At 34.9% G+C, this 144179-nt stretch overlaps 6 protein-coding genes and 1 long non-coding RNA gene across 12 annotated transcripts; 1 reads left to right on the top strand and 6 right to left on the bottom strand.

The window, feature by feature from the left end:
• Positions 1-5773: 5773 nt before the first annotated feature.
• LOC138185468 (uncharacterized) lies at positions 5774-8725 on the bottom strand. Its single transcript, XR_011174623.1, has 3 exons — positions 8385-8725; positions 8172-8214; positions 5774-7739 (listed from the first exon to the last, which is right to left on the bottom strand). It is a non-coding gene; the product is annotated as an uncharacterized LOC138185468 (long non-coding RNA).
• Positions 8726-32460: 23735 nt separating this feature from the next.
• Positions 32461-66091, bottom strand: LOC138185828 (retinol dehydrogenase 12). 2 transcript variants are annotated; one of them, XM_069125101.1, is made up of 8 exons: positions 65306-66091; positions 64069-64411; positions 58244-58322; positions 46112-46416; positions 39925-40044; positions 36700-36910; positions 32989-33182; positions 32461-32917 (listed from the first exon to the last, which is right to left on the bottom strand). In XM_069125101.1, exons 2-7 carry the CDS (start codon positions 64184-64186, stop codon positions 33029-33031), a joined length of 987 nt encoding a protein of 328 aa, XP_068981202.1. In that variant the 5' UTR covers positions 64187-64411; positions 65306-66091; the 3' UTR covers positions 32461-32917; positions 32989-33028. The 2 variants fall into 2 exon arrangements, with proteins under 2 accessions (XP_068981202.1, XP_068981201.1); XM_069125100.1 differs by having other exon boundaries at positions 36700-36913; positions 65306-66089.
• Positions 66092-66945: 854 nt separating this feature from the next.
• Positions 66946-91788, top strand: dib (Cytochrome P450 302a1, mitochondrial). 5 transcript variants are annotated; one of them, XM_069125097.1, is made up of 11 exons: positions 66946-67100; positions 67197-67272; positions 68371-68496; positions 68643-68817; positions 69198-69438; positions 70613-70788; positions 70996-71200; positions 71570-71720; positions 72333-72581; positions 72782-73009; positions 74992-75219. In XM_069125097.1, the coding sequence occupies exons 4-11, from the start codon at positions 68658-68660 to the stop codon at positions 75139-75141; spliced, it is 1560 nt and encodes a 519-aa protein (XP_068981198.1). In that variant the 5' UTR covers positions 66946-67100; positions 67197-67272; positions 68371-68496; positions 68643-68657; the 3' UTR covers positions 75142-75219. The 5 variants fall into 5 exon arrangements, with proteins under 5 accessions (XP_068981198.1, XP_068981197.1, XP_068981196.1 ...); XM_069125096.1 differs by adding an exon at positions 75397-75535 and having other exon boundaries at positions 66947-67100; positions 68371-68817; positions 74992-75093; XM_069125095.1 differs by adding an exon at positions 91777-91788 and having other exon boundaries at positions 66949-67100; positions 68371-68817; positions 74992-75172.
• Positions 75203-78454, bottom strand: Rpt1 (26S proteasome regulatory subunit Rpt1). The gene is made up of 6 exons (XM_069125099.1): positions 78253-78454; positions 78146-78183; positions 77531-78013; positions 77292-77456; positions 75805-75971; positions 75203-75707 (listed from the first exon to the last, which is right to left on the bottom strand). The coding sequence occupies exons 1-6, from the start codon at positions 78323-78325 to the stop codon at positions 75329-75331; spliced, it is 1305 nt and encodes a 434-aa protein (XP_068981200.1). The 5' UTR covers positions 78326-78454; the 3' UTR covers positions 75203-75328.
• LOC138185445 (endocuticle structural glycoprotein SgAbd-2) lies at positions 85040-87103 on the bottom strand. Its single transcript, XM_069124421.1, has 4 exons — positions 86967-87103; positions 86269-86408; positions 85820-85961; positions 85040-85444 (listed from the first exon to the last, which is right to left on the bottom strand). Exons 1-4 carry the CDS (start codon positions 87090-87092, stop codon positions 85226-85228), a joined length of 627 nt encoding a protein of 208 aa, XP_068980522.1. The 5' UTR covers positions 87093-87103; the 3' UTR covers positions 85040-85225.
• Positions 91789-109052: 17264 nt separating the features above from the next.
• On the bottom strand, positions 109053-115379 carry LOC138185506 (endocuticle structural glycoprotein SgAbd-1). Its single transcript, XM_069124488.1, has 3 exons — positions 115213-115379; positions 112871-113004; positions 109053-110132 (listed from the first exon to the last, which is right to left on the bottom strand). Exons 1-3 carry the CDS (start codon positions 115222-115224, stop codon positions 109865-109867), a joined length of 414 nt encoding a protein of 137 aa, XP_068980589.1. The 5' UTR covers positions 115225-115379; the 3' UTR covers positions 109053-109864.
• A 13456-nt stretch (positions 115380-128835) lies between these two features.
• Positions 128836-130885, bottom strand: LOC138185462 (larval cuticle protein LCP-17). The gene is made up of 2 exons (XM_069124442.1): positions 130812-130885; positions 128836-129435 (listed from the first exon to the last, which is right to left on the bottom strand). Exons 1-2 carry the CDS (start codon positions 130821-130823, stop codon positions 129061-129063), a joined length of 387 nt encoding a protein of 128 aa, XP_068980543.1. The 5' UTR covers positions 130824-130885; the 3' UTR covers positions 128836-129060.
• Positions 130886-144179: the final 13294 nt, after the last annotated feature.

The raw sequence follows: 144179 nt of genomic DNA, 5'->3' as shown, positions 1-144179 counted from the left end.
GAATCGAGGGTCACCGAGGAAGAACTGGACGGGGCCGTCGGGAGGATCGGAGTGCGGAAAGCTTCCGGGTCTCGATGGAGTCCCGGCCCGCCTGAGGAAGGACGTCGCCGGGGTCTTGGCCCCGAGACTAATGCGTCTGTTCGACGGGTGCCTGTCTCGAGGTGGATTCCCCGCTTAGTGGAAGGAGGGGCGGATGGTCCTGCTGCCGAAGCTGGGGCGCTCTCCAGACTCGCCATCCGCCTTCCGGCCGGTGTGCCTTTTGGACGAGGCGGGCAAGCTGCTGGAGAGAGTGGTGGCTGCCCGCCTCGAGTCGCATTTGTCCCGGAGTGTGCCCGAACTGCACGATGGCCAGTTCGGTTTCCGGAGAGGGCGGTCTACGACCGACGCTGTCGCCCGTGTCCGCTCCCTTGTCGAGGGGGCCGAGCGGTGTGGTTACGTGGCGTTGGCCCTGTCGCTGAACGTGGTCAACGCCTACAACAGCATCCCCTGGGACAGGATATGCCGGGCCCTCGAATTTCATCGGGTACCCGCGTATTTGCGTGATGTGGTCCGGGCGTTCCTCCGGGACCGGAGTATCGTCTACACCGTCCGGGGCGGAGGGGTGACCGGGAGGGCTGTACACCGCGGGGACCCGCAAGGTTCGGTGTTGGGCCCGTTGCTGTGGAACATCGCGTACGACGCGGTGCTTCGGACGCCGATGCCTCCGAACTCGGCACTGGCGTGCTACGCCGACGACACGTTGGTGCTGGTCTGGGGCACGGCATGGGGTAGAACCGTCCGCCTCGCGGAGCTGGCGGTGGCCTGCGAGAAGTCCGAGGCAATGTGGTTTTGCCGCAAGGCCGATCACGGGACGCCTCCAGCGGGTTACCGCCTGAGGTTGGAAGGGACTGAGATCGTGGTCGGAACCAGCATGAAGTATCTGGGCCCGACCCTCGACAGCCACTGGACCTTCGGCGCTCACTTCGAGCGCCTGACGCCGTCTGTTGAGGCGACGGCGAACGCCTTAGAACGTCTGCTGCCTCGGCTGGGCGGGCCCGACGTTGGAGTGCGCCGGCTGTACGCCGGCGTGGTGCGATCGAGGCTCCTCTACGGGGCTCCGATCTGAGCGGAAGACCTGATGACCAATCGTCGCAGTCTCCTAGCGGTCAGGAAGCTGCACAGGGCGGTGGCCATCAGGGTAGTGAGGGGGTTCCGCACCATTTCGGTGGCGGCAGCAGCGTGTTTCTCCCGTTTGAATTGCAGGCCCCGAGGTGTCGCGAGAACTATCTCCACACTCGGGGTCTGTCGGTCGGGGTGGGCCCGGTGAGCACCGACGTCAAGGTTCGGGCTCGGCGGACTTTGCTCGACAGACGGCGTGCCAGCCTCGACACGAGAGCAGGTGCGCCGGGGATAAGGGTTCTCGGGGCCATCCTTCCAAACTGGGACGTTTAGTTGGACGGCGGCAGGCCTCCCCTGACCTACAGGGTGACGCAGGTGCTCACCGGACACGGTTGCTTCGGTGAGTATCTGCACCGAATCGGGAAGGAGGCGATCGCGCGCTGCCACCACTGCGATGCGAGCGTGGATTCGGCGCAGCACACGCTGGAATACTGCCCGGCGTGGGCGCGGCCGCGCCGCGACCTCATCGTGGAAATCCACGAGCAGAATATATATACCAGGAACAGAATATAAAGCATCAAAGGCTGGAGGTGATGTTAAAAGGAAAGGAAATTTCCGTGATGGATACTCCACACATCCTAAACGGCGGTATCTTTTATGCGGTATTATTGTACGGCATTTCCTACTCGCAGTTTAAACCAGGCCGCAACTATTCAGGAACTGAGCAAGCATATGTCCTGCATATGCTCATCTGGTACCAACTGTACCGCTCTAGAGCCACCCAAACATTAGCGACCACCGACACTCAGTTTTATTAATTTCAGTCAAAAGTTCCACTCAAAGCAAAACACTCGCAGCTACTAGAAAATGAAGTCCATTTCAGATACAGACGAACATCAGAGATTTGAAAATCGCCGTTATCTGTATACGGTATTTGTCGGAAGCAGGCTCGATATTTGTATGACACCAGGCGATGTCTTACGCGTCAGAAAACTTTTTTTATGGCCAATGGTCAAGGTGTTCATTTTCTTTTCGACTTCTTACATATATTTTAGAGTATTCAGAATTGGTCACTAAAAATGATATCTTAATTGATGAGCCTTAGTTTTGTGATGCTATGTAGCTTCATTCTGGAGTTCAAAAAAAGATAAAGACACAGAAGCTTAAAATTCCTAGAAAAATACAAACTTTACTGTGTTCCACGTGAGACTTCAAAGGGAGTAAAATTGCTGATGTTCCTTCTCTATTATTAGTTTATGGAGCTATTTTTTAATAGTTTCAAATCGAAAATCTATTGGACTTGCAATAATAATGCAACTCTTGTGTAGAGAAGCAATGGAATCTATCGAACTGAGTTGCTATCAGTTGTTGTGCAAGGTGCAAGAATTGTAGAAATCAAGATCAAATAAAACGCCGTTTTATTTATTAGATTTTGATTGATATTAGAACTTGTACGAGAACTAATAAATATTTGAGATTTGATCTTTCCACACCTTTCAAAATTAAGAAAAGTTATATTTCCACAAAACTTCAACTTCGTATACTCAATTGTATATAAATATGTAGCGGCACATGAGCTAGAGAACAATTTGAATCATGTTGTTGTTTTTCCGCGGAGTATCAACATCGTTACCAGTGATCAGTTTTTCGGTTTCAGTCTCGAGCGATTTTAATAGCGATCAGTACATAGTCTTAGCGAATCAGTTAGTACCGAGCGTCTTAGCGAATATTCTCTGTATCTATTATTTTAAAGTATATTTGACTGTTTTCAATACCAAGATATCTCGTCATTTAAAACACACCACCAATCATCCTCCACAACCCAGTGTCACGGGTCACTGGATATGCGCAATAGCATTTTCCCCTCCTCGCGAAAAAAAAGGTAATATGTATGAGATACAGGTGACCGATTGCCGAGTCGAACTGGTAAAACGGTCAACGTGGAAATTCGTACGTGATTCAGGCATAAACAACCAAAAGGAGCAGCCAAACACACGGTCTCAGGACAACAGGAGCCGAATCAGTGACTGATGTCAAATGTCATACTTAAAAGAATCAGGAAATCGAATAAAGCGCGTAAACGATAAGTCCTACATATACACATAGAAACGCGCATACTACAGGGGAACAGTTCACTTCAGCATTTCCTTGCCCCGTGTTCGATCTACGAGTGTGGCAGCATACCAACAAACGATATCCCATCTAAAAGAGGAGGTGTTATGTTCGCGCAACATATTTTCATTCATATTTATTTAGAGATCGATTTAGACTATGGAAAACCTGGGACCAACGCGAAGCAGAAATCTTTTAAACGAAAGTCTCGCGAACGCCACGATTTCCTCCTATTCAGTAATACTACTTTTCCCCCAACTTCTGAGGTGTGAAAAGGGTAATAAGAAAGGTTAGACGGGTTCAGTCGGTCGACAGATTCGCTACGACAAATCTCTGAAAAATTGGGTATCGAAATCACACGCATCATCGACTTTAGTAACTATGCGGTACATCGAATTGCTATTAAACATTATTTCACATTACCTTTTGACCCTCGGTGAAACGTATGGTCAGAAGGATTAGATTCTTTGTCCGTCGCAATCGAAACTTAACTTCAATTTAATATCCTTCTGGAAATGTCATGTTTTCTAAAATAGAGTCTACACGTAGATACCGTTATTATTACACTAAACAGTCATAAGCCATTAGTCATAACGTATATAGTATGTCCATTTTAAGTGTATACGCGCTATTATTTCTATACATATAAAAAATAGGGAAAAAAGTTTCATATAGAAATTAAATGATATTAAGGGAGCTTGTACTCCTGTTATTAAGTGCTACAATCTATGAGCGGCAATCGGAATTAGAAATACATATACTGCTAGAAAAGTAACAGCAAACACAAAGAAATTTGTTTTCGAGAGCTTTTTGTCAGTTTGCTGTCGACTGTCGAAGCGTGTTGACGTGTGTCTAATGCTCAGTAAAGTTTACTATACAATAAGTGACGACCTTCTGTCGAAACTGAATTGATACAGGACTAAACCAAGAGTTCTCTAAACTTACTCACTGAAAATCCGACATTTCTAATCTTTAATTTTAGCCTCTCGACTAGCTATTTTAACTTGAATTAACTAGCTTGAAGATGGCCCAACTATCTCGATCAGGCTCTTATGAGCTAAACTACAACCGCTCTGTTCTACCTTCTCCGTGGCAAAAGGATAATCTGCCCCATCATTCAAACCACATAAACAATGGTATAAAACGTAAGCTAGATACAGTTAATAAAAATATAAACACTAGTCAGAACGAACCGTCAACAAACCATGATACCACTTATAACAAATTCAAAATGTTAAAATCTACAGACGATTCCATGGACGTAGTAGAATCATTAACTAACCAACATACGCAAAAAGTTCCTTCTCCCCCACCGATCTTCATCGATGATGTCATCGATATTCAAACAATGATAAGCTCTATCGAGAAAGATATTAACCAAGAAGATTACAAACTAAAAATTAAAAATAATCAGGTTAAAATTCTGCCGGCTAATACAGACTCCTATAGAAAATTATCAAAGTTACTAAAAACCCTGAACGCAAACTTCCACACATATCAACTGAAACAAGAAAGACCTTTTCTTGTGGTACTACGCAACATCCATTACTCAGCTAACTTAGATGAACTGAAGTTTGAACTCTTAAATCATGGCCATGAAGTAAGCAACATTAGCAATATAAGCCATACAATCACAAAAAACTCGCTATTCTTATTCTTTATTAACTGAAAGCAAAAGCCAAATAACAAAGAAGCCTATAATATCAATCGTTTAATGAATTCTGTGGTAAAAATTGAACCACCTTTTATAAAAAAAGAGATAGTTCAATGTAAAAGGTGCCAGAGGTACGACCACACGCAGAAATATTGCAGCCATAATCACCGCTGTGTTAAATCCCCATCACATAATAAAAGAAATCGTAGAAAAACACAGACTTAGAAGAGTATGGCAAAGTCATAGAACACCTGACGACAAGCGTAAGCTAAATAATGCAACAAGAAAACTAACTAAAACCCTTAAAAATTATAAAAATAACTGTTTTCAAAAATATCTTGTTAATCTGTCTCTCACAGCTGACTCCAAGTACTGATTATGGAAGGCATCCAGGAAACTCACTCGTCCTCCGCAAATAATCCCTCCAATTCTTGCAATCCTCCAAAATCCTTGCAATTTGTTTGCAAGTCACTTAACTACCGTTTTCAAACTATATTCCTCGACTATTCCAGTGGAAATAACTGAATACTTGCACTCTCCCTTCCAGATGTCTCCTTCTATTGAGACGTTCTCATCTCTGGAAGTCATAGAATTATTCCGTCGTCTAAATCCCAGAAAAGCATCGGGGCATGATCTGATAAGTAACAAAGTTATTAAGGAGTTTCCCATAGAAGGGAGTGCACTCATCACTTCTATTTTTAATGCAATTTGATGCAATTTGATTGATTCAAATGGGAATTATGTCGAAAAATAATTAACATGTTTTATAGGTGATGAATTGAATCTTCATTTCCATTCTGTTTCATTTCAGTCAACCGTCTTAATTCCCATTAAGAAGAGAACTGCGGCTTCGTATCACGGAAAATAATATGAAAAAGAATTGTTTGTGTTGTTCGATGATTCCGTTAAACGAAATAATAGCATCCATATATCTTTTGTGCGTTCATGTCTACAAAAAGCTAATTATATACATTAAAGGAAGGGGTTTAAAACAGGCGGATTTTTCGGCTACATTCTTATACTACAATATAAATATACGTAACAATAAGCATAGTTAATAACTATATCAAAACGATATATACAAACAATATATAGATACGTTCATCGCGGAAAGTATGCTCACATCCTACAATATGACCTGTTTGATGAGAGATTCGGAGGTAAACGAAAGGCTCGTCCTTCCGAATCGGTTTTTTCTTGTTATTATTCTTTTTTTTTTTTTATCTACCAATCAGTCGAAATTCGAGCTTTGTAAGCAACAGTGGTGTAACCGATATCGTAACGTTTCATATCATATACAAAAATATTAACCTATTAATGTCGAAAAACTGTTAGTTTAGATTATATCTTACGTTTAATTTGTCGTAAGAAAGATAAGCATAGGACACGAAGTGGTATTGTGTTTATGCTGAAACAAACGAAAGGCAAGGACAACGTAAACACAAGAGTACCGTTTCGCGTCCTTACCTGGTTTTCATACGACGAATTCAAGTTAAGATATCTGGTGAACTAACAGTTTTTTTTAATGTTTTCATAAGAAATACGAAGATTGTATTTTCGAACAATCGCGAGAAGACGCAATCGCGAGGAAACACGTCAACGGGAGTCGTAAATTCCCGTTACGATTATAATAATCGACACCGCAAATAGATCGATCCCCTGATTTCCGCTAAGATAATAAGGGTGGTTAAGGTAGTATAACGCTACGATTAACAGGGTTATAAACTTTATATTTCCAACACTTATGAGGTACACTGTTGAGTATGTATGCGTTAAGTAAATGATTGATTTAAGGACAGTAACCCGGTAATGACTTGTTGACTATTCTAACGTTGCAGAATAAGTAAGGTACAGCGACGATGCTGTATCGGAGGAAAGCTAGCGATGGGTGTGTCTAGCGCACGGGACCATCGGATTTGGTTAGGAAAGTGAGGGCAGTAGACATTACTTCTGATTGGATAAACGAAGGTTGATGGATTAGGAAGGGTCTTTGCCGCCCTCGATAGAAAGTTGCTAGTGGGAAGCATCGTACGTGAGAAAAACTAACTTTCCCGTGTCAAGCCGTAGTAAAAGATATTTGTTCGGTCTGAAGGACCTTAGCTAGCAAATTACTGAGATTTATAATGGGTCCTTAAGACTATTGAGGGTACGCAGTACGGATGAGCGGACATCTGGTTACCGTCTGGCCCGCGGTGTGTGGCCTGGTTTAGGTAGAGTGTCACCCGATGTAACAAAGATAGATCGATGAATGTATTAAAAATATATGGTTCCATTTGCAAAAATGAAGTTGAAATGGGATCCTACTACTGAATTTACAAAAAAGTAATTTACACCGTATGTGATGTCTTCTTTCGAACTACACAATTTTTGTTAAAACTATTTTTAATGGCATCAATATCACATGAGATATTCTACCGCTTATTGTTTCGCCATTGGTTAAATATTGAGGTTACGTTTCTATGTATAATAAATTTCTATGTGTAATAAAATATCTACACATAAAATACATAGAAAAATTGAAAGTTTTAGACGATTTTGTAGATATTAGACTCGGCATATTATTTAAATCATGTCCATATCTAATTGTAATGACTTGCAACAGAATCTGAGAACTGAGATTTGTATTTTTTCATTCATAATTTTTGGTTAACAAATAGAAAAGGCAACGAATGAATATACTGTATCACGTTTCTTAAATGAAACAATGCATTTTGCGATTAAAATGCAGACATTATAGCAAATAATACAGTAATAGTGGATAATAAAAAAGAAGTAGGGAAAGAACTTACCTTAACAGCATGGAAACGAATTTATGAAAAATTGTGTTAATGGAATAAGCTTCTTTGTGTATCACGAAGTGCATCAGGGAAGGATTCTTAAACAAATTTCCTAAAAAATTACTATCTATCAGATAAATACAATACGAGATTCGAAGAATAATTAATATTAACAAAAATGTAATTATTTTATGAGAACATAATATTCAATTATAGAAATAATTATACGTTAAGTTCTGTTATTAGTAACCATTATCGATGACGGACTTTATTCTTGGTTCTCAATAAGCATTATCTTTGATGAAAACATTTTTTAGCGGAAGAAAATAAAATAGGAAGAACGATCTAACTTTTATATAAATGAATATAATCAATACGTTTAATTAAAACTAAAACATAAATATGTATATCATCACTCTTGCGTTAATATAAATGTATAAATGCAAGTAGTACATTAGAGACGAAAAATATAATAAAAATAAGAAAAAAGAAAAATAAATAAGAAAACTGTATTGGTTTCTACGACTTACTTCCACATGTGGAATAGTCTATCTGGTTGCCGTATGACCCATCCTAGGGACAGAGCAAAGTTATTAGATTAAAATAATCCACAGAAAGTTTTTAATTCATAAAATCTACAGGTATAAAGTATTTATCCTGAATAAATTCTTTTTATAGAAAATTGCAAGTCAACTTTCGAATAACCAGATTCTATATTTTATATAGCAACTAGCACTTCTTACCAATTGCACAAACACTTGCTAAACACAAAAATTGTAACGTTTAAATAGGTAACTAATAGGTAGCTATAGGTAGCACGTCCACACTACCGCGTTTCGAATATGAAAGACTGTTGAAGAATACCGTCCCTCATAAAGGCAGATTCGTACTGCTTGCTCATTGTCTACGCTTCTGGACTATAAGCGAATCCTGTACTCTGCGCAAATGTCTCTGCGCCGATTATATAAGATTGTCCAAAAAGTGTCTTTCCTTTACAGACACGTCTTTTACAACAACGCATCTTTATACAAACATGAAACCTAATGTCTCAAACGTTGTGATTTTTACCGTGATAAAACAAAATGGATCGTACGTAATTCGATAAAATAATATAAAACGAAAGATGTTGTGCATCCATTATTTCCTTATAAAACGAAACAAATTTTTTGGACCACTTAATATTTCAATTTTACTATAATACAATAACGACTTTACATTTCGAAAATTGTCACTATTACGCTGCTGATTTTTATATAGATATTATCTATCAAAGTGGATAAAATATTTAAATGTAAAATATATTCAAACTATGTAATGATTGTACAATATTTTACAGAAAATAGTTAATTTAATGATTGTTCTCCTGTGAATCTTAAGTAATGCTAGAGATATTTGGCAAAAAATGGAGGCTATATCTGCAATCGCCACTGAAAATTGTGTAACTGCTACACACATACGTAAGTATAATACATGCCATAAACCGCTACAGTGCTTATAGCTATATCGAAGAATATTCTCTATACGTAACAATTCTCTAACCTCCACATGATCAAACCATGACCCTGGAGAACAGTGTATACAAAGCCGTATTATATATGTACGATGTATATGTACATATTTTGCTCACTGTCAACAATATACAAAAAGCGTACTTTTACGTATCCCCACAATAATATTTTAAAAGCAATTTTTGTATCTCAATACTTCAGATAGAGGAGGTAATACAGAATTCTACGGGATATTTTGTTGCACGTAACGAATATAGCAGGGACAGATTTAGCAAATAAGAAAAGAAGTTTATATAGATATACATATACGTGATGTGATCTTATTTTCGAGTTATTTATGGTTCATTTTGCTACTATTCATCTTTATCAGTTGTAGAACGATACATTGAAATCAATTCATAAGTGCGAAGAATTTTTCATTGTATAAAGACGAATAAAAAGTTTCTCTATAATGCATCTGTTAGGTAGATGATACATTTACACTGTACATGTGAATGTGTGTGTAAGCGTCAGAGGACGTCCAGGTCTTAGTTGAGACAAAAGACTGTTGGTAGCTGTTAGAAGAATCTAGAATAGTCTGTTTGACAACAAGCGTGCGTGTAAGCAGGTTATCGAGATCTTCAGAGTGTAATATATATGTATAGATGTTGTGTGCGAATAAAGCAAATAATTTATTTTTCCTTAACAGCATCCAACATAATTATTTAGAAAAAAACGGACGAATAAATGTTCCTTTTAAAGAAAAAATTAATGAATAATGAATAAAAATGAGAATAAAATGTTAAATAATAAATTATTTAAGAAGTTGCCGGCAGCTTGAATTTCTATGACATGCTGTAGAAATCAACATTTTCAGCAACTTCTTCTTTGCAAGTGTCACGTAAAATAACAAAAAGAAAATAAAAAAAAGAAATTTGAAGTGAAAAACAAAAAAAGAAACTTTATTTTTCTAACAACAATCCACTTTACAATCCACTTCCGAACTCTAGGCGTGACTTTCCAAGATTGAAGCTCTTACAATTTGACTTTCGATCGGATCCGATTACTTTCTTTTGTCATCCCTCAACATCCCCACCGTCCATGCATTTGCTAGGCGTTCGCGACCGTTGCCACGTGCTGTTTCTTCTAGAACCTTCGGTCGAAGGACCGTTGGGACGTTAATGGTTCATTAGGCACTTCAGCGATATACATTGTCGCTGAGTGCCGCCACATCTTTATCTCCATCGTTAGTCCATCGGATTTGAAGTATGCCGGTCGTGACACAAGCATAGCTGACACGTTCGCCGCTTTGTTTTCATGTTGCTTGGCGATTTGTTTATTTACATCCATCAGACATTGATGTTTTTGTCTTTGAGCTCTACTTTCCGAACCTAACAATAATTAATTACTTACAACTGCGCATTCGAGACTAAGAATCTGTTGAGGTTATTCGATGTGTAAACAGAGAAAACTCGTGGATAAATTGTAAGGCAAAAAATATATTTAAATAGAAGTGTAATTATAACTAAGAATACAATTTGAGCTGGTCCAGATCCGCACGCTAGCTGTGTTACCCAATAACTGAACACCCCGAAGCCAATGTCACGTAAAATGGATACTTGGAATGTAGTAAGGAGTTTGAGTCGTAACCTAACTACTAGTTTTCTTTTATAAAGCTTTATTATAAATTTTAACACTTACAGAAATGACACTGAACCGGAGAAAATAGGTAGTATGAGTACAGCCACTACAACAAGAACAAGAACAAGAACTAGGACTAGGACTAGGACTGCCCGAGATGGGTGAAGTCTCGATTTATATATATTTTGGTTTTAGGATGTTGAGGGGCTAGGTGTGGGTTATGATGTGGAGAAGTGTTCAAAGGTCGGGGGTCGATGTCTTATCTATGATGTGTCATAGCTTCTGTGTAGTCGGAGAAGTGTTCGAAGGTCAGGGATCGAACCCTTTATCTGTGATGTGGACTAAGCTGCGTCACAGCCTTGGTGTAGGCTATGATGATAAGGTGGTGATGTGCCTAAGACTCGAGGTTGATATCCTATAGTTGAGATGAGATTGGTGTTACACCAACGTCGCCTGTCTACTGTTTATAGTCTGACTTCGTCGCAGTCTTTTGTCTATGCGCTGTCGATGGTGTAACACCAATCTCATCCCAACCATAAGACATCGACCTCGAGTCTTAGGCACATCACCACCTTATCATCATAGCCTACACTAAGGCTGTGACGCAGCTTAGTCCACATCACAGATAAAGGGTTCGACCCCTGACCATCGAACACTTCTTCGACTACACAGAAGCTATGACACACCTTAGTCTACATCATAGATAAGACATCGACCTCCGACCTTCGAACACTTCTCCACATCACAACCCACACCTTTTTTTTTTTTTTTTTTTATTAACGTGGAGGAAATCCGCACGGACACCAGGTCGCTTCTGGGAAAAAGCGGCGTGGTAGTGCCGGACTCCAACCGACTAAAACCTCCACGATGACCGTTCCGGCTGCGATCGAGAGGGGTCCGGGAACCGGTGCAAGCGATACACCGCCCCCCTCCGCGCTCAATACGTCACCTAATGGAGCGATGTGCGGCAACGTCACACCGCGCCTCGTCGCCGGGGTCGCCGTGCCAGGCAGTCCGGTTCCCCTACCGGGCTGCTTTGCGGCCCCGGGGCGCTGAGCTGTCTCACCGAAGCGCGTCCATAACCTCTGCCGCGCTCTCGCCGGTCAGGCCTCTCAGGGTGAGAGTACCGCACCCTCATCCTCTCCGCAGCCTCTTTTCGAAGCATGACTTGTTCACAGAAGGAGGTCACGGCCCTCCTCCTGCTCTCGCTTATCGACAATGCCTCGAGGATCGCCGGCGGCGAAAGATCCCAACCGATTTCCACGGTGAGGTCGTGGCGCGGCCGCGCCCACGCCGGACAGTATTCCAGCGTGTGCTGCGCCGAATCCACGCTCGCATCGCAGTGGTGGCAGCGCGCGGTCGCCTCCTTCCCGATTCGGTGCAGATACTCACCGAAGCAACCGTATCCGGTGAGCACCTGCGTCACCCTGTAGGTCAGGGGAGGCCAGCCGCCGTCCAACCAAACGTCCCAGTTTGGAAGGACGGCCCCGAGGACCCTTATCCCCGGCGCACCCGCTCTCGTGCCGAGGCTGGCGCGCCATCTGTCGAGCAAAACTCGCCGAGCCCGAACCTTGATGTCGGCGCCCACCGGGCCCGCCCCGTCCGACAGACCCCAAGTGTGGAGATAAATCTCACGGCACCTCAGGGCCTGCAATTCGAACGGGGGAAACCCGGCGAGCACCGCCGCTGCCGCCGCCGAAATGGTGCGGAAGCCCCTCACTACCCTGATGGCCACTGTCCTGTGCAGCTTCCTGACCACTAGGAGACTGCGACGATTGGTCATCAGGTCCTCCGCCCAGACCGGAGCCCCGTAGAGGAGCCTCGATCGCACCACGCCGGCGTACAGCCGGCGCACTCCGACGTCGGGCCCGCCCAGCCGAGGCAGCAGACGTCCTAAGGCGTTCGCCATCGCCTCAACAGACGGCGTCAGGCGCTCGAAGTGAGCGCCGAAGGTCCAGTGGCTGTCGAGGGTCGGGCCCAGATACTTCATGCTGGTTCCGACCACGATCTCAGTCCCTTCCAACCTCAGGCGGTAACCCGCTGGAGGCGTCCCGTGATCGGCCTTGCGGCAAAACCACATTGCCTCGGACTTCTCGCAGGCCACCGCCAGCTCTGCGAGGCGGACGGTTCTACCCCATGCCGTGCCCCAGACCAGCACCAACGTGTCGTCGGCGTAGCACGCCAGTGCCGAGTTCGGAGGCATCGGCGTCCGAAGCACCGCGTCGTACGCGATGTTCCACAGCAACGGGCCCAACACCGAACCTTGCGGGACCCCGCGGTGTACAGCCCTCCCGGTCACCCCTCCGTCCCGGACGGTGTAGACGATACTCCGGTCCCAGAGGAACGCCCGGACCACATCCCTCAGATACGCGGGTACCCGATGAAATTCAAGGGCCCGGCATATTTTGTTCCACGGGTTGCTGTTGAAGGCGTTGACCACGTCCAGCGACACGGCCAACGCCACGTAACCACGCCGCTGGGCCCCCTCGACAAGGGAGCGGACACGGGCGACAGCGTCGGTCGTAGACCGCCCCCTCCGGAAACCGAACTGGCCATCGTGCAACCCGGGCACGCTCCGGCACAAATGCGACTCCAGGCGGGCAGCTACCACTCTCTCCAGCAGCTTGCCCGCCTCGTCCAAAAGGCACACCGGCCGGAAGGCGGAAGGCGAGTTCGGAGAGCGCCCCTGCTTCGGCAGCAGGACCATCCGCCCCTCCTTCCACGAAGTGGGGAATTCACCTCGAGACAGGCATCCGTCGAACAGACGCATTAGTTTCGGGGCCAAGACCCCGGAGACGTCCTTCCACAGGCGGGCCGGGACTCCATCAGGACCCGGAGCTTTCCGCGCTCCGATCCTCTCGACGGCCCCGGCCAGTTCTTCCTCGGTGACCCTCGATTCCGGGCTCCAACTTCCCGCAGTGACCCGTGGTTCTTCTTCCAGCGGTTGAGACTCCTGCTCCTCCTCTTCGGTAAAGCTGCCAACTCCCTCGTTCGCTGCTCCCGGAAACAGGGTGCCGACGACCTCCTCCAGGAACCGAGGGTCCATGCTCTCCGTTAAGGGAGGCGCCCATGAACGGAGTTTGTACAATACCATCTTGTAAGGGCGCCTCCATGGATCAGAGTCGAGGCTGGCTAGAAGCTCGTCCCAGGCCAGCCTCTTCGCCTCCTTGATGGCTCGTTGCAGGGGCCTCCGCGCTTCGTGGTAGGCCTCGTACAGACGATCCACCGTGCCTTCGTCCTCCCGCCGTCTGCGGCGGGATCTGGTGTACTGGCGCCGAGCGTGGATACACGCCTCGCGGAGACGAGCGATCTCCTCGGACCACGGGCCGCGGCGTTCCAGACCGTGGCATACACGAATCACAGATCGCGTGCATGTCGCGTCTCAGCCGGGTCGCTCCCGCTTCCGCGTCCTCGTTGGTCGGGGATTCTTCCAACCAAGCCACACAACCCACACCTAGCCCCTCAACATCCTAAAACCAAAATATATATAAACCGAGACTTCACCCAGCTCGGGCAGTCCTAGTCCTAGTTCTTGTTCTTGTTCTTGTTCTAGTGGCTGTACTCATACTACCTATTTTCTCCGGTTCAGTGTCATCTCTGTAAGTGTTAAGATTTATAATAAAGCTTTATAAAGGAGAACTAGTAGTTGGGTTACGACTCAAACTCCTTACTACATTGCAAGTATCCATTTTACGTGACAATGGCTTCAGTGCTTGAGAAAACTAAAAAGACCAGATGTAGAGTTTTCTTATAAGTGGTGACCACTTCAACAGAATCATTACTGATATTGGCTGGAATGTATTTAACTTCAAATAATAACAATAAAATATAAAGTTCGATATAATCTGTAATTTAAAAGATTTAGATTATTGTAACTTAACTCATACCATTAATAATAATAATTTTTATTAGGCAATTCTGCAAGCGGCTATATTATTCGAAGGATTCATGGAATACCCAAGTTCGCCCAGTCTTCGTTTATATATTGCATGTAAACGGAAGATGAGAGTTAGGTTTACATTAACTTTCTAAATTCGGCCACCACAAAGTAGTTAACAAACAATATGAACATATACGGTGCTACAGACACACGGTTATATGTATCATTCACCGTAGTGGTGATACCTACAGATTTTCGGAAAGATATCGCAAAGTGTAACAGTCTTAATAAAACAACTTTTCCTGAAACATTGCATTTTATAAAATGCTTAATATTTTAAAATACCAATAGAACGTAGAAATCCCTCTTGTGGTGAGTTCCTCGCTTAATAAAAAGTATGCTAAAACGACTTATTCTGGTTCAACAAATTAAAGGACTTTAGACAGAGTAATAGAAACATCTTTAAAGGTAAAAAGTTATACTGTTACAAATATTGTACAAAACCGAACCAATGAATACTTTTTGATACATATGAGTAAAATAGAATTCAAAATTTTTTAAAATTGTTCGTGGTAAGATTACCTTTACAAAATGTTTTTGTTATGCTTTCTTTTTATATACGTCACTGCCCATGATATTAAATAAAGATTTATAAGAAATCTTTCATTATTGGTTCTGTTTCTCTTTTCATTATAAACGCATCGTGGCACGGGCATATAATATAATCCTGACTGTATATAAACATAAAGCAAACCCAAGCGGCATCTAGCCCACATCAAAGTGCAAATTTTTTTTTATTTATTAAAATTTACAATCAATTTTCGCATTGAGAATTTTCAGCAATTTTTTCTGGCGTGGCGCAGTGACATGGCTAATTCTTTTTAATAAGTTAATACTTATTATAGATAAGTATAATTTATAAGTAAGTATTATAAATAAGTAAATATTACTTAATTTAGATAATTAATTGAATCTAGCGTTTAGCGTCTCTTCAGCCTGCGGATCTGGTCCGACGTATCAAGTAGTTCAGTAATTAAAGGATTTCGATGTATGTTGACTCTTTTGCTATATCTGTCGCTATATTTTGCTATTTCCTCTTTAACTGCTGGTATCTTGAGGTCGCGATGTATTAGTGCGTTGGTGACATACCAGGGTGCAGTTATAATGGATCTTAGCGTTTTCGATTGGAAGCGTTGAAGTATTTCAATGTTGGAGTTACTTGCTGTTCACCATAGTTGGATTCCGTAGGTATGAAACCACTTTTCCATAGAGTCGAGATATCGCTGGAGAGTGGATGAAGCAATTATCGGATCTGCGTGGGAAGCTAATAGCGCTGTGTCGTCAGCAAATGTTGCTATTGTTATCTCTGTTGATATAAATAAATTGGCAGTGTGGATGGAGAACAGCAGGGGTCTGAGGACACTACCTTGGGGTATGCCAGATCCTATTAGGAATGTTGTGGAAGTGGCGTCTAAGCATTTAACCATGAATTGTCTATTGGTTAGGTAGGACTTTAGGATGGAGTAGTAGGTGTGTGGTAGGATTTTTTTAAGTTTGTATAGTAGTTCTCCATGCCATACTTTGTCGAATGTCTGTTGAATGTCTAAGAATACCGCTGAGCAATATTTTCTCTTTTCAAGGGTTTGGCTGATAATGTGAGTTATGCGGTGGATTTGCTCTACTGTTGAATGTTGTTTCCCAAAGCCGAATTGATGATCTGGCAGTGTTTTCAAATCCTCTAGGAGTGGAAGGAGTCGATTCGTTAGCATCTTCTCGAATAGTTTAGGCAGGGTAGGTAAGTCTTTTGACTGATTGGGCGATAGGAGCTAGTTTCATATATGGGTTTTCCGGGTTTAGGGATGAGAGTAATCAGTGAGATTTTCCAGGCCTTAGGAAAGTATTCAAGCCGAAGAATTGCGTTAAAAAACGATGTGATGAGTGCTATCCCTTTTATGGGAAGTTCCTTGATTGCTTTTATTGCCTATTAGGTCGTGCCCCACTGCTTTCTTGGGATTTAGGCGACTGATTGATTCTATAATCTCTGCAGAAGTGAAGGGCTCGATAGGAGGAGACATTTGGAAGGGAGAGTGCAGGTATTCAGTAATGTCCGCGGCAGCTTTTGAGGAATGGAGTTTAAATACTTTAGACAAGTATTTAGCAAACAGGTTGGCTTTATCTATAGGGCAACGCGCCCATCCACTTTGCGAGCGGCGGATTGGAGGGATTATTTGCGGGGGGCGCGTAAGTTTCCTGGAAGCCTTCCATAGTGAGTAGTTGGAATCAGCTGTGGGGGACAAATTGGCGAGATATTTATGAAAACAGTCATTTTTATAATTTTTGATGACTTTGGTTAGCTTTCTAGTTGCGTTGTTTAGTTTGCGTTTGTCATCCGGCGTTCTATGGGTCTGCCATACTCTTCTTAGTCTACGTTTTTCTGCTATTTTTTTTAATATGTAATGGGGATATTCACGTTTGCTGATAGAAGTCTTTGTAGGTATGGAGGAGCGGATAGCGTTTATTATGCTCGTGTTTAAGTATTCCGTGGCTGCTTCGATATCTTCATTAGTTTTTAATGAAATTAAGGCTGAAGTTGATTGATTAAAGACTTCTCTAAGGAGCTGCCAGTTGGTGAGTTGATTATGAATAAAGCCATTAGGTGTATTCTCGATAATTGTTGAACTGACTGTTGCTATCACGGGGGAATGATCAGAAGAGAGATCAGCCGAGGAGTTGATTTGGACGTATCTTGACGAGATGTTTTTAGTTATAAAGAAGTCAAGTAAGTCAGAGGTATTTTGTTAGTGTCAGTGGGCCAGTGTGTGGGTTCGTATGTGGTGAGGTAGTTGAGATTGTTGGTGATTATACTGTTTAAGAGATTTTTGCCTCTTACTGTGACCAGTCTGCTGCCCCATTGAGTATATTTGGCGTTATAGTCTCCTCCAGCTATGAATCTATTCCCCAGAGCGTCAAGGAAGTTATCAAAGTCTTCTTTGGCGATGGAGTGTCTGGGAGGGCAGTATACTGCTGAAGTGGTGATTGGTACCATGGCAGTCTTCTGTTGCTACGTTTGTTGCTTGGGGATAGTCTTTCTGGAATGATGGAAATTCGTAGTGCTTAATGCTGGATTTGATAATGATTCCGGTGCCGCTGTGGGCCTTTCCACTGGGATGTTGGATATGGTAGAAGTTGTAACCATTTATTTTCAGATAGTTTTTGTCGGTGAAGTGGATTTCAGATACGAGCATTACGTCAATTTGTGGTAGTTTTAGGAAGAGCTCTAGTTCACATTTGTGTTGAGCTAAACCGTTGGTATTCCAAAGAGCTATGCGTCTTGGTTTTGTTTTGCGTCGGGGCGTATTAATTTATCCATGATGAGTGTTAATAGTGATAGCAAATTATTTATTTGTTCAGATTGTTTTTCTATTAGCTTTTCAAGTCTAGAGACGTTGTCTGTGTTTTGTGATTTGGGGACACTATTTTGAGAATTGTCTCTGTGGCTATTCGGATTATTTTGATTTCCTTGTACTGCTTGGGCATAGAAGATTGAAATAATAGTAGTGAATTTAGGAGGACTGGCTATTTGATTGGTTGTCTCTTTGGCTCTGAGTTTAGGATACTTATTTATATGTCGGGGAAGGTTGGAATTTAGAGTTAGGGGCGTGAAACACAGTGTCGTTATGCAATAGACAAAACATTGACTACTGCAAATACGATTATTATAGGATTGGACAAGTAACCGTGGTAATTAGATACTCGAGAAACAAATGACAACGATCCTAGGTTCAGTAACGAATCCGTGGTCAACGGGATGATAGATGAACATGCTCGCAAAATCTAAGTCGGACTCTTTGTTAAAACGTGGAATATCCACCGAGCGTACAGACGCTAAGTAAGTCGCTAATACGATCTCGCGAGAGAATGACTTTTCGTCGCGATGATGCTGCAGAGGAAAACTATGATGGGGTGTGTCTAAGGACACGAGATCATCGGATTCGTCGAGGATAGCCTTCGTTCGGAAGGTGAGAAAAATTGGCGTTGCTGCTAATTGGTCAATCTCCATATCGGTGGTTAGAAAAAGATGCTAGCCGCCCTCGAGGGAACGTTGCTAATGGGAGACGTCGTTCATTGAAAAATAGGTCTCCTCTATCTTCTCGTAGTTGGGACAAAGACTGTTTGTTTGAAGGACTTTGGGTAACTAGATCTTAGCGTTTGTAACGGCCCTCGGGCTAGCTGATCACGTACTGTGGAGACGCATCGACATTTGGCAATCATCTTACTCGAAGAATAGGGTCTGCGTGTGGTGAGCCACGGGACAGAGACCGTTGGAATGTTTACTGTCGCGTGTCGCCAGAAATATTTCTTTTAAGGAGAGCTATAGAATTACTCCATACCTTCGTTAGACAAAGCGTTCATCCCGTGACCGCGGCTACGTTCGGCACATGAGTCAGAGGACATTTCAAATCATGTTGTTCTTTTGCCTCGGAGTATCTTAGTATCTTCTTCTTTCCCAGTATGTGTTCCTTTTTGCTCGTGTGAGCTCGGGCGTCCACCATGGCACTGACCTATAGTGCCATTTCTTCTTTGGAATGGCCACGTTGCAGGCTCTTATCAGGACTACGTGCATTTGCTCGGCCATTCGCTCGACGTCCTCAGCCTGCTAGAAGGTTGTCTCTCATAGTGCCTCTTTCTCTTCCATGACAATCCTTTGGAACACCTCCTAGTTGGTAATCCGCGTATTATACATTTTTTCTTGTAGCTGTTTGCTCGAAATTCAGACGGGTCTCCAGAATCCTATTGTTACTGGAGGTTCCGTTCTAGTGAACTCTCCATTCTTTCACGAGCGGTATTGTCTCCGAACTCGCCATAGTCACATCTATGTTCGATCGCCCTCGAGTTGTCTGGAATGTATGCGCCTGCCCTGGTTGGTTAAGGACGTGGAGGCCGTACTGTGCAATAACGGCCCCTAGAGCTTCTACTCTGTCATCGATGTTCTTGCTACACCACAACGGTGATTTTGCGTTCGAGTCTAAGCCAACGATGGTTTTCTTGCCTCTGAGACTCCTCAGTACTTTGTCGAGTTGTTTGATACCGGCGGGAAGTACTGGCTTATCACATAAATTTCCGTTTCCTCGTCGCTTATCTGCTCACATACGCAGTACGTTGTGCAGAGTCCGGCGACTTCGAGTGGTGTTATATTTTTGGATCTGACTCCTACTACCGCTATTGGCGGGTCGTATTTCGATCCTCGACAGGCGATCGCGACTCCTGTTCCGAGTCCAGGTATCTTTCCGTCGATGCTGTATGGCTCTTGCTTCAGCAAGATCTCGTCGCCATCAGCTCTCATCTGCGTCCCGATTTCGTGGGGAACGGTTTTGGATCGCTGCATGTTATGCTACAGTTCCTTATTCCCCTTCTTCTCTCATGTCCTCTTCCGTTTTCGTTAGTCTTACTATTCATATCGCGTTCTGGCAACTGCTGCATCTAACGCCTTTTTGTACATAGGGCAATTCAGATTGGAGGCCGCGTGATCGCCTTTTTTCCCTGCCTTCCTGCAGTTTACGCAGCTGGCATTCTTTCCTTTGCTTGTGCACACTCTCCTCACGTAAAATTAAGACTTAGGTTTTAAAGACAAGAAGGTTGAGCCATAACACAACTACTATGTTTCTTTTCTATCGAACTTTATCAAATAACACAACTTTATAAGCAACTTTATAAGTTTACGCGACGAATCTGAGAGATGTTGACTGATGAGAGGTTTTAGTTTCAGTCCCGAGGTGTTCTCGTATTATTACGGAGAAAAGCTCGGTGTGGGTGTGCCCTTTGAACTAACAACGCGGGTTCGTTGTTCAAACTTTTCGTTAGGAAAAGTGAGGGTAATGATCCGTGATGTCTATTGGTTATAGCTCACGTTAATAAATGAAGATAGGAATAGGAAGTCTCTTACCAACGTGGTTCGTAGGTGACATTGTTCATGGGGAAAATCAGCTTTCCCGTTAGGTAAATACCCCCTTTTCGCCGTGATTTGCTCGAACGTATAATAAACCTAAGGACTGTTCCAAGGACCATCCATAAGCCAATGACACTTACAGGGTTAATAAACTAAAAGTTTAAGTTTATGGTGGGTCCTTGTGGTTATTGAGGGTACGCGGTGAGGACCTGCACACATCTGACCCCTAATGTGGATTGATGTCACACTCTCGTACTATGCCCGCTTTCTGCGCAGTGTGCGCAGATTTCATAGTTAACGCGGCATTATTTTTCCACGTGCCCGTAGCCTTGGCATTTGTAGCAGCGGCTAACAACTATATAGTCTCGGACTCTGCATGCGTCCTAAGATATGTAAACCTTCCCCATTAAAAGTTTTCCCCTTGGGGGGGGGGGGTACTTCAATTACCCAGTTGGTCTCCTCGAAGTCCTTGCGGCCCGTCCAGAAGCAGAATTTGAGGGCCGCAACATCCTCTTCTTCGAGCCTGTCTTAATTCTGCTTCTTCATGCAGGCCAGTATCTCCTTTTCTGGGATTTCTCTTGGAACATCGTACAGAATCATCCGGGGCAGTCTTCTCTGTGGTGTGCTGGTTTTTAGGCCGGCCTCCTTTAGTTTCGCGTCCTCGGTGAACGCTTTCAGGCCTTCCGGCTTCGTCGTTTCCACGACTATGCCGTTACCACTGATTTTCCTTATTGCGGTAACCTGTATTCTCTTTTTACGGGGATTTACCAGTGTAATACCGCTTCCCGTGCTTCCTCACTCGATTTACATTAGCCGTCCGTTTCTTCCGGGCGGATTATTACCACATTCCTCGGTGGTTTTACCGCTATTTGTCCGACCTAGCTATTTTTCATTTTCACTTTTTCCGCGTCAGTTCTGCCCGAGCAGCCGAGCTGAGAAGACGTGAAGCAGCGGTGGTACAGTGCGTCATAAAAGTGAGGCAAGTGATTAAAATAAAGACACGAACAGCTACGCCCATAGCTAAATGTTGGAAATCTGTGTCTTTCATTAAGAAGACTATAAGGAAAAACAAAATGAAAATAACACCAATCAAGATAATTAACAAAGACGAACAATATTATATAAATAAAACAACAGACACAACAAAACCAAGTCAACAAATAAATCAAGATCAGGACTGCTCAGATACAACTGAAGTGGAAATGGAAACGAACAAAGAAACAACACAACAGGATGGAAGCTGGAAGGTGATATAATAAGAAATAATATATAATATATAATATAATAAGAAAATAATAATATAATAAGAAATAATAAGAAAATATATACTATATATAATAAAAAAAAGAAAAATAACAGGAAATCTAGATTCAGAACAGCAGCGATGGTTGCAAGAATTACCATTAAGAAACTCCTTCAGCTCGCTAACGGAAGAAATAGACCCAACAAGCAAAATCACAATTAAACCAACACACATTACAAAACCACCACCAGTATTTGTTGAGGCGCAAATAATAGACCCGCTTATTGATCGACTAAACAATATAGTTGGGAAGGATAATTACACAATAAAACAAACAAAATTAGAACAAATAAAAATTCAAACAAACTCCCCAGAAAGTTATAGGAAAGTGATAAATGAACTAAAGGGACAAAATGCTATATACGACACGTACCAGCTCAAAACGGAAAGGAGCTACAAAATAGTTATAAGAGGATTACATTCAAAAATTAACATAGAAAAATTAAGTGACAAATTAGCAAAAATTGGCCATAAAACAAGATCAACAAACAATATGACCAGATAAGACACGAAGCAACCACTACCATTATTCCTAATTGAACTAGAACCGAGAACCAATAATAAAGAAATTTACGAAATCAAAAAAAACAGTGGAACCACCACGCTACAAAAAAGATATACCACAATGCATGCGGTGCCAACAATACGGTCACATAAAAAACTATTGTAACCGAACCCCGGCATGTGTTAAATGTGCAAAAAACCATTTAACAACACACTGCCCATACGCAGGAAAAATAGAAGTAGTTAGATGTTACAATTGTAACGGAAACCACAAACCAGCTATAAAGGATGTGAAATCAGGAAACAACTACAACGTAAACTGTTTCCACCACTTCGCAATAGATCAGTCGATAACTACCAACAACAACAAAATAAAACGGAAAACGAAGCAACATTGAAAGCACAAAATGAAATAAAAGCTATAAACAGAAACACAGATCTCCAAGGAAATCGAAGCTACGAGCAAGTAACCAAAACATTAGACCAGCAACGCCCATAAACAATCAGAGTCAAAGCAACAACACCGACTACTAAGCAACAACTACTAAAACAATCCACAGAAAACACTGAAATACTTACAGAAATGATAAGCGAACAAAACGCAGTCCTCAGACAGCAAACAGAACAAATCACAGTCATGCTACAACTACTTACTAACATGCTAAGCAAAAAATAAATATGGACACGCTTAAGATAGCAGCCTGGAACTCTAACGGCTTACAACAAAGGGCCCTAGAAACTAAAACATTCCTGTACAACAATAATATCGACATACTACTCGTATTAGAAACACACTTCGCTACAAAAAGTTACATAAAAATACCGTACTACACCATATATGATACCAAGCATCCCTCAGGAAAACCACACGGAGGGACCGCAGTAATAATAAAAAACGACATGAAACATCACTTACACAGCCAAGTTAATAAGGAACATATACAAGCAACCACCGTTACAGTACAAACTAGCAGCAACCATTTACAGTTGTCAGCAGTATATGTATCACCGCGACACAAAATTACATCACAAATGTGGGAAGAGTACTTTCAACACCTAGGTGACAAGTATATCGCAGCTGGAGACTACAACTCAAAGCACACGCTATGGGGATCAAGAATCACCACACCACGAGATAGAACCCTAGAAAAATACATTAGAAACAATAACCTGAATATATTATCCACGGGAAGACCGACATACTGGCCGTCAGACATGAGCAAAATACCTGACCTACTTGACTTTGCAGTTACAAAGAGACTAAACGTAAATAAACTAAATATAGCACCCAGCCTCGAGCTTAGCTCCGATCATACACCCATAATAATTACATACAGAAACAAACCAATACTTTACAGCAATTCAGAGACACTATAATAAAACCACCACACACAATAAAACCACCAAATGGCAAACATTTAAAGAAATAATTGAGAGCAAAATCAATTGCAACATCCCATTGAAAACACCTGAACACATCAATCAAGCAGTAACAGCATTTACAGAAACTATTCAAGAAGCAGCATGGACAACCACTATGCCTGACTCAACCAACAGACAAACAAAAATAATTCTACTAGGCATCCTCGAAAAAATTAGAGAAAAAAGAAAAGCGAAAGCAAAATGGCAAAAACATAGAACAAAAGAAAACAAAAAACACCTAAACAAACTTGTAAAGGAAATAAAAAACAAAATAAAAGAACACAACAACAACGAGTTTACAAAGTTCATTGAGTCACTATCTGCACACGAGAATTACAACTACTACCTATGGAAAGCCACAAAAAAAAATAAAGAAGACAATAAAACTGGTCCCAGCAATCAGAAAAGCAGATAACACATGGGCAAGAAGCAATGAAGAACAAGCGGAAGAATTTGCCAACCACCTAAGCAACACATTCACACCAGCTTAAAACAAATAATAGATAAGGAAAAACTGATATCAGATCACCAATTTGGATTCAGAAACAAACACTGTACGATAGAGCAAATGCACAGACTCACTAATGAAGTAATAACAGCATTGGAAGGCAAAGAATCCTGTACAGCACTCTTTATGGACATAGAGAAGGCATTCGATAAAATAAACCACGAAAGCCTTCTACAAACAATCAGGAAACAATTCCCGGAACAAATATACCATTTATTAAATTCGTACCTAAGCAGCAGAACCTTTATAGTAAAAATTAAAGATTCATGCTCTGAAGTTAAAGATATCAAGGCAGGGGTTCCGCAAGGAAGAGTCCTAGGACCGATGCTATGCACATTATACACGGCCAACATACCAACAACTACCAATAGCAAAATATTGACATTTGCGGATGACATAGCTGTACTAGTCAGGCACATTAACCCAGAAACAGCGGTCAAATTACTACAAGAACATATCACAAAAATAGAAAAGTGGCTACAAGTTAAACAAATTAAAGCAAACCCCAATAAATGCAACCACATTACATTCACACTGCGAAAACAGATACCACAAAACATTACACTAAACGGCACGCAAATAACACAAACAAGGCAAGTCAAATACCTAGGATTCCACCTAGATACACGATTTACATGGAAACAACATATTAAATCAATGACAGACAAAATACAGACAGCAAGGAGACAAATGCAATGGTTAACAAGTCGAAAATCCAAACTAAGCATAGAAAACAAATTAAAAATATACAAAACAATTATAAAACCAGTCTGGACGTACGGAATACCACTATGGGGAACAGCAGCAATGAGCCATATAAACAAAATAGAGATAATCCAAGCTAAAATCCTCAGAACAATGGTAAACGCCCCATGGTACGTTAGAAACGAGGATATACGGAAAGACCTTGGAATACCAACGGTCATGGAGGAGATTAGCAGATACGCAAGAAGGTACAGAGAAAGAGTAGCAACGGACCCGAATCAGCTGGCAGCGGAAACGATCAACACATCAAACATAGAAAGAAGACTAAAAAGGAAACACCCAACAGATCTCACAAAGGACACAACCTAACAAACACGAAGATGGTACCCCGCTAGGGGTAACCACCCACATGTTATATTATTACAACACCAAGATATAACATTTTACCAAATGTCCTAATAGACAAATTGTAAAATTTAAATAAATAAATAGAAAAAAAGAACTTTTTCCGCGTACGAGGGCTGCTTTGGTTCAGCCTTAGCAGTTTTCTTAACCGCTGTTTCAATTCACTTGCTGACTTGCAGCGATTTATTTACGGCGCTTAAGATTTCTATTTCTTTATCGACAGCGACGACGCTGATGTAAAGCGTTCATTTCGTTCACATGAAAATGGTATTGTGTTGTGTGCGATGCTGCACTGCAGATTAAAGAAGTTAAATCGTACGAAATTTTGGACTACTCGTGTGTTAAACAGCGGTTGGTTGTATTTTTTCTCTAAGTCTTCTAGTTCGTTTATATATGGAAAAACGATGCATTCGAATCGTCCTACTTTGCATCGGCAATTCAGACAAACTGAAGAGAAGTTACCTCGGACGTATAAAACTCGAACTTCTAATAAACTCTATGTTTCTTACGTAAAAGGCGATATATATGTCGGAGATGAAAGGACACCGGGGCCTTCCCTTTGGAATTCTTGGGAAAATCCCCAATACTTTAGTCTTTATGATTTAATCCGATTATAATTGTCCGAGATTTGTGATAATGAACTTGGGCTCGAAGTGACAACTAGTCGCTAAACGTAGCCGCGGTCACGGGGTGAACGTTTTTACCTAACAGAGGTATGGAGTAATTGTATAGCTCTCCTTAAAAATAAATAGTCGTAGCGGTACTCGACAGTAAACATTCCAACGGTTTCTGTCCCGTGAGTAGCCACACAAAGACCCTACCCTTCAGATAAGATGATTGCCAGATGTCGATACGTCTTCACAGTATATTTCCAGCTAGCCTGAGGACCCGCTATAAATCTTAGGATTTAGTTAACTAAGGTTCTTCAAGCGGACAAACGGTTTTTGTCCTAACAGTCCCTAAATCAAACATAGAAATTAATCAATTAACAGCAACGTCCATTTCCCTCACTTTTCAAACGAAGATTTTCCTGGACGAATCTGATGATCTTTCATTCTTAGACACACCCCATCATAGTTTTCTTCTGCAGCATCATTATGACGGAAAGACATTCACGTACGATCTCATCAGGAATTACACATCGTCTATACGATCAGTGAATACTCCATGCTTTAACAAAGAGTTAGTTGAGTAATACTTGTACTGTGGACAAGTAAGTCAAGTACGACTTGGACTTTGGAAAAAAGCACATTTGCTATTCCGTTGACGGTGGACTCGTTATTGAACCTAAGGTCATTGGCATTAGCATCTCGAGTAATCACCACGGTTACTTGTCAAATTTTGTAATAATCATAATTGTATTAGTAAATATCTCCTCTATTGCATAACTGCAATGACTAATTCAAATGGAGATTCGTTACACGCCCCCAACTCTAATGAAAACTCGACATATATATGTCGGGTTAACATTAGAATTTAGGGCGCGTAACGTTTCTTCGTTTGGATTAGCCATCGTTTTACGAAGCAGAGATTATATTTACACGTATATACAAGACTTTTACAAAGTATAATGAATATTGAGTTAAAACTGTTGAGGTTATTCGATGTGTAATCAGAGAAAACTCGTGGATAAATTGTAAGGCAGAAAATATATTTAAATAGAAGTGTAATTATAACTAAGAATACAATTTGAGCTGGTCCAGATCCGCACGCTAGCTGTGTTACCCAATAACTGAAAACCCCGAAGCCAACGTCGCCTGTCTACTGTTTATGGTCTAACTTCGTCGCAGTCTTTTGTCTACGCGCTGTCGATGGCTTCAGTGCTTGAGAAACTAAAAAGACCAGATGTAAAGTTTTCTTATAAGTGGTGACCACTTCAACAAAAACGAATAATAAGATTAACGAATAATATGTTTTACGAATAATAAGTTTAACGAATAATGAATTTAATAAACGGTATTAACAATGCTCTTGGGTTCTAACGAATCCACGGTCAACGGGATAACTCTTTACTATGCGTAGAATAATTTTAGGCACAAAATACGATTGCTGAGACGCTAGGTAAAACTGCACGATGTGTCACTTTCCAAGGCGATCACACGAATAATAATCTGATGGAAATTTTTCTCGCTGTACGATCGCATTTGTTTTTTATATGCTCGTTGAAAGCATCGAGAAGGTTCCAATCGCTATTGCTAGTCAGTTTCTGTCTGGAGTTTGATTATTAATACAAAGTGTGTCCCACTATATCGACACCTTCAAATTACAATCCCATGTGGCCAGGCCCGTTCTTGAGGCCGTATGCCGTCATAACCACATTTCTAGGGAGAACCATACAACCGCTCCACACCTCCGTCAGGCAAAACGTTCATCCCGTGACCGTGGCTACGTTCGGCGACCAGTTGCCACCTCGAGACCAATTTCGCTATCACAAATCTCGAACAATTACAATCAGATCGAATGACAACAATTGCTTAATTACAGCTATGATAAAATCTAGGCTAAAGCATTAGAGGACTCTCCTAAAATTGCAAAGGAAAGACTCCGGTTTTCCTTTCATCTCCGACATATATATATTCCTAGTAATGCTAGAGCAATATAACTAATAATTTATAAGGCACTTAACTCCCATTTCTTAAGACTTCTAATTCTATGTTCATAATAAAGAGAGTTTACTTCGTTGAAAATTTGTTTGAGGTGCATTCTATACGATTGTACATTATTAATGATTTTTGGAGCGTTTTCAATTTTTGTTAGGATTTCTTCTAAACTGTCATTTAAGGGTAAAGCTATAGTTTTGAGTTTTGTTTTGTAAGTTATGTTGGTTTTTAATTTATTGTTTTCATCAAAAAGTTTATCTATATTTTTATTTATTAATACTAAGTCATCGCCATCCACAGTTCCAAATAGACTTCTAGAAATGGATCCAACAAAATTCAATGACCCTCTTCGGTAACGAGTGTGTGTCATAAGTTTAATATGCATTACTAAATTGCCTAAATTTCTTTCGCGAGCGCGTGTAATCATTTCATTGAAATACGGGCATTCACTTTTACAATGCTCTGTTAGTCTAAATCTCTTAATTTCGCTTAGTTTTGCATATATATCCTTAATATCTAAACCTATAATTACGTTTACAGATTCGCTATATAAATATGCATGAGCTAATTTTTCTTGATATATAGAACTATCGTTAAGAGGTATAACGTTTAGCTCAGCTAACTATGAAGAAGGCGAAGATCGTCCTGGAAAGTAAGGTTTAATACGATTACCATATATTTTCCTAATCGAGTCATTTACTATTATTTCATAATAAGGGGTTTTTACTTTTGCATTGGTGTATGGCCCTAGCCATTCAGTATCTAACTTGTGTTTTTTATGATCGTTATGAATTAATACTAAATATCCTTCTTTAAAAATAGATTGAGGTTTAATAATTTTTCTTCTTTGATCTCTTTGATATCTTTGTATACTTTTCATTACAGTTTCTCTGGCTTTAAGTAGTTTGGCATCCCATTCTCGTTTCCTGAAGCTAACTTCATCAGCGTATGTTCTTTGGGGACTTTAGGATATGGTAGAGGGGAGATAGGCCTTATGTCCAAATGTTAGTTCGAAAGGGGTATATCCAGTGGCATCGTGAACCACAGTGTTAGACACACAAAATTTAGGTTTTGATCCTATTCTGTTTCATTGTCGCTTTGCATAGCTTTTAACATGTCGGATATTACAGCGTGTGTTCGTTCTAGGCTTCCGTTGGATCGTGGGTGGAATGAAGTGGTTTTTATGTGTTTGATTCTAAATGCTTCTTCGTATCGTTGTATTAGTTCGCTAATAAAACTTTGTCCTCTATCAGTTAATATACGTTTGGGTGCGGAGAATATATAAATGTAATGATTTAGTAAAGCGTTCCAGATTGATTGGGTCTGTTGTGTTTTTAAGGGTACAAGTATTAAATGTTTGGTTAGTTCATCGTGTATAGAGAGAATGTACTAATTTCCTATCTTGGTCTTTTTCAACGGACCTATCAAATCCATAGCGATTTTGTCATTAGGTTCTAATGGAGTGTCAGTTATTTGTGGTTCTTCCTTTCCCCTTATCCGAGTAGTCATTGATGTTTGACATGTCGCGCAAGTTTCTATTCTAGTTTTTATTCTGTCCATTAAGTGTGGGATTTTATATTTGTCTCTGATTCTGTCGTACGTCTTTTGTATTCCGGGATGTCCTGTCAAATCATGATTTTCTTTTAGTATTTGTTCTATCTCTTCTTCACTTAAACTCTGTATTGGTTCGTAAGCAAATTCTATGTCGTCGCGTTGGTCATTGAAAAATAAAAGAAGTCTTTTTATGTGTGCTTTGTTTTGTGCGTTCAAGTTGTTGTCTCCTATTCCCATCTTTATATTTGTTTTAAGTATGTTTGATATTTTCTGTAACCATACGATTTCGTCATATGGGCCTAGATATATTTTTGTTAATTGGAAAAAGGTCTTTGTTAGATGTTAGTTTTAATAATTTTGATATTTCTTCTGATTTTTGAATGGTAACTATGGAAAATTGAATGGTAACTATTTTGTACAAATAAATTTTGATGTTATTTAAGGGGTGATTCTTTTTGCCGAAATAAAACGAGATTCAAGAATAGAAAAATTGCCTTTTCGGTTATGTTTTTTAGTTACTGACAATAAAAAATCGCTCAATATATTTTTGCACACGAGCAAACCACCTTACACGAACAAATAAGTGTCATCCTAAGCAGCGGGTCGCACAGTAATGCTCAATCCGTACGATACATGAGCTGCAGCTTACCTGGTACACCCCCAGACACACGGATGATATGTTACGCCTACGACACGTTGGTCCTGGCCGGAGGACATTGGTGGTACGAGACACTGCGTCTCGGTGAGCTCGCCCTTGCTTGCGCGGTGCGTGCCATACGCAGGCTGGGCCTGAGGGTGTCCCCAGCCAAGTCGGAGGCTATTTTGTTTTACGACTGGCGGCGTACGGTGGCTCTTTCGCCCGGCCTGTGTTTGGATATAAACGGGTAGAATGACGAGGAGGGGCTTCAGATGAAATATTTGGGCTTCACCATCGACAGTTGATGGACGTTCGGGCTGCACTTCAGACTCTTAGTCCCCAAAGTGACGGCAGTAGCCAACACATTATGTGACTTGCTGCCTAATATCGGTGGGGCCGGTGTCGGAGTGCGCTGACTATATGAGGGGGTCGTCCGTTTCCGAATCCTGTACGGGGCTCTAGTGTAAGCAAGACATCTGATGACGCGTCGTCACAATCTGCTTTTGCTAAGGATGCTGCGTAGGACGGCCGCCATCAGGATCATAAGGGGATACCGGACGATATCATATGCGTCGACGTCTATCCTGACGGTGTTTCCTTCGTTCGAGTTCCAGGCCTTGACACTCCGACGGGCGTACGAAAATCTTAGGGGCTTGGACTCGGGCGGGGTCTTCTCCCCCGCCTGGCAGGCAGCCCGAGACGTTCGGGGGAAGCTAGGCGAGAGGTACGGGAGCGGTGGCGCTCCGACCGACTCGCCGAAGATCAGGTCCGTGACCACCGGACCGTTAGGTCGGACCGTGGAGGGCTCTCGTTATCCCCTTCCGGATGACGCATGAGTCCGTCGGCCATGGAGTATTCGGTGAGTACCTGCAGAGAATTGGAAGAAAGGAGACGAACACCTGTCACCACTGCGGAGAGGACCTTTGTCCAGCGTGGGAGGCCCCCGGCAGTGTCCTGCGACTAGCGATTGGCGAGAGTTTGAATCCGTCGTCAGTCGTGGAAGCGATGTTGGGCGGGTAACAGGAGTTCCTATTGCGAGGAAGTAATGCTCGCAAAGGAGCGGAAAAAGCAGGAGAGGGTGAGAACTTCTCGCTCTTACAGTGTTCCGAAGGGCGTTGCGTCGCCCTAAGTGGTCAGGGCGGTCGTCACGCCGAGGAAGTTATGGAATCTCCTCTCACTTGCACGACGGCCCAGCGGATAGCGTTGAGAGGTGTGGTCCCTCTCAATGTTCAAAGTAGACCAGAAGAATGGCTCTCTCAGAATGGGAGAAAACGCGGGAGTGCTCCAGCAACAATTGGGAAGAGGTCCCGGGGCACTCCTGTTAAGCGTTAGATAGGCCACCGTGGAGTTTTAATCGGTAAGTCTGACATTACCCCGCTGCCCTTCTGAGAAGCGGTGGGATATCTATGAGAATTTCCCCACGTTTAAAAGAAAAAAGCTTAGCTCGTAAAGAAGAAAATGGTATTCAGACACGTAAACAAGGCTGCGCGACATTTTGCAAAACAAATGGTAGGTTGAGCATTAAACCTTCTTACTCGTGGAAATCTATAAAAGCACATCGAAAACCGCCCTATGAAATTTCCGAGTAGAGAGGTTTAATGATTCCTCTTGCGTTACGTAAAATGTTTAAGACATAATGTGTGCGATTTCAGGAGAAGAATGCAATGCAAAGTATCTAGCATTTTGTGCTCGGAGAATTATTAATAATTTTATTGAATAGGATTGTAGCGAACCGTTATTGAGGAGCCTAGTACTCGAGTGAACTGGAAAATATCAAACGCCCAAGTACTATTATATTTACTTTATTTATATTTACTGTATAATAGATATAAATTGATCGATATTTATTACTATATTTACTTAATCGGGGTACCTTTTCTCTTCGCAACATTCAAAAGAAGGAACAGATTTATGTATCCCGAGTGGCCACGGAAAAAGGCAACAAAAAAGATCTGAAGAATGTCACCACCATTCATGATGCACGTTTGCTTCCTTCAGTCATGTAAGTTGTATCTTTGTCAGTGGTTCTCATGATCTATTCATCATAAACGTATCTATCCCAAAGATCATTTTATGATCATGTTATGGGACATGTTTGGATGCGTTTTAATTTCACCTTTTTAATGATAAACAAAGAAAGGTCATTCCGTTTAAAAAAAACGTTACTGTGAGTAAAATATCAGAGAATATGGCCTTAAGAGAAGGAGAGAATAAGATATATTTAAATTTAAAAAATTATTGCATTTAATCAATTTTGAATAATAGTCCTTGTTCTTGAATTTTATACAAGCTTATTAGAGGTGAGAAAATAACATAGATCAATGCGTATTAAAGAAAATTAGTAATTAAAACGAAACTATTTTAGTGTCAATATAATTGTTATTTTAAGAAACATAAAATATAACATCTTACACCATTCGTAACAGTTAATGTATACCCGTAACTAACGATAGACGTACGATTAAAATACTCAAAAGAAAGAGTAAATCGTAATTTCAATTATAACTTGAGACATATTTATAAACGTACTTCGTTCCTTATTTTTTGTCTTTTACACTACATGTAACACATTTCAACCATGAATTAAGCGACCTCACGATGTGAATGTTGTAATCGAAAACATTCCAATCATATGATACTATTGATATTCCGACTTGATCTTCAGAATCTGGTCTTTAAATATCTGAAATTATTTTACATACATCGAATCAATGTTAACGTTCATGAAATAGTTAAATAATTTCTGTAAATTACCTTCGTTTTTTGTATAAATTTTCTCTATATAAACATATTCTTATTGTTCAACTTCTTCACCACTGATTGTTTTTACTAGTTCTTGAAACCCTACTTCCGATGGCAAACCGAGCAATTCACAACTACGTTTCCACAATCGGGTTGCTAATTCAGCGTTACAAGCCTTTGACGAGGGTCTTGCTGTTCTGCAGTTGCTAAAAGATAAATATATATTATAGAATGAAATAAAAATTTTCAAAGAAATGCAATATCCTCTCAGAGATTCAAATTACCATAATAGAGAACTAAATAAGAATTCTGTAATTAGAAACTTCTTATAAGTATAGGCCTATTTTTACGCTATTATTCAATTTCGGCATGGGTTTCGTCTGGAACACATAAAAGAACTACGTGGACTCTTTGTCGGTAATACGACGATCGTGAAGAAAGATATTTCTGAGTTGGAATATTAAATCATTAAGAAGGTAATATACAAATTAGAATTTGGAATTTTAATTTGTTCCGCACTCAACAGTCGAGGACGTGTAATAAACTCGGTATTTCCGACGAATAGTTTGGAATGAAAGGGAAGAAGAACCGAAAGACTGTTGAGAAACGTTAAGTTGGTATGGCCGCTAGTTCCTACGAGCTAAGTTGTCACGACTTCTAACGACGCTCTTTTGTCTTAGGAGTGGACCACGTGTTAATTATCTAAGTGTATCCGGTGTGTTCAGACGTTTTGTACGAGGTGGTGAAACTCAGTCTGTGTGAATCTATTAAATATCAACCCCAAACCTATATTTAATAACAAAGGCATGATGGAAGAGACATGTGGCGAGGGAAGAAGGGGCGGATAGAGAAGAAAGAGAGGAATGATGATGTGATATGGAATGTGGCGAGTCAAGAGAGTAAATGAGGAGAGGTGTGGAGACGGAGATGAAGGATTTCGACCTGGTAGGGCTCACGGAGACACAGGTAGAGGAGCAAGACTGGCCAGCATAAATATTAATGAACTACCAGCAAGATCCAAGTAGTGTATTTCGACTGTAAAGGAGAACAGGAGGGAAGGGCATAGTCCTGAAGACGCGATAGCACTTGAAAGAAACAGAAAATATGGAATATTTAAGAATATGGAGGTTCAGCAAGAAAATCTGAAGAGTGGTGACGGTGTACAGCCGGAAGACGGAAGTAACAATGAAAACGATGAGGCAAGGCATAGAGGAGAAAGAGGAAGAATCGCTGCTGATAGGAAGAGACTTCAATGCGAGAGTGGGAAAGAAAGAAATGCAAATAGGATGAAAGAAAAGGAAAGGACAAGTCTCGACAAAAAGTCTGAATAGTGGACTACGTGATAGCAGATGAGAAAGCAAGCGAACAAGGGAGTAAGGACGGACTCGAATCACGTACAGTTAGGAGGAGCAATAAAAGGAACAGAGGGGCAGGAGAGATAAAGGAGGGAAATCAAAAGGAGTGACTAGTCGGAGAAAGGGGTAGAGTTTTACCACAGAGGGAAGAGAAAAGAGACAGAATCAGTGAGTCAATAAGGAAAGCAACATGGAAGTAAAGAAAGAGATAGTTAAGAAAGGAACTGGGGAAGTTTCGAAGCGGGAAAATTAACAGAAGAGTTTACAAGCAAGAGAAACGAATATAGAAACTGAAAATATAGGAAAGTGGAAAGAAAAAAGAAGGGAGTACGTGGACAAGAACATCAGGCTGAAGGAGTGAAAGGCATATTTCGCAAGGCTGCTGGGAGTATGGGAGAGGACAAAGTAGGAAATGAAAAGCATAACGAAAGAAGTGATCAGGACACTCGGAGAGTCGAAGAGAGCAGAGGCATAGACAAAATTGAGAACGAAGCCTGAAGACTCATGCCGAGAGAGATTTGAGAAGAATTCTGTACAAAGTTGAACAAGATCTGGGAAGGGGGAGGGTTGTCGAAGAAATGGACGAACATAATTTACCCCACGTACAAAAAGGAAAGAACGGGAGAAGCAGAGTAGCGTACATACACTCGTACATGTTTCATACAGCGTACGAAATATACGCAAACATCCTTAATGAAAGGCTGAAGGGAGAGACAGAGAGAAGGCTTAGAGGAGAGGGAACATCGTCCAAAGACGATGGACGCGATATACGTGATACATCGTGTAATTAACAGAGAAGAGAGCAGGACGAGAAGGGGGCTGTATGCATGCTTTATAGATTTGAGGATGGCTTTTAATTGGATTGGTAGAAGCAGATTGGAGGAGAGCTTGGGATGCAAAGGTGCAAAGGAATTTGAGGCGAAAAGTAACGGAAATCTACCAGGAGACGACGATATGATGAAGACAGGAAAAGGAAAAATGCCGGAATTTGAGACAACAAGGAGCGTGCGGTAGAGCCCCATGCTATTCAACGTATATCTGTTGAACATGGAGGAGGCTTTGAGAAAGAAAGGGGAGAAAGGGGTACAGATAAGAAGGGAAAAGATGTGGCAATTAACCTACGTGGATGATATACCGACGATGGCTAGAAGAAGTGACAAGTGTGTTCAGAAGACTGAGAAAGTACCTGGAGAAGAAAGGACTCACAATGAGCACAAGGAAAACGAAGATGATGCTATGTTATTCGAGAGAAGAGGAAGGAAAAGGAAAAATATGAGAAGGAGTGAAACTGAGCAGGAGAAAAGTTGAAGGAGGCTAAAGAAGTAAGAATTTGAGTCATATTGAAGAGGAGTTGCAAGATGTAAAGACACAAACGGACAGAGATAACAGGGCGACGATAGCAATAAAAAAGACGTAATACTGGAGAGACAGGCTATTTAAAGAATCATTCGATAGGGGAATGAGGATGTTCGAATCATCTAATGGAGAGTGTGCTAGTGTGCGGAGTCGCAATTTGGATGCAGTACGAAAAAAACGGGATTGGCAAGATAAAGAGAAAATATATCAAGGGTATGCTGGGATAGAGGAACGCCAAACTACATCCTGGTGGAGGAGACCAAGATTGAGAAGATCATGGACAAGGTACTAAAGAGGGCAGTCAGATATCAGGTATCAGATCTAGTGGAGGAATATTTTTGGGAATTGGACAGAATGGGGAGAAGATGAGGGGAAGGGGTGAGATGGAAATAGAGGAAAAGACAGAGGGGTGAAGGTATAACTCCATATACAAGAAGATAAGGACAGAAAGCACGCCGCGTTCTCTGAGAGAGAGAGGACAAAGAGGAAGAACAGATTCGTGATTCATGACAGCAAGATTCAGATGTGGAAATGAGAATAAGAATGTGGAATATGCATGGAAGTAGAAAGAGGCGATAGAATATCTGGCGGAGAGCTGCGGAGGCAGAAATGTGAGGTGGTACGTAGAGGAGACTTTGCGGATAAAGCGGCAGCAGGGCGGGGGGAAATCAAGAGGATTTTGAGAGAAAGGGAGGAAAGAAGAAGGTGGTAAGAGCAGGAAACAGCGCCAAAGAAAACGGGCAATGACAGTAAGATAAAATAGGTTAAGTTAGTTATAATGAGAACTAGAGAAGTAAGTAGTAAAGCGTTAAAGAAAAATATTGTCGTATTGGGTAAAAATTATGTAGGATTATTGGGCTAATAGCTGGAAGCCATTTACAGCCGAAAAGCAAGGATTAAATAAATAATGAAAAAAATAAAATGTATGTATGTATATATGACAATATGAGTGTGAAGATATACGAAACCACATTATAAGGGCAAATGTCCTCCATATATCTAATCAACTTACTCATAATATAGACCACTTTCTTTTCCTGCATTTTCGTCTACAGCACAATATAAAGTCGTTTGAGCACCCTGTTCAGCAGTTTTCATGAAAGGCTGGATCAACCTTACAATTGATGTCATACCTCGAAAAAACGATGCATCCATATATCGACACAATTCTGTTTTCACTACTCCAGGATGTAAAGAATATACGTGTATGCCTTGGATTTCAGCTGCTGAAAATGCGTAAAAAGATATAGGTATAAACACAACTAGTAATTATATGCGGACATTCAAAACTCGACAAAGCATGCACCAAATGGAATGTTCAGATGTTTAGGAATAACACTAAAGCTTAAACGACTCCGAACAAGGAAAGCGACAATCTCACTAGGTGCGAAAAGATTCTGTCGGATGGAGAGAGAAGTAGAAATAAGACACTACACATCAGGAGTCAGCTAGGTTTCGATAACTAAAATTATTTCGACCAGCAGTTCAACACTCGCGAACAATAATCCTTTGTGTATCATGCGAATAGAGCGAGCATTCCAAAAGAGAATTTTTGCGAGCGTTACGGAGCGTCAAATCGTTACAGTATAGAAGGCCTGAAATTTATCAAATGTGGTACAACGCTTGCACATTTTGCGTATAAATGCGTTAGTCGTATCTAAAAGGATTTGAAGAGCCGCAAGAAAGCTGAATTCGCGCACGGCATCTTGTTCCACCGCCTCATACCAAACCCCACTCAATCGCATAACGGTTCACATTCAGAAAAATCTGGCTAAAGTTGAATTTTTTTATTTTACATTTTTAATTTACAAATCGTATCCACTCTACCAAAGCATCTTCCACGGTATCATTAAAAGATTGTCATTCGAAATTAAAAGAATATCAATACAATTTTTTAAATTCTTCATAATATTTAAGGCCATCTGTTAATCTGGACATTTCACGACACAAAACTCAATTAAACTACATTTTTAATAAATTTCGAACAAAAGATAATAAACAAGAGTGTTTGCATGAGTGGTACTGTTTAAGCGTTCCAATTTTCACAAACTGAAGAACAAAATGATCTGAAACTTAATGTTTCACAATTTTGAAATAAAATTAACGAACTAAAAGGTTTCAGTCGGAAATACAAATACGAAAATATTTCCAAATTTGCAATTTTGTGTTTGTCTTTGCCCGACTCTGATGCAAATATAAGAAGATCTTTTTCTTTTTCAGTGAAAGAAATACAAACGAGAGGTCAGAACGAATTGAAGCCAAAAATGGTGTTACGTCGCCTAAAACATCGGCGCGGCAGCTCTCGCGACCGAGCAGCCGACGGCCTGCGTAACGTCATTTCAACCCTCAATAAACCTAAGGACCAACCATAACTTTTCTCTTTCATTGTGTCCACATGTGTCTTCATTCAATCCGTTGTCCTGAAAGATTTCTTAAGGCTAAAAATATTTTCGACGCACATCTGGTTTTCAGAAAGGTCCTTGGGTTTATTAGGCGCAATTAAAAACACGGAGAAAGCGGGTACGCACCCATTAGGAAAAACCGAATAGCTATCTAATAGAACAGGCTGGATTTTCCCATGCACAAGGTCACTCACGAACCACGTTGGTAGGAGGCTTCCTACTCATCACTTCTCCTACGACACTAGGAGGGTCAAGTCGAAGACTTCTCCTGCTACATCAGGAGGGTCAAGTCAACTTACTTCCTCTACATACTACAACGTCGAAGTCTAAAATCTAAATCTCACGTCTATTAAGTATTCTCGAGTGCTACGTCCACTAACATACGAAATTCGACTATAAGAGCCTTGCTCTACTATTCATATCTATCTCATCTTCGTGCGACAAGTTGTTATCTACGATTTATATCTACTCAACAGTGTAGTTTATGTGTTGGAAATATATATATTTTATAATTCTGTGAATCACAGTGTTATATAAACTTAATCACCCCCATTATCCTAACGGAAATCAGGGGATCGATCAACTCGTGGTGTCGATTAGTATAATCGTAACGGGAATTTACGACTCCCGTTGACGTCTCTCCTCGCGATTGCGTCTCCCCGCGATTGGTCGAAATTACAAATGGTTATTGCATTAAACAGAATTCGATTAGATTTTACAAATCTCAATGCACGTTGTTATTACAACTAACTCAAAAACTAACGAAACGCTACAACTTTTCAAGAATAGTATGTACAAAAAAGAAACAAACCCATAGAAACTCGTTCATATTCTTAAACTCCAAGAAACGGATGATAGTGATAATATCGACTGTTAAATTGCCTTTATATTTTATTTGTATTTTGCATTTTATTCATTTTCTATACTTTGTCAATATTCTACATTTCATTCGTATTTTGTATCTTTTTCGTATTCTGTATTTTTTTATTTGCATTCTATATTTTACATATATAAAATTTTAGGAACGTTTAAAATATTTGTGCAATTACCTACATTAATAGCTTATGAATAAATGAAATTATTTACAATACATACAATAATTATATGAACAGATGCCTTTCCTAACTAATAGTTTTGTGCTTTTATTCAGATTCATTTTATTAATTTTTTAAATAATTTTGTTGAAAGAATTTAATTTATATCAAATGATTTATTATTTATTTCGTTAAAAGAAAGTGTCGTGCAAATCTTACCACTGAAATACATTCGAGCATACGTATGACTGTGAGTTACAGACTATGATTAATCTACAAACTACGACCTACAACCTACGCTGTGTCACTCACGTAACGCAACGCAACGCACCGTGAGCGATGTGGCTGTAAAATGATAATGGAGCAACCTTTGCAGGGAAAGAATCGGGAATGCAAGTACATAATTTAGCGAAAGTCGAACATTTAGATTAATTTGAGGTGTGACCACTACCGTAATTACAATGAAAAAATGTTGACCTTGGAATTGAAGGTCTAGGTCAATTTTGCGGCTACTTTACTTTGTAACTCTCCACCGATCCGAAGGTGTTGAATCACCTGCCAAAACCATAACAAATATGTAACTTTTTACATTCTGTACATTGTACAATATACCTTTACTAATTATTATTATCTCTATGCCTTTACAAACATAGTAACGTATATATAAATGTTCTCCTTCTTCGCTTCTCAATTACACATGAAATATTTATTTTAAAAACAATTGAATCAGTTCGTTTAGAGCGGAAATAATTAAAATTACTACACCATATAATTTTTTGAAAGCATAATTCTGCTACTTACCGATTAACTTTTTGTTCAATTCTTTAGTAAATAAGATATTGGCCAGCTTACTTTGACAATAAGCTCTAACAGGTGAGTAAGAACGTTCCAAATTTAAATCCTCAAAATGTATATTACCACCTGTAACATGATATATGATGTAGTATGTACGGGAATAACTTATATAAATCAATAAGTTTCATATTTTAAGTTAAATACTATTAGAAGTAACAACAAGACAGACTTTAATATAATACCTCACTCCTTCAATATAGGTAACTATGCATGTCTTTGTACAAACCTTTTCTATGTGTTTTATAGCTAAAAATGAAACGAAAATATCATATAAAAATACAACTGCAAATATTTCATCAATCGTAATAAAAATATAAAATATGAGAAGAACCACAATGAATTGACTTTTAATATAATGGTATACAGCAATAAATAAATAATTTACATATTTTATATTAATTTATTGAATTAGTTTGAATGATGGAGTTAAGTTGACTGAATTATATTAAATAATAAATGGTTTTCCTGCATAAAAATTCGATAACATTATATTATACCTGTGTTTTTATATTATTTTCGTATTTCGAAATTTCATTCGCTCGTTTGCGATACAAAACTCATTTCAACAATTCCATCAGTTCGCTCTCAGAAGAAATGACTATGGAACCACAAATCCCAGCAACAACTAAAACTGCTAAATCAACTCCTATCTATGTCGAAGCACAGGTAATAAAGTCAACCCCTAAATGATAACGCAGGAATTGACAGATATGGCATAAAGCAACTAAAAAACAGCTTAAATCAAATCAAGGTACAGACAAGTATTCCTGGCATATTTCACAAAGTGACTCAGGTACTTCAAGATAAATATACTGGATGGCATACGTATGAAATTAAAATTGAAAGGAAGCGTAAAATTGTCATTACAGGACTTCACTCGCGAACTTATTTCAAAAGCATAGCAGAGGAACTGCGAATGCTGAACCATCAAGTAAAAACAATAACTAATACGACCAAACATGACACAAAGCAAACACTGCCATTATTATTAGTCGAACTTGAATCTAAAAGCAACAATAATGATATCTTCAACATGAAAAAAATATTAAATATAATTGTAACTGTAGAACCTCCACGTCACAAAAGAAACATATTTCAATGTATTCGATGCCAAAAATATGGCCACTCTAGGAATTAATGTAACGATTATTAATGTAAATTTATTCACTATTAGATCATCTCCCGAAAATCAATCCCATGTTATTACAGCAAATAACTCAACTGTAGCAACCCAACGTAGCAAAACACACGAATTTGGTGGTCGCAGCCGGAGGCCTCACAAAGTCATTCTATCTAAAGTGGCTCGTAAAGTCCCCTCAGATGGCCTCCAGATAAACAGGGTGGCGAGGATCCTTCTGATAAATTATTTGTAACGAAACCTGTTTACCCGAGAGAAGAGGAGCATTGCCAAGTTGTACTCTGTACCAACGACGACAGAGATGGCGATTGTGACACAACAGAAGAAGACATAGCGGCTTATAAATAGATGGTATAATATTTTGGATATAAAGAATTGCTAACTAGATCTTATTACCGAAGTTACGCATGTAGAGGTTTATGTGTAGAGGGCGGTTGGTCGGTGAGGTATAATGAATGAGATTGCTCGTTGTTGAAACCGTCGAATATATTTAAAATGATAAATTAGTATACAGATAATGCTCGCAAAGACGCTCCGATTCGCTGAGACAGTGTATACATCGTAAAATAGGATCGCTATTGACTCGTTTATTAGATCACTGATAATTCGTTTATAGCTGATTGATAACTCTTTTCCTTGCGATCGCGTCCGTTTATTTATACTGGTCGAGGGAGAACCGGAAAATTCGAATTCGTCTACGTTTGACGGTTGTATGTGGCGGCGGCATTGTTTTGCCCAGAGTTTATTTGTTCTTACATTACTTGTAACCTAACGGTCTTGGTACTCCGAGGCAAAACAACAACATAATTTGAATTGTTCTCTAAATCATGTGCCGCTACACGCAAAATGATTTAGTGGAGTACGTTTGCTCGCAACGATTACGAGTATATAACATTGTGAATTGCAACGACGACCTGGTTTCAACTGGATGAAGAAATGGTTTTATGAATTTATGTCGACTCGGTCAAATACTAGGAGAAGATAAAGAACCAACGACGTATGACGAACACGGCTATGACACTGGACAACGCATAAAATTTAAACAATCTGGATAAGTCGAGCAAAGGAAAAGAAGTTACGGCGCAGGGTACATCGGAGTCCCCAGGCCCCGGCGGCAGTATGAGTGGTCCTCCAGGCTCATCCCGACGATCATCGTGCAACTGGAAAAACGACGGGGGAGAAGTCGGTCACAAGGCCTCCCCTCGTGCGGTAAAAACGACCGAGGATCTTTCTCGGGCAGAAAGCGATGTGGAAGTAGTGAATATTCGCTATAGAGCAATCAGACTTGGCAATACGTCGAAGGAAAATGCTAAAAATGGGATAGGCCTTCAAACAGGTAAAATGATGGAGGAGATATCATTAATTCCCTAAAGAGGAAGAAAGCAACAATTATGATGCTGATATGTATTATGAGGAGGATGTCGAGGATGCAACAGATATATGGGATGTATAAAAATAAAAAATGGCTTCCTAGTGATAGGTTTATAGATTGGGGAGCACGAGGCGGGTATAGGTTTCCAAGGCGTAGGACCGTAAGGCCGTAGAAGATCCTGATGAAACTGATATATTCTCCTTATAGTCGGGTGGCTTGTTGATCCGGCGCAGAGAATTTCGGTGGAGTTGGTAGCCCCATGCCTGTCAAAACCATTCACCTCACCTTCACGTTGGGGCTCCCCATCACCCTACACCGGCTCTGACCGGGGTAGGAAACGAAAGAGTGAATGGCACCTGGGCAGGGATTCATGGCGATGACCCGGCGAACAAACTTTAATAAAATTACGTGGGATACAAGTACAAATACGAGTAATGACGGAACCAGACTCGTTAGGTTTATGACGATCTGCGGTACAATCGCTCGCCGGAAAGTACATTTTCAGTGAGAATGTGGCTAAGCAAATATCATTTGTATTTAATCATGACGGGACGAAATGATCGCCAATAAGAGACACGTTTCAAATAGTACAATTGCATTGTGAACTAGCTTAGGTAGGATAGGGAACCGATACAACGGAAGGGACCCTCAAAGCAATATCTGGTCCATTCCTTCCGTCACCGGACGCGTCCGTGAGCGGAACTCCTGCACCATCACCTTATATGGATGTCTCCAGGAATCGAAATCAACCGATTGGACAAGATCCGACCAAGCCCAAACTTTCGCTACGTCGCGGTACAGTCCGTGGCAACGTTCGACACGGGAAATTTCGGCCTCGTCACGGTGACTGCTCCACCGAGTCTGATAAAATCGTCGCCGAACTCAAACGCACCGCACTCTGAGCTCAGTAATCTCAGGGATCCATCAATATATAGACCTACAGCGACATGGAGACACCACGAACCGTCTCCTCAACCACGTCCAGCCCTCCCCAGAGACCTTCTACCTCCAGGCATCCGCAACAATCACCGCCCGAAAGGTGGACGTCCCTACCCTTCAGCCGTCATTTTGGTGATAGGTGCACACATTCGCCTTCTGGATCAACACTGTTCCCGCAGATGAGAACCATTTCGGATCGAGAGACGCCCTGAGATGTCACCAAAAGGGTTGTCGAAGTAGTCCGAATGGGTCTATATCTCTTTAGCTACCCTCAAGATCGACAATCGCCTATAGGCGTCAGGGATGACCCATCTAATATCAATCACGGAGCACCCCTTTCACCCGACGCAGTTGCTTACCGAACTTCGTTTCACCATGTTCAACAGGAACCCGAGGTTCTCAGTCCAGTCCAAAAGCATTCGATCGCGAACGTCTGTCCTGAGGCTTCGCCACTTGCTAAAGTGAGCATTGAAATCATTCAAAACGAGAAGCTGACACAGACAACATCTCCTCGCGTAATCACCAGCTTCAAGAACTTTACAAATACCGCAGACCCACTGTTAGATGGGACGTGTCTACCGCATGGGGGTGGTATTAAAACTGATCGCAGGGGAGCATATCTGTTGGATACATTAAGTAAAAACGGAATTGTACCCATTAGAGTAAATAAAAAATATACGTTTTACAAGAACGGCAGAACTACTTTCCTAGACATAATTAGTACGAACAAAGGACTGGCAAGGAAATACAAGGAAAGTAAAATACCTAACATGTTGTTAGCCTCTTACCATACTTATGTTTTACTTGATTTTAAAACTATTAAGACAAGACGTAATGCCCATAATTTTAAATACTCAACGAAAGAAATTTTATTTTAAAACTTGACTAAAATTATCAAAACTTATTTATTCAGAATTCAAACGACGAGGAGGCGCATGGAGATCGTTTCCAGACTACTGTAGAAACGACATGTGCCTCCGAACTAAAGAAAGTTTATCCTCCTACAGGTGAGAAGAGTAGAAACTATTGGTGGTGTGAAGAAGATACTTAGGGCGGAGGTCTTTATCAAGCACTGTTTCTTCAAAAATTTGATCTAAGTGAGACTGATCGATGTACAATATTTTTTCACGCATGAAATGATCGCTAATATTCTCACTGGAAATCTGTTAATGTTAAAATATCAGAATTTCTTAGGACTTGTAGAGAGGGGTTGAAGGTAACAATATCTCCCTGCATTACGAACCTCGCTTGAGCGTACGGGCTAATTATATCCAACATAGCGATATTGAATAAACATGTGTTACTTTGTCTTCTGTATTTTGTGCATTTTATATTCAATATATATTTAAATATTCTGTCAATGCATTCTCTACACTGCCAAACATAACTCAAATAAAATAAAAAGGAAAATATAGTAAAAGAAAAATAATAGAAATTGCGTATTCTTTGCTCAACTTTCGTTCATGCTTATTGATGTCTTCACACTTTTGGCTGGAACATGTTTGAGACACTCATACTGTAGGGATGTCTCGATCCGATTCGACTCTTCAAAAAATCGGTTTCTTTGTCTGAAAGGTCGATTTTTTAAAAATAATTTTTTGCTTTTCGATTTTTCTGAGAATCGGTGCTTTATCCTATTTGCTGACTTTAACAATCGAAAAAATGATGCTTTAATGGGTCTTCCCGGATTTGAAACGTTACTTGGATCAGCCAATGAGATCCTAGCATCATCCAAACATGCAACAATATATCCAACTATTAACATTATTGCGAAAAAGAGTGTTCCGTACACAGTGAGTTCCGTACCATTTAATTATGTTATAGGAGACTATCGAATAGATAACCATGTGTAATACATGCAGCATGGACTATGATACTTATTATCATACGAACGCTAATAGAGACACATGATATAATCACAATTGCATAGAGATAATTATTATCTACACCATCGGTTGGCTACAGAGCCAGCATGTGATGATCAGACGTTTGAATCATCTCCACCAATAACCTCTGACAAACACGTGGCAGAATATCCTCACATGACGAATCGATCCAGATGATGCTACAAACGATTCATTTTAACAATTTTATTATCAAGCACAACTTTACTTTAGGAAATGTTTATATAAACTCCAAAAGTATGCGCAGACCGACGAAGTTTGATACAGAAAGAGTCCACGCGATTAGTTTAAGTTGCCGACATGTGACAATAAGTCTATTATTTTCACGACACTGACGACGAAATCGGAAAGAAATCTTAGTAATTTCAACAGATTTACAATTGATGACTTACCATGAATCAATTAGAGATATTACACCGTTTGATCAGTGATGTACAACCACGTACCGAGCTAACAGCAATGGGTAAATACCTGAACCTGAACTTCATGCTTGAGACACGTGGCTAAAATCACTAACGACGAACCCACTTTAAGTGACTGAATAAACGTAACATATTAAACTATTTGACGGCAAATAAATGTTTTATTTAATTTATTTAACTATGACTATTAACGTATGAACACGTGCCAGCACTTGGTTTAATACGAGTAAGGTGTAAAACCACCAGTACGGAGTCGTTGGTGTGGTCTAATATGACGAGGTCTCTCTCTCTCTCTCTCTCTCTCTCTCTCTCTCTAGCTTTCAGCTAATCATATACAATTATTATTATTGCTACTTACCCAAATGTGCAGCTGATGAAACATTAATTATTCTACAACCTGGTCCAGATTCTATTATTCTTGGTAACAGCAGAAGTGTTAAAAGAAAATGTGCCAAATGATTCACTTGAATATGAGTCTCGAAACCATTTTCAGTTTTTTCAAATGGATGCAAGAATACCCCTGCATTATTAATTAATATGTGGATGGCCGGTTCAGTTTTTAAAAGGTGCTGTGCACAGTTCTTAACGCTTGTCAAACTACTGAGATCCAACTGACAAATTATTAATTGTCCTGGTTTATCTTCAGGGTTTTTCTCACCGGCACTGAAATTTTATGTACCATAAATCTTATAAAGTACATTGAACAGTAAATACAACAATACATACAAAAGAAAATTGAATTCTTCTCGAATTCCGCTATGAATTTTTAAACGGTGTAATAGCTTCAATAAATCAATATAATCAAATTAACAAATCCAGTATAACAGTGTTTATGGAATGAAATAAAATAGTGACTCAGAAAATGTTTCCAATAGATAGATACAATGATAAACAATCTTAAAACGAACTGTGAATTTGTCTTTTAAAAATTATTATCCAAGTACAAACTTAGTGCCTTTTGTGAAACAGTAAGCCATAAAAAATGGCTTCGGTCTAACATATATACATTTATAAAACATAGAAAAGATTGTGTGAAACAATATTAAATAGTTTTGAATAACATATCGCCTCATACAGAAATAATGTATTTTTAACAAAATCCTATGTTTCATATAAGTGACATATTTTTTAATTCTTTCTTAATTCAATCAAGCAGAAGGATCGAAGCATTTGTATTCGACAATTTTGCAGAATTTGCATGGAAAGCAAGGAAAGATACAGAAAAAATATATAGTAATTACTAGTTTAGAAGATAATAATTGGAGAGAAATATGGACCAAAATTAAAAATTAAAATATTGGAAAATAAAAACAAAAATATAAAATATCGGCAATTATTTACATAATTGTAATAATTATCTATCTTATAATTACTTATCTCGTTGATCTTGAAAATATTAATGTACGTTGTTGACGTTAATATCCTGAATAACCGCTTATACAAATAATCGCTGCTCATATAACTTTATTATACATATAACTACAGTTTCAGAGTAATACGCAAAAATATCGTATTTACATATACGAGATGTCTCGTTTAACTAGAAATGACACAATATCTCAAGAAGGATTAAGGTTATCACAAAAATGTTTTAATAAAAGTTGGAAGGAATCAGAAAGCGAAACTGAATCAATCGCCCGAACCAGTTTTGAAAAGAATGTAAAAAAAGCAGAACTACGATATATTCTAGACATTGTAGAATACAGTCGATTTTTATTCTTTTAAACATTTTACAAAAATGACGCAAGATGCAATACGAGTTTGCGATTATCGTAAAAAATATGACACTGAAAAGAATGAAAATTTCAGCGTTAATTGAAAATCAGCGAGAATACGGACATCTTAGAACTTAAACACGAAAAGTGTAATTTGTCCGTAGTAGATGTTATTGGCATTTGTTTACATGGAAATGTTTTGGTGGGGAAGCGCACCTCGTTAGTTTCCCACTTACTGTAAAACACGAACAAAGTTACTGTGCGTCCATGTATTCCCACTTTTCAAGAAATGGTAAGAGACAAACAGATTTTCGAAGAAATTCAAAATTTGATAGACATGCCAAGACTAAAAATGATTCAGCCGACGAGAACAAGGTGGCTAACATTGTTCGAAAGCATCCAACGAATACTGCAACAATCGAAAATACTGTATAGGATATTTGCAGTGGCAGTTATTAAAGATGAACATGGATCCGCCACTGAGAAACGATCTTTAACAGCTTAAATCGTTTATACGCTAAAACATATCTAGAATTTTTTAATTATGTGTTACGGATATTTACAAACATTAACTCATTGCTCCAGAGTTGCACAATTGTAATTCATCGTTTGCTACTGGAATGCCACACAGTTTTACGAATGGGAGATTTTAATTTTACCAAGTATGATATAATACAACAAAGAAATTTACACAAAGTAAATCCTTTCGATGAAAATATATAATTTACTGCTTCTGAAAGTTGAATGTTGCTACGGCAACTGTCAAACAAAGACGAATTTAAATTTTCCGGTGGACCCCCGACCAGTACATTCTCTGTATTTATTAAATATTTTTTAAATACATTTGACGGTTTCAACAGCGAGTTATCTCGTCATTTAAACCTCACGACCAACCATCCATTACATCTTTACAATTGTCTAAAATTTTGTCAGAATATCTTTAAGAGTTTAATTAAAAAACTCCCATTTAATGAGCCATTTTTACACATCTTTTTATTACTAAAAACATAACGTCGATGGGGGCAGATGACAGAGAAACGAAAAAGAGTTGTCTTTGACGACAAGAAATATTATGTCTACCACAAATCATATTGTAAAATAAAAGAGATCTATTCGGTGACAGGCACCAATGTTGACCGAATTTACAAATTAGATATAAATGCAAGATTTGCTACATCACCCCCCTACCAGTGACAACGTTTTTATGTTATATTTACAATAGGTTTTCTTTGCTGTACATACGGTCGTACGATTTCGCTCGTCGTTTTCGAGTGTGGTTGCGAGAGAGTTCGGCATCTGCGGGTTTGTCGTTTCGATACGGGGTTAAGCGCCGTCCGCTTGTTGTCAAACCCGTGCAGATGTTGCGCGACGTCTTCGATATGCGGCGGTGGATACCTATCGGTACGATGCAAGTATTCAACACACAGTCGCCGCGATATCGTTGGCCTCCGTTCATCTTTGGTATGACGCGCAGAGGTGATGTCCATGGACTTTTCACTGGCCGCATTACTCCTTGCTCGGTCATCGTCTCAAATCCCGTCTTCGCCTGTGTCACGACCGGCACACTTCAAATCCGATGGACTGATGACAGAGATAAAGATGTGGTGGCACTCGGCGACGATGTATATCGCCGAAGCGAAGTGCCTAATGAGCCATCAATATCTCAACGGTCCTTCTGCCGAATGTTCGAGAAGAAGGCGTGCGTGGCAACGGTCGCGGACGCCTAACAAACGCGTGGATAGTGGGAATATTGAGGAGTGACAAAGGAAAAAGAAACGGATCCAATCGAAAGTCAAATTGTAAGAGCTTCAGTCTTGGAAAGTCACGGCTGGAGTTCAGAAACAAATTGTAATTAGTGTAAACCAAGTGTTAAGAAATAAATTCTCTTTTTATCTTTTTATTCTTATTTTCATCTTCGATTTCTTTTTTTATTTCTTACCTGACATCTGCTTGCGTTGATCGAAGGCAAGGCGTCGAGTTTCGCTGAAGACGGAAGAGCCGTGCGTGGTTTTTGAAATGATGTGCCATGCTGTGTCGTATTTTGTCTCTACCGAACGAGTGGACTAGTCACGTCCAAAAATTCGACGAAATGTCGGTGATACGTCGACTCACCGACGATTGTTTTGCTCGATACAGCCTCAGTCGTGTCCGTCTATCATGTTGTCGATAGGTTGCTGGTCTTGTCGCTGTGGTGTCGATTTCGAGGGTCGACCAGTAACCCGTAGTGGCTTAAGAAGTCCAGGCCGATGACAGGCGTGCTAAAGTCCGCCGCCGTGAAACGCTGTTTCGTGTTCGTCGTGGTGATAGGTCCCGTTTCTGATCCCAGGTGCCTTGGGAATGACACTTTTTCGCGCAGCCCTGGAACGTCGCGTGGAAGTAACAGAGGTCGAGCTGTTGTGATTCGGGTGCTTCCGGCTTCCGAGTGCCTTCTGTGGATGTTGTCGGCCACCTTGATCAGGGCGTTCGTTTCCGTTATCCTCAGCGCAGTCAGTACATGTTCAGTATTCGCTGGGAGGTATTTCTTCAAATCAAGATAGAATTAAGACGGCGTTCTATCGCCCATTTCTTCGTTCTCGAACTCCCAGTGCAGTCTTGAACCGTTTGAGTCTTTGAATTCTGTACGAAGTTGTTTGTTGCTACTCGTCATTGTGAATGTTCACTTTTCGCAGGTCGGTGTCACCAATGTAGAGGACTGTTTAGTCGTGTTCAACTCACGTCGGGGTTACCAATTTGTAGAGGACTGGTGTAGTGGTTTGGTCGTGAGATTTATTAAATGTTATTGCTCGTTGTTATGTAAGCCGGGCGTAACAAGCTTGGTCAAGCACGAACACATACTTACAGATTGGACAATTAGTAAAAAAGCAGAGAAACGGCCGCTTAGTCACCTTCGGTATGTAAAAACTTTGGTTAACCAATTGAGAGAAGATTTTCGCCAGACTCGTGATCGAGCTTCCACTTTCACCTCTAATTCCGATGAAATTCGATTGAATGGAAAGCTACGTGTTATTCCAACAAGAGTTAAGAAGAATTGCAAGGTTTGTTTTCAACGAGACAATCCCGGCGAAAGATATTCAACATATGACTGCGATACTTGCCCCGACAAGCCGAGAATACATCTTGACGATTGTTTTATAAAATACCATACAAAGCGACAATACAGAGCTTAATATTTAACGAATGTTCTTCTTTCAGATGTAAGGATACATGAAATATTAAAATATAATAGTTTCATACGTTAATTTGTATAATTTATATTAATTTGTATATGAAATCATTTTAAGTTGTAAGCTATAAGAGACTCACCAAGTTTTTTTTTATTTATTTATTTAAATTTTACAATTTGTCCAGTAGGACATTAGTGGTATAATAATATATAACATGTGGATGGTTACCCCCAGCGGGATTCCATCTTCCAAGTTGTTTATTTTATTTCTATTGTGAGGTCTGCGGGATGCTTCTTATTCAGTCTTCTTTCTATTATGGTTTTATTCGTTTCAGCAACCAGCTGGTTTGGGTGTGTTACAAGTCTTTCTTTATACTTTTTTGCATATCTAGCGATTTCCTCTTTGACTGTTGGAATTTTTAAATCTTTTCGTAAGTCTTCATTTCTAACGTACCATGGAGCGTTAACTATTGTCCTTAAAATTTTTGCTTGCTCTGTTTCTATTTTATTTATGTGACTCATTGCTGCCGTTCCCCATAGTGGGACTCCGTATGTCCAGATTGGTTTGATTATCGTTTTCTATATATTTAATTTATCCATTATGCTTAATTTAGATTTTCTATTGGTTTACCAGTACATCTGCTTCCTTTTTTCACGTATTCTGTTTATTATTGATTTTATGTGATGCTTCCATGTAAGGTGTGTGTCTAAATGTATTCCTAGATATTTGACTTGCTTTGTTTGTGCTATGCGGGCGCCGTTCAGTTGAATATCTGGTGTTTTTCCTTTTCTAAGTGTAAATGTTATGTGATTGCACTTACTGGTGTTCGCTTTTATTTGTTTGTTTTGCAGCCACTTTTCTATTTTTGTAATGTGTTCTTGTAGTAGTGCGGCTGCCGTTTCTGGATTTGCGTGCCTCACTAGTATGGCCGTATCGTTCGCGAACGTTAGTATTTTGCTGTTGACAGTTGTTGGTATGTCTGCCGTATATAGTGTGTATAAAATTAGTCCTAGGACGCTTCCTTGCGGTACTCCTACCTTGATATCCTTAATTTCAGAATATGCATCATTTATTTTTACTACAAAGGTTCTATTGTTTAAGTAAGATTTGTGTAGTTTGTAGATTTGTTCTGGAAATTGCTTTTTGAATGTTTGAAGAAGTTTTTCATGGTTAACTTTGCCAAATGCTTTTTCGATGTCCATAAAGAGTGCCGTGCAATATTGTTTTGTTTCCAGCGCCTGTAAGATTTCATTGACGAGTCTGTGCATTTGTTCTATTGTGGAGAGCTTATTCCCGAATCCAAATTTATGGTCCGGTATTAGTTTTTCTTTTTCTATTGTTGGTTTTAGGCGGTTATATATTATTTTTTCTAGTAATTTGGAAAACGCAGGTAGTAATGATATTGGCCTGTAGGATGCCGTTAGATGTGGGTTTTTGTTTGATTTGATTAACATTACGATCTGTGCTATTTTCCATAGTGCAGGAAAGTACTGTATTCTTAGAATTGCGTTGAATATTATCGTTGTTAGTCTTATTGCCTTTGGGGGAAGGTTTTTTAAGATTTTTCCATTGATCAAGTCGAATCCTGGTGCTTTACTTGACTTTGTTGCCTTAATTAAGTTTGTAACTTCTTGCGCTGTTGTGCTGAGTATGATGCAGCGTTTATCAGTTGTGTTGCTGGCATTTTCCACTTCTTCATTTGTTTGCCATCTGGGGATGCTGTTATTAATTTCGTACGGTGAAAATATATTTTGTAGGTGCTTCGAAAATTCTTCTGCCTGCTCTTCGTTGCTTCTGGCCCATGTGTTGTCCATTTTTCTCATTGCTGGGATTAATTTTATTGTTTTCTTAACTTTGTTAGTGACTTTCCATAGGGAGTAGTTGGTATTCTCATGCGCGGATAGTGATTCGATGAATTTTGAGAATTCGTTATTATAATGTTCCCTTATTTTATTCTTCAATTCCTTTGTAAGTTTATTTATGTTTTTCTTGTTTTCTCGTGTTCTCTGTTTTTGTCATTTTGCTTTCGCTTTTCTTTTTTCCCTGATTTTATCTAGGATGTCCTGTGGAATAATTTTTGATTGCCTGCTATTTAATTCATGGGTGGTGGTTGCCCACGCTGCTTCCTGTATTATTTCTGCCATAGTTGCTACTGCCTGCTCAATGTGTTCAGGTGTTTTCAATGGGATATTGCAGTTGATTTTGTTTTCGATTAGCTCTTTAAAAGTTTGCCAATTGGTGGTGTTATTGCAAAGCGACTCTGACTTGTTATAAAGTAGTGGTTTGCTTGTATATTCTAATATAATTGGTGCATGGTCGGAGTTAAGCTCAAGGCTGATTATTTTTAATTTGCTTACGTTTAGTCCTTTTGTTACTGCAAAATCCAACAGGTCAGGTGTTTTATTGAGGTCTGTCGGCCAGTACGTTGGTTTTCCTGTAGATAGTACGTTGAGGTTGCTGCTTCTAATGTATTTTCCTAATGTTCTACCTCTCGGCGTGTTAATTCTCGAACCCCATAATGTATGCATTGCATTAAAGTCTCCTGCTGCCATATATTTGTCGCCAAAGGATTGAAAGTACTCCTCCCATTTTTTAGGTGTCATTTTGTGTCTCGGAGGTACATATACTACTGATATCTGGAAGTAATTGTCATTGGTTTGTATTGTGACAGTGGTTGCTTGTAAGTGTTCTTGATTTGTTTGACTATGTAGGTGATGCTTGATGTCATTTTTTATTATTACTGCAGTTCCTCCATGTGCTTCACCTGAGGGGTGTTTGGTGTCGTAGATGGTGTAGTACGGTATTTTCATGTAACTTTTTAGAGTGAAATGTGTTTCTGAGACAAGTAGTTTTTTGTTATAACTTGCCACTTTCCAACTTTCATCCTGGTGGGTTAGTTCGTTACTGGTTTTATTCTCTTCATTGTTTGGTATTGGTTCCATTTCAACTTCGTTTGTAGCTGAGCATTCCTGTTTTTCATTTATTGGTTGGTTTGGTTTTAAAATGTTTGTTGTTTTATTTATGTAGTATGTTTCGTCTTTACTAATTATTTTTATCGGTGGGGTGTGATTTTGCATTCTAGTTTTGCTTATAGTCTTCTTAGTAGAAGACACGGGTTTCCACCATTTAGCTATGGGCGTTGCCGTTCGTAACTTTCTCTTCCCCACTTGCCGCACTTTCTCTGAAGCACTCTTTTACACGTCCGTTTAGCTCGGCTGCTCGGGCAGAACTGTCGACTCACCAAGTAAGCGGAAAATCATTTCGAGTTGCTGACTCGCCCGAGTGAAAAAACACCTCGGCTGCAAATGTTTAAACGTACAATGATTCCTTTGAATCTTCCGGAACACACAGAAATCGAAACCATTTGAACGGCTAATGTACAAAAGAGTTAACGACGCGAAAGTGTAAACAATTATCGGCCGCCGCTGTTCCCTACGATAACATCGAAGAGCAACGGAGTCCGGAGTTTGCCGATGGGGCTGTCACATAAACTTGTGACTCAGATTATAAAAACAAGAAGGTTGAGCCGTAACACAACTATTAACTTTCTTTTTATTACACTTTATTATGCATTTAATAGTCAAAATTGAGTATACACTGAATTGACACGTATAAATTACACTTTACTCTAACAACTTTATATAAATTAAGTAGGCGACTGATAGAAACTCGGTAAAGATGTTGACTGTTCGAAAGATGGAAAATCAGTAAAGTTTAGCGACGATGTTGTGGCGGAGGAAAGCTAGTGATAGGTGGGTTTAAGGGCATGAAAAGAGCTGATTTATTAAGGACAAGTTTTCATTAGGAGAGTGAAGGAAATAGACTTCGCCGTCAATTGGCTAATTTTCTAAGTTGGTGCGCGAGGAAGGGTGCTAACCGCCCCTGAGAGAAAGCTGCTAACGGAAGATACCGAACGTGAGAAAAACTAACTTTTCCGTATCTTCCCGTAGTAGACAAAAATGTAAAGAAGGAGAAAGGCATCCTACACAGGAAGACCGTTCCTAGGAACCCTGAGCAAAATGGAGTTTCTGAACGAGCAAACAGAACCCTGGTGGAAATGTCTAGATGTTTACTCATCCAATCAGGGCTCCCTGACTATCTGTGGGGGGAAGCTGTGAACACGGCATGCCACATAAGGAACCTATGTCCATCCGCTGCTATTGGAGACAAAATCCCACTGGAATTGTGGAAAGGTAAGGGATGCGACATCCAAGGGGAGATCAGCAGACTGAGGGTATTCGGATGCAGAGTCTGGTACCTAAGAAGTCCAAGCGGAGGAAAGTTCGAGAGCAGGGCAGATGAAGGGATATTCGTAGGATACGACAGACAGGTTAAAGGCTATAGAATTTACCTACCAAAGACCAAGAAGGTGATAATAGTCTGTCATGTCAGGTTCGAGGAGAATGCGTTCCCATATAAGAGTGTCAAGATGGAAACAAGCAACATAAAAAGGAGATCCTCAGAATGGATATGGGACGTTGAAGACTTTGAACTTGGAAGTTCATGGACAGTTTAGTGAGTGAGAATAGTCAGGAGGAGGCTGTGAGTGTACCGGTCGTGCCCAGGAGGTCGGCAAGACTTCACAAACCAAAGACATGTGATAGTTGTGCTCATACTGCGACCGTTTGTAGAGCTCAAAGCATGTGTGTACCTGTAAATGTGTACGAAGCCCTAAGGGGGCCAGATGCTCAAAGGTGGACTGATGCAATAATGAAGGAGTTAGACAATTTAAAAGGTAAAGACGTGTGGGACATTGTGCAAAGGCCGACAAATAGAAACGTTATAGACTGTAAGTGGTTGCTTGTGATAAAGAGAGACCCTGATAGGTATAAGGCCAGACTTGTAGCTCGAGGATTCTGGCAGAGACCTGGAGTAGATTACTCGGAAACCTTTAGTCCAATAGTGAAACGCAGAACTCTAAGAATTCTACTTGCTCTGTGTGCGGAGAATGAATGGGTTTACGAGCATATCGATGTGGAATGTGCGTATCTCAACAGTCCTCTGGATAAGGATATATACACGGAGCAACCAAAATTTTTTAGAGTTCCAGGAAAAGACAGGACTCAATTTGTGTGCAAACTTAAAAAGAGCCTGTATGGACTGAAACAAGCTGGGAGAAAGTGGTTTAGATACATAAATAAATAAATAAGTAAATAAATAATAAATAATAAATAAATATAAATAAATAATAATAAATAATAAATAAATAACAATAAATAATAAATAAATAAATTATCTTAAAGGTATGAGTCTGAACCCATGTATGAGTGATCCGTGTGTGTATGTAAATGCGTCCAAAGATCTAATTGTAGCTGTATTGTGGATGACATTCTTGTATTTGGAACGAAGGATTGGGTTGAAGTATTTAAGACTAGAATTAAGGACAAATTAGATGTTAGAATGCTAGGTACAGACACTCAATTTTTATCCATCCACCTGAGTAAGCCAAACAGTACCACTGTTGTATTTGATCAATCCGTACAGATAGGTCAAATGCTGGACCTGTTTGACATTACTCATGAAATTTGAGTGTCGACACCGCTGGCCAAGGAATGTGAGGCCTGTTTCGACATTGAGTTTTCATACTCGCTGGTGGTGCAATATCCTGGTTGTCTAAGAAACAACCAATCATAGCCCAATCGACGTGCGAAGCCGAGTTCGTGGCGATGCAGGAAGCAGCAAGGAAAACTGTATGGATTTCCTTATTGTTAAGGGAGTTGGGTCAATTGTCGTATTGCCCTCGCCCTTGCAAGATTTTCTGTAATAATATCGGGGCTATTTCATGGTCAAAGGATGAAGTAGTTGCCGAAAGCTCCAAACATGTTCAAGTGCGTTACTTTTATGTTAAGAACTGCGTGTCGAAGGGGATATTAGATTATACATATATACCTAGTCCTAAGAATGTCGCCGACATTCTCACCAAAGGTTTAAATAGGGTTAAGACTCAGTATTTCACCAAAGCTATGGGGCTTGTAGAAACTACGATCAAAGGGGAGTGTTGAGAAAATCTAGGTTGGTATGATCGCTAGTTGCTACAAACTAAGTTGATACGACTTCTAACGACGCTCTTTTGTCTTAGAAGTCGACCACGTGTTAATTGACCAAGTGTATTCTATGTGTTAAGACGTGTTGTACGAGGTGGAGAAATATATAGAAGAAAATCGAATCTGTGTGAATCGATTAATTATCAACCCCAAACCCATATCAAATAACAAGCGACACTTCCACCAAAAAATAAAAGATGCTTGTTTGGTCTGAAGGACCTTAACCGTGAAAATGCCAAGATTTATGAACCAAGGCACCGGCGCCAACAGAGCCGAAAATTGCCGGACTAGGTGGTCGACTCTCGGGTATTACAAAAACAAAGGAAGCGCGACGAGCGAAACGGTCACCACATAAGAAATGAGGCAAAAACAATGACAGCGTTCTTTGATCCGAAGCCTGCCAAAAATAGGACGACTTTAACGCTTCTTGTTCTAAACAAACTAAATAAATTAGCGAACGAGAAAGAACAATAGGGAAGGATACTGAAGAACCTGTCGTTACATTGCGTAGAACACCGAAACGTGGTGATTGTAGCAAAAATGATGTAATAGAATGACTTCAGTGCGATAAAAGACAATAGTTCTAAATTTTACACAGGCTGAAATGGTAAATGAAGGTAATGACGAGCATGTGCCTTCTCACCGTAGCTTCGAAACATTTGAAATATTGCTTGCTTGAAATGCGTCATTGGCTTCAGGTAAAGAGCAAAAATAAAATCTTTAAATATTGAAACAGTGACAATTTTTCTATTTCCATTTAAATAAATAAAGTTTAATATAAAAAAAAGTTTAATATAAAGTTTAATATAAAAAAGATTAATAATACGGATACACATCTATGAAACGAAGGTTGAGCGATATTTATACAGTATATTTAAGTTTTAAACTACTCAAAACATTGATCTTAACAAGATCAATTCTGAAGATCATCTGAAATCGATGAAATATGTCCATTTGTAGATAATTATCAAAACATATTCCGAATTAATATTTTTAGAAATATTATATTATTAAGAAATACATACTTTTGCTAGAGATACCGCGGTATGGCAAGTTCCACTACCGGAATTCTCTTTCTTTTATGACCTTTATATCATTTCGAGGTTACGATCCTATTCGATGGTTGAGACACCATGTATACGAATATATAATTCTTTATTAGCGTATGGTTAGTTTTAAAATTAGTATAATCTATTTCTGTTTCAAATTAAAATAATTATTCTAACTTATCTCTTCAACTATGAATATAGCGATATATAAATGTTCTTTTTAATATTTATAAAATTTTAATGAAATTTGGTTTTCGAAAAATGGAGTTACAAGGTAAAACGTTAAACAACAAGAGAAATATACAATATTTTATCAAAACAACTAAGTAATTAAATTATCGATTAATTTTAAATACGTACATTTATGAACCACTACAATTCATTAGAATTTAGATTTCCATTTAAACAATAATGAGATAAGCATAAAATATATCGCTTTGCTCTAATTTAAAAGGAAATATTTTTTCAAGAAGTATATTTCGAGTTCATTTTTTAAATAAAAAATAATTTTCAAATACCTTGACGTAGTTTCTTTTATGTCATTCACTGCTTCTGTTGCTTTATTAATGTCACGACAAGCTAAAATCACTCGAGCACCTAAAAAATAAAAAGTATCATTATTTTTGTTAATATAAATATGTAATACGTGAAGTAATGTATAATACAAACTACAAATAAGTTATGATTAAAACAGTTGTATATTTAAAAACGTATTCTAAGCTATATCATATCCCTAATTGCTATACATGTTCTTTATAATGTAAAGAAGAATCGCACATTAACTTACAATCCTCTTATCAGAAGGCATTCTTGTCTTTCTATTTATCACCTGATATTAACACTAAACCTACCGATACTTCTTATATACCTACTTCTACCGTGCCCAGTCAAAATGACCGTTCCTTTAAAAAAAATTATTGTTTTTATAATTAAACGTAGAAAATATATATGTCGGGTTTGTCGGGTTGGCGCTAGTTTTAGGGGCGCGTTGCGTATCTTCATTAGGACAAGCCATCGTAGTTGTTCAATGAGGTTTATATTTACAATTATGTATTCAAGTGTTGATTTAACAAGGTTTAACAATTTAACGAGTTTATTAGTCACTCTTAAAGTAAAGACAATGTTCTTAGGTTCAAACGAATCCACGGTCAACGGGATAACTCTTTGTGCAATTGAATATGTTTTGAAACTCAAAATGACGATAGCTGTGTCGTACGGTATCTTTCTGACTGACTGACAAGACGTTGTGTGTAAACTCTCCAAGATGATCACAAGAATAAAAGACTGACACGATCACATTTGTCAATTGCGTATTGACCGGGGATATCAACAAAATTCCAGGCGCCGTTACTAGGCAGACCCGCGTAGAGCCGTCATTGCTCCTGCCCCGGGGCTTGTTTGTCAATACAGCGTGTGTCCCTCAATATTGGTACTTCTACTGTTAAGTAAAAACGTTCATCCCGTGACCGTCGCTACGTTCGACGACCAGTTGTGTTACCTCGAGCCCAAGCCCACTGTCTCAAATCTCGGGCAAACATAATCAGATCGTATCACAACTACTACTTCAAAGTTCTATTATTTAAGTACAGCTATAATGAATAGTTTAGACCAAAGTATTGGGAATCTTCCCAAAATTCCAAAAGAAAGGCCCGTTGTCCCTACATCTCCGACATATAAATAGTGAATTTGTTGCTGAATGAATTAGTATATGAACAACTTCCATAAAATGACGATACAAATTTATTTTTATATAATTTCAATTATAAACTAAAAAAGGGACAAACAAAATTATTACAGGCAATTACACAAGCAGAATTGATGGAAAGTGTGGAATTAAATAATTCAGAGGTTTTGAGTGCAGATAAGAATGAAGAAGTGAGTCATGCAGGAGGAAAAGTTGCACTTGAAACTGCGATGAGATATATTGAGCAGCAAGAAAATTCATCTGCAATTGATATCTTATTTTTTAAAAAGTGACGCGATATCGGATTAATAGACGAGATTAAACCAAAAAAGCAGTAAAAGATTACCAATTCCTTCGTAAAAAAAATAATATTTTATAAATATTGTTTATATGTATATACTAGGTATGTACAATAGAAATTATTGATATAGTTATTCGTTAATCTTTGTTCTGTAACTACCTAGAAATAATAACTGAAACATGTTGTCCGATTAACCAGCCAGGAGTCCAATCCTACAGCAGCCGGTTAAGTGTAAGTATACTGTATGTATAATATATAACATTTTGGTCAATAAGCACTCTTTTTGTAGAATAAAAAATTTAGTTATGAGGTTCACAGAAAACATCGCCATTAATAAAAACAATTTAACAGTAGCAGTGCTTCTGAATTTGCAAAAATTTAATTGTGCATAAAAATATATAACATAAAATAGTTACGCATAGGTAATTGGTAAGAACTCTTGTTCTTATTACTCTTTTTGTTGCTAGGTAATAATAATTTTATTGAATCATGTACTTTACCTTAGTAATATTAAGAATATTTCTAAAATTTCATATTGATTACAATATAACAATACCTTAGTTACGTTAATATGTAATGATTATAAATAATGAGTCTATACTTGATGTAAGAAACGATAAACTAAATATTTGACGTATTTGAAATTGTACATACAGTAGGTCACAAGAAGATCTAGACACTATACAACTTAAATTTCTGAGCTCTATATTTCCAGTAAATCTACAAGGACCAACAAAAATGTATTACATTATGTTAAACTGCACTATATAGACAACAACAGAAGAAATCTTTTGAGTTATTATTTATTGTCATCTAAATATTAAAAAAAAAAAACATTGAGAAAGAATGAATCCTTATATCATAAAAAGTTTTGGACACTAATGCTAATTTTACACATAAAACTAAACAACAACTAAATTATACACATAAAATTAAAACTAATAATGACTATTCATATTTAAAATTTGATATTAAGTTGGATAACCCATATGTTTGATGACATGATGTAAACATTTTGGCACAATGGAAATAAGTTTATTTAAATAATCAACAATGACTTGTTCCCATTCTTCTTTCAAACGTTTTTTTTTCATTGTTCTATTGACATTTCTAACATTCTATTAATTCTGCAATCTAATTCCTCCGATACATGTTTCGTAGGATTTAAGATCAGGAACATGTAAAACATGTGTACAATTACAAAGAAAAGATTCTTGTACAATCCATACCTTATGCTTTGGATCGTTATTCTGGAACAGCTTAAAAGTCTCATACATCCCCATATTAAAAGTATTTTCTTGAAAATTGTTCTTTGTAATGTATAAATATTTATGTAAAATGTGTAAATATGTATAAACTTTTACCGAAAATACTGTAACATAATATAATACACTTCTATAGATCCTTGTACATTTATTGAAATTATAGAAGTTAGAAATCAAAATTATACAGTGTCTGAATCTCTTTTGTGTGCAATTATATATTAAATTCAGGTATATTCCAAAGAAATTTCACGCGATATTAATAATAGTATTAATAATAATAATGTATTAATTAAACTGTCCATACATATATATTTATGAAGAATGAATGTAGTAATTACAGTCACATGTTTCCACCCAAAATGTGTCAAAATACACTTAACCTTATGTTTTTTATCGAAACTATAGGAAATTTTTAAAGAAAAAACAAATTTCCACAACAAATCATACACAAATTCATAATATACTCAACAAGACAAATCTAATAGCATAAAATTTGTCATGATCGCTGAAAGTTCCAATTCATAGGAATGTTTCTAAACTTAAAATAACACAAATATAGTATATAAATATAATAAACTTAAAACAAATAGTTATGTATAAATACTTATAATATAAATTCATTCAGCCTTCGATAATATAATATTTATTTATTCAACAATATCGTTTCTAATTTTGGAGTAATTATAATAAAGTAGATTATAATAAAGTAGAGTACATCACAATAGATTATAATTAAAAAAAAAAACAAAAAATATTCTTTCACATAAATATTTCATTCTTTTATCTTCAAGTTTTTAAAAAATATGACATTAGTAATCATAAGCAAAATAATACTATAATAATCCAAGCTTGAATAAACTTGGTGTGACAAATTGATTTAACAATGCAAAAAGTAATCTTTAATGAACTACTTTGAATAAATATGCTTCTAATTATATTCTAAACGATATAATACTAATAATATATAATAAATAATATATTAATAAAGGAGCATATACATGTATGTATATAAAGACTCACCACTCTCTTGCACAATTGAACAAATACTATTAGTGAAATTTTACTAGTTACACTTTACTGCTATTGGTTAAAGGTTATAAAGTACTGTAGTGCTAATAAACTCTTTTGCATAACAGTAGCAAATTTAATAACGAAACAAGCTAAATTTTGTACATCAATTTTATAAATTACTAAAATATCTAATCCTAGTATCTCTCATATTCGATGGGTATTCGATGTAAAATAATATAATTGTTCAACGGAAGTCTGTAACCTAAAACTTATTACACGTCAATCCAATAATGGTATACCAAAATTATAAAATAATTTATGAGGAAATTTATATACCACTTTCGATATTGACTCTTATTTCTCACTGTTAAGATTAATAGTAATGAAGAAGTTAAATATTTAAATAATATGTGCATGCAAAGTACAAAGCATAATAATTTAATTTTTGGTTAAATTACATTTTAGGGAATGCGAAATTATTAACTTTTTGTGCAATCTTATAGTTTTCTATGTGTATTCATCTAAAATGTGGTGTCAAAAGTGTTTCCTAATATGTAATATAATCCAATTTTTTATATATTTACCTATGTAACTTACTGCAAAGAACGATATATAGGCATTTTATATTGTGTGTTACAAAAATGATTTATAACCTTCACAAAATATATATAATATATTAAAACTTACTCAGCTAATGTAGATTATATAAAGAATTATATACATTTTATTACACATATTATATAGGAATAAGTACAGTTAAATCAAAATAGTACGAAAGATAAAGAAGAGGATAGGAATCTATTAAAATAAATAGTGAAATTTGTCTTATAAGACAAATATGCCACAGTACTTAATGGAAAGAGATATAAGAAAAAACCAGTCTTATGACAAGGTACAAATCTAGGGCAAAATGAGGTATTATGGAAAAGAATATGGAAAACAGATATTGGAGAAAAGAAGAAGAAAGAATGTGCAAGATATATGAAAGGAATATGGGAAAGATTAAATACCTGGTGGGTTGATGAAGTAGTGGAATGGCTTAGAAGCACATATAGAATAAAAATAGAAGAGAAATTGATACCAAATAGAAACCAAGTTCCATTTCTTAAGTACAACAACAAAGTTAAATAAACATATATGTATATATAAATATATATGTACTGTCTGAATTTATAAAGCTCTATATCATGATCATATAAAAACCTTGTCCTATACACATACATATGCATAAATGTACATGAGTTTCTTACTTGTTCATGTAACATTGTAATAGACGGTATTATTGGAAATATATTAACTGCAAAAATGAATAATTAGATATTATCGTATAATAAATTATAATTGATATTTTCCCTTGAAATTTCTCAATAATTAAATGTCTGTAATAAACAAAATTATATATTTGATAGAATTATTATTTTGTAGATTTATAGGTAAGAATATTTGAAAATGCAAGTGCAAAAATTGCTCATAATATATAAAAATATATAAAATATCCCAAGGATGGTTTTCCTTATGATATTCAGTGGACACAAAAAATCTTCCGGAGACTAAATTTTATATCTTTAATGATGTTCATAAAAATATAAATTTGTATAAACATCTACAATTTATTCATAACACTGAGAATTTATTTTAGAACCTGTTATCACATTCATACTTATATTGATAATATTAGTAACAGTAATAACTTGTATGTAATATATTTTGTTTAATTTAAATGTTACAACGTGATACTTATGTCACTAAGTACATGAATACATTTAATATATGATCTACTTATGACAATATTTGGCATTAATAAATTTTTAAACTCTTCATAACTAAAGTGGAATATTAATATGTGTAACGTAGTAAATGCATGACATAAATAAGTAAATATGTATATATACACAATATATATAATATAAGATACTAAATGCAAATATAACATATACAATGTACTAATTGTGCTACAAGTACAACATCATTAACTATATAAAATGTATAAAATTATAAATGTAATATTTCAAAAATTAACTCATAACTATATGAATGAATTATATATCATGTCAATAACATAAATAGTGTAAATATTCTTACCTCTTCTATATATGTCCCTAGCTGTTTCTTTCCCAATTCCACAATTTGCACCTGTTATAATTACAGTTTTTCCCATCAAACGAACATCGTTGTTACAATAGTTACTAAAAAACCTCATATTTAAAACAATTTGCTCTTACTAATTGCAATAACATACAATAAAAGAATCTATTTATCCAGAACTTCGATCCGCCTTCTGAAGTATAACGAGGCTTTCTACCTTTCAATGCCACTCACTTCGTCATTACATTGAGCGGGTATACCGTACTTGCATCGAACAGCATACCGTACTTCCATATAAAAGGAGTGGGGTACACAATAGTGATTATATAGCAAATAAACTCTGCAAGATTATTGATATCGTTATCAGAATGACGATGTAGTTAAACATCCTAAAACAATCATTGATTGATAAACAGATTATAGATATTTCTACACATTAAATATCTAAAAACAATTTAAAATACGCAAATAGGTATGTATAAAAATATGCATAATATACTAACAACACATATGACATAAGTTTTATCTATACATGTAATAATAATATACATATAGCAGTATCATCTATGATACATTGTTTAATAATGTACGTACATAGATTTTTTTTTCATAGATTTCATAAATTCATAGATTTACTTTTACAGTCAATCTGATATATCATAGTTTACGTTACAATAAATTACCAACATTTTATCCAAATTTGAATTGTCAATTTTCTGCAAAATACAACCATTGCCTACTTGTTAAATTTTTCGATATTTTAGTATGTCTGTTTCTTATTCGATTTCCAATTCAGGTTACAGATAATGCAATACATTTAAGCAAACTAAACTATTTAAAATTCGAGACACTAAACTAGCAAACAATTAAAAATTCTGAACATGCAACTTGATGTAATATACATAAAGTTGACCACATTAGCTGCATATTATCCACGCGTTGCAGTTATTGTGCGAGAGTTTACTGATAAAGTTTTATAAGTTTTATAAGATAAATATATCATACAATATGGATAAACCTTCTCGGATATGTTCTTAAATATAAGTAAGAAAGTCATATGTAATATGTAGAAGACACAAAATAAACAATAATTCTCTAATCACGTAATAAATTTCTATTTAGGTATAATTTCTCTATTTGCATTATATAGAATTATGTATTTATATGAACATCCATTGTCAAAATTATTTATTAAATTAAATTATTTATTAAAAATTAAATTATTAAATATTACCCATTTTATTAATTTCTCTCGTTTCTTGTACTTATTATCGTTTGACAATAGTTGATTCCCAATTTTTAAATTATTATCATTAAAGTACTCATTTCCTTTCGCAAAGTGGATTAACAAGAGAAGTTCAAAAATCTTCAACAATTGTGTTTTCTTTAAATCTTCGTTAACTGATTAATAGATTTCGGTTTAAAGATAAATGAAATGTACGCGAAGACGCTGTCGTAACAGACCTATCGGAAAATTGTATCTTATTAATTGTCATTAAAAGGAAATAAAATTTATAAAATCAATATTTACTTAAAAAGAAAAATCGTTATCTTCTTGTGTTTAGACTCATTTTCATTAATTTACGGAATTTTATACATAACAAACATATTATAAAACTGAATCTGCAATGTTTTCATTATTGGACAAGGATGTTGTTGCCGTGTTATGTCGATGTTATGTTGATTATAGTAAGAAAATTTTTAGATAGCAGAACATCTATATATTAATATTACAGGGAGAATTATGCAAGTAACGTATGACAAAAGATAAATTGTATTATTATATGCCAAAATAAACATTGAAGCCCTTTTCCAATTCATACTACAATATACAATTGCAATGGTATTATGTAATTCTTGCTACTTTTGTAATGCTCTCATACTTTTAGCGCTTCTATCACTTATCTTGTTTCGATGGTTACTTACAAGCTTTTTATTTGACATTGTTAATATCTAACCTTTGGAGTACGAGAGATCTTCGAACTTTATGTTTATTTAAAGCATCTTACATTTTATGCAAAACGTCTTAAAGATCTCTAATTAACGTTTTGGGAATGCCTGTTCACGACCAAAGTAAAAGTACCAAAGTAAATAAGGTGCCTTAAGGACATCTTGATTTATACATAAAACGTTCAAAAAATGTGTTGATACATTTGTGGGATATTACCAGTACCAGATGTCATAAAGATGTCTAAGAGCAAGAACCTTTAAGCAACGTCTAGAACAGACGCCTTTGTGCTGTACTACATAGTACTAAGTATACAAAATGTAAATATATAAATAAATATTTTTTTTTCATTGTTATTTGATATTTCTTTTACATAAAATTATAGTTTTACACAAAATGTTTATTAATTTTATTACCAATTTTTACAATTCTGCATATAAAGTACAATTTTTCGAGCATTGGCCTTTATTAGGTTTTATTTTATTATTATCGTTTCTATTGCCTTTATCATATGTTTCAAAAATGTAATCGTATTTGTTTCAAATTCAATAACTCATCAGTATGTTCAGTATGTGTTTATTATATTAGCTAAAGGTCTTGCTCATCCTTGTTCATCCAATGTTATCTTCGCTATTTGATTGTTCCCAAATACGTATCTAGTCCTCAATGTATAACTTAGCAGTTTGTATATAGATTAATACCAATTTCATATTAAAGTAACAGAAGAAATATATTGTTCAGATAATTAATAGAATACTTGAATAATAGATATACCAATCAAATATGTATATAATTACGTATACGGCATACATTCTATTGCATATTATATAATACATATATTTATTAAGTGTTCAGTGAAAGATAGAAGTAATTTCAATATACAAGTCTGTGAAACAAAATGAGATAAAAATAGGAAACCAGAAAAGTATATTAAAAACATTGATTTTTATTTATCTCATTTCATTTATTGGAAACTTTTTCATGATTAGTTGATAAAATATTTAACCAAAGCACAATCTTAATCATTGCATAATTTTATGAATTTAATTTTATACTTATAATACCAAACAAAGCGACTAAAGTAAGTAACCGTTGGAGTTTGAACGCCGATTCCCAATTTGCTGTTTCTTGCCACTAGGATTTATTGAATTGATCAATCATATATATACATATATAGCGGAAAGGTGCTCTCAGTTTCGGTTAACGACTCGATGATTAAGGACATATCTTCCTTTTAGTTCGAAAGACAAACGGTAAGTTTCATGGTTTATACAATGCTACGGTAGGTTTTTTTGAAATCTCCATCGATTCGATGATATGGTATATCATTGTGATAGTCGTGACGTACTTACATAATATTGTATACACCTTATACAGATAAAGTTCATTTTATCATGTATGATTTCAAATTGGGTCGAGGAATTCTAAATACGAAACGAATGCTAAACATAAGCAAAAAGATCGATAAAAGTTTAAAGAAACTGCATGAATAATACGTATATTTTATTCATTACATGAATCTTTTATTTGCCATACAGGGTGAGTGAATAAGAATTACTATCTAAAATAGCTCGTTACATATTGGTTTTATCAAAAAGCGTTTTAAATGAGATTCAAAATTCATAATCATAGATCGTAGTTCCATACAAAATGATACTATAGATTTTATAATATTTTCTCATTTCGCTGTGATAAAGATATCATCCTTATCTAATAAAAGGAATATATTGCTAATTTTTAGAATGAGTGTAATACATATGTACTACACAATATCTTCCTCTGTATAATTCTCATATTGTTATAATTTACTTCATGCTACCACAATTATCGGAGACTAATATAATGATATAAGTGGATGCAATATTATCAAGTACATAAAAATTTTATATCACAGCTTTGAAGTAATTAATATGTTGTAGGTATGGTATGTGTATAATCAGCAATAAATTAAACTTCTTGGTCATTAGTGTTTCATTTGCTATTTCAAATATTAGGTATTAAAAATGCTTTTGTTAATAATTTATTATATATTATTTTGTTATACTATTTTATCTTATCATATTTATTATATTTCATTATAAATATGGAATAACGATACATACATACATATAACATATAAATGATAAGATATAAAAAAAATTTAATTTAATACAAAAGCGGAGTCAGATATTATTACTAATTGTTAATTATTTGCCAATTATTATTAATGTTGAACTTGATTTATTATTGTCACAACGTCAAATTAAGATTTGTTAAGGATCTAATTCTTTCTGGGTAATCTTCGTTCGTAGATTTTGTCAGATAATAGAACCCATTAACAAAACGTTTTATCGCCGACACATCGAATTCAGGCGATGGTACGCAACACATTGAAATTCTATGTGTAAACTGGACAGAGAACGATGATGCAAAGTTAGAAAGAGATGATACAATAAGAAAGGAACGACACATTCGTGGGCACGAACGGGCACCAAAAGGTGCAGACACATAGTCTTCAAAATCAGTCCGATGTGGTCACTTTACTCCTGAATTCTTGTTAAATCTTTTTCATTAGAAAATTGTGATACTTACTTCAATCCATTTTTTACATTATTGTATAAGTGCAATGTACACATGGTTGCAGAAGTATAGTCCATATATGACAAAAAGGAAGCTATATTATATTAAGTTTTACTCTGCTAATTTTACAAAATGTAACATCGAAACGAATGATCATCAACCAAAAGCTTTCAATAATATTCCTGGACCAAAATCTTTACCTGTTATTGGAACACTTTACAAATATCTACCATTTATTGGTAAGAAAATCAAACACAATTTAAAAATTACTATACATGTACATCTCAACATCAATTAATAATTCAATCAAATAATCACTAATCAAATAATTCAAACAAATAGAAACATCTTGATGTAGTATTTATGATATAATTATAAAAGGAAATTATACGTATTTACTATACATACTACTATATCTGATTATAATCATTGTGTAAATGAATTTTTTATTACATTAAATAAATATGTATTTGTATATTTTCAAGTATGACACATAGTACTTTTAAAAAAATTAGAAAAAGCGATCTTTTTTATATAAAAATTTCTTTTTCGCGACTGTCTAATATTACAACCTGATTATATTAATACTGTTTTATTTAAATTTGTTAATATTTAACAGGTGAATATAGTTTTACAAATTTATATGAAAGCGGAAAAAGAAAATTGGAACAGTTTGGGCCGCTGGTACGCGAAGAAATAGTACCTAATGTAAATATCGTATTGGTTTATAGGCCGGAAGATATAGCAGAAATTTTCAAAGCGGAATCAGGTTTGCATCCAGAAAGAAGAAGTCATTTAGCACTTTTGAAATATCGAAAAGATCGCACTGATGTATACAACACCGGAGGTTTATTACCCACGTAATACACATATTTTTACGTTTTACAATAATTTACGGTTTACAATAATTTACTATAATTTTTGTAGAAATTTTATATAGCTTTATAGCTAACTTTATATACCTAATGTTAGACTATAAATGTTCCAATTAATATCAAGTAAAATTATTGTAGTAATTTATATTGTTAACTAGTTATATTATTTAATTACTAGTAAGTTAATAACAAACACAGGAGCATTAAAAGCTTTTCTATTTGATGTTAGACCAACAAATAGTAATTCAAATCAAAATGTAAATTCATAACATATTGTTTTGCAAGATTTTTATTATATACTTATATGTACATATATTTTCTTAATTTTTTCGTAACAAAATATTGTACATACAATCTTTATCTTTTTTAACATAAAATACTGTATAGATTACGCAATTTGTGAAGATAATTTTTTATACAGTTTTATATTTTACTACACGTCTATCTTCTTTTTTCTTTTTGTAATTAGAAGAAACATGTACATATGTATGTTATTAAAAGGCACACATAACCTTTTATAATGTTTTACTGTTGCCTTTTAAGAATATGTATATCTAATTAGAATATCTATATCAGATATGAAAGAGATGAACATCTATACGTACTAAGTATATAAAATCTATATGTGTATTTAATGATTCAGCATATTTTTATATATAGTGCATATACATATATAGTACATAGGTATTTTGTTAAAATATTGCACTATGGTCAAATTTTTGGATATCAAATATTGAATATAATTTTAATCGAGTTGGATTGATTAAAACGTAATAAATACGCGTTATAAAAAGTTACATTAGAAAAGCACTTGCCAATTCTTACAGATGTTGTTATTATTTTACGTTTTTAGTAATCTAATTTTAGTGTAAAACCCTATAAAAAATTTGTAATTTTCGAATATAGCATTAATAATTTTTTAAAATGTTTAGATAGAAACAAGTTAAATTATGAAGAAATTAATCTTGTAAAATTTTGTGCACTTGACTACTTGACTCCTTGACTACTTATTGTTAAAAATTAGTTTTTATAAATATTTTTATATAGTACATAGTTTAGATAGATATTGAAGAAATAGATATTGCACATAGTATTAATATGATGCGTATACAACTTTCTATTAAATTAATTTACTCTAATATAGTATTACAAATTTCAGAAATGGGACAGAATGGTGGAGATTACGAAAAGAGTTCCAAAAAGTTTCTAGTAAACCTCAAGACGTGATCAACTATTTAAAAGAAACAGATGATGTCATTCAAGAATTTGTTGAATTATGTATTAATGAGAAGTTTGATGACTTCTTACCTCTTTTATCACGCTTATTCCTTGAATGTAATATGATCACACATATCTCTTAATGTACATAGAACTGAAGTTTCTTTTTTGCAATTACATTTCAACTATGTTATACTTAAATTTAATGATTTATGTCGTATCTTAATAGACAAACAGACACACATACTATTAATAAATTTATATACATATAAATAAAAAGATGTACTATTAATGTCTAATAATCTTTTCTTTACTTGATTTTAGTGACATGTCTGGTTGTTTTTGATGTAAGATTGAATAGTTTCTCAAAAGAAGAAAGATGTGAAAATTCTACAAGTTCAAAATTAATCAAGGCTGCCTTTACAACAAATAGCGTAATGTTAAGGTTGGATAATGGATTGCAATTATGGCGTTTTTTTGAAACCCCATTGTACCGAAAATTACGTAAGGCACAAACATACATGGAAATGTAAGCAATAATTTTTAATCTTACATGGGATTATCATTTATTGTTTATGATTACTAGATTATTTCTCATTATACAAAGTCTTCAAAATCACGAATTTATTGAAGTTGCTCATAGATAATTTGCATAATTTATTATCATTATATTGTAAGTTCTACAATAAGAAAAGCACAGAAGGTTTTTATATGCTGAAAATAATTATTAACGGCACGTTAACAATATTTGTTATAAGTAGACAGAAATGTGTGTGTATTAATATAGTTTTATATCAATCAGCTTAACTCAAGTAATCTAAATATTTCATTCTGTACATTATAATTAGCTTATTTTTAAATGCTATACCTCATATGTTATGTTTTTTTAATGTATCAGGGTTGCATTAGAATTGGTATCTCAGAAAAAACAGAGCACGAAAACTGGACATAACAAATCATTCTTAAATGCCTATTTACAAAATCCTGCTCTGGATATTAAGGATATTGTGGGCATGGCTTGTGACATGTTACTTGCTGGTATAGATACTGTAAATATTATAATCATATCATTATAGATGTAACTACGTATTAGTGTTATATTTATGCATGTGCATGTTTATTATTAATTTAAGAAATACGAATAACATTTAGATATTTGTAAATACATAATTACTGTATTGATTGAATATATAAATAAGAAATTTAGATCTTTATTTACATATGTAAAATTTGTTTATTTTATAGAAAACAGATTATTATATATATACATTTTATAGTGAGCAAGTAAATATCTACATGATGACATCATTTAATATGATATTAAATCTGAAAATAATTAATGCTCATTATATGTTATGTTATATGTTTTTATACAAAGTGTAATGTTTAGGAACATTATGAGTATAAATACTACTATTAGAAACATTATATATATAGATACTATTATACTTTTAAAATAGATATATGTCTTATTAAAAACTTGTGATATAACTTATATTATTTTATAATATGTTATACATTTTTAAGCTTACACACAATATAAAAATTTAATTGAATTTGACTAAATTCCCTATCCTTTTATTAACATTAGTAATTTAATAGTGTAGGCTAACGATTATAAAAAGAGAGAAATTAAATATATAAATTTTCTGTGCCCCTAGACTACTTACAGTACTGCTTTTGCTTTGTATCACCTGGCAAGGCATCAAGATATTCAAGAAAAATTGAGAATTGAAGCCACACAGTTTTTAACTGATCATAGTCAACCAATAACAGCAGGTGTGTTGCGAAATGCTTCGTATACCAAAGCTGTCATTAAGGAAAGCTTGCGATTAAATCCAATTTCTATAGGAATAGGTCGCATATTACAAAATGATATTGTTCTTAATGGTTATCAAGTACCTAAAAGGGTAAGTTATAAATCTTAACAAAATGTAAATTAGTTGATGTGCTATAAGTTTCAATAGAATTCACTTTCAATGGATAACAGCTTCATTTTATTAATACTTTTAATAATGTTTTGTTATATTAGAAAAGCTATATATAACATATTTTCTTTTTATGTAAATACCCAAAGTAAAAATATGTTCTCCTCATTCGTTTCTTTTAGACTGTTGTTGTAACACAAAACCAAGTCACTTGTCGTCTTCCTGAATACTTTAACAAACCAGACTTGTTTATACCAGAAAGATGGCTACGTGAACATTCAGAAAGTAGCAGTAAAATAAATTATGGAAAATCAGTACATCCATATGTATTGTTACCTTTTGGTCATGGTCCTAGATCTTGTATTGCTAGACGATTTGCAGAGCAAAATATGCAAGTATTGTTATTAAGGGTAAGTTTTTAATATTTAATATAATATTGATTTTCAGACATTTTTATACCTACACAAAAAATAATATATAGTTTTTAACAGTAATATTCAAGTTTAATATCTTGTTTATAATTCTTCCGTTTTCTTGCTAGTAATTAAATATTATACAATATTATCTTGTGTTGTAATTAGCGCTATCCCCACATTTCTATTTCACGACCGATTATATTTTCTTCTAGCTTTGTTCACCTATACTGATTAGAACTTCATATTGTGCGTTCTCAATCACTTTTTATATGTATATTCTGGTACCATTTGTTGTCATATTAATATAAATAAATAAGCGGTAAATCTTTGGGTATCAAAATTCGATATAAAGGTACGCAACAGGATCGATTGATCATTTGTTGCTATTTCGCCACTATATAAAAAGAATGATGTGATATTTAGGTAATTATTTTTAAAACAGATGATCTCATCGATATCAATGACCTTGAAATATGTCGTCAAAATTAACATTACCGCCGCTCAAGTCTTAAGTTCTGAGATATTCTCAAAATGCTTCATAAAATTTGAGTTACATTTTATTCTGGAGTAGGCGGTTACATTTTTATATAGTCCAATTTAATAGACTTAACTCACTGATGAGACAGATAATCATTTTTAGTATTGTATAAATAAAAGAGGAAAAATAATGGGTTATGGATTATGCTAAAGAAGCATTCGGCCGGTAATGCCTAGCGTGAAATAATTTTTGATGAATCTCTTGGAATGTTGCACTTTATTTTGATCTTTAATTGATCAAAATAATGTATGCAAAATGTATACCCATTCCCGTCGCAACCTAATGATAACCGTGCACAGCCTTAGTTTTCGTATTATACACAAATACAAAAATATGTTCGGCAGTATGTATATGTATATAAATAATAATAAATGGTAATAATCGAACTTATGATATACTTACAAAATTAGATAAAATAAAGATTAAGTTAAGCTAACGTTACCGGCTTCCGTGAAACTTCGTAAATAATTACCGATATTGATTCCCCTATTAAAAGCTAATTTTTTCATGGATGACCGAGTATTCTGATTAGTTTTGTTATATTATGCAACACATATACATGTATTATGTTTGTATTTGTATGAAAAGTCCTTTTATCGAATTCTATAGGCATTATTAGAGAAGAAACATACAAGGTTATACACAACAATAATAAATTGATATTTGCTCAGAATTATAATAGATATAATTAGATAATTAGAATCAGATAAATAACTCAGAATTCCTTTGATAAATCAATGTCAATTTTGTAAATAGTCACGAAATGTACATGATTAATATAAATATTATATGTTGATAAATAAGTAATGCGTGTTGAAGAATCAGATATTAAATAGAATGTCACTTCTTAATGACATTGAAAATTAGAGATAATTTTGGCGACCTTAACCGTTTTAGACACAGGGGTCCTTGAAAAAACAGGGTTGAAAAATCCCGAACAGCGCGTTAGCGCTCGTCTAAATCGATTGTGAAGAGAAACAAGCGGCGCAATAGCGCTCGTCATATTTATTATTTTTATGAAATACATCTATATTATATATACGTATGTAAATATTTCAAGTTTTGTTCAATAAAAATTATTGAGAAGATAACAATGAAATACAAAATACCGACAGCCGTCCGTAGCGTTCAAATGTACTGGAACTTTTCGACACAAAATCTAAACAGCGTGATTGCGCTGCTTGGGACTCAAACAATTAAACAATTTATCGATAGCGTAGTAGATCGTGTGAATTCATAATCAAACCTATTACCGTGCACGGATAAATAAAATATAGCGTCCCATCAAAGAAATAAGATTAACTTTTATTTTGTTAGCTCTTTCTAAGAAGGAATTTTTTGTTACTATATGTTGTGTAATTTTTTTGGTATAATTAAAATATACGCAAATGTTTTATATATGCTATATAAAGTAATATAATCTTCTTATTTTGTGCAGATGTGTCAACGACTCAAGATTTCTTGGCATGGGGGTGAACTTGGAATGATATCTTTATTAATCAACAAACCAGATGCCCCATTAAAATTCAATTTTCATGAGGTCTTAAAAACCAATTCTACTTGTTTTCAAAAGAACGAAATAGTATAAGCGAGGAAATATTATTTTTATGAGAAAATATGTATAAAGGTAAAGAAAGTATAACATTAAATAAGAAACAAATTACAATTTATTGTATACTTAATAATTGAAAATTAATTATGATATTATAATTAGCAGTACAATATTTTGATATTCTTATATTTTAGAACAAATAAGAATAGTGTACATAATAAATTTAATTATAGGTCATATATTTAGGAGTTGCAGAAAACTTAGCATAAGATTTAATCACTTTGTTTACAGCTTCTAAGAAGTCTTTCTCTGTAGCTACCTTCCGACGTGCACGAATTGCGAACATACCAGCTTCTGTACATACAGATCGAATCTCAGCTCCAGTACTATTAGGACATAAACGTGCAAGGAGTTCAAATCTGATATCTCTTTCAACACTCATTGAACGCGCATGAATTTTAAAAATATGTGTTCGTCCTTCTAAGTCTGGTAATCCAAATTCTACTTTTCTATCTAAACGTCCTGGTCTCATCAATGCTGGATCTAATGTATCTGGTCTATTTGTTGCCATTAAAACTTTAATGTTACCTCGCGGGTCAAAGCTAAAATATTTAAAATCATATAAATATCATCATTACCTGTTATATATTACCTATTATTAATTATTGAAGATATTTAATAATAAAACATATGTTTTACCCATCTAATTGATTAATCAATTCTAGCATAGTACGTTGTACTTCATTATCACCACCAGCTCCATCATCAAACCGAGCTCCTCCAATAGCATCAATTTCATCAAAAAATATTAAACATGCTTTTTTACTACGTGCCATTTCAAATAATTCTCTTACCATACGAGCACCCTGTTAGATAGAACAGTTATATATAATGTAATTACATGTATAATATAATACAATAATAACAACAACAACAACAACAATAATGATAATACCAATATAGTATGATATAATATTGGTTTGAGATATAAAAAACATGTATCTGAGCTTTTTTTGAAAGATATATACATATTCATAGAGAAATACAGTGAATGAATTATTTCTTGATTAATATTATACAAAAGTACTAAAATGTTCATGTGTCTTTTAAAAATACACCAATGAACTTATTACTCAATCTAATATAATAATAATAATTTAATATTATTATGTTTAATTCAGAAAATAGAATATTCTTATTATTCTTATTACGTAGTTATAAACTGAACATAATTAGAAACTGAATTTCATTTATAAAAAAATATCATATGTAGTCAGTGTAAAAAGCATTTGTACACAATTTAATTTCGACAAAAATATTATAGAACATCGTTTATTAACAAAATTTTAACAAATAAAAAATATACACATATTCTTAAAAGTCTCCAAGATAATTGAAAAAAAAAAAGGAATCCAATACCTATTTCTATCGTAAGAAAATATTAATGTATGTTAAATATTAATAAATATCCAGGAAGCAGTAAAAATATATGTGTAATAAATAATCGTTCAGTTACTGCTTTACTTTTTTTACAATATGAGACATCGAATGTAACCATTATTAGCGTCGGTTGTCTCAAGATCATTGCTCGAACTAGTTGTATACAAAATTTATCATTACAATTTATCGCCACGAATTAATATGGGTTGAAAATCACAGAAACCACATTAGAAAAACGAAAAATTATTATAAATTTACATAAGTGCAAATTGCTGAATGATATTTCTTCTACTGTTAGTGGACCTTGGTCTACAACACAAGGAATTATCCACAGATATTGTTTGTGAAATATAGTTAGAAATAATTTTAGAGGCTATCGTCTAAGTAAGCACATTTTTAAAATACTTGTTACACCAGGCGATTCATAACTTGAAAACTAAGGTATGCAGGAGATATGTGCATATGACGTTCTTTACTTATTTTAACGTGTAGAGTAATCGCCAGAATATCAACATGCATTTATGAATTACCTTGTATATTCACCATTAACAAGTTATAAATACTTAAGCTATTAGAAATATCAAAAGTCTGATTAACAAAATAACAAAAAGAATGATTTAAGTATCATTAGCTCGCAAATTTACATTATATTTGCTTAAAAATGATTTTTTGTTTACTCCTGCATACTTTATTTCTTAGTTAAATATTACTTAATAATTCCGAGTCAAGACATATGTTATACTTACTTCGCCAACATATTTTTGAACCAATTCTGAACCAATGACACGAATAAAACAGGCATCTGTCCTATTAGCTACAGCTCTAGCACATAAAGTTTTGCCTGTACCTGGTGGACCAAATAACAATACTCCTTTAGGTGGCTCAATTCCCAGATTAACAAACTTTTCTGGCTGTAATAAATAAATTATTTTTTTCTAATTATCTTGCACAGAAAAAAATAATTTAATGATTATAAAATACTAACATGTAATAAAGGTGTTTCAACTACTTCTCTCAATTTTTCAATTTGTTCTTTGCAACCACCAACATCGCTATACGTGACGTCAGGTTTCTCTTCAACTTGCATCATTGTTACAGTTGGATCAATTTTTGGTGGAAGTGGAATATGAATTTGATATTTATTACGATCCACTCCTACTCGCATTCCTTCTTCGATGTCAGTAGGAGCAACTGAATCTGCTAGATCAACTACAAACTTTGCAAACTGTTTTACATTTATAATGTATTTAGGATCGTCTGAGTTTGCATTAATTATTTTAGTGCAGCGTGCAACTTGCAATGGTTGCTCATTTTGTAAAGTTTGTTTATCCGCAGCTAAATCCCACAAAGCAGGCGGTGCAAGACCCGTATCGGACTCTTTGATTCCAGTCAATTCGTTAACTCGTTTAATTATCGTTTGTATATCTTCTTCAACTGCTTTAATACTTTTAGTATATTGTCCTTGACCCTGTATAAAAAATAATATGTTAGCGTTATTTTTGTTAGAATAATTCCAAGAATCCTTATTCTAAATTAAATTTATTTTTTATTAATATTTTATTATCTATTATTACCAAATTTATTATACAATTTCACTTACGTAAGTTTTAAGCAGAGCAATATCTCCTTCATCGAGAGCTGAAATAATACATTAATAAATTCTTTTAAATCACAGTTAAAGGCAAATATTTAATATTTAAAGCTTACACTTTATTTCTTTCTCTTCTTTTCCTTCTTCGCTTTTTACTTTTCGCATATCTTCTCCTAAGTGATCAGGCATTGTTATATTAGTTAAATTTTTCAAATATTAAGAAATGTTAAGGATACTTTATTCGACAGATAAAGAAACTGATGTAAACCGAATTTAAGGTTAGGTATTTTCCATTACTAGCAAAAACTCTGTAGCGACCAGCGTCACTGACTCCCGACGTGCCATCTAGTTGTAACTAGATTTAGTTAGTTCCTTTCGTTATTGATAATCGGTAAACAGCAAATAAAATAAGCAGCATAATATCACCGACGACGAAATCACTATAGCCTATAATTTATTTATAAATTTTTAACTATAATATAAAATATACGAAATAATAAAGCAATATTTCTTAAGTGTTCATAAATTGGCTAATTTTTGTTACTTTGTTTACATTTTCTAGGAAACGATTTTCAGTTCTTACATATTAACGCATACGCATTGTAATGTAATTGTTACGTTACCGCATGAAACTGATTGTAGTACTACCTTAACACTCAGCCAACCGAATGGGGAGAGAGATCTGCCTACTTTAAAGTAAATCGCTGCATGACCGATCGGAGAGATCCCTCCACTTTAAAGTAAATCGTTGCATGATCGATTGGGAAGATCTCCCATTTTGACCTTAGCAATGCGTTTTCTTTTTCTTTCTGTTTTTTGTTTTTATTATCAGTTGTTGTTTAGGCTTGTCCGAGCGTGGTGAGAAGTATTAATATCGTCAGTTATGTGAAATTACGTTTAGCGCGTAACTCGCGTTTTCGCCCGATGATTTCACGTGCTCTACGTTCCCGAAGTTTCGAAGCAAGAAAGGGTACCCGGTTCTGTTCCCACACGTAGCTCAATTTTTGTTTTTAATATCTTTTGATATCTTGGATTATACATACCTGAAATTTCATTTTTTTAAATTTAAAATTGCATTCAACTGTCAGAGTAATTAGCGAATTACAATGAAATTGTTCACGTTCTTATAGACATCGTGATTCTTTTTCTATTTTGTTTGGTAGTTTTTATTTTAACGTATTAATTCTTCTAGGTCGTAATTGAAAATTTATCAACGATCACTTTCTACTAATTGTTCGCTATTACCTGCAAATATAAGAATAAGGAACAAAGAAAATAATTGAGATACAATGACACATCTCGCAGAATTCATATTTAGACAGACCAGTTTAAACAAATAGAAATTAATTGAACTCTCGTACTGTTGTGCTTGGATCCCTTTGGACTTAATCGCTTTCTTTGTTCTTTATGCTTACACGCGACGCATTTACAGTTGAGCGAACCAAAATCGATCAATTCGTAGAAAATTATCGTTAATAAATTTTGATTAATAAATTAATAAATTATAAATTAATAAATTAATAAATTTACGTAGAAGGAAATGTGTAATACGTTAAAAATGAAAATTAGCCAACGAAATAGAAAAAGGATGTCGATGTTTGTGAGAATGTGAACAATATAATTGTATTGTAATTCGCCAATAACTCTGGAAGTTAAATGCCACTGTCTGTGTTTAACAGTCTTTTTTCAAATAAACGGGATAGAACCCTTAAATATATATTCATAATTAGAATAAAATAATTCTTGAAAAGATAGATGGTTTCTGTGAAAATAATTATTGCGTGTAATCGAATAAACGTTTAGAAAAATATGAATAATTATGTATTCCAATATAAAAAGTGAAAACAATCGCACGTTACGCGTGACTCAACCAAGCTCCATTTTTCATTCGAACAATTAGAAAGGAGCTTAGAAAATTTTTTTTATACGAGTTATATTGTTGTAGTAGTATCGATTGATACATGTTTCTATCCTGTCCAAAAGTTTGGAACTTGATTAAACTGATTCGATATATCGGCTAATGTCATTTATGATATAATGAATTTTTGAATCACTTTTCCATTCTTTTTCTCGCATTACTTAACACGTAAGTTGTCTCTTACCGTAATTTTTTCTGTTTTTAGCAAACTGTATTGTCGAATACTTCATATATTAGTAATATAGTCCTTTAATGTTTCGGCGTTCTTTTCTCATGAAAAAAAGCTAGTAGCGTTAAACTATATTGCGACCATGAGATTATACATATACGTATATAAATTAGATGTATCGAGTCAATTGTCATTATATCTTTCATTTAGATATTCAGTAATATGTAATTTAACAATTATGTTTATATGCTGAGAAACTAAATTCTATTAAAAGTATTTATGCACCAAGTAAACTTACTATACAGGCAAAGGAGTATTTTTATCATGTAATTAAAAGTAAGACCCATTTATTCGATATTTGACGAGATCTTTTCTAGTTACTTTGTCTCGATTTGCATATAACGAGAAAGATAATGAAAACGCACGGTGGGATTTCAATGATTTTGAAAAAAATATAGTGCCGTCAATAAAATGCCATCCAATAAACAAGAAGCAAAACGAAATTACATCGCGTTTGATGGAATGATCGTCTACAGTAGGTTGCTTTACTGTCTTCGTTTTGTTGCATCAATGAATTCAAGGTATAAAATGCAATCTAAAAAACCACTCATACTCGTTTTCTGATTCGTGGCTTTGTGTGAACAATATTCTATTTTTTTCAAAGTCACTGGATCCGATTGACCGTTTTCATTAGTTTCTTTGTTATATGCACAGCGCAACAGAGTAATTAAAAGATATGTATCGATAGGTTGACCAAACATTTATTTAGTCTGTTTATTGAATATGCCAGATCAGAAATTAATATTTTATGAAACCTGTTGTATTTAACTATTAGATTTTTTTCTATACATGATACTCGAATACATTGATTGGTCATTACGCCTCATTACTGGTACAGTTAGCTAAGACGTAATAATTTTTTGTCTATTTACAAAACTCCAAAAACGAAATTAACATCCTCTTAGATATGTCTTACGAAGTGCTAGCAACAGTATTTTGTTATTCGCCGAATTTCTATCAACTCAAAGTCTCAAAAAAAAGAATTTGATGAGAAGAAAATGTTGGCATGTCGCATTCATTGGAAATAACAACATAATAAATACTAATAAATAACAATAAGATAACAAAAATGGGTATATCGGGATTATTTGAAAAACATTTTGATACATTCTTCTTCGATTTCTAAAAAATAAGATATACACAGTAGGTTCGTCTTAAGCGCATACGCGTTATCGTTTCTACGATTATGGACAATGCAGAAAAATGTTTTATATGAAACCTTAAAAGTACCTTGATGGAATATTTACATTCTTTCTAATTGCTATTTAATCGTTCTCTATATCTATTGTATACAGAGTGGCCGTTTGAAGTTAAATATAGACAACAAGCTACTAATCTATAAAGACAGAATTAAAGCAACACGCACGGTATCCAATTACGGAATGTGGAAGTGGAAGCCGTGCAGCCGATCATACTTGGTACGACTTGGTAGTAGACGCATCTTGCTACATATGAAATGAAGAAATACGCAAAGATTTTCAAATCCTGACTGTAAAGGAGGAAATTCAGCGAGTATCCGACGGATGTAAATCAAAAACAATAAACCACCCAAATCCATTAACCGATACACCGTACATCGACAGTGCCATTAGAAGATTGAAAAAGAAACAACAGCAGGACCTGGTGACGCAAACTCAAATATTCTTACGAACGTATTCTTACGAGATCAGCAACCACACGCTATCCTTAACAACTAAAACATTCTGCCGAATGTTCTACAGAGCAAATTGCAGGAATCTATTTTATTTTTGAATTGTTTAAAAAGAAAGAAAAATATCTCTAGTGTATCCGATTTACCCGTGAACTGTTAATCATCTCGGAAAATATACAAGCTACGAAAAAATGATTCAGGCGGAAGTCATAGCGGATTGAGATTAAGTTTTTTAACGAATCTCTAAATTCTCTATTGCATATTCTTGTAGCTGACGTCAAAACATCTTCCAAACCTTACGTACGAATGTATTTTGTGCAAGATAATTTCGAGATATAAATTACTCGCTCGGACGTTGTACGTTACGGTGGTACTAAAAAGAGTCGATTTTATGCGAGTAATGTAATGTAATGCAACGTAATGTGATGTACCGAAATGTTGGGGAATATTTTTTGAAATGAATAAAAAAATGTATTCTTTTTCCTATCGTATCTAAGGGAAGCTCTTTATGACAACCTTGGCCTTTCGTATCTCGAAATTGTCTTGTGTAAAATACATTCGTATATAGGGTTTTGGAAATGTTTTCACGTCAGCTACAAGAATATGGATTTAAAAATGTAAACATAGTGTTGATAGGGTATTTCAGAGTCATTTCAAAGTCGCATAAATCGCACAAGCATGATATGTGCCATCTGATGCGCTATAACTTTTGTTCCAATCACTTTTCGTATCTTGCATGTACATTTTTCGGGATATTTAACTGTTTACGGATAAACCGGACACATTGTATGTCGTATTATTAATAAATTTGAATAAAGTAACACGTTTTTAAAAGCACGCACGTGTTGAATGTTTTGACTTAAAATATGTTTCTTTACGATGCTTTAAGATGCTTTTTACGATAGCTTTGCGACATCGAAAGTATTTTCGTCCGTTGTGATCCACACATGTATCCTGCCATGACATATATAAAATAATGGCATTTTCCGACGATGAACGAAACTTTACTAATAGCACCTTACACCGATCCATATTAGCAACAGATTGCATAGTACAGTAGATACAGCAGTAGATAGTAGATAGTAGTACAGTAGTGCTATACTATACTACTACATAACAATGCGTTAGCGAAAGAATACTGATAAACAGAAATGTAATTGAAAAGACCTAAAATTGTAATAATTTTTGAGCAAGTAATTTACCTAATTTTTTCTTTTCCAGAGTATGAAAAGGTTCGTTGATTAGTGCTATAAAAAGAATATAGGATTCCTGCGAAAGAAACACTTTTCAAATACACAAAATTGATTTCACGTACATAGAAGTAGATACGTAAAATTTGTTTCATGTTCTATCTTTTATATATTTTAATTTTCTCTCGTGAGCATATAGATACATTCTGTACAAGTTTCATAAAATATTAATTTTTTGAAATATCGTCAATCTGGAATGAGTATAGAATTAGAGTGTATTAGAAAGGAAGATGCACTTAAAAAATTGTTTATATAGAAATCTGTGCAAGTTTGAAAAAACACGTATTAATTAGTTAAAAATAATAAAAAAAATTAATATTTTTTATAAAGATGTCAACAGAACACGAGAGAATAAATATAGATTTTTAGTATGTACGTAACGTATATATGATTAAAAGTTTTTACGAATACAACTTTTATCATATCAGGTAATATATTACTCTATTAACACAATTGAGCAGTGTTAATATACTTTCTTTGAATTTTGCGAGCCTAATACAGAAAATAACATTCGAATATCTGGTATGTTTAGACAAATTGGGGCATTCTAGTTGAATTTACGTTTTGCACAAGATCGTTAGTGGATGAACGTTCGAAGGAAGTGTAGGAACCGCCCAAGTTGCATCGTTCGTGTTAGACAGTCCTTGACCGGGATGATCTGTAGAAAAATGTAAGATAATGAAAGATCCAATAGAACGCTTTCACCTGGATTCATCCCAGCCCTCTTCTTTTACCGCAATTCTTACGTATCAGTCAGAGGCATGGTGCAATTGAAGTTCAACTAGCATGCTTTCCCGCACTATTAAGGTACGAGCTATGTATATACAGGTCATACTATACGTACACTGTATTTCATTGTGGTTCATTACACACAATTGCAATTTGGTATTGAGTGGTGTCGAGTGCTATCGAATCCACAGATTGCTTAATACACGCGGAAAAGTTGATTTGTTTCTTGTAATCGAGTTCAGTTATTTTTGACCTTGTACAGGCGATGTCGTTACATTAAGAAATCGCGTTTGCAATTCGTTCTTATTCTTAATAGGACGTCACGTGGAAAGATGTTTTCGTTAAGTAGCGTAATTTCTTTCAATTGCACAAAACATTTCTTATTTCATTTATATTCTTTCGTATATGTCTTTTATTTTCGTTTTTATATTCGTCAAAAATGTTTCTGCTTCTATATAATTCTTTTTATATATAACTCTCTCTTTCTCTTACTTTCGTTGTACATCTTCAGTTAATATTTTTCTCGTTTTAAACAAAAGTTTTTAGTAAGTAAAGTGGCAAAGTTTTATGAGACAGAGAGAGAAAGAGAGAGAGAGAGAGAGAGGGGGTATGATTGTATATGGTAGCATAAGTACTTTAAAATCTCTTTGGGAAGTAAAAGTTGAGATAATATGCACCCTACTTAATTTATGGCGTTTATACGACTGTTTATTCAAACATGTAATTTTAATTCCGATTATATTTTACTAGTTATTAGATTATTATATTTTACATCATTTGAGTTGTATAATACAGACGTTGGACGGATTCTCGGATCATCTCGATTTTAATAAATTCCTAAATACAACATAAACGAGGAACAAGTTATCACTTCGAAAAGATCACTTGTTTCTCCAGGTTACACGACACCTGCATTTTAGTATGCTCTAGGTGTGAAACATTATGACGATGGTCGTATAATTTCTATGGACATTACATAAACTTAAGCGTTGCATAATAAATAACATTGTCTTAAATATGATTCAAGCAGTAAATAAAGTTAAAGAAACGAATTGCGTGATAACAAGATATACTGTTTATAGGAAATATCTTTAAATAAAGGGGAAAAATACAAAAGGACATGGAATAGAGTGAGAAAAGATAAAAAAGATTTATTCGTCTATCGTATAGTGACTGTTATATAGTTTTGAATCTTGGTATCTCCGTTATATACGATATACATATGTACAGACATTTGGTCGTAATGTAAGGCCGTAAAGATTAAATGCAAGCTTAGAAGTTCTTAAAATCATTTAGTTAGTTAATATTTTATTTAATATCTTCGGTAAAGGTTTGGATTATATGGTTGCCTATAATCTGAGTCATCAGGCCCGGGTGGATTAGCAGCTAGAGCTCGTCTAATTGCTTCTGGGATGGGAGGAGGAGTTGGTAAATGTGCACCTTGTGGATGGAAACCATTTTCGTCTGCTGTATATTCTACGGTGATGGGAGTTCCATCCGGTGCGGAATATGAATATCTGCCCTGGACAACCTGCGAAAAAAGAAAATTACAACTCATCGATATCAACCTATCAAGGTATACGCTTTAGAATTCATTCATGTTGTATATTTTATACAACATATAAAACGCCGAGTTCCGATACAACTTTAATTATCCTAAGGTATTCTAATTATCCTACTGATATATAATACAAACAGATGATTAGTCGCAATACGAACTTGTATTTAAAACAATGTGAACAAATAAATTTTATCTCAATCATTTTCGTGATATGACATTTTTAAAATAATATTGTTTACAATAATACACGTTGCTTACTTGCGACATAGTCATAGTAAAAAGCTAAGGTAACTAATTTTTGTTTCGTTTAGGGTAATTATTGATATTATAATAATAGAATCTTACCTCGCTTTGTCCCTGTGAAGTGCCTTGAGGTCGTCCGCTTTCGGCAACCGAAATCCCATTTTCGGTATCGTAACTAAACGTGTAAGTTCCATCTGGGTAGGTATCTTTCTGTTGACTACGTATGGCTATAAACCTCCCAGGGCTATCGCAAAAGAGATAGGTATTCTATTATGCGGAAATTTAAATACGATCCAAGTGCATTTAAAATGTAATATCTTTAAAACGTAAATATAAAGGAAGAGCTATATGTTATATTAATGTCATTATATGCCTTTTTATTTGCGACAGTTTGATAACTATATGTTTATAAATTATCCCATTATTGACTAAAAAATGAACATTAATATTTGTAAAATAAAAGATGTTGTGCTCAAGAATATTAGTATAATATTTGATATTTATTATTGCTAGACAGTATTGTTGAATCGTAATATGATGTAAACGCATACCTATACTGGGGTGTATATTGTGGTTGAACCGTTGGTTGATAGGCTGGCCTAGGTGTTGGTCGATAAGCATTTTGATTTGGGAAACCGCGAAATGCACCATATTGTCCTAAAGCGCAGCCAAATAAAGTGAACGCCAATAACTGAAATCGTTAACAATTTTAATATCAATTTTTCCAAGTTAACGTCATAAAGCCTGTTAATTTTATTATATAAATACCGTCTGATTGCATATTTTATGTTGTTAATAGATTTACAAAACTTGTGGTCCCTTTAAAAACGTTTTAGAACGTTATATCGCTATAACTTTTATCGTACTGTAACAATTTACGGTGCAAGATAACGATGCTACGATAATCAAATATTGCTATGATATAATTTCGCATAAATAAAGAAATTTCGCCGAGAAAAACGAAATTTGTCAAAACAATTTTTGTTCTATAACCACACGATCAGATTGCATGTAACTAACTAATTATTTAAGGTAAAGAATATAAAACTGCAAAGAAACTATAATCAGTTCTATGCGACGTAATGAAATAATGTAATACCTTGTGAACTGATTTATACATGTATATTAATAATTATGATTTTTGAATATTGTAAATTCTTTTATTATTGAATTATTTTATTGAAAATTTTGTTCACTTTTTAATTTTAAATCACTTATATATTGATAGACGTGTAAAACGAACACTCACTATACGCTGCATGATGATGGTTGCTGTGTGTCGTCGCTTTGAGCAAGACCGAATCTGCAGTATCGTGTACAAGTACTTACTGCCAGCATTTATACGAAGACGCGCAAGAAGATTTTCCCTTCCCATTGCCTCTGTTCATATGTCTAACCATTCTCCTCATAGTTACTCGCCCTCACAATTTTGCCCCACCTCAGTTATGTTCTCGATCATCTTACATGCTAGAATTAATGTTTCTTTACGCAAATCTTTCAAGAACGAGTGTCAGTCAATAGCAATTTGTTTGTCACCTACATATATGCGTATCTGTTGCTTTTATCGAGACATTTATCAGCAATTACGTAGTCGGACCTGCTATATCATATATTTTCTACAACTTTCATATTTATCACTGATACTTTTATAATAATTTCATATTTTTCCTGTTATTTCTGTAATTTGGAATTTTTATTAAAGATTTATGACAATAATATACAAGATTATGACAAGGGTGGGCTTCGTCTCAGCAAGTATGGATGAGCATTTCATTACTTGGCATTTCTAAGCCTTGTTCCGTTCGTATTGTAGATTATTTTGCACAATATTTGGCCTTATTTTATATTTCGATAGACAAACTATTATTATTATAACAATATCACATAAGCAAAATAAAGTATAATTGGAATATAGTAATGTGTATGTACGTTAAATAAGAATTTTATTATAGATGGTATTATAGAATGAATATTTCGTTAAAACGGAAAAGAAATATAAACATAATTTGCTAAATATAAATAAATAAATAAATAAATAAATATATATATATATACAATATACAATATGCATAATAATATATATTATATATACAATTATTGTTGATACCTATATATATAATAATAATTATTATTATTATTTATTTTCTTGGTATGTATAACAAAAATTTGGAAATTAAAAAAGCTACGCTTTGTATCTTAATTTCGATATTAGTCGTTAAAACGGGTTCGAGTCGTTATAGCAAAAGGTCGTTCCAAGATATAGAAGATTGTAACCTTACTTTCTAGTACATCCTTTCTAGGTAGTAAATATACCTTTTAGAATGCAAAATCCCTTAATCAAAGATGCATAATGACAAGATAAAGGAGAACAAAAGCAATAGATGACTAGAAAGATACGTCGACGAACCAATAACGTTTTCTATGTTTCCTATGATTTATTATTATATATACTACATATATAAACTCATGAAATCATCAAATTTTTTAGACGAGTAAATTTTCATTTATTACGTATAATATTTATATACTATACATAATGTGTAATTTCATGCAATTTCGATATAAATACTTGTTTTGTTAATGTTAAAATATCGAAAAACAGTGATCAAGGTAGAGCACATTTGTAACATTTGTACTATGCTCTTGATGGTTTACAGCTTATGCAATCTTATTGCTTTTCAGTAAGACCACACCTAAGGCCACCAATTTTGCTTAATCTGCATATTATGTGTAGTTGTAGGTGTATACACTTCATACATCATCAAAATATAGAAAAGAACGAAATATCATATGATGCGCTTTGTGAGCAGATTGTAGAACTGAATGTAAATATACTTGTTACAGTTGAATAATAATTTTATCTTTTTATTTTTTGTCTATTTCGCAGTAATTGCTGTAACGATATTCTTAATTTTCAAATGTGTAATATTGTGTTGAATCGATAGTAAACTCTAGAAATGAAAGAAGATGTAAAAGGTATAAGGAAAGGATGTAAATGTAAAGGGAAAATGCAAAATAAAATCTTTTTGCCTAAGGCTTTGTTTCTGAGAAAGTAGATGTTGAAAATGCTAAGTATAAAGTGTTACCAACTTTGCTGAAATAATCTATATACCTACATATATATATATATATATATTGCTGCTGCGATAGTTGTCATGATCTGTAAGTAATATCTTCAATTTTTAACAAATTATTTCAGTACCTAGATAAAAGACAAATAACGACATACACATATGTGATTTTTCAATTGATCGAGGAGTTTGATAGAATTTTGGTAATTCTGAAAAGATTGAGTAAAAATCGAGTCTCGAATAAAGAGCTATTTTAAGGATAAAAGGAGCAACACGTCAAAGTACGCGTGGTTTTTTGGTGGCAAAATTATCAATTCCAGAAATTTATACGTTTATTTTAAAACGTTATAATTGAAGAAATTACTAAAAAGACATGATCTTTTGCCTTATTGTGTATTTTCTACTATGTTTTTCTCAAATGTTGGTGATCCAACATTGTTCCAACATTGGTTCCAAGCGGAAGGATGTTATTCTTACACCACCTACTATACGGCACCTTATATGTATAATTATTTTATTATATGTTGCAACGAATATAACAACCGAGAAATAGTAATCTGTAATCAAAAGCATCAAATAACAAGTGATTTGAGTAAGAACTGATTTATTTAGATTTCTAGAGTAATTTAAGAGTTGTTATGTCTCCAAGTTGTGTCTAAGGAGAGAAGATAATATGTATAGTACTCTTGCCAAAGGAAAGTACTTATACATCCATTCCAGAGCCTATGGTAATTTTCTGTTGCGTCGAGAAATTAGATTTATGAATTAAAGACTCTAGTTTCTTTAACGAAATATGTAAATATTGATAAATTTCAATTATTAATTTAATAATAACGATATTATATATTATTTTATTTTAACATATCCTCAAGCAGATTTTTAACTTACGTACTTGAATGTCCATAACTGAATTCGAAACTTGTTTTTTAGAATCTTGTTTAGTTTTACCTTGAAATAGTAATACTTGGACTGTAAATATCTATGCATAGAACGATTGGAATATAAATTTCTCATTATACGAAAAACTAACTAAAATAAAACAAAAGTACAAGTTTCGAATTCTGTAAAGTAAACGTTGACTTTATTATTTACATATGTTGACTTTATGAAACTGTAATAATCTATATATGTTATATTAATAATAATTTATATCACTATACGTTGCTACTACATACTTTTCTTTATTATTTTCCTGCATCCATGTATATTCCAAACATTTTAAATTAGAGTATATGTCAAGATTCAGGAAAGGATTCGTTTCATCGTTTCATCCAACGAACATAAAAAATTGTGTCTCTAGTTTAAAAAAGAAGCAAGATGCAGTAACGTGTAAATTTTGTACTTTATTTTCCAAATCGTAAAAATTTATTTAAAAATATAATTAAGAGACTAAAATGTTGAACATTGGATAGACAGATTTTATTTACTTAAATGAGTTCGTCAATAAATAATTCACTGAAGCACTTCTAATATCTATCAAAGCATCTTTTTAATGAAATAAATAGTGCTATTTGTTTAATTCTCGATATTACATTTGATTAAGCAGCTCTTAATTTAATCAGCGATTAACATTGTTTAAAAGCGATAGATGATTTGTTTCTTGTATGTAAACGAGATCGAAGGAGAATCAGAAAGTGAAAAAAGATCTATGTCGACCTATTGGAGAAACGGATTGGAAAGAAAAATAGAAGCTATTTAAGGTTGTGTAGAGACGATCAGTTTGCATAATTCCTAGATACAGTTGATCTGGGAGGACCCCGTAGCTATGCGCTTCTATCCGTATCTTTATGAGACGGTAAGATATACTTGAGATGATGGGGCATACCTCGGCTGACGTGGCTAATAAAACGAGAAAGGTCAGACTGGATCCGAATAACTTTCAAGATCTAGCGGCCACGCCGTAGCATAGAGTATTTTACCTTAATTAGATTAGATCCTCCTATAAATCATGAAATTTTTGCATTTTACTGGATCACTTGCACATTTATTTCACTGCTGGGCTTATACGTGTATGTGCATTATTGCGTATATATGCGTAACATCATATACGCGTAAGCGTAGATATCTTGTTTCGAGTCAGCTGGGTAAATTGGAATAATTTGCCAATTAATTAATATAAGTAAATAAGTTTCTAATTTGCGATTTCTAATTGAGAGTCTCATGTAAAAGAAATAAATAATAAAATAACAAACGTAAGGCGACATTTTGTTACAATATTAAAATTAAAGATACGCAATATAGCAGAAAACCTAAGAGTTTACAAAACATTGACGTTATTAGAAACATTAACTACTTTGCTCGAGTATGAAAGTAAATCCACATATAAAAATTCTTACATGCAAGAAATTCCACTTGTTGGCCCTTTCCTTATGTTTACCTTGAAATGATAAATGCCTATTACACGTGTTAACGACGAAGGAATTAGTATGACTTTTACATTTTAAATTTTATTGCTGACCGCGCATCGCTTTGGCATAAACAAACATTGATAATATTCATTATGACAAAGTTTATTATTTAGCTACAACGCGTATCAAAGGATTTTTAGCATCTTTGTACATTTTACGTTTAACTAGACACAAATGACGATCAGTTATCCAGATTTATCACTATGTTTTATATTGTATACAAGCACATTTAATTCAGTTAATTTGCATATATAATTCAAATGTTTATGTTATGTTAATATTCGTATAATAATTTATATCATATAATTATATAAATATTAAATCTCCGATATTTACAGATATATAAACACGTTGTTGAGAACGTAGTGAGACTTGTTCGAAGATACAAATAAAATACCAGGGAAGAAATTGGCAAGTAAACGACACTTTAAGAGAAATTTTTAAATTTAAGGTGAAAATTGAATTTGAAAACAGATTGTACTATTACCTAGCAGAAAATGAAGAACATTTTGGAAACATCTTACGAATATTATGCAAAACTATTCAAGTAATAGAATAACTTCAAGTAATAGAAAAGTAGCGTATAAAAGTAGCATCTAACGATTACTAGAAAAATTAAAGCAATTTTATTTGCATCCTATAATTCTCCATGCTCTACCTTCAAAGCAGCAAAACAGAAATACATTTTTATTTTATCATACATCTTTATGAAGTTTTTTCTTTCTTTCCGTAGAATGAGAATTCGGAAAGAAAAGATACAATTTCCATTTGAAAAAAGAAAGTCAACCTCCAAGTAATCTTGAAGACGAGTAGCAAATAAGAAACAGATAGGACAGTTGTATTCCCCTCTTGAAACCGTGAAACTTTTACAATCCACACTGTTATCCTTGACACTGTTGTTATGAATTCCGACTTTCTGTCTGCATTGCAGTTCATCAGGCAGTCACGTTGATACTGGCATGCACCTGGAAAAACACTCTTTTACGTAAGTGGGGTTGCGAGTTCAAGATCGTTGATCCAAATGACGGAAACTTCCGGTTAGGACGATAAGCTAACAGTATTTTTAATTGGTTAGCTAATCGATTAAAAGAGTGGAACAGGGTGCACTGTTGTTCGAGCGATTCACGATCTCTGTATCGTTTCCCTCTATTTCCGGAAGTCCACGTCGATATCATATGGATATCGGCGCGACACCTTGATGAAGCCAACTGTACTGCTGCGACTGCGAAACGTCGGAATGTTTTTCCTTTTGGACACGGCTCTTTCTTGGAAGCTTTAAACAACGTTAGACGAAGCAGTGTTAAATACGTATAATAAGACCAAATGTAACAGCGTGAATTGTGACAACCGAAGCCGTGAAAGCCTCGAGACGCTCATTCGATTATCTTTTGTATTCAACATTTTTCTCGAAAATATGTCACACATCGTAAATACGATCACCTATATGTAAGATATCAATTTATGTATTTGTACTTAAAAGTAAAGGAACCTGTAAACACAATTGTCGGATATTGACGTTAAAAAGATGTATTTCTTCGATATTTCTATTCGAAGCAGCAAAGCAAATCAAATGTATTACATAGTGCAGAAAAGAGTCGATGTCGCAATAATATTTACGAAAAACAGATTTTAGTGGTACATTTATGATCGCGTACATTCTCTTTTACATACTTTTTCCTTTTTGTTTTTAGTTCTATCGTCGCTTCCAATTTGATCTTTATTGGTTGCAGTTATAAAATTGTTTTCCTCTTGTTCTTTTAATGCTTTATATTCGTGAAAATCTTCTGAAACTCTACTTCCACATTTTTGTTTTAAACACGATCTAAAATTTTGACGTGGACGCAGACGAACCTTCAATTTCGACACATTGCTGCGACTATACCGTTTATCGACAGTTTTTCTAGTACAATATCGTAAAATGTACCACTTGGTATCATGTTAATGCTGTGTCTGATCATTTATTTCTACCTCGCACTCCTTTTTCCATCCTGTTTATGTTTTGCAAATCATCGTTATCGAACTGTAGCACTTGTTAACAATATCTACCTTGATCAACAACGTTCTTCGCTATGTTGCTCGTGGAACACAAATCGAATAAAACTAAGAATAAGAAGCGTAATACAAACAGAATAGAACACCATAAAATAAGCATTGCTGTTGAAGTAATCGTTAGTGACGATGCATGTTATAAAAATGCTGTGACTTTGGAACGAAAGTTCCATATCGCTATAGTTAGAAAATATTTTCAAAGTCAAATAACAAATATCTAAATTCCAAACGAAATAAGAAATGATCAAATAATTTATTTTTCAAATATATTGTTACTTGTTAAACGAAATCATCGAAAATGACAGAGTAACTAAGAGAAGAGCAAATAACGAATGGAATAAAAATTTCGTTTGAATAAAAGTTTATTTCAATAATGCTCAATCTGAAAAGGATCTTTTTCGTCGAAACAAAAGGAATTATGGAATGATCAGTCCGTTTCTTCGCACGATTTTAGTTATCGGCACGACGAGTTCCTACTCGTGCGAGTACTAGGGCGTGCGATAGTTTGATCGAAAGCTTATGCCTCAAGGGTTACGTTAATAATCGATAATAATAAATCGAAAGGCGTGCAAAGAGACTATCGGATCGGCTGCGTCCGTATACACTAATTTACTTTTCTTAATATATCAAAAACTATGAATCCGCTGCACCTCGGACCATCACCATTCTAATCCTGGAAACACAAGATTTCGACGAAAATATCGCACGCCCTCCTACTCGTTGTCTCATTGACTAAAGCGGATCCCGCTTCTTCGAGCTTACCCCATTATACTGGTATAGCGTGCGAATACAACTGCGTACTTTGCACAACTGTGCGAACAATAACCATTATACTTGGCAAACTATCATATTTACTTGTCTGGCAGGATGGACACTTGTGAACAGCGAGCAAACAGCAGACGGTACTCGCTCAGGGGGTGGTATGTTAAAGAACTTATTAACGTCGTTGAATCTTTCTTTTTATTTTTAAAAGTGCAAAATTTTTAAGAATGTATTCTCGAGAGGGTGACTTCTCGCTGATCTTAACCACCTTGAAATATATTCTTCAAACCATCATTCTGAACAATTTCTCCCTGTACATGTTATTGCTCCTCGACCTTACTTCCAGAGATATTTACAAAAATCCCATCACACTTCATTTTGTCACCTATTTAGGTGGACATATTTTTACGTAGTCTATTTATCGTTTTTTACCTTCACCGTTCCTTCATCGATCTCCTTTTCTACGTCGCCGTGCGAAGCGCGACTGACGTATATAGACACTCTTGTATTTTTTTACGATCGATTGTTGTTCGGTCGGTGTGACATGCAGCTAGCACCTAGGATCACGAGAGTAACAGCGATAGATTGTCGCCAATGAGCGGAGCTCTCAGCGTTAGATCTGCGTGTGTATACACTTTATATTGGCTAAGGACAGGATAGACGTGGTATTAAATGGAACTTTTTGTCTCAGGTTTTGAAATACCGATGTGGAAAAAAATCAGAATTTCGTCTTTGTTTGTTAAACTCTCGAAAAAAAAAAAAAACAACTGTCGCCCTACTGACAATGAGAGCTGCTGGCAGCGATAGACTCCAACTTAGTTTAAACGAGTACGCACTATTACCGTTTTGGTTTATAAAGTATTCTCTATCTTCCAATTATCAAAAATGCAAGAAGATATTTCATACGAAAGTCGTTTTAATCGATAGGGAAATGTAATATAATATTTGGATATTTCAAAGAATCGATAGTTTTAGAGATTTCAATATCAATATAATTTTTCTAAATGGAAATGCACTCTTTTATTATTATTAATTTGTTATTCCAAAACGAGCAAACAAGCTATGTGACGTTGCTATGCAAACATGCAACCCTGCAATTATGGAAAGGTGTCAAAGTTGAACGTTTGGGTGCCCCATGAACTTACGGAACGGAACCGTCTTGAACGAACGACAGCGTGCATGTCATTACTTGCGCGTAATAAACATGAGCCGTTCCTTAAACGCCTGGTAACTGGTGATGAAAAGTGGATACTTTACGAAAACCCTGAACGGAAACGTAGCTGGTCCCAACGAAATCAGCCACCTCAACGCTGTGCAAAACCAGGGTTACATCCACGTAAAGTTCTTTTGTGTGTATGGTGGGATTATAAAGGAATACTCTATTTTGAACTTTTATCTAGTGGTGATACCATTAATTCAGACAAATATTGCACTCAGTTAGAAAAATTAAGGGAAGCACTAGCTGAAAAACGACCAGGTTTAGTGAATAGGAACAACGTTATCTTCCATTACGACAACGCTAGACCGCATGTCCCGAAAAGCGTTACAAAAAAATTGTCTGAATTTAATTGGGAAATTTTACCACAATTTTACCATCCCCCATATTCCCCAGACATTGCCCCATCTGATTACCACCTGTTCAGAGCATTACAACACTTTTTAGTAGGTAAAAAATTTGAAAATATTGACATTCTCAAAAATAGCTTAGAAAATTATTTTAAAGAAAAACAAGAGAACTTTTATCGAGACGGAATAATGGCCCTACCAGAAAAATGGGAAGAAGTTGTACAACGAGAGGGGGATTACATTTTCTCATGAAACTGAAAGGTATGTAAACAATCTTAACATATATAACCGCTCGAAAAACGGCACGAACTTATGGAATGACCTAATATTTATAATTCGTTCCAGAAGAAGCTGGCTCAACATCACGGATAGCTATTTCTTCTTGGATTTTAGAGGGACGTTTTTCATTCTCCTTGTTGCGACATACTTATAGCAAGAAAAACAACGTAACTAAAAAGAGGTGGTTGGATGCCAGTGGTCGTGAAAGAATAAAATACCGTTGACACTAGTAGGGCGTCAGTCGGATTATTCAAGTGTATGCGTGAGTGTGTAATTTGATTCGTGATTATTAGATAAGAATTGAGGCATTCATTATTTTTCGGTTATACTAGTGCAAACTAATTTTGCGACAAATGGATTCGTGTATTTAATATGACTCGTGAATATGCTAACAACTTATTCAATTATTATTTTTGTTATTCGCGTGTCATAACAGCGATCGAAAAATCCCGTTGAAATCCGTGGATGTGTATGTAGATTTTCGATAAATAACAGAGTATTCTATCTTTTTAAATATCATGGAACTTCTCTTTCCGACCTTCCCTTTCTTATTATTTTTCCTGTTATACGTACGACATTAAAAGTCGTTTAATAGAGTCTTGTTCTATTCCACGCGAAAGTAGCTTCGGTAAAGTCATCGAAGGATGTTTTTAAAATTATGCTTCTTTTCCATTTATGTCATGACATATGGAAATTACAAATGATTCTTTATTTTGCAATTCCTTCCGAATTGCAGTACGAGATTTTTGAAAAGTTCCAAAACTGGCATTCGTTCGTAACATAGCGATGGTACAACGATCGTTTTGTTCGAAACGAATGAAAGAATACTTTTGTCGGCTCGTTGTTGTATACGGCCCATCTCGGCATATCTCGTGTAGGGAATTCCTACTAGGAATGGATTTTTAAAGCTTAAAACAAACGGCGATATCATCATTTTATGGGCAATCGGCAATAGTCATAGAAGTATAAAGAGAAAGACATAGGCTACATAGAGACCGTTTGTGTCCTTGTTTAATAACTCATGCACATTCGTACAATAAATATGTAACTGTAACACCGTTCAAAGAGCGGCGTCAGCGTGCATATCGGATTAGACAAGAATAGAAAAGACTCACTTACGCGGTAACGTAATCACTCGCGTACTTTTGTCTTTATATCTCTATCGGAAGTAAGCGAAAAGCGGAGAGGCGCTTGCCTGAATTATTTTTTACAGCGATCTGCAATTTGAACTTAATTGGCAAGTGAATTGTACGTAAAAGTGTTACATATTCGCGATTAAATCTCAAAGAATATAATAACTTTTTTACATTTTTAACAATGAATGATAGCCATTTGTTTCCAAATAAGCAAGTGACGTACGATTCTGACAGAATTCATCTGTGATGCGTCCGTGAAAAATCAAAGAACGATCAAGTTATTCACAATTTTGTTAATTACTCAAAAGCGTAAATTATCATTTTTTCATTTTTCACAGAATCTTTCTGAAAGTACTTACGTATTGCAGTTGAAACTAGTAGCCCTAATGAAAACGACTCCTGACTTGACTCTATTCGTTCCAAATATGTAAAGGAGAGATATATAAGAAAAGTGTAAGTAAAAGGTAAAAGGTAGAAAGTGCTTAGATAAAAGTTTCCAGGAGATTATCTAATGTAATTAGTTTTCCTGTTAATCAAGCGAAACAATCGATTAGTTGAAACCTGGAAGATGCGATGTAAAGTAAGTAAAAGCTTAAACTACATCATAGTAATTACAGTTCCGTATATATATTATAATGTTAATTATATTAATAAATTATGTAATATTTAATACATTTGAATACCAAATTTCAATCCGAAAAAATGCCGTGTTATGCGAATTCGTGTTATACGAAACATAGTATTAGTGCAAGAGAGGAAGGGTTAGGTTCCAACAATTAATAAAAACAAATAAATTATTGATTTTCGATAACTAATTGAATCGATTGAGGATCGATAACTAATTGAAAGTACTACATTTCACACGGTATTATTTATATTAGATAACTATTATAAACTATTATAAAAAAAGATGTGGTCGACTTTTTATCCGTAAAGCTTCGAGTTGCGAACTTCTGTATAGCGAAACAGTTTTCAGATGCACAGAATTAATACTCCACAAATTAATACCGAATTAAAGAATTCAATATTCTATAATTCTGTATGCAGATCCGAGACAATGCGTACCTTTGCTCGAATGAAATATACCGAATGACGCAATCTAAGTGCCTGCATTAAAAAATTCTCATTGCCTTTTTGTACGGGGATTTCCCCAATTCCCGGAACGTGTTAGAGCAAATTCGTGTTGTATGTAAGAGTACCGTGTTATACGGCGGATATCTATAATAAAATATACATTATATTTAGAAGAAACACAATAAAAAGTTAGAAAAAGTAAAAGGTTCATTGTTATTCGTTTACTTTTAATTAATATATTACGTTTCGTATATATTCATTCGTATTGTCGTTCAGTATGTACAGTTTTGTTCTTACATTGGGAAATTCAATAGAATTCGATGTGTTTCTCTTTTTTTCTTTTTTTACGGCACTAGCCTTCTAACAGAATAGAATTGCCAAGGTGTGATCAGGAAGATCTTTAGTGAGAGATTCTCAGGAGCGATGAATCGAACCTCGAACTCAAGCTGGTGGGTTATGAACAATGCGCGTACCAATGATGTAACAATAAATATGAAGGTGCTTTAGTTTCTGCGATTGCCTCCTGTATACAAATTATGAAATCTAACTGGCATTCAGACAACTCCTTCGTTGATGCTCTACCCTTCTTTTCTTTTTTGTTACAGGTGACGAAAGACGAAAGGAATCCATCCTGTCATATTCACGCCTAGTCAACTATCAACTTATATCATCATTCTTGCTTATATTACCAGCTAAGCATTTGCGTTTCACATTTAATTTATCTCTAAATATTCTACTTTTCGTATCGATTAAAATCAAGAACATGGTTATTTTACGTATTTCGCGTATTCATATCGACCTATTTGTAGGTGTATAAAATAAATTTACAGGGGATTTACAATCAATTTTAGAGGATTGCCAGTACTAATTTCAAGCAGTATTTGTGACTACAACATTTTTTAAAGATCAACTGTAATGTAACGCGATACTCAATAGAAAATGCACTCGAATAACGCGCAAAATGTACTTAAATGCAATAAGGGCGCATCGCTTAAGTGATATCGCTTAACTGTCGCTTATAGAATAATCATTTATTTATGCGAAAGATAGACAACACGTATTAGAATAGGACGCGATTTACATTATGTAGATTCCTGGAGTATATATTTTAGTAGTTTAGACCATACATTATATACATTATATAGTTGTATACAGGGTGGTTGGTAACTGGTGGTACAAGCGGAAAGGGGATGATTCTACGCGAAAAAAGAAGTCGAAAATATAGAATAAAATTTTTTTTTAATTTTTCTTTTTTTTTTTTAATTTTTCCATCGAGACAACGATCTATAGTGAGATCCGTTATAACGTACCGCACGCATACTGAGCGAAAATTCAAAGTCGATTTTCTCGAAAACAAAGCCTTAAACGAAAAATTTTTATTCTATATTTTCGACTTCTTTTTTCTAGAAAAAGGCATTTTACTATTACATAAACATACATGTACGTTGTATATATTATGCATGTACATGTATATATATATACACATAAAATGACGATGTCTTTTTTTTAAAGCATGTACGGTTATCAATCTGAAAAATGTTATTTTGTTGTAAGATGTGTGTCCAGTTTTGTTCCTTACTGTATACTATAGTTTTATATATTTTATTGTAGTTTTATATTGTATATACGTAGGGTGAACTCAGAGTGGTACAACTGGTAGGGGAACGGGTTGATTGTATCTGAAAAAATAAGTTGAAAATATAAAATACAACTTTTTCATTACCGTTTTCTGGAAAACGAAGCCTGGTGAAATACGTTTTATTACATATATTCGACTGACTTTTTCACATACAGTCACTCCCTACCCGGTTGTACCAGATATTTAGTTCTGCCCCGTATATATATAACTATTATTAGTAACAATATGACTATGCAATTTTTCTGAAAGTAGCCTGTCTATTAATTTGATACAATTGGCATATGATATAACGACATTTTTATTCGTTAATCCCTTTAAGAATGAAAATTGATATCAAATATTCATATTGATTTAACAAGGATATAAATAATTGTTTGTCACTACTTGCAACTAGTTTCATGCATATGATACGGTCTCTTATTAAATGGATTTTTTAGAAGGTCTTTGCCCTAATATCCGTGTACTGGGAAATATGCATTTTATAATTTTAGATTAGTAAAACGATGTTACAGTATACCTATATGAAATAAAATATTCTTGTATAATAATAAACATATTGAAGGGTTCAAAGGACAGAATAATGGATGTGTATTTCTAATATATAACTATATATCTGTTACGTTTAAATGATCAAGAATCTTCTACATTTTGGTTATTTAGGTTTACAGTTTAGATTTTGAAGCTAGGTACAATAGGTTCTCAGTCTTTTTTAACTCAAATTCTGTCTAATTGTTTTGTAATTAATATCATCAACTTTGCTTATACCACTACTAACTTTCATTTAAATAATGGTATCGGTAATCGACATAATCGAGTGACTGAGTCTATATATAAAAATAAACTGGGAATATGAAACAAAATTTTGTTTAGCTTATTTGTTGAAAAAAAATTGAATTGAAATAATTATTGAATATGTGCACAGACGAATATCTCTATGTTTGAATTATTATTGTGCTTTTTTGATAATTGAAACAATTTATAGAATTTAAGATATATTTTATTTAAGGATATATATTATATAGATATTATATATATATATAAGATTAATATACAATAATATGAGGTTTAATATAAAAATTATGCGATTTGATCGGCAAGATGGTACGGACTGAATCCTTTTACCAACATCTATGCGATCGTTCGGTCGGTCGGTCAATCGTTGTGCAATGGACAAGAGACCGATGATTTGCTTTCACTGACTCACCTTTACCGTGGTATTACGATTACTATTAACATTAATTCAACTGGCATTTCGGTTATTCTGCCTAAAATCTCGCACCTACTAAACCTATATAATTTGTCACTGACTAATGATTCCTTTTAGCATTCTCACGTAAAATAGTAGTTTCGGCACAGAATGCAAATGATGGTGTAACTTTCTTTAAAATTATGTCTATACTATTCTTAAATTACTAATTATATAAATTACGGATTGTTTTGTCAGACGCACGGTTTGAAGAACTGGAATCGCTGCGGACGTGTTATTAACATTTTTCTATTTAACTTTCAATATCTATCGTAGAGAAGGATAAGAAGAATTTCCCATATATATATATATCGGTATTTACTTTGTATATCAATATCTAATCAATAGTTACGGTTTATCGATTAGCAATTAGCGAGGGACCTTTTTACTTGTAATAGTTAGATATTGGAAAAATTAAATGTCAAATACAAACTACGGATATTAAATATATATCGCAATAAATATACATAAATACGTGGAAAAGTATGTTACATATTGTCCATTCAAACTTTTTGTATCAAAGTTCTCCAGTTTTCGTATTTCATCGCTATTCTTATTTCTCAGATCTGTTAGATGGTACGTAGGAAATATTTGATAACTTCTTCCTACAAAGTTAACGTCGACTTTAGTTATAACTAATTACAGTAGCTCGGATTAATATTCCGAAGCAGCATATTCTTTCTGTATTTGTTGCTTTATATAAGGGTGGATGATACACAGTGGCCACAGTAAAAAGGAAGATTGTCGAGTTTTAGCATTTCTCAGAAAATGAAAATTTATTTTCCAATATACAGGGTATTTCATAACATATGGTATCCATTTCAGGAGTGAACTGGGCACACAAGAAAAATTAAAAAATGATCTATGTAAATATGTATACTATCTTGTTTCAAAGTTATAGCCATTTTTGTGTTTCAACAATCCACAGCTGCTGGAAATGCTTATTCTCGATCTGTGTGATTCGACAAATTCGCAAATTTATTTCGCCTGGAATTTTTGAAAGATTGCGAAATTCTTTCACGCGATGACCGTAAGCTTTATACATACTGAGAGCGATCGTTTCGAGCACCTTTTACGCATCATGTTGCATTAGGCCCTCTAAGAACTTTTTCGGACCGTACTTTATAAAACGAAGGGAACTACTTCTCCGCCCTAATCTTACATCGTCGAGTCAATGACGTGCTTCCGCAAAAAAATTATTTTACACATATATTTTTTTCCAGCATCGTTTCCTCTTTATAATTAAAAGAAAGAGATGTGGTTTGCCCGCTACAGTCCTGTATTAATTAATATAATACAAAACCTCTAATTTTAAGAAAAATTTGAATTAGGGCGTGGTTAAATATACCAATATTCTAAAAAAAAAAAAAAAAAATGAAAATGAAAAATAAAATGAAAAATGTACGATTTACTGTTATGTAGGCAAACTCGAGTGTTACCGATACAACGTTTTTCTTTTTCTAACCAATACACTGATATGAAAAAAACTAGAGTCCCTTAATGTACAAAATATATCATAAATATAAATATAAATTTTATTAAACCAAGTAGGAGAAACTTGGTTCAATGTAATATTCGAAAAGTATTCTTCTATTTATCACAGAATAGCACTATAATTCTAGCATTAAAAATCTATAATTTTTATGCAAAATTGGATTAAATAAAATTAAAATTTAAATAAATTTGAAGAATAAAAGCGAGCTGAACAGTATCGTTCTGAATTTGAATTTAAAGTTTGTAAATATTTATGTAACTAACTCCCTATAAGTTATATAACTATAAAATTAGATTATTACCTCCCAGATCAAGTTTCAAGTTAATGGTAACATTTTGAGAAATATTGTTCGCAATGTCTTTTTAACCACGCAAAATGTGAAAAATCTTTTGAACAAAAACAACGCTATTCTAATTCGCAATAATCGCTTTATTTAAAAAAATTAAAATTGACCACATTCTTAGCAGAGCAGAAATTATTTATGTATTCCATCAAGAGCTCTACGGAATCCATAAATTTAAAAAATATAATTTGTTGCTGTCCATACGAGATTGTCGTAAAACGACTTGTAATACTTCTAGGCAAATTTATCGGCATATTTATGTCTAGGAAAGATGATAGATAATATAGTGGTACTTTATTTATGTTCGTATATAACGCTGGCGTTACAATGATCTTTATTAAAATTTGTTTCAAGTAATACGTTTCGTATTTGTTGTTTAATAACATTACGATCAATTCGATATTACGCTTTAATACTTTAGGTATTTTTGTTCGATATTTTATTTAATTTTTGGTTTTATTTATTTTCTTCTTTTTCTTATTTTTATTATTATTAATAATACACGTTATACTTTCAAATATTATCTTTCTGTGAAACTTTAGCTAGAAGTTAACGTCGTGAGAAGTACGTGACGAATCTGTCTCCTAGAACTGTTAAAATTGTTGAACATTGAGGATGAACTGGGTAACTGAAATAGGTAACTGTTGCTGGAGTAATGTTCTAACGAATTTCGTGTAAAATTAGGAAGCCGTAAGAGATTAAGATTTTATAAACGAATTCGATGCGAAATTTGGAAATCATTCGGTAGAAATAAGTTTTCGTTGATGTGAGAATTATACGAACTAATTTACATAATGCGGAATCAGAGTGTCGCATAAAAAGTTAACTGGCTAAATATTTCGTTAAATGTCGATAAAACTCGCGAAGCACGATTTCATAGCGTGAGAACATTCAATTATGATTATAGGATTGGTGAATTAAACGATGATTACAGAAGTGACAGACTACAATAAATCAGTCCTAGTACAGACATATATGTCAAGTAAATAAGTGTAGGTTTGGATTACATAATCAGCACTCGGCTTTGATGTACTAGTAGTGCGAGAACTAACAAGGAACGTCGCTTAAATATGATACTTGGATTTTCATAAAACTTTGCAAATTCATAGTCAAGCAATATATTCGACACGTACCTTGTTATGGATAATAGTCTGCAATCAGAGAGTGAAAGCAGCTCGTAATATGGGCATCTTAGATGCTTTTAATACAAATTAAAAGATCCGTGTTGTTATCGATTATGGAAATAAAAGGGATGAAAAGATTTTTGGGGCAGTAATTAACCTAGCTACTAAAAAATTGATTATGCGATGCTAAGGACAAACGCGTAAATTTGAAAAATTATATCATATTTTATGTTCCTTAAACCTTAAAATGCAATTAATATGAATATCTTTGTTAATTTAAAAAACATAAAAGTTGCGTGGCTGTAGAGAAATCGTTTGTTTCAATATATGAAACAATTTTCTAATCGCGTTCTTTGTAACACAATAAAAAATAAAATAACAATAGGTCAGTTTAAATTTAGATTTCCAATGGTTAACTAAGATTGATATTTTCTCATTACAAAAGAGTAATATCACAATACTTAATGTAAATCGTTACGTTAAGATAAACAGCTCGTGCCTCGTTTTACTATTATTTAATTTATCACGTAGTATTTTTATATCACGTATACAAAACACGACTATAAAGATATTTAATGCCCTAATGTATATCAAGCAATTGTTTGTCTAATTGCCACAGCGTATTGTATGTAAATAATGCGATAATGTCCTTCCAGCTTGGGTCAAAATACATTTGCGCTACTATACTATGTACCATATATTATAGTATATTATATGGACCTTATATAGAGTATTGCCTTTTGACGTTAGTATCGTATAATGACAACGAGGATACTATACGTATACTAATATACAAATATAAAGTCAGTATTTTTTATTTAAGTGTAAAATTTGTAGTATAAAATTCTTAAAGAAGCACATACATTTTGAAAAATCACCTGATTTTCTCTAATTCAAATACCTTCCCAGATAAATAAAGAGCACAGCTGTAAATAATTTACTATACGAGCGAAACCAAGCTTAAATTCCATTTTGTCGGAGATACATCGTGACAAATCCAGGCCCGTGAAATATTTATGACTCCCGAGCTTGTCGATCTGATCGTCGATCAGCGGTAGCGAGTACCTGTCCTTCATCGTGATGGCATTTCGACGCACATTCTTTTTCGGTTCCTTGATCATCTCACCTACGGTCCTTCTTTCCGGCTCCGCGAGACGATAAGTCCGTCACGCATTTAATTTCGAGCGCCGTTGCGTCTGTTTTTCTTAAGTCGCGCGTCGACGACGACCTGCAACATCGAAATTCGTCGATCAACGCAACGTACTTCAGACGCGCTCTTTCCTCGGTCTCACCAAATTGTAATTTGATTTTCGCGATCACGTCGCAGACTTCGACATCCCTTGTCGTCGCGATTTGCTGGCGCCCGAGCGTAGGAATTTCGTTAAATATCAAGCGATTTCCATGTTGATCGTGACTACATGATCTTGTAATATGAAGTTCCGTCCGACGATGACGGGATGCCGCGTGTATTCGTCGGGAACTACGAATGAGTCCACGTCGGCCTTCGCGTTTTGGATCGCGATCGTCACGCGAGCCACCATGTTCGCCACCACCATGTTGTCCCTGGCTACCGACGACTATCCATTCGTTTCCCGTTGACACACGCGCTAATCTCATATAAATTTGCCACCGGTTTTACGCGGTCGAGAATATTTATCCGTTTGCTAGTATCACCCTCCTTTGTTGCACCGCAACCTACCACTCGGCATCGGTAGCCTTCCTTTCTCGGTCGTCCCCGTCGATTCCCGCCCTTGCGATGGCATGTCGCCGACGGTGGTAATAACGCTTTCGGATCATCATCATGCTGCGCCGAGCGTACGGTGTGGGCAACGGAATGCCGCCGATCGCTATATCCAGCTGATACTTATCGGGTATGTCGATGTCCAACTTCCACAATTCGCATAGCTTCTGGAAACAACAGTTTCCTAAGTTCTGGCCAGGCCGTGCTTCGTACAACGCTGCCTCCTTGAATAGACGGCTAAATGGTAGTTTCTAAATGGTAAAGTTTCTGCGGCCCTGCAGTCGCGTGGCGACCAACCGCATCACCGACAAGTCGTCCCGATCATACCGCTTGGCAAGTTCATTGCTCGATCACGACATCGTCCTTCAGGGGGCCGAATAGAGGGATTAACGTTTCGCCGCCGGGTCCACAAGCATTCGCTCCAGGCGGTCTAATCGGCCGTCGTTGGCCGGGGTTCTACGACACCCACGCGGTGAGCGCGAACGCGGACGCGGATCCCTTTCCGTCTTATCTGTAGCTTGAAAACCATACGAGCCGAATATAAGTAATATATATGAATTCTTCAAATGAAAAACTGCACCGATATCTTTATAGCGTATTAACTTTTGAAAACAAAAAATAACCGCAGAAATCGTCCGTTTTTGGTGCCACGACTTCTCAGCAGAATTTTGTGCCAAATGATACCTTATAACGAGACACCAATCACAACAAAATTTCAAGTTACATCGATAATTAATTTTTGAGACAGGAGAGATCAGAGAAGTCAAAATTCATTAATGTGGCAGCCTTTATCAGCTTTGATATACGGACTTTCTGTCAATTGGACAGAGTTTTGCTAACTGCCAACAACGAATTTGAACTTAGATCTCCAAAATTCACAGTGGCCGATTCAATATGGTGCACGATATATTAAAAAGAATGCCGGGTAAAGTATAATATTTGAACTACAAAATTTGTTACCTGAATGTGTCTTTTCGCGGATATTTTGGTCGCTAAAATCGAAAATGACGGTCATTTTCTATGGAAATGAATGATTTTGAAAATTCGGTCTTACAAACATTTGGCCGACAAAGGCTTTAATTGTAGAAATCGACGCAGGACCGCGACCATATCAAACGATAAGCGGTGAAACGGTAAAATAAGAGCCAATTTTGAGGTGAGCTCATCGCTTACCCTTCTTTGACCCTGTAACACCGATTCAAGTAATATTACATTTATAAACGGTTCACTCTTACACTTTTGTTTATTTATGTGTAATAAATATAACGAATGTTATGAATGCAATAAACAAAATAGTCGTTTTATTAACAATTCTATAAGTAATTTTGTTTCTTCCATTTATAAAGTATGAAAGAAAAACTGATTAGTATTATCCCATAGGTAGAGTAATTCCTTACTCTATGCATTAACCTTAACCTTATGCATTTCATATTTCATCATGATACAAAGAATAAACTAATTTACCTATTTCGAACAGTATTTTTAGCAAATTTGACAATTCAAGCTTGTTTTCAGCTAACTTTTCTTAAGTGATCGATATTCCCCCATTTTTCCCTACATTGGAACCAAGATCATCAATTGTACTGACATTAATCTTTCTTGATTTTGATTTTTCGAAATGTCGATGGATACATTAGATACATTAGAACTGAATATATGCATCGCATGATATTGGCCGTATCCGGTGAACCATGCAACCGTTATAATGTGGCTGCAACAGTCAGCAGTTTCGAGCACTATTTCCGCACGCGCAGTAATATTATGCGATTGATTCTCCCCCGGCTTTAATGTTATCGATAAATATGAAAATGTGCGTTGCTTCCCACTAACAGAGAATTTTCAAATGAAATCCCATATCTTACATAGTATGATGCTGCTGTTCTAAATTTGACGTAAGTTTTTCGCAACAATCAATGTATTGGGAATGCTGTTGATGGAATAAAGCTTATATAGCAGGTATTCTTTTTAATATCGAAGAATAAGCAAAAGGTTCGTGCAATTCTTGTGTCTTTTAGGATCATAAATACGTATTTATTCCTCAATATTTATATTGGCCCCTTCAAAGTAGTCCCCATTAACGATAATACATTTTTGTCAACGATTTTACCAGTCCATGAAACATTTTTGCAATTCACTTCGTCGTATGCTTCTCTGTTCGCACAACGTTTTTCGTTTTATGTCTTTGATGCTTTGAGATCGTTGTCCTTTCACAGATTTTTTTCAGTTTTGCAAAAATAGAAAGAAGTCGTACGGTGCCATATCTGGCGAATAACAGCTCTATCATATCCATTTATATCGATCTGGCGGTAGTTGAGAGATCATAACCGAGCTTTACCGAAAAGTTTCGAACGAGTAATGCGCGTGAGCAGATTTCGTTTCAAGCATTCACAAGATCGACGACATCACAAGGCTACAACTTACTTAATAGAAAACAAAATCTGAGATATGTAATCGATCAATCTGAATAAGCAAACCGAAGTAGGTCACAAACAAGTGAATCAACAACATAAAATAATCGCCTTTTCAATCGGCACATTCTAGAGCGGAAAATTACAAAATTGCACGGATTTTTTTATCACAAGATCGTATCGTTCAGCACGTGGAAAGGGTCATTATGAATTTTGAAAATCTTTCAATTCGTCGTTAGTAGTTGCAAAAACCCTCGGAAATAGCTTTTTAAAGTATTGAACTGGCCTAAAGTCGATTTCTTTGATCTTTGGTATCCTAGAAGCGAATTATCGGCTCAAGTTGAAATTTTATTGTAATTGATGCCTCGTCATAAGGTATCATTTGGCACAAAATTCCGTTCCAAAATCGTGACACCAATATAATTCCAAATAATCCCTTCTTTTTTGGATTATTCGTTTATCGTGCCGCGTCAACCAATCAACGGTAGCTGTAATAAAGGGATCTCGAGTCACCCTATTTCTAACTTTAATACTAATTTATATTCTGCCAAAAATACTATTATTTTTTGGTGTCCGTACATTTTTGTAAGGTAGTGTGTGTGTTAGTTATACATAGTCGCATCAACTACGATCATTAGCGACTATTTTAGGTTATACGCTCAAATGCATCATCGTGGTACTCGCGTACGCTAAATACTCTAGAGGCTCTAGTGCTTTAAGCTACGTAGATATCTCTTTGTTCGCTCCAAGATAATAGTAGCCTAACGCCTTAAGTGCGTATAACTTATTTCGATATAGCTGAAGTTATGGAAAGTATAAAACACTTGCGAGATAATCAGAGGAACCGAAAGTATACCGTCATTTTTCCAAAATTACTTTTAAATTAAGATGCAAAGCATTGTGCAGACTGAAAGTTCACATTTATTTATTTTTCCTTTTAAGCTTTTCGTTGTTTTTTTAGTAAAATCAAACAGTAAAGTATACAACACACGAATGATCGCGATATCAATGTTTATTTATACATACATAATATACATTATAATAAAATGTAAAATAAAACGTATTCCTCCCCTTCTTCCTTTTCCATAATTCTTTTATTTCGTCATTTTCTTCGCACCTTTGTCGGTATACACAAAAACAGTACACTTATAAAAGTTACTTGTATTACGTGCAAAGAAATAATGTATAATAAACGAAATTGAAGAACGTAGAAAATACAAGTCTACTAAGATTAGCAGTAGTCTTTTCATATTAGGATTTATAAAGCGACATTCTAGTACATGATGTTCGTGGCAGGCATTTAGAACAAGGTCAATATGATCAGTAGATTAGAACGATATTAGACAACACAACATAGAAAGTGTATTTAATACTTTGATGCATAACTGGAAATGTCGTTTATGACACGAGATCTTACGAAATTGCATAAATTCAGTAAACAACCTTCTAATAATGTTTTCACAAGAATCTTATTTTAACTATCGATATTTTGAAATGCACAATTTTAATTAGAAGTATTTTAAGATCATTGTATCGAAACTTAATCACTTGTTATGAATTTGAAATTATAACGACAAATCTCAATCGGTTTTCTTATATTTAAAACACAATAGAATAATGTTGAGAATGCTATTGCAAAGATTGAATAAACTGAATTTACGGGAATGCACACGCATTCGGATATCGCATGTCAGAAATTTATCAAGGATTATCGCTTACGGTTGTAAAAGTCTTCTTTCGTCTATGTTGTATTGTTCCAATTTATTACACATGAGCTTCCGGTAGCTAGTACGTGTCTCATCTTGATCAGTATCTTCTGTAGGGTTCTTCTTCTTCAGGGTGAGCCGCGTTATGAGCCAAAGCACGTTGTATCGCTACTGGAATCGGCGGTGGTGTTGGCAAATGAGCACCGTTAGGTTGGAAACCATTCTCGTCAGCAGTGTAAGTAACCAAAATCGGTGTACCATCTGGTGCGGTATAACTAAATTGTCCTCGTACAGATTCAATTTGATTTGGTCCAATAAACTTTGGAACGCCTTGTTCTGCTACGGATATACCATTTTCTGTATCGTAACTATAACAATGTACATAGATAATTTAGAAACCTTTGCATACCGTGGTTTATCGTGCTATATAGAAAAAAATGATGCAATTTTTTCGTACAACATTATAATATTATTATAATACTCATTTTCAAATATTCATTTTCTAGTTTTGTGAATTAATTTATCGTGTATATTATAAATAAAATTTTATGTTGCTTTATAATCTTATTTCGGTACAGCAAACGTATTTCGTTATAACTATGTTGTAGTTTATATTAATATACTTCCGAAAGAAGCGAAAGGAAAAGATCGATTGTTATAAATATACAATACAACGCTTCGTTTCTGAGAAAATCGAGTTTGAAGATTTGTGAAGTATACTTTAACTTGACCAAATGCCGATTAGGTATGAGTTGACAATTAATAGGAAGTTATTATACATGTGAAAATAAGTGAGAAATGCAAAATGTGAAACTGATTCGTTATAAAGAGATCAATATTGGTTATTTTTTGAAGGGTTGTCGTTTCGTAAAAGCACCACCTCCAAAATGCAAGACGAAGTTGATAGTTGGCCCGATTCGTTAAACGTTATATGACATAGGAGAGGCCAAGTTCTAGGCGCGATCTTCGGATTGTACATTGTACGTACAGTAAGTAGACAGCGGCTACCAAGTAGATAGGTAGGTAGGTAAGTAGGTAGGTCGATCGTAATTATTCTATTGTGTAATGTATTATTGCTAACTGCGCAGCCGACTAACACGAATGATTAACATCAAAGCTAATTATATATCTTTTCACAGCTGAATATCCTGTAAGTCCTTCCTTTCCTTCTTTTTCACTTCTCTGTTTACGCTTCCGTACTCTTCATTTTAAATTTGTATTTGTTCGTGCGTTGCATTTAACAGAACAAGCTATGAAACAACCTAATTGATATTGGAAAATTATATTATATATATTTTTCAGAATTCATGTACTATCTTCGTGTGTTACATTTATCAATTGAAATAATTATTTTCTTTAAATTACTAGCACAACAAAGATAAATAACGTATTAATAAGACAAAATATTAATAAACATCTACTTGCAAATATTTGCAATTCCAATATTTTTGAGTAAAAATCTATGAATTAATACATGCAATATATAAGGTTTCTATAAGTGAAGAGAGAACAGATAGAATTTGATAGAATTTAGATTACAAATTGATATTTTTAAATATTATGATAATCAAAGGAACTAATTTAGTATTTTAATAAAGAATTTAATAAAGAATATTTTAAGAGTGAGAATATAATAGAATATACAACTTGTATATATAAGTATGTATATATGTATAATATTGAAACAATTAAATACAAAGATCGATATTTTTCTATTCAAAAGTTTTATATTCAAGGAACAAAGAAGACAATATTTCAACGTTAATTCCAGTAATTTTAAACAGCTACGTTAAGGATATCTAAAGTCACGAACATTTTATCACAAGATAAGTTAGACTAATTTTAATAATTATATTTATATGTAGATTTACAAGGTCATTGTATGATATTTATAATAGATATATAAAAGTTCCTAACCCACTTAAGGAATCAAAATTATTCGAGTGTTTTACAAGAATAGATGTTAACTTGACCTTAGATTTGTTCATGACCTTAACGTATTTAATTGTGGTTGGGAAAATCCAAGTGCGATAGAAAGTTAAGTTACTACACAAACCGCCAAATACCGGTTAACTGTGTAAAATTTGTTGCAGTCTTTCGAATCAAAGTAATCGTTTATGCTATATTTTGCATTAACGAATGCACATATTTGCAATGAAAAACCGATAAGACTAAATCACTAACAACATATTCTATTCCCGAATTGGTTAGAAAATACATCGTGAAATTTGTTGCTATCTGTCTAACCTGAACATAATGTTGTAATGCAGAATGTAACAAAAACTGTTAGGGACATACCCGAGATGCGCACATTTACATAATTACTTCGTGAAAATCAAACTCTAGCGTGGGAGATAGAACGAATATAATAGATAGGATACGTAGGCAGACGTTTCTACGATATCTTCAAACGTAGAAGTTTTATAACTTCGTAATAGTAGTTACCGATTTTTATATGCCTAGAAAAATATTAATGCAAGTACTTATCATAGAATCAAAGGAATATGAATATCGCGTATGTTTAATTAATCATAAGAAGAAAGATGCTTGCAAAGGGTAAAAATTCAGTAAGTATAAAATTATACTTTTTGCATCTCTCTCTCTCTCTCTGCCTCTCTCTATATATATTATTCTTAATGATATGTACGTAATTTTGCATATTTTTGATATATTTTTCATATGTACGGAATTACGTATACATTTATTATGACATATCGTTAATATCCACTAAGACACGCGATATTTCATTCGCTAATTTTTTCAATCAACTTACATTATCGAATTCTATTTTCGAACGGTGTACGTACTGTTTCTTCCACATAGACTTTACGTTTCTAGTGAAAGTTACGAAATATAAAGTAGTTGATATATTTATAACATTATGATAAATCATTGGTTGGTCCTGGTAATAAAATAAGGTAAGAGGAATGCAGAGCCTGTAATAGACTTGAAACAAAGAATGACGTGAACAGATGACAAAGTGTTTTTAGGATTGAGATTATAAGCGAGCCCCTTCGAGCGTGTCGAGATTGCTTTTGAGGAAACGTACCTCGACGACGCTTATCGTTCTGTCGACGTTCAGGACGATGTGGAAGGACGATCTCACCTGTAGGAATACGATCCATCGGGAGAAGAATCTTGTGACTGTCGTAATATAGCGAAACGTCGACCGTAGTAGTCAGGGTTGTACGGGTATCTGTTGAATTGTGCACAGACCATCGTTGTGAATCCCAAAAAAACCTAAGAGAGAACGTAAATGAACTTAAGTGCCTTTTAAAGCTATCTGTTTTAAATTGGACCACTTGTTTCCATATTATTTACACCAGGTATTGGATATGTTAGTCTATGAAATAAACAATTTATTATACCTAAGGGTTATATTTTTCCTTAAGGAGAAAGAAACGGTTGATCACGCGCACAAAAATGTGTATAGAAATGAGATTCGGAGGAGACAATTATAATTTCAGAAAAGGTTACGTTTTAAATGTTTCAGAAGAGAAGAAAAAGAATGTCAATTTTATTTTCCTTATTATACTTCGATTAACGAACTTTAGCGAGGCACAAGACGATTCGTGCGTCCTTGAAAGTACACGAAAAAAATAGATAATCTATTATGTACATACATATGTGTATGTTTAAAAAGTATCGTCTGTCGTATTAGCTCGACGTAGAAATGATATTTAATGACAAAAGAAAAACATTCTTGATATGAAGAGAATCTCGTAAGTGTTTTAATAAAAAGTTGTGACAAAGATATAAACTCTTACGAAAACGACGATGAACTTATTTTCAACGCAGCGTGGAATTGATTATTTTTTATTGACAGGTTTATAAATTAATATTTCATTTGTCGTATAATTCAGTTGTATATATATTTTTGGATAAGTGGCAAACTAATTACAGTTTTCCTAGTTATAAATAGTAATAATATTTTTCAGAGCCGCGTGAAATGTTAATATGAAAATATCTTTGGAAAAGGTGGGAAGAGTATTTCTCATTTTGCAATAACGTAATAATTATTTTGTAGATATATCTACGTTTTTAATTGAATTTGCTTTTCACACAGAATAGCGTACTTGCCCAACTGCATAGATCGTATATTAATAACAAAGAAGAACTAATAGAATGAATCGCATGTGGGCAGACAGCTATGTAAGTTATGAATAATTATATGCATCTGATGCGCTGCGTATTTTATCTTCTTTATCGATCTGTTCGTCTAACACTAATTATATTGCATTATTAAGGAAATCTTATTATTTAATAGAAAATATGTACACATAAACTGCCGATTTATTTCTGTATTTATTAACTTATTACAGTTATTTAAAATATATGTCTTTCAAATAGAAGAAAACTCGATTTCAATCGAATTCAATAAACGCGATGTATGCGATATGTATAAATGTCTGTCCCTCATATACATCTACACAATTTTAACGTACTTACGAAATTAAGTCAGTGACGCGATTAAATTTAATTGTATAATCAAAACTCTAAATTTGTAAAATAATGTTGTGCCCTTGAGTTTGTGCAATGTACGTGAAGTTAAATAGTTAATTTTATATTTGAAAGTATGTATGTTACATTAAATATAATTATTGTCGTACAATGGATCAATCTCTGATTAAATGTAAGTTATCTTCGGTAGTGCAACGTTTTATTCATCATGTATTGGTTTGAAATTATTATTGAGATCGCCGAAACAAAACTACGAGACATTTGAAAGAAAGGCGTTTCAAATAAGTCAAGATATACTAAAACATACCTTATAATTTTATAATTTTATAATATTAAAACAGTACTTTATAATATTTAACATACATTGCACATAATTTATAGTATATTTAGAAAATGATGCGTATAGCATTCGGCATCTTTAACGATTCTAACAATTTTTCATAACTTGATCGATGCTGTGGTTGTAATTGCTAAGGAATATGCGAAGAGATAGGAAAATGTTGTTAAAAACGGATGTAGATGAATTTTAAGAAAAAGCAAACAATATTCCTCGTTTACGTTTATGTTTGACCGATAAACATATTACTAGATTATTTGTTTTTTAGTAGGCGTCAGTAATGGGAATGACAGTTTTTGTTAATCGATAGCTTCAGAATCGCTAAATGTTTGTAATTGTCAGTTGTTTAGAAAATGTTAAGACAGAACGTGTATTAAAGACGTTGGTTATTTGGTTTCATTGTAAAAGTTACTCAGTAGGAACAAGTTCTTTGAGAACTGTACCTCGTCACAGGAATCGCATTAATGTGTATTTAAAATACGATGTAACGTATTTAATAACTTTAATAACGAACAAAACTTGCGTAACATTTTACAAATTTGCCCTTGTTGCAGTTATAGAGATATTTTTCAAGTATCTTAAGGATTATGTATATTAGTATTGACTAACAAATTGAAGACAATGGGATTAGAGTAATACATTGCACTCACAAAAATCTTCATGATGATTAGGCAATAGCAAAGGTTGAAAATCCTTAATTAGTCACGAAGCCACCTGGCACGACACGATTTTTGAAAAGTAATGTTCAATCACGGTCCACTTTGATCTTCGAAAAGACACGTGATAAGAGTTCGTCCTATCCTGTAGTGCTTAGAAGTACGACATCAGACGGATTACGATGAGGTTTTATAGTCGCCACAGTCCTATGCTTCTACTTCCTTCCCGCCCCGCCACTGAGTCAAACAAGTTGAAGGGGAAAGAATATGTTTCATCTATTCGTATAATCTATAAGTAGGGTAGCGATTGCGTTCCTAACGAATATTGCCGATTAGCAAGGTATTTACGCATTTACATATATTTATATACTTTAATTTTGCTAATTTATAAGAAAAGAAGGTTTCTAAACAAAGCATAAAGAAAGATAATAACACGGGGTTACATTTTTGGTAATATGCAATGGAGTTTCGAAACATCAAAAATCACAAATTTCCTATGTTCCGTAAAAACATTTATAACTGCGCACATCCACAGAATGTTGAAGAACTACAAAAAACTGTATTTCTTGTCGATCGTACAATTTATTCTGGTTACAAATATAAAATCTTGTTAGATCAGTAAAGAAATGTTTCGTCTGCTATATTTATTCATTTAACATATACTCATTAATTTGTCCATCATTCGATTGGGGTTAGGTTGCGCTTAGGTTGGGGTTAGGACTAACCTTTTCGTAAATATTAAATCTTTTTAAAAATAAACATCGTTTTGTGCATATATGAACGTATATTCGTACTTGACGATCAGTTATCGTGCAATTCGATACAAAGTACAATTTGGATACTGAATACCTTTTTCTTAATCTTAACTGAGGAATTGCTTCAATATAGAATACTTGGTTAGAATGTGATAGTATAAATATGCAATGCGTAATGTGTAAGTCTATTCATTAAAAAAGAATAAGCTCGGAGTTACGATGATTGTGGTGAAAAGATAAAAATAACTAGGTCTATATTAGGACACATATTTTACAACAAAATACGGTAGAAGAGAACCTTGTTATAATATCAATTGAAAATATAAATAGATATTGTTCGTAATTAAGAACATATAGACAGTCTTTTGCTTAGTTCTATTTAATCGTCGTTGTTTCTAATATAGTTTTTAATAAAAGTTTCAGTCAAATAATTACTACTCTACTCCCCTGTTCCAATAATATTTACCAAGCATTTAAATATCGTTCTGAAAGAGAATCCTAAAAGGAACTGAAGTTCTCAAAAAAAAAAAAAAAAAGACAGAAAAAGAACACACACACGTGTGTAACAACGATATATCAAAGATGACTCTGTTAAACATTAAAGGATAGATCAATCATTGGCTTTAAAACTTGACATCTTATCTTATAGTACCGGTATCGATGCACGAATCTGTTATACTTGCATGTATTATTACACACAATGCAATGTAAGGAAATACACGAACGAATCTATTTCGTAAACTTTACGCGCATCTCGTATGCATATGTATATAAGAGATATAATTCCTACAGTTTAATAGGATTCTTTTCTACTTGGCATTCGACAGTTGTTCCCTTATTAACATTTAAAAAGCTTTTTGCTTGTAAGACCGTCAATTACAGCGGTATGCAAACTGTCTAACTCGTGTAATCTTAATTCTCGCGTGTTCATCTAATAACGATTATTCATGATGCATAGCATAAGAGAGTTGGAGTAGAGCTTCTAACAGGATGGTAGACGGCCGTCAAATAGGCGTTATTAAATCGGCCAGTTTGCAATGTCTCGTAAGACACGGACCGAGGCGACCTCGGTACAGGATTCAGATCGCCGGATTTGCCACGGATCATCACAGGGCGTATTCCTTTCACTGGTTGCCTGTTACGAGCAGGATGCACGATGCAACGATTCGCTGCACAGCATCGGCGATCCTTGCGACACTCCCTAGGTGGAACACCAACGCATTCTCGTTTATCGTTCCTCGCATCTCGATAGATCGAGATTTCCAGAATTGATCCAACTTACGATTTTCCTTCCCCGCCCCGTCTGCCACAGTGACACTTGTTTATTTCCAATTCGTCCGTCTATATACATACATAACGAAGAAGCGCAGTAACTGACATGTTAATTCATTGGAAGCTAATAGATAGCTTTGCACATAGCATTTACAAAGGATTCTAAAGATCAAATTGTTCTCATTGTAAAGCGATGCTCTCGTCCTAGTTTCGGTCTATCGAAAACTTCTCAGCTATTTTCGGCCATTCGTACATTTTTAAATACTTTTGTCATTTTTACAATGTTATCTTTTAGTTTGATTAGCTTGATTAGTAGCGTATAGAATCGGTTGAGCGAAGAAAATAGTTTTGATATTATTTTTAACGAAATTTAAACGTAAACAAGTCAAATATAATACAATATATAGATTAATTATGCTACTTTACAAGATGAAATATAATATATACGCAAATATATGTAGATACAGGATTAACAGGAATTAAATGTGAAAAATATTAGATATTAATATATGCATTAATAAAATGTAAATATTAAATGTAAAGATTAAATATGAAATTGTGTTCAATTAAATCGTTACGTGTGATTGCTTATTATTACATATACTGTATGATTTATAAATATACTTCTTTTGTCGATAAAAGGTTGGATATATAAAAATTAACGATAATATTGGTATATCAAATTTTCGGAGCATTACGTAAATACATGCAGATAACGAAAAAACGTCAAATATAAAACCAAATCTTTCAAGTCACGTGTTATACACTTTTGTATTTATAAGAGTGTTACGACTCGTCTTAAACGTTATACGAGTACAGAAAAACACAATTGTTAAACAACGAAGGAACATACAAGTGAGAAAGATTTGACACATATTTTAAATCACAGAACTCTGAAATCTTAGCGGTTGCTTAACAGTTAATCCGCTTTCAAGATGTATCGAATTCTATGGTGAACAGACACTTTGTCACTGACTTATAAGCAATGAGATGCAATAGCTGCAATTATACGTTTTATCGTGACTTTATTACACTAACATTTATATTTCAATAGATGTAACAGTAAGTTTCTACGTAATCCTTCAAGTGGGTTTTACGCAATTTACGGTTCTTCATTCAAGAAGATAATCTTATTGGGCTCCAAAGTATCTGTTCATACAACACGAATATTTCTAAATCATAGTACCTAATATACAATGTGTTACTGAAAGTGAAATTCATTTTACGTAAATTACATTTTACGTCAATTAAATTAAATTAAGTTTTAAATGAAACTTTCTCGTTCGAATAATTTTGTCGGAAACTTTATAATTTCCGACGTTAGTTTTGTTAAAATTGGAGAACAAATTTTTCATAAGAAGCTACATAAAACATGCTGAATAAAATTCTTCCGATACAGAATTTCTAAAAAGTTAACATGGAAAATAATTAGAAACGATAAAATATTAATTACTCTATTACTAATTATTTCTATTTGGTTCAGTGTTTGCTCGTGCACATTCGTAAAACGAGCCAGATAGCTTTATTTTCTTACCTTTCGACTTTGGACAGGAATTTGGCTACGTGGCTATGCCTATAAAATCAATGTACATGTACATCCATACGATAGTTTAAAGACAATTACGATATTTAAGAGATTTAAAATACTCGCGAGTCTTATTCAGCCTGTTCCCTTCTCCTTTCTACCATTTTCCCTATTCCTTATTATTCCCGTCTTGATGCTCTTGCCAGCGCATCATCGTCCTTCTGGTTAATTGTTTTTCTCTTTCAACTTCTCTGTGTTCTTCTTTCGTTTTTTCCTCTTGTCCATACAATCTACCGATCTTCTCCTCTGCTTTTATACAAAATCTGTTAACTCTATCCTCATTATGTTACCGTATCTGATTCTCGTTATCGTATCATATATTCCTTCTTTAGGTACTCTGCTCTACTTTCCTCCCTTAATTCCAGGGGTCCAATGAAACTGTTAATTTCTATAAATTAAAATTATTTACCATACTTTTTCGAACAATTTCTTTTCTGTTTTAAACTATCTGTGTACATTGAAACTTGAACTCTCTTGTAGGAATCCCGTTTTGACAGTTATTTTACCCATGATTAACAAATGTTTTGGACGACCAGGTACCTTCGAACAGACATTTAAGGGTAAGATGTAAAAGTTGGAATATTCTTTTAATTAGTACTACTTAATTAGTATAATTTAATTGAAAGCAGGATAAACGTAGAAGAGAAAGTCACTTTGTTTCATTAACGATAAAAGGAAAACTAACGAGGACAAAAAGTTATGTATACACTCAGAGTTCACAGTTTAGTTTTGAGAGTAATATGTTTTTCATATTATCTTTGTTAATTTCATTTTTGTCAAATTTCGAAGAATCATTATTTCTTAAACTTTCCGGTCTCCCTTACAAATAGAACTTCACTGAACGGTTCAAGGTTTCAACTTTTGAACAATCTGCCGCACGACATTTCCATCAAGTTCGTCCGTGCTATTTTCCAACCTTCTAGTAGCTCCTCGATTTCACCGCCGTCTTTCTCTACTTAGCGATGAACCCAGCGACTCCCCGCATCGGTTTCGTTCATACAGTTTTAACCTCTTGCGGCCCCTTGACTTCGCGCCAGGTTTATCCCCAAGTGACTTCATCCCAAAGGCTGCCCGATTTGCATCAGATTCTTCCTTGCAAACAATCATCTTAGCACTGCCTGATTTCCTAACCGTATTCCCTAAAATACTCTCGTTAGCTTCTCGCGCTACTCAAAGTCCTGGTAACATTAACGTTACTTTTCTCCAAGCATCTGTTTCGGTTGTGCAGGTAAATTGGGAAATGTACTACATAAATTTGATTTATGATTATATTCGGTTCACGATGTCGTTGTATTTAAAATACACCCGAGAAAATGCTTTTCATTTAAAGGAGCGTAGAAGCAGCTATCGATAATTCTACTTATAACGAAGATCAATGATCTTGCAATTAAAGCTCTTTGCCTCTCGAATTGCTTTCATCGTTTGTCAACATTAATTTGTATTGTAATAGGATATTAGAAAATATTTTCATGCATAAAATTTATATTGCTCGAGCTTTTGGTAAAAAAAAGTATGATAAAATGTATGTAGTGAAACTTAGAGTTAGAGTTAAAATTAGAGAATAATTTCACATTGGAATATGCGGATAGCAATAGTGTTTACAAAGCGTATTTACGTTTTACATGTATTCTCATGTAATTCTCGGAATTAATATTCACTCCTTTATTCGGTATATTTAGTCTGCCTTATTTATTAAAACGATCTAAAAATTCAGATACATTTTGATGTATTACAGATATAAGAAAAATTAATAACTGCAAAGTTTCTTACCTACAAGTTCTTTATACTCATTTAATCAATATAATCCCTGAATGTTATGTACAAATATTCAATACGTATGTCGATATATCGGCGGAAAATTTTTTTTAACTTTTTTTCGTATCCAATATCATTTCAACGTTGTTTAACGCGTAATAACGTTGTTAAAAATAATTAAGATAAAATTATTTGTCATAAATAAATATAGTAGCGAGAGTCGAGTTTGAGCTTCCGTGACGATAATACGTGTTGATCTTAAGGCCACGGTGGATATCTGGCTTAAGCGTCCTTTCTCCATTTACAAAAAAGGTTCCAACATGGATATTTCCGGCAGCAGGAGCATTCATCCATAATGTCTGAAAAAACGGCAAACCTAATAAACAAGCAACAAGCTTCATACTGAAGAATCGCACAACAGGACGTGTGCCCGAAAACAGGGCAAGCTGTCGTTATCGCGATGAAGCAGAAGGCCTCGAGAATATGTTATCGATTTAAAGAATGCGTAATATAGTAACTTCGAAGAAACGCATAGATTCCTAAGCGTAAATTAGAATATTCTGGAAGTGAAGCCTTTAGTAGCGAAAATTAAATGTATCATTATCGAAGAGCGAAGGCAGGTAGCGTAATCTAAAGAAAATTAGCGGCATTTGATATAAATATATAATCTAAAATCTTGACTATAAGAACTGGATAGAATGATGTAGGTTTTTGTTACATTTACAGCTTTAGAAGGCAAGTTTACATCGAGCAAGGTAATGTCAGTAAGTTAGAGGAATCAACATTAGTTGTATGTGTAAACGTAAAATATTGCATATAATATAATGTTTATGAAGGAAAAAGCTGACTTGTTTTTTATGCAAGAGGAAGGCCACCTGGGAAAATACTAAATATATGGAAGCCAACACTCATTCGAATTGCATCTGTTAGCATCTACAGTCATCTGAAAATGTAAATAGTTCATCGGTATTGCGACATCGTACTAATATACAAGAAAGGCATTTTCCTGCATTTCTTTTACCACTTCTACGTTTCTCTATCTATTTAATACCTCACCGGCAACTAACGCTAAACGTTCAACTACAGCCAGTTAAATGCCATTTTGAAGAATAAATTTATTTAGTAATAAACTTTGAAAATGTCATACAATTTCTCGCTGAAACTAATGGTAACCCGAACATAATGAACATTGTTTTGAAGTTTTCTAAAGATATGTATACCTACAGTTATCGAAGCACTCGGATTAGTCTATGTCTGCCTCCTAAATTCTTTCGTTCCGAGAAATATTATACATGCAAGAAACATAGCAGAGGAATGTAAAGCCGTTACCAACCTCAGACTTATCGATTATCTGTATTGTTCATCGGGTGAAGATGGGTGGGCCGAGAAACCACAAATCTCATGCTGAGGCGTGATATGACCTCTCAGTTATGCTATGCATTAGCTAAGAAGAGCACATCGCCGTACATAATTCGCCGTCGGATCGACGCTCACCATCCTTTACCGCATTAACGTCTTAGAACATCTATTATTATTATAAAACGTCGCTTCTCTGGTTATTCGGACGGCAAACACACGTCTTTTTGATATAAATGTTTCAGTATACGGTAGTTTCTTCTAATCTCACCCAAGAACCATTAACGTTATTTGAAACAGCGACATTTAAACACTTGGTGGGAACACTGAGTATGGTTGTAAAATGAAAAATATATGTATATGTGTACTATACATGTAGGTATATAGGGTGTCACGCGTGACGCGACTCAGTATTCTTCTGCCATTTACGGTCATGTAACGAAACATGTTTTGAATCGTACTTTAATAGTGCTGAGTGTACTATGAATGACGGTGAAACAAATTGCGAAAGTACTTTGTTCTCATAGAGAAACCAAGGTCACTTTGGGCAAATAGGACCATACTTGTCCATTTTCATGAGACTGCAGGGGACTTTGCAACAAATTCAAAAAGCATATTACATAATACTTTTATTAACTCTATACCAGGTTTACGACACACTTTGTTCTAATGCCTGTTCAAATTGCATATCGCCTCCCGCGATACAATATTCTGTTCTCTTGCACTAGCTTGAATGAATTGTTGTTATTAGAGTAACTGAAAGTAAACACTATACTCGACACGCTGTGTTAATTCTCCCTTTCTGAAATGTAAGTAATTCTGAAATGAATCAACGAGTGAAACGTTATTTCAAAAACTGTATATATGTTGCTTATGCACGAGTAAAAAGCGTATATAAAACAAAGTATTTTCAGAATCTTTTTATCGTTATTCGTAGTAAACTCGATGCCATTGAAGTACCGTTCGAAACATTTTTTGTCGCAAGGCCGCAAATGATAGAAAAATTAGACAACACCTGTTTTAATTGCCCAAAGTAATGTGTTATTACTTGTGAATTTGAAACGTGAATTTTTTGGAAACGCTTGTCCGTTCTGTGTACGATAGGAAACAGTATAAACTGGCAATTTCTCGAATTTAGTATTCTGTGCGCGTTTAAACAGTGAAAATAAAAATTTAATATTATCTTGAGACATTCAAAAGTGTTTTACCGGTTTTAAAGTAAAATAAAGCGTGAAAAATAATGGTAAAGAGCAGTAAATGCGCAGAATGTTAATTTGAACTGAAAGTGTATGAATTTAACGAAGGAACTGATTCTTTGCTTCGAATACGGAATTTACTCCTCTACTTTTTTACCGCTCATTCTTCATCGCATCATGCACATTATATACTTTCTTCGTACTTTATATGTATACTGACTAAAGTTAATTAGTGGCCAATCATCTTATCACAGAGATTACTTGGCACGCTAACGAAAATATGAATCTTTTCGATGTGTTATCCAACTTAGCCTGGCTAATCATCGTATAAAGTACTAACATAGTACATTTAGGAGCTTGAAGCGGTACATAAAAATTGATATCCGAGGTGTTCATTTTAAAAGTATGGTTGGCTATACCTGTCACGAGAAAACGAACAGGCTGCTCTCCAGATGTGTGTAAGAATGGTTAGGACTGTTTCACAAGGATAGCGTCATTTCGGCAACGAAATCGAAAACTTGAAAAAGCTATTCGACGCGACAAAATATTTTTCATTTGGTTGTACGTTAATTTGTATTATTACACTTTACTCTATAAAAGGATACCTCAATTAATCCTTCGAATATAAGTTTAGACAATTTTTTTGTAATTTCTTTTGGTTTCTTCGTTTTTTATTTTCATGTGTATGTATGTGAATATCGTAATATGCAGTGATCAATAATTTGTGTGGGAAATGTGTGTGATTCGTGCAAGACAGCGTTCGACCACATTTGGTAGCATCTCAAGAATACTTAACGCGTATGTGATTTTTCAGTGGACTGCCGCGTACAGGACGATCGCGGTGTGTGTGCGTGTGTGTGTACGTGTGTGAGAATTATATAAACATTATTTATATGTGTTATTATTTATTAATTATTTATAGAGGCAAAGGATCAGAGGAAACATCAATCTTCTCGAGGTAACGAGGTAAGCTGCTGCCTACGTATCGTTCGATATGAGGATCGATGTGCACCCCGCTGTTCAGGTTGACGTATTTTCGATCGTGTAAAGAGGTTTGCTTGCGCACAGGCGTATCTCGGCTAATCTTTAATTGCCAGTAACTGAGGCACAAAGTCGAAAACACAATTTTTTAATTCTTAATTTTCATCTTATTCTGGCTTCAAAAACCACCCCTTAAATGTTTTTACACCTGTAGCCAAACACTCAGTATAATTATGTATTTAAAGTTTAAGCAGGTTGTCTCTATTCTAAAAGTCTAAAGAGTATATCTTTCAGCTCTTATTTTTATTTTATTTTATTTTCATTTCTATTTTTTATATTTCATTTTTTTTATTCTTTATTTTATTTTTTATTTCCGTAAGTTTACAATAGTACACAACACATAATCTTTATTAAAGCGGTATACAAGCAAGTAACGATAGGAGCAATGCGTTATAACAAAGCATGGATGGTAAAATGAGAGAAAAAATTAACGTGTGACAAAAAAGAAGTGCAATTCCAAGAGCAAGTTGCGTATATGAGCGGTTAGTTAATGTAAATAACGCTTGTAATAGAAAGTATAATTTCTACTTAGCAGAATGAGCTAAAGAGCTACTGCGTGAAGGTACGAAGAATGTGGAGTGACGAGTGATAACTGAGAATATGAAAGCAGAAGATTTTTGGAAACGTCATATTTTGGTGCAACTAACATGTATTAGACTCAAAGAAAAATTAACAAACAAAGAGGATTATTTACTTAACTAGGAACCGACGCACGCGAGATCTTTTGAATACGTGAATTTGGCCACATGTACAAGGCCAAGGTACAGCAAAGATGTAAAAAGAATCACGATAAAAATCTTCCTCTTTTCTGGTTCTCGCTATGTTAATGTAAAGAAGAATCTGTGATAAAGGAAATAAAAACGATTGAATTTGCAATCACGTGCATTTGCAATTGCCGCATATGATATACAGTATACCGTTAGAGAGGAAATGACTAGTGCTGCACAATACGGATAATACTGGAAGGTAATCCACGTTAGCATATACAAGAACCTATCGAATTAGGAATCTGCCCTGTTTGGTTACACGCTGATATAGACAAGAACTTTTTTGTTCCACGCTACAAGAATCTATTTAATTATATGGCTATACGGAAAAGTTGGTATCTATTTATGTTCGAGATAGACACTTATGAGTATAATAAAATCGCGCAATAATTAAGCTAATCGCAAGTTACCTAAGAAAGAAAAATTGATTGTACACTATGTTTTTAGAGAAGGGAAGCGAATGTTGCTTTTCAAACGATAACGGATCAGTGGAATGATGCAATAATTTTAATATATTTTCCGTACAACATTTAGGTATAACATTAATCCTTGGCACTCGACAGTTTTATAATATACAGTTAGAGGATTCTTTGGTTTGCCAGAGTAGGCGAAAATTGCCACGCCGTTGAAAAAGCGACCTTCAGCGAGTCATCAGATCTGTCGCACATGATTCATTCCGCTAGAAACAATAAATAGATCTGGTGCTTTTCAACGAGTCAGTCGTAATTATATGAAGTATTTACCATTTACGATTAAAATTTACTACCTGTTATTTATTGTTCGTTTGTTAAATTTGTTTTTTTGTAAATTAGAATGTTTTGAAAGTGTTAAAAATCACAAATGAAAAAATCATTAAATCGTTAGATTTTAGGTTTCGTTAAATATTAACAAGCAAATACGTGTACTTTTTCATCATTATCATACAAAGTGTTTAACGTTAATTGTATATTTATTGTTTCTTCTTTCTTTATTATTCGTCATTCGAATAAATTTTGGTTGCTAATTGTAACAAGATCATAAACTGGTAAGCAGAAACAATAGCGATCAGCCAATTGGGACATGAACTAAGAGAGGAAAAGTGTACTGTGTACTAATACGTTACTACCGACTGAGCCCTTGATGACGTTGATCGAGACTCCGGTGTCAGTGAGGAATCGTTTTCGTTCTTCTGTCCCCATTCTGCGGCGTATTTCATCTTCTCCGATTGTTGTATCGACTGTCCGGGCCTTTATTCGTTCGAGGAACTTTAAATAATTTCGCGGCGATCTTGACGAAACTCACCTCCCTTACCGCATTTGAAGTATTTCGCTGCGAACGTCGCTAGATGAGACGGCAATGTTTTCTCAAAGTTTGACGATGCCGAACACCTGTAGCTCCGAACGACTAATACGTTTTCGAAAAGTAATAACGAAAAGTAACACGTTTTGCTTTTGGCTGTAAAAATATTACATTAAATAGGTTGGCTAACATTCTACTGCAAGAATAAGAAGCTGAAAGTTTCTTTTAATTAAAGTTCATAAATCTTTAGCGAAAGAAATGGATTCAATCAAATATAAATAAACATAAACTAATTTATTTAATTGACAATATTACTATAAAATTGAATAAATACTTTCGAGATAAGATCTTTAAATGCCAGTGCTGCTAAATCTCCTATTTTCTTTTTAATAATAGTTGAACTTCATGTTGAAATTTTTAAAAATTTTCGTCTCCATACTGTTCTCATTCGAATCTTTGCAAGATGGATAAAACGTGCAACTTTTCGCCGCAATATCCGAAATATACCGCTGTTTGTAGCGAACATGCTCGGTATCGTGGTTAATCTCAAATGCTGGTTACCGGTGCAAACGATGAAATGGGCTTCGATTTTGACACAAATTGAAATGTGCTCGTATTCGCAAAACAAAAAGAACATGCTACGTGTACACACGTCGATATAAACTTACAAGAGAACATCTCCAACTCGTAAATTTAGAAAATTATGAAATCTTGGGGACGTGTAAAACATATATAGATACGAATATATAATATATGGTACTATAACGCGATTTCGTTTGTTGCTCAAATTCCCTCTAAGAGAGTAAAATTGGTCTCTGAAAATTTAGCTATTTTTCGATTTTGTTATAAAGCGCAAAATATGAGAGAGAGAGAGAGAGACAAAAAAGATTTTGAGGCAAAAGTTATTATACATCTCTTAATTAGGACTGTAATTTGATAAAAGATTTATGAATTGTTTACATAATTAGGAAAAGTTATAAAAAGAAATATTTATATAATACACAAGATTCAAAAGTTCTTCGATTTCCGAGTAACATAATTCACCAATACGACAAAGCCTGTATTTGTATTAAAAAGAAGTATGTCGTTTCATAATTGTTTAAACCATCGGTTAAGCTTTTACGTGAAAAAATGAATTAAAAAAGATGATTTATATTTTCGTTCATAATTTTTTGTTCTAATTATATAAACGCTTAATAAATCCTTTGCCAACCAACAGTCCCCGTTAAAGGAAATAACTTTTGCCCTGAAACTCTTTTTCTATCTACTACTAGTTAGTTCTATCTACTACAAATAGTTGAATTTGCAGCTGTCAATTTTACTCCCTTGAAAAGGATTTGGGCGGCAAACGAAATCGCGTTATACATATCTCTGAAGTTTCATAATTTTCTGAATTTTCAGGTTGAGGACGTTCCCTTGCTAGTTGTAGAGGGAACTCTCGGAGAGGGAACTCTACGATGCGACCAGGGTGGCTTCCTGTAACGTTGTCCTGGGTCTGGACTGAGTGGAGGCGATGAACAACAGTCAACGAAGGTTCGCGCAGCGTTTTGAGCTTGGAACGGGAGTGTCGTCCGGTCCCATCGTACGATGACCCGGTGTGAACTGGTGATCTGGTGGCGAGCCGTCGCAGTCTCCTCTTGCTGAGAAGCGTGCACAAGACGGGGATACGAGGGGATACCGGATTGTGTCCTATGCAGCGGCAACTGACCTGGCGGCGTTGCTTCCGTTCGAGCTTCAGACTCTGGTACTCAGGTCTACGAGCACCTAAGGGGACCAGGATCCTGCCAGGCGGGCGGTCCTGGACGTCAGGGAAGCCAGGGCGCCGTAGCGATCCCAGCTAGTTGGCGAAGCGGGTGGCACGGGCTACCAAGTGATGGAGACGATACTTCTGAGCTGGGAGAACTGATGGGGACCCGCTTACCTTTCGGATGACGCAGGTGACGGGACTCTGCCATCACTGCGGCGAGGGCAAGGACACCGCGCAGCAGAAGTGCTGCGTTAGCTCTTGCGCGTCGTCAGTGGCGAGAGTTTGCCAACAATTTTGAATTAAACTAAAGAAATATGTAATTACACATTACAGTATCTTACTACACTCTACCTATTCTGTCTCATTGGGATTGTCTACTTGTCGCTTTTACTTTTGATACACGCACGGCACAGTGAACAGTAGTCAGACAATGTGAGACAATTGTCGGAATTTTAAGCTTTAGAATATAGCAAGCGTTCGACGTTGTGCAACTAGAGTAATATCTACTTTATAATGAAACGATTAAGAGTGATATAGAAAAAGAAGAAAATTATACTAGATCTGTTGAGTTTTCTAAAATCTATTTTTCGTTTTATAACGATGACACATGAATAGATAAAAATGAACTTTTATAAATATAGAATACGTAGGTAAGGTAGGTAGGTAGGTAGGTAGGTAGGTAAGGAACGTGAAACGTAATTGTTGGAAAAGTATATTATCTACAGCAATTTCAAATTCAAGATACTTTTTTATTATTCATTCTACATTAGCAAGTGTTGTTCTAGCACAATGACGGCTAATTTCATTTGGAGCCTAATTATGCAGAAGTGTGTAACGTGTAACAACTCACACTTGTGTTATCAAGTGTTTCTCTACTTTAATTTAAAATTGTATACGTGTTCTAGTTATATGTACGTTATACACGTAATTCTTGTTATATGTATATGTATTTAAAGCAAAGAACGATAAGGAGCAATGTCTTTATCATAAGAACTTTCAATAAATGTTTATTATCGTGCACTTGTTATGTACAAAATGTAATCTCATTTGGCGACGTGGAAGAAGTTGGTAAAGGAAGCGGAACGTGAATTTATAGGTTAGGCTGGTCAGCTTTTGGTGGATGCGTTCTGATGTATTCAAGGGCCCTTTGAATCAATGGAGAAATAGCTGGAATATGTTCGCCTTGTGGTTGGAATCCGTTATGATCGGCAACATATGTCACCTTAATTGGTGTACCATCGGGGGATGTATATTGATACTCTCCTTGGGTAACAACAACGGGTGCGCTCCTTGCATCTGTCACCACTGGAGTTCCACTTTCAGAGTGATAAATTCCATTATCTGTTTCGTAGGAATAAGAGTAGGATCCGTCAGGCGAAATATCTTGAGATTGTTTAACGATAACTGGTTGATGCTCAGCCACATCAGCCGAAGCCATAGCCAACATAGCAACAGAGATCACTACCTAAAACAAAAGTTTCATATCTTTTATCAATATGTCAATTATAAACGTAATATTATTTTCATCAATTTGTAGATACAATATTATATTATGTACTTAAACATTAATACATATTTAGATGGATATTTACATCAAATTTAATAGAAAAATCTATATATTTACGTTAACTATTTACTGTATTTTTAAGTGAAATTATGTATAAATTATTTAATACTTAAAATGGGACAAAGGAAAGTTAACAATGTTTAATTGTTTATAGCAAATCCTTCTGTGATAATAAACATTGTAAAACGATTTTAATAAGATGAATAACTCTGGATGATGATAGGGTTAAACAACAAAAACACCGTAAAGGCTTGAACAACGACGCTTGACATTTGCTAAAAGCCAGAAGCATAGTAAGTAAACATTTGATCAATGGACAAAGATTCTACGAACTGATAAAAGCGAGTTTACTGTGTTTTATAATGACGATAGAAATAATGTTACTATATGCAACACGAGGATGGACGTTAATGATTTAATATAAAATTGACTGCAAGATGTGGAGAAGAAAATATAAGGTTGCATTGTCAGTAATAATATTGACCCAATAATACAAATTTAAACATACTACGAGACAGATCTTTGTACCTAATGTATATAAATTTTGTTTGAACTTGAAAATGTTAAAGTCATCCTTTAAAATGCACTTATATGTTTAAGTAAATTATGAAAACTCACAAATACGTACAGTAAATGTTTCTGTTTGCAAATAAATATATTACCAAAAGTTATATAGTTCACTATAATAATTACATAACAAACGATATACTGACTCTGCAAGGTGGAAAATTCGTTAAAAACCGTTCCAAAACAAAATGGATCGAATATGTATACAGGAGGAAGTAAAACATGAATATTTCAAATAAAAAGCAGGTAATATATAAAGTATAGTTATATATGTATATTATAAGATTTATGTATTGTAAAGTTTGAAATAATAGTATAGTTTTTTACAAAATGGGTTGAATATTTAATTATTATATCGGAATCGTTAGCTTCGATGTTTAATAAATGGAAATGTTTTAATTCCCAAAATATGTGTAGAGAGAAGATATCAATTTCGCAAAAGTTACTATCGTATATACTTTTGTATTTTTCCGTGGTGTTCAATATAAATTTATTTATATAAAATATACATTCTATTGCATATATACATATTACATATTCTATAATATATATTGTTTTGTTTGTGAAATCATTTTCATAGAAAATGCAACGAAGAATATAGCGTGTTTCTAAAGTTATACAAATGTAAGAAGTTTTAATAATTGATAGAATAAAAATAAAGGCGATAAGGTTAATACAGTCAGAAAAATGTGAAAAAGAAGACTCACGAGAAATTTCATTTTGAAAGATAGCTGGTTGTCACCAGATGCGAATCCAATGGAAGAGATTGAGATTTCGAATGTGGTTTCTGTGTGACACGAATGCCCTTTTATACGAAACTTTGGACATCGCTTTCGCCGAATATTATATTATTCGAAGAAGAAGAAGCTACAGTTGATGAGGATGAACGAAAGGGAGAGAGAAAGAGAGAGGGAGAGAGGGAGAGAGGGAGAGAGAGAGAGAGAGAGAGAGAGAGAGAAAGAGCGGAAGAGAAAGAGAGAGACAGGAATATAAAAAGATGACCCATCAGACAAGCAGAGAACTCTGCAAAATTTATTCGTTGGTTTGACATTTCCATGTTGCCTAAATCGATTGCTTGTATAACTATATACATACATATATTAATGTAACTTTTGACTATTATTAGCTCTACCGTATATATAGCATAGTACGTTTTAAAATCGCATGGGTTTGCATTGTTATGTATTTTAGAGCAATGTAGACATACATTCTCCATAATTATTGATATAAGACAAAATGACTGATTAGCGAAGTAGAATAGGATATAATTGAAGCATTTCATAATTATGTAATTTGAAACTATATTTACTTTCCAAATGCATATATGACGTCTTTTTGAATCTTGTCGCTTTGTTCACTGACTCGCGCACACAAATTTATATTTATATAGAGCGTCTCGTTTTAATTAAATACATATTTCGAAAAATGCAATAGGTACGGGTAAATATTTTCACATAATAACAACAAAAGTGTCAAGTAAAGCATATTCTCTATAATTTAAATTTCTAATTTAATTATTTTTATTAACATTATACAATAATGTACATATATATATTTGTGTGTATGAGTGAGTGAACAAGATGAAAAGAATGCAATTACAATAAGATATGATTTTAAAACATGTATTGGAATGCTATTAGATTTTTATTGCTGTGTATATACCGAAAACATTACTACATACATATATATGTTTAATTTTGATTGGTGATCGTAAAAATATCAGATGTCATGCTTGGAAATGTTATGTAACAGCCTTCCCATTCTTGAATACCTCTTTCATCTCTAGTAGAGATGACCGTATATCTTTTTTTAGTTTGAGTACAAATAACCTCGTGGCTTAAAAAAGTGTAAAAAATTCAAGCAGTTTTCACGCAACAAGCCATCATTATCTTGCTTTAATTTTGTTGTAAAATTTATAATAGGAGCGTTTACTCTGCGTTTTACGCGTGTACTCGCTATCGCGTGTTTTCATTTATTCACCCCACGAGAGATTTCTAACGCTGAATTCCGCAGTTAACTGGTTAATAGTAGTTATTAATTTATTACACGTTGTCTAAAGTGTTCAATGCAATCGAAGAATTCAGTTTAGTAAATAATTTCTGATAATATGTCGATAAAACTAATCTGCACTAAACGTTGGGCAACGTAAGGCAACGTAAATCGAGGTTTTCGTAAAAAGGAAAAGAAATCTATCGAGTTTTCTAAATGAAATCATGCGCTGCTTTCCATATTATTATACGAGAACTATAGTAAAATCAAGTAATGCACACTAGAACACTTATTTATTTATATGCTCCCCAAATATTTCCTTATTTTAAGTTTCGTATTTTTTACAACAATTTAACAATTGAACTGAGTCAATTATCAAAACTTTATGCCACGGTGAGTTTAAGGTTTCTTAAATATGTGCAAGGAGAAAAACAGACATAATAACTGCAACTTCGGAACAATGTAGTATGCATTGACGGACCAATATCCCTATTTATATGCTCGCCATCGTGCATCGTGAACATAACAACTCAACGAGCATAGTTTACTACGAGGATGTTTATTTTCACGTATTGCAACTAAGAAGTTGCTTCTACCAAAGTTAATATTTTTAGTTGTAATTATTATAATTCGGTTGGGTGTACATACAGAGTGCGTGTCAATAAGAATTACTGTCTAAAGTAACTCGTTATCTATTGTTCTCATCGTTTTAAATGACTTTAATGAATTTTATGAATTAAAATGAATCACGTTGATTGCAACGGACTCATCGAATGGATGCTATTTTACTTTCTGTGATATTAAGATGACCTGAAGTTTTCTGAATGGCACCGTATATATTTTGTAACACCAATCGGTCCAGTTGGTCCATTAGTCTCTACAAAAAGGTGTTAACATATTTATGCCGAATAATTATTACTTTGACAGATATTTTAACCTTAATTTATTAAATTTAAAATATGTAAGATAAAGTCGAAGAATAGCGCTGTACGTCTTTTTCTGTCATTCGCACATTAAATTTGACAGATTGTAGTTAAGTCATATGTCAAACTAATGGTTTTTCGGTATAAATAGGTTAATACTTTTTCGCAGAGAATGTCCAGTTCGATGGGCTAATGTAATAAAAAATATACCATGCTATTTAAGAAACCGAAGATCACCTTGATACGGCAGAAAGTATAAGATGTAAAAAAATAAAATAGCATCTATCCGATGAGTTGCTTGAAACGCAACATATGGTAATCAGTTGTTTTAGATTGGCTCTCATTCTATATACTATTACCTTATTTCTAAAAGTTACTTTCTTATTGTATTTATTTCATTAGCTTTTATATAAATAAACATTTACAAAACTATTTATCGGATTACATGAGTCGGCCACAGAAGAATAGTTGAATCGGAGTAATTGTGCTACAAATTTCAGTGTTAAATAAAAAGTTCGAACGATATGCACACATTGCATTAATGTTTTCGGAAATAGTAAAATAAACTAATAAAATAAATTAAAGAAATAAAATATTTCCCAGTAAATTACAACCCTAGTGTATTTAGTATTGGTCAAATAAAATGTTATCTTTGAATATTATTTTAGAAATGTTATATAATGTATTTTAAAAATGTATGATATAAAATAAAATTGAAATAACGTTTTACTCAGCATTGTGCCAAATAAGCTTTCATTGAATAACAAATTGATTGGATATTGCTTTGTAAAACAAACAATTTATTTTATATAATGATAGACATTAAATTATATTATATTTACGTTCGGATGTATTCAATCGCACATCTGAAACGATACTGGAAAGTTTTTTTTCAAGGCTAGACATGTGACGCTTTGATACGGTACCAAACATTCTCCGCTGACCATTAGTCGACCGATTAGCTTCTACCGCGATGTACATACATACATTATGGCTCGAAACAATCGACGAATTGTCAAGCGATTTTCCTAATGTCATGTAAAAAATTTGTGGAATAAGTCTTCACACACCTTGCCCAGAAAAGTAATTAGTTCCTTCAATTGGATTTCTTCCTGTTTGGTTTAAACAAACATTCAAACACTTACCACTTTCTACAGTAAGATAAATGTGTACAATATATTTGATGCGTCTATTCAGATGGTTGGCTCAGATACAGTATTTCGAATAGGTGTTCCTTTTTCGTTTGGTACTAACTAGCGCAGGAAACTTAGTGAAACAGAGGGTTTGTTTCAGCCTAATTGACTAACTTTCATACAGTGTTAGCCGGGATCCGTGAGAATAATTCTGCAATGCGAAAGAATGAGTGGTATATACTATGCAAAAGGGATGGGATTCTTTCGGTCGATCGGACAGTCCATGTACGTATCAACAGGAAACCCAAGATCAAGAGACTGTCAAAGTTGATAGAACTGATGATTAATCGGAATTTGTCCTGCTCGCCACTCTCCGGTAATTATGAACTGAAGGAAAACTACTGGTTAGAGATACACGCATAAGAGAAAATTTTGGAGCTCTACGAGTTCCATCTTTAGCATACACTATCTTCCTGAAGATGTAAGTTTTATAGGTATTTCAGGCGTTTATAGCATCTGTTATAATTTGTAGAAACGTGTTGGTGCGATTAGCAAAATTCGCATGAAAGATATACGACAGACACATAATTAATTAATTCACAATCCGCTTTTTTTATTGTTTTCTTTTTTATTTCCTCTTGCTGGTGAACTTCCATAATTCCTTGGTTACTGCGGCTAATCTCTCTCACGTGTAATACTCTACTTCTTCTCCTTAATAATCCGGCGTTTGAAAGTTAATCTTGGATTTGTTATTGCAAGTTTTGCACAGAATATATTGTTATTGGTTTCTTTGTGCATCTATGATTAATATCCTATTTTTGTATCAAAATATCTACAAGCGATCGTCTACAATTAATATATGGACTTATACTAATTCGCTTAATGCAACGTAATCTAGAAATCCAATACTGCCCACTAACATTTTTTAAAGTAGGTACGTTGGATATATTTCATGTTTGAGACAAGTAAAAACATATCAGGGAGTAAATTATTAGGTTGTGGTACAATTATTCCTATTTTGTCATATTTTAAGATCCGATGTTAATTTAAGGTCATTTCAATTATTTGTAAACTAGTGATTTCATTGTGAAATGAGAATTTTTCCAATGACTAGCATAGATTCGCAACTAAATTACTTGTAGTCCCCTACTTAAATCAAAACTCTTTGTATCTAACTGCACCCTAACGTTTACTTTACCATAAAACACGGTGAGTATCGTTTCACGCTTTCCGAAGATATGCGATCCTTATACAACGCTGCTAATTTTCGCTGTCATGTGCTATGTTGCTAGTTACGTTGACGTTGCACTATTTTCGGTCGGCCGTGATCTATCAAACAGAAACCAATACCGATACTTTTCTTTAAAAGAAGCTGGTTGTCTTTTCCGCGCATATATTTTCTTATTATATGAACTATCGTCGAACGTCTAACAATAAGTTGTAAACAATAGGAGCACGCGTTATGTGCACATTCCCCTGATTCACATTTCATACAGGTTTGCAATATCATTATGTATTTAAAAGTAAATATTTCGTGGACTCCGAACAATCATAGATGATGAGGAGAAATAGCTGACTCCTATAAATAGCTATATAAAGAGCTGGACTCCCATTACACGAACGATTTCGTTATATGAACCAGCTTGTCCGCCGACAGGTTCATATAAACGGAGTTCTATTGTACGTACATACATTTATCTCTCAGCCATATACATACATCGTGCATACTCATATTATTATATTAATTGGCAAACATTGCACGCAGATGTACTATTGTATACAGAGACCTGTGTGATGATTTCCCGAAGCTAAAATTTTATATTTCAATTTTATTATCTCATCCTATGACATCCACCAAATTTTGTCTCGTTCAGCCATCGATGGCAATCGGAACTAAATATTAGCTCAAAATATTGCTGATCTTCTTTCTTTTTCCTTGCATATGATACTTATATACAGTACATAAGTTATTAAATTATCCGAATTTTTCTTAGGATAGAAGAGAGGATAGAAGAGAGAAGATACCCTAAAGCTCCGAATTATGACTTTTTCGTTCATATATTTAATCTTAAATAATTATGAATCAATTCCTCCTGATGCAGAGTTTCTCGAAGGATGCAATCATGAAAATTCACAAATACAAACACAACTTTGCTGACTCTGTTTACGACTATATGCTTAAAAGTAAAAGAGAAACATTTTCTGCAGGAATTGATGCGATAAATGAAAGGATGACGTTTCATATGCTGTAATTAACAATTTCAGCCAAAAGTAGAAACCGATATATGTGGACATATCGATGTGTACTCTTACTGAAGATATTGCTCTATTGTTCATCTCTATTGCTCTCTATTGCTGCTAGCTGTATACTTTTTTAAATAAATGTATTTCTTAACATTTTTATTAGTGGCATTATATAGTACTATTTAGTACTTTTGTATAATAAATTATTTCTATAAAAATAATAAACGTTCTCCTTTAAAAAGCAGATTTTTTCAGTGTAAGATCTAAAGAGTTGATACTGATTAAATAAGAAATTCAAAATGTTTTTGATATAAAATATTTTATAATGCATTTGTGATATAAAATATATTGATTTCACGATCTACACACTACTGTGCTTGTGGATATGTTTCTTCGCCTACGATCTCGTCGCGTCTTCACGGATAAATAAAGCTTATCAGAATCGATTATATTTATCGTTCCTATTCTTTCTCTATTCTTTATTATTCTTGTTGATTTATGTAATAGATTATACGAAATATTAATAATTATAGATAAACTAGCCTATATTTTAATATAGTAGCCATTAATAATTATTTCATCTAAATCGATATTACGTAAATATCTTTAAAGCTACTAACAATACCAAAAATGATGTTTCGGTTATCAGCTGAATGGTTTCAAGGAGAATGGAATCTGACGTCAATAGTCGTTTTGTACGCGAATACATAAAGAAAGTACGAACGCCAAGTCTTATCTCTTTAATTAACATCATAAGTTTTTAATAATGTTTATGCACTTGTTGCGACTTTTCTTCTCCTATGTTTCGTCGCTGTAAGACGGAGAGCGTTTGGAAAAAATCAAAACAGACCCGCATATGTAAGTAATAGTGAAAATTCTCTCTCTTCCTCTTTCCTTCTCAAACAGGACCAGAAAGGATATGATAATAAGGCTCGGATAGGAGAGTTTTAACGTATCAAAGTATACGTATGGAGTCAAATGTATTGCCGGTCAAGGCCGTTTACTTTTTCCTCTGGCGCCACATTTTAGTTTTATACGCTATTGCTATAGAAAGAAAGAGGCTTACGAATTAGGTAGAAAGAACGGAAAAGGTCTGCTACCGTACCAACAAGAACAAATTTGTCTTATTTGACGTTTGGTAAATCCTTTTTTATCGGTTGAAAATTTGGCACCACGCTAATTCAGCTAATCCCAATAGGGTGACATTCAAAGATTGTTGCTTCACTATGCTTATCTTCACTATACCGATACAATTAAATCCATGGAATGCTTCGTGCTTAGTCGTCTTCTATTAATTTTATTAAAACCTTCGCCTGTTAGCTGAATGTTGTCCTTTTCTATCTTTTCTTTGTATCTTTTAGTACTATTTCTTCGGACACAGTTGACATTTTTAAGTCTCTTCGTGTATTCTCATTTCTGAAATACCATGGTACATGCATCACTGTTCTTAGGACATCTAGAGTATTTGCAACTTTGCTGTATGGCTTGTTAAGAATAAATATTACTTAAAAAGGTAGACGAAGAAGGGAATCTTTGTAAGATACCAAATAATGGCAAAAGAAAAAGAGAACTCATTTCCGTAGAACAAAACCCACACATTGTCGTGTCTTTAACGTTCATTTTTCAAACATATACGCAAATCTTATTGTGTAAATATAGAATTTGTTCATTTAATAGAAATGTAAAGAAGAAATAAGCTTAACGAACTAGTGAATTTTATATGTAAACCTTCATTCGGTATCATTCGGTAAAAAGTGAATTTGGTCATTACTTTATAAATTGTTTTAATTGGAATTGATTTATTTTTTATTTTTATTGATTTATTTTTTTTAAATACAATTCTTCTAACACCAAGATTAATATCCTGCGTGCGTGTAAGAACGTATTCGTATGTAAGTACATGTACACATATGTATCTGTTCTGTATCTGTGACAGAAATATCTAAAAACGTTTTTTATTAAGTTTACATAACAAACTGCTACTATGTGTGAACATTTTTCTTCTATTTCCCTACATTACTTACAATCTGTTTATTGCGACAATAAAAAACCAATTAAATATCCAACCATCGTAAAAAGAAAAGACAACGACTACCCAAGTCTTAAAAACCTACTTATATTAAATGTACTAAAAAATTATATAACTAGAATTAAACAAACTTAACGGTGTACAGAGTCGCGAATTACGCTTGTTACGTAGGAACCAATTATATTTTTCCTAAAGGATATTTCAATATTGTCACTAATTTTTCAAATATTGACAAGAATCGATCGTAGAGAAAGTTGCACGTTTATTTTAGAAATTCAGATTCCTATTGAATCAATATAATTGTATTATATATAATTGTATTTCAATACTCCGTTGATGACATTTAGAAATATTTGAAGGTTAAAGGAATTGGAATAATGTAAGGCCGCATCAGTATTTGCCGCATGTTTGCATAACTTCTGCTCTCTTACGAAATAACTTGTAATATATTCAATGACCTTGTACTGAACAGTTTTTGAAAGGTGTTGCAATATATAATTACATTTGCTTAAAAATATATACAATCCCTGAGGACAATTTGCACTAAAGATATGCGATATGTGTTATTCAGTCTGTTTAATTACCAATGAAAATGATATGTTACAAGAATTTTAAACGATATTAATAGAAATAAAAAGAAAGATATCTTAGGTATTTAATGGAAATTTCACATTTTTTGAAAATATTACATACATGCATTAACGATTCTATACAATTTCGAACAATTTACAATAAAACACTACATCGTTGAAAAATTAAATCGGTACTTGTTGCGAAGATATGTAAGTACACTGTAACACCATCGTCCTCGACATTAACAGTTACACCTGCAATTAGGTGGTTCTGTGCTCTGTGAACGAGTTTCGAATTGTCTCTTATCCACAACAACTTGTTTCTATACATATAATCGGTGGTCTCGCTTAGTTCTCGAGATATTTGCGAGAAACTATCGGTATCGCTATATCCTCCTTTGCAAGGTATATTAAAAAAAAATGTTTACTTCGTAATAATATTTTCGCCATTTTTCCATTTTCATATTTCATAACATATTTCTATTTTATACGTAGCAAGATTATTTCTAACATTTTATCTAAGCTTGAAGTAGCAGAAACAGATTTTTAGGGTGTGTTGTCCTAGGTCAACCATTCATAAAAATTGCTTCTTAGATGCGTGTAATAGATGAAAATGCCTATCCATTAATACGGTCGCATGCAGAACCATACGCGTTTTTAGGAGCAATTTAAATCTTACAGCGAGAATATTAGTTGCAAGTTAATATTCTGCTTGAAACCTTTCAGTAAACCTATATCGTATTAAGTTTCTATCGTTTCTTGCTTGATAACAGTTAACGTATTAGTAAAAATTCAAACATACATGAGATTCGAATGGGATAGGAAAGATTGTACGTATTCCATACGCGCATAGTCAACATTTCAGATCAATTTCTATCCTCGTTAGTAGTTCAACGATGAGTCACGAAATTGGAATTTTCAGAATTTTTTTTAGATAGAAAGAAGGAACTAATTCTGCGACATAAGAATAAGCAAATATTTCCAAGTATTATATATAAAATTATACAATTATATATAAAAGAATGTTTGCTCTTAATATTAGATTTCTTATGTATAATCTTCTACTTATAGTAGTAAATGATGGGAAATCTTACGTAAATATTAATACTATTTACTTAATGATTCAAACTGTTTGCTTTGTTTTAACGGAGAGAGCTCCAAATCTTTCGAAATATATGAATACTTGAAGTTCTCAGTAGGTGCTATGTATTATGTTATACGCTTTTGAAGTAATTACCAGAAAATCTAGTAAATACTATTGAAGTATACCGAAGAACACGAAAGACCAGTTTCATTATTGTTACGCTACAAGACGAAGCAAACGGAGCAAGTCTGTCAATATGATAGCCATTGCTAAATCTATCAGCCACCTGAGAATTAGCGACGATAACATGGAACCTAGAGGCTTCAGAAATCATTTTTTGCAACAGTAAGGAGATCGATATTTGGATGCACCAGGGTTCCAGATGACAAACGTAACGACTTTTGCGTCAAATGTAAAATTATATTTGCAAAACGCTTCGACAGAAGGAAGACAGCACTAGATTAGAAGCAAATCGTATGGGAACCATTAGAGACCGTGCTCTCAGTTTTGAGGGTTCAGTGGTGCCTAAAATGTAAAACTATATCGTCTAATCGAAAGCATCACGCCGCACGTCGAGCTAGTGAAATCTTACTTCACTTGTGGATAGAACAGATATCATGCAAATAGGTGTATGATACAATGCTATAAACAAGTCGTGATACTCATATGTTCTATACGGCACCAACGATACGCCAAGAGAAGAGTTTAAACTAAACAAAGAATAATCACGACACGTATTGTAATCATGTCAAACATTTTTTAAACAAAAGCTCAACAGAGAAAAGCTTAAGCTGCCGAGCGTGACTATGAATTCTGGTCAAGCACGAGCACGTGTTTAACGCAGAGTAATTTGTATCCGATGAAGATCCGATTAAGAAAATAGTGACTTGTTATTAAATCTGGATGAATCACTTTGTTTATACGTGATACTACATCAGTACAAATCTCTATACAACCATTCGAAGCAATGTTTCTTCTTTGGAAATACGAATTTATAATATTAAAAGTTTTTTTTTTGGCGTTGCTAAAGACTCTAAGTATTTAATTTTAAACAGCATAGTAATTCTCCCTGTATATCTTTACATAAAAGATCAATATATTTGATATATACCAGTATTCATCGTCCGATACGTCTATCGATTCGTCTAATTGAATTGCATAATACCGGGATTCTTATATTTTCCCCACCAATTAAATAATTTAATATCGTCAGACAAATCGATTATTAGTTGACTTATACCGTAGTTTGACATGGAAACGCAATTTATTTTCGCTTCATATTCTTTGCCAAATAATTCGCTGCAAATGTCTTTCATGCAAAACTTTAATAACATTTCTCCAATGATATACACTTTCTTCCATTTAGCTATATGGAAAGCTGCCAAATAAGAACATTTCAACAACTTTTTGTCCGTGGAAATTGGATCCATTGTCGCATTGGATCCATTTGTTCTTAATTCATCGCATTTTCTTAAAAGAAATCCATAGGTTTATCTTTATATTGGCTATGATTTGTCTCCAAATGTCCTTATAGTATTCTGCATTCCAAATGGAGAATTGGCTAATACATTTCCACAGATAACACACTGCGGTAAATCTATCCCACTTTCTTTTATCAAGGTGATAATTTCTCTTGGTAACAATAAATAAGATTCCTGTTTTTTATCTTTTTTGCTATTTATTGGTTCGCTTGAAATAGTAAAAATTTCAGCATTTCTGTTATACGAATTAGTTCGACAGAGACTTGGATATTGTCAAACTCCACCCCAACAGACTCTTTCTCATTTGTACGAATTCCAGTTGCATTGATCATCGTAGAAAAGATAAAAGAGGATAAAAGAGTATCATCACGCAGAGGATTGGTTGGCAACGAAGCAGACAAAATTGCAAACAAGTACACCAACCACAAATCCAACCAACTTTATTGGCAGATGCCATACCAAGATCTTGTAACCACTTATAAACAGCGAATGTGGAAACCTGCAGATCAAACTGCATACCAAAAATGGACTAGGACTTGGCTCGAAAAGTTGCAATTACCAAGAAACATAATAACGTGTATTTGCCGGGACCGTTTAAACCTCTCCAAATTGAACGCTCGTGGATCGCTCGAAGTTAATGAAGTTGACAACCTGAACTGTTAACATGGGCTAATGGAACGTAGCCTAAACTACGGCAAGTACATTAACGTTTCATTCAATCGATTCCATTTGACCCGATTCCTTCAACTTGAAAGACAAAGGTAGTAATATAAGAAATAGGCTATTATTTTCAAAACTACATTTGCTATTTAAATGTATCTACTCGCAAATAACAAGTAATTATAATTTAAGTCATACATACTGATGTTTACTCGTTTATAGTTGAAGAGTTAGACATCTAATATTTGTCTTTAGCATTCTCAATATTCCAAAACTTAAAAGAGCTATTCAACGCGATAAATATAATTTTTCATTTGGCTGTGCATTAATTTGTATTATTTCATATTACTCCATAAAGCGATACCTCGATTAATTCTTCGAGTATAAAATTAAACAATTTTCTTCGTACAGTTTCTTTTGGTTCCTTCGTTTTTTATTTCGTGTGTATTGAATAGTGCGATATGCAGTGATCAGTAATATGCGTGTGGAAAATGCGTGTGATTCATGCAAGAACAAACAAGAACAGCGTTCGACCATATTTAATATCACCTCAAGATACTTTATGCGTATTTGATTTCTCTGTAGACACCCACGCATGGGAAGATTATGGTGCGCGCGTGAAAATTGTATAAACATTGTTTATATGTGTTATTATTTATTAATTATTTATGGAGGCAAAGGATCCCTCTACTCGAAAATTCCATTAGGCGGTTTTCGATATGCCGTTATAGACTTTAATGAGTAGGCAAGTATAGTGTTCAATCTACAATTTCTCTTATAAAATGTCGCGTAGGATGGTTAACGTCTTCAAATGTCATAATCTTCTCCTCCAAAATTATCTCCTCCAAAAATTAAGGTGTTTGTTATAATATTCCAAATTTTTATTATTATTGCATAGTCCGTGCCTTTCGGCTTTGGACGAACTTTCGGTTTTACATCTCTTACGTCTATTTCTCTTCTTGTATGCGTACCTCCCCTCTTTTCCACTCTATTCTATTGCACTATCTTATTTACTCTACCTTTAAAAACTAAAAATTGGGAACTATAAATTAGCAACTAGCGACTAAAAACTATTGCAACTTTGGTCTTTAACCTCCTTGCTGTGCCTCCTTCTTGTCGTTTGCCCTTCTCTTCTCTATTATTGCTTTCAATTCTGCTAAACCTTCTCAAGTCTCGTTTAGCGTTTTTCCTATGTCCCTTGGTCCTCCCGTCATTTCACATTCTTCTATTACATGTCTTAGGTCTGCTTCTTTCCTTCTGCATAGTCTGCATCTTTTTTCCCCCTCTTCTTTCCAGTATTCCCTTGCTTTGGTCTCGTTTCCGCATCTGAATCTTGCCAGTATTCTTCTGTCCTTTCACTTCATCCTCCCTTCTAAGTACTTTGGTAATTTTTCTTTGGATTCCCTTATCCTTTTCCCCCTCTCTTCTGTTTATCTCTTTCTTCTTTCTTCTACGATTTGGTATGCTGTGATCCTTTCTTTGTCCTCCCCTGTTTCTATCTGCGTCCCTCCTTTTTTCACCTCTTCTAGTCTCTTCTTTCTCTTTCTTGCTCTTTTCCCTTCCTGACCATTCCCCCATTCTCTCTCTCTCTCTCTTTCCTTTATACACTCCTCTACTAATTCCTGATTCTATTCAATTTTTGATTCTAGGGCTTTCTCTTCGTACCTTGCAGCTCTTTTTAATGCTTTTTCTTTTATTTCCATTATTTTGCATTCTTCTATCAGTACATAATTTGGTGTTGTCATATCTAAGCCTAATATGTATTTCAAATTTAAGGGACGTACCTTTTATGACTAACTGTCGGTCATACAAGAACTTATTTTCGTCTATTCTTGCAACAGAGTCCGATTCGAATCTAAGATATATATAGAATGGATAAAGAAAGTGTTTTGATGAGCTGAAGATGTATATAGATACTTGTCCCATTGGAGAGTATAAGAGATTGGCAAACTAAGTCAAT

Source organism: Bombus flavifrons, chromosome 12 (genome assembly GCF_040668555.2).
Source record: "Bombus flavifrons isolate JBK064 chromosome 12, iyBomFlav1_principal, whole genome shotgun sequence".
Taxonomy (NCBI): domain Eukaryota; kingdom Metazoa; phylum Arthropoda; class Insecta; order Hymenoptera; family Apidae; genus Bombus; species Bombus flavifrons.
The sequence above is the reverse complement of the archived record's forward strand: the minus strand, read 5'-3'. Positions and strand labels throughout refer to the sequence as shown.

Excerpts from the sequence above, each read along its gene's own strand:
- LOC138185445 (XM_069124421.1), bottom strand. The coding sequence starts at position 87,092 with ATGGGAAGGGAAAATCTTCTTGCGCGTCTTCGTATAAATGCTGGCAGT. Across the intron at positions 86,409-86,966 it reads CCATCATCATGCAGCGTATA|TTATTGGCGTTCACTTTATT; the intron begins GTGAGTGTTCGT and ends TAACGATTTCAG. Across the intron at positions 85,962-86,268 it reads CAATATACACCCCAGTATAG|CCCTGGGAGGTTTATAGCCA; the intron begins GTATGCGTTTAC and ends CTTTTGCGATAG.
- LOC138185828 (XM_069125100.1), bottom strand. The coding sequence starts at position 64,186 with ATGAGGTTTTTTAGTAACTATTGTAACAACGATGTTCGTTTGATGGGA. Across the intron at positions 58,323-64,068 it reads TAGGGACATATATAGAAGAG|GTGCTCGAGTGATTTTAGCT; the intron begins GTAAGAATATTT and ends TTTATTTTTTAG. Across the intron at positions 40,045-46,111 it reads TTCATCAGCTGCACATTTGG|GTGGTAATATACATTTTGAG; the intron begins GTAAGTAGCAAT and ends ATCATGTTACAG.
- LOC138185506 (XM_069124488.1), bottom strand. Across the intron at positions 110,133-112,870 it reads GATGGATCGTATTCCTACAG|TTACGATACAGAAAATGGTA; the intron begins GTGAGATCGTCC and ends ACATTGTTATAG.
- Rpt1 (XM_069125099.1), bottom strand. The coding sequence starts at position 78,325 with ATGCCTGATCACTTAGGAGAAGATATGCGAAAAGTAAAAAGCGAAGAA. Across the intron at positions 78,014-78,145 it reads TTGCTCTGCTTAAAACTTAC|GGTCAAGGACAATATACTAA; the intron begins GTAAGTGAAATT and ends TTTTTTATACAG. Across the intron at positions 75,972-77,291 it reads TTCAAAAATATGTTGGCGAA|GGTGCTCGTATGGTAAGAGA; the intron begins GTAAGTATAACA and ends TCTATCTAACAG.
- dib (XM_069125095.1), top strand. The coding sequence starts at position 68,625 with ATGTACACATGGTTGCAGAAGTATAGTCCATATATGACAAAAAGGAAG. Across the intron at positions 68,818-69,197 it reads CAAATATCTACCATTTATTG|GTGAATATAGTTTTACAAAT; the intron begins GTAAGAAAATCA and ends AATATTTAACAG. Across the intron at positions 70,789-70,995 it reads ATCACGCTTATTCCTTGAAT|TGACATGTCTGGTTGTTTTT; the intron begins GTAATATGATCA and ends ACTTGATTTTAG.